At 37.9% G+C, this 144,179-nt stretch overlaps 5 protein-coding genes across 7 annotated transcripts; 1 reads left to right on the top strand and 4 right to left on the bottom strand.

Moving 5' to 3' along the window:
• Window positions 1-2,814: 2,814 nt before the first annotated feature.
• LOC115924156 (matrix metalloproteinase-18-like) lies at window positions 2,815-24,206 on the bottom strand. The gene is made up of 5 exons (XM_030986000.1): window positions 23,776-24,206; window positions 14,923-15,034; window positions 14,180-14,385; window positions 5,383-5,596; window positions 2,815-2,852 (listed from the first exon to the last, which is right to left on the bottom strand). Exons 1-5 carry the CDS (start codon window positions 23,776-23,778, stop codon window positions 2,815-2,817), a joined length of 573 nt encoding a protein of 190 aa, XP_030841860.1. The 5' UTR covers window positions 23,779-24,206.
• Window positions 24,207-29,535: 5,329 nt separating this feature from the next.
• LOC582379 (UV-stimulated scaffold protein A) lies at window positions 29,536-49,142 on the top strand. The gene is made up of 15 exons (XM_030985865.1): window positions 29,536-29,602; window positions 31,109-31,284; window positions 34,069-34,159; window positions 34,482-34,721; window positions 36,664-36,784; window positions 37,585-38,250; window positions 39,026-39,138; window positions 41,017-41,329; window positions 41,599-41,773; window positions 42,711-42,863; window positions 43,709-43,769; window positions 44,973-45,095; window positions 46,895-46,994; window positions 47,369-47,597; window positions 48,061-49,142. Exons 1-15 carry the CDS (start codon window positions 29,543-29,545, stop codon window positions 48,152-48,154), a joined length of 2,715 nt encoding a protein of 904 aa, XP_030841725.1. The 5' UTR covers window positions 29,536-29,542; the 3' UTR covers window positions 48,155-49,142.
• Window positions 49,143-53,060: 3,918 nt separating this feature from the next.
• Window positions 53,061-69,234, bottom strand: LOC755555 (transmembrane anterior posterior transformation protein 1 homolog). Of its 3 annotated transcripts, none has more exons than XM_011666043.2 (13): window positions 69,081-69,234; window positions 67,828-67,958; window positions 66,599-66,717; window positions 65,884-66,043; window positions 65,070-65,205; window positions 62,703-62,800; window positions 59,797-59,866; window positions 58,657-58,737; window positions 57,871-57,980; window positions 57,168-57,227; window positions 56,538-56,606; window positions 56,082-56,158; window positions 53,061-54,414 (listed from the first exon to the last, which is right to left on the bottom strand). In XM_011666043.2, exons 1-13 carry the CDS (start codon window positions 69,142-69,144, stop codon window positions 53,955-53,957), a joined length of 1,635 nt encoding a protein of 544 aa, XP_011664345.1. In that variant the 5' UTR covers window positions 69,145-69,234; the 3' UTR covers window positions 53,061-53,954. The 3 variants fall into 3 exon arrangements, with proteins under 3 accessions (XP_011664345.1, XP_001190526.2, XP_030841726.1); XM_001190526.4 differs by lacking the exon at window positions 62,703-62,800 and adding an exon at window positions 60,827-60,924 and having other exon boundaries at window positions 69,081-69,233; XM_030985866.1 differs by lacking the exons at window positions 62,703-62,800; window positions 67,828-67,958 and adding an exon at window positions 60,827-60,924 and having other exon boundaries at window positions 69,081-69,166.
• Window positions 69,235-70,283: 1,049 nt separating this feature from the next.
• LOC755565 lies at window positions 70,284-87,680 on the bottom strand. The gene is made up of 11 exons (XM_001190570.4): window positions 87,030-87,680; window positions 85,178-85,413; window positions 84,350-84,501; window positions 83,313-83,406; window positions 81,599-82,588; window positions 80,595-80,746; window positions 80,106-80,199; window positions 79,332-79,685; window positions 77,073-77,223; window positions 75,159-75,298; window positions 70,284-73,864 (listed from the first exon to the last, which is right to left on the bottom strand). Exons 1-11 carry the CDS (start codon window positions 87,097-87,099, stop codon window positions 73,550-73,552), a joined length of 2,748 nt encoding a protein of 915 aa, XP_001190570.3. The 5' UTR covers window positions 87,100-87,680; the 3' UTR covers window positions 70,284-73,549.
• Window positions 87,681-88,728: 1,048 nt separating this feature from the next.
• On the bottom strand, window positions 88,729-95,559 carry LOC582264 (RCC1 domain-containing protein 1). Its single transcript, XM_030985867.1, has 6 exons — window positions 95,187-95,559; window positions 94,064-94,504; window positions 93,271-93,436; window positions 91,751-91,872; window positions 90,214-90,423; window positions 88,729-89,631 (listed from the first exon to the last, which is right to left on the bottom strand). Exons 2-6 carry the CDS (start codon window positions 94,494-94,496, stop codon window positions 89,441-89,443), a joined length of 1,122 nt encoding a protein of 373 aa, XP_030841727.1. The 5' UTR covers window positions 94,497-94,504; window positions 95,187-95,559; the 3' UTR covers window positions 88,729-89,440.
• Window positions 95,560-144,179: the final 48,620 nt, after the last annotated feature.

A 144,179-nucleotide genomic window follows, 5' to 3' on the forward strand; every position in this document is an offset into this window, starting at 1 on the left:
GCTACCAGTAGGACAGTGTGGCTTTAAGACGCGTAATAATTACTAATTTTTCACACCTAAAAATCACGAATGCCAGCTTTGATTAATAATCAGTTTGAGCCACGCGATCATCACCAAGAAAGTTATTGTATCTTTGAAACCATTTTAAAAGGTATTCGAAGACACTTATTTTTATTTTATTTATTCATGATTTCTTTCAACAGGGTGGTTTCATTCAGTTCCAATGGAAGCCAGTGGATCTGCTTTTCAAGAAAGCCCTGCGTAATACAATTACAGTATAAAAACATAAGTACAATAATACAACATTTAAACATTGTACATACATGTGAAATATCAAATTAAACATATATCTTTTAAAAGTAAGACTATTTTAATCATACAATATTTATTATCAACATAATTATTACAATAACAAAAGCACATCTAAAACAAAACACCTAAACAAACAGAAAACAAAAAACTCCAAACCCACAATAAATTAAATAGAAATACTAAGATAATTACAGAAAAAATAGAGTGCAGAAAGCCTATAATACTTTTGAGAATTTACAAAGAAGGTAAAAGAATTACAGTAGATGCATAGAAAGACGGCATTGCTTTTTGAACAAACGTAATGATGTGCATGACTGAACAGAAAGTGGGAGTTTGTTATACAACAGCGGACCACAGTAGGCAAAGCTACGTTTCCTATATTCAGTGAGTGCCTGTGAGACAAAAGTTAACTGCATACCGTGTAATATAAAAGACTGGTCGTCGGATAACGAGACGGTTTAAATAATCAGGAGCTTGTTTATGCACATTTTTTAAAACAAGAACACAAAATTGATATTTTACCCTTACTTCTAGAGTTTGCCATTTAAGAATGTTGTAAAATTGAGAGACAGAAGTATATGAGTCTACATTAAAAATCATTCGAATGTATTTGATTTTTTTTTGTAATCTAATGAGATTAGTTTTTGAGTAAATTCCCCAAACAGTACTACGATAATCAATGTGTGGCAAAATAAGTGAAAAATAAAGACTGATAATTGTTTTACGAGTTAAAAAAGACTTAATTCTACGGATAACCCCAATTGCACGAGATATTTTACAAAATACACTTTTGACATGTTTACCCAAATTATAAACCTGGATCCAAAAATAACTCTCAAATGTTTAAATTCTTCAACAAAATCAATTTCTATGCCATTAAATTTAATTTCAAGTTTTTTTTTCTTCGTATTCTTTTCTTTGGACCAAACATCTTTACCCTTGTCTTGTCTACATTCAGTATGAGCTTATTGGTAGTTTGGTACTCAACCATTTACAAACTATGTCAAATTGATATTGCATTTTAATTCTAAGATCATTAACATTTCTACTTTTACAGAATAATACGGTATCATCAGCATACAATGACATTTTAACATTATCAAACATTTCAATACTGCACAAATCATAAATGTATATACAGAATAACAAAGGCCCTAAAATTGAACCTTGAGGTACTCCGCACTTAACTCTTAATAAATCACTGATACAATTATTTATTAATACACATTGTTGTCTATTAAGCAAATATTCTATAAACCATTTAAATTCTACTGAAGAAACCCCGTAATATTTTAGTTTTGTAACAATCAATTTATGAGGAATAAGATCAAAGGCCTTGCGTAGGTCTACAGATATACTTCCAGTACAAAATCCAGAGCTTCTATTTTCCAATAAATATTCATCTATGTCACATAAAAAAGTAGATGTTGAATGAAATTTTCTGAATCCACACTGGTATTGATCTAATAATGAAAACTGGGTAAAATATGAATATAATTGAGTATGAACAGCTTTTTCAAATATTTTAATAAAATAGGCAAAACTGATATAGGTCTGCAATTATTTAGGTCATTCCTTCCATTACTTTTATAGATTGGTGTAATCTTAGCAAGTTTAAAGTCACAAGGTATTTCAGATGTATGAAGTGATTTATTATACAGTTTAGTCAATGGTTCAGAAATGACATCTGCAGCTAATTTTAAAAGTTTAGGATGCATGTTCATGATACCAGTAGATTTATTACAATCGATATTCCTTAATTCTTTTTTTCACATAATCAATTTCTATATAAATTTAAACACATGAGGAACTACCTTTGTAGTCGTATTATTCATTGTATCGGTCGTATTCAGTTGTCATTATTTATCACATACTTCATTAAATGATTTATTAAAAGCGTTCGCTAAATCTTTGTCCTTTTTATATATAACACCATCAAATAAAACACCATAATTATCACACTTTCTACCATCTGGAAGTAGTTCATTCATTGTCTTCCATATTTTTTTTTCATATCATTATTCGATTTATTAAAAGTATCATTGTAAAGTTTTTTCTTCGACTTTTTATTCAAGTTATTTGCTCTGCTTCGATAATTTGTATACTTATCCCAATATTCTAATCTTCGGGCTTCCTCAAAAAATGTTAATTCTTTTACTTTTCGTGTAATATTAATCTTATCAAACTGTTTTTTTAATTAAAATCTCGTTCCCTAGCCAGAGTAAGATATTCATCTGTTATCCATAGAGCACCATTAACTTTTTTTCCTAACGTTTACAAAGGGAGCATGTTTGTCACAAATACTGAGAAATAAATTTTTTAATTTGGTCCACATTTGCTCAACGCCGTAATCATAAAGCTGATTCCATTAAATATTACACAAATCATCAATAAATTTATCATGTTCAAATGACTTAAAAGACCAATAAGTACTTATCCTTGGGGAAGCTTTAGCAACACTCATTTTTAAAATAACACATATCAAAGAATGATCATTAAGTCCTACAGAATGTACTCCGGAGGGTAACTCTCCGAATCCTCTAGAAACAAAGATCAAATCAATTAAAGTACTACTGTGAGGGGTTACACGTGTAGGATATGAATTACTAACTTTTTCACACCTAAAAAGCACGGATGCCCAGCTTAGATTAGTAATCAGTTTGAGCCAGTGGCGGATCCAGGGGGGGGGGGGGGTGGGGGCCGGGGGGTGTTGCATCAACACAATTTCTTTCACAATGCAATCGCATGACCAGAAATCAACTTTATTTTTTAGGTAAAGCATTTTCTGTATGACCTTTGTCATTTGCTTTATCTTTTTTCCAGTTGTTAATTTTATCATTTTATGACTAGGTGGAAAAACGTCATATTAAGATTAGGACCGTATCGTTTAACAATGTTAAATTTGAGATCATGGCCCTACGTTTTATCAGTGTCTGTGATATGGTGTAATATTGAAGCCCTAAAAAAATTGCACTTCAAAATGATCATGAAATGTCTCAAAAAGTAAAAATCTTTGAGAGACCGGTTTTTACCATACTCATTTTCCCCAATAGACTGTAGTGTTATAAAAACCGTTAGGAAAACGCAAAATTTGATTTGGATTTCCAATCATAAATATGATAATCAGACAGGCGAGTAACTTGTAAAAGTCAGGGGATTCCTGGCTGACCTAAAGGTTTATAATTGTGATTGCAGCATGAGCTAAATCCAGGATTTTGTTTGAAAATCTGAGGCAATGTTACCGAGTCACTTTAAGAATGATTCGAAATGTGATCCTCTAGGCAGGCTTATAAGTCAAGGCCCTTTTTAGTATAACAAAATGTTTGTGTGGTTTCATAAAGTTTGGAACCTATGTCTCTGATGATTCCAAAACTGTATAGGGCCCAATTATATGATCATTTATTCATGTATTCAAGACCGATGCTTGCCAATTTTATTAGGGCCTATAGGCGATTTCAGCCTTTCTAACTATCCTCACCAAAATCATTTATGTTATTTCATATACATTGTATTATTAAATCAAACGTTTATGCATGAGTGAACAGGAATTGCATTTTTTATTTTTAGCATTGTAACTTTCCCTGGTAGACTCAGTGGTGTGTTCATGTGAGTCAGGATGGGGTGATGGTACATGTTGTAATTTTCATGTTACAAACTGTTATTTTTGTTACATATGTGACTTTCACCCTTCACCCCACATTTCAATTAGTGTAAGATTAGTTGAACATCTCATTGATTTACTTAATACCTAGGTAGGGATTATGTAAATTGAATATTCAAATACGTTTTTTTGAAGAAAAAAAAAGGAATGTCCAAGATGTCGGCTACTTACTCTTCAGGTAAATGGTAACTGAAATGTGGGGTGAAGGTTTTTATTCAAGTCACAGATGTAAAAAATAACAGTTTGTAACGTGGAAATTACAACATGTACCATCACCCCATCCTGACTCCCATGAACACACCACTGAGTCTACTAGGGAAAGTTACAATGCTACAATAAAAAATGCAATTCCTGTTCACTCATGCATAAAAGTTTTCTTTAATAAACCATGTATCATATCACCCTTAATTTTGTAAACTCCAAAGGATTTACCTCTCTCAAATTGGAAGCCTAAATCCTGTGCAACCTAATTTTCATACCCTTTACAAAAGTGAGCAGTGCTCACCCAAGCATGAATTATTTTCGGACGTTTTGGTGTCATATGAAAGTTGAGTTTATGAGCTTCCCATACATATATAACTTTTTCCCCAGAATCATATATTTTTTATTCGGCAGCCATTTCAAAAGTGTATAATTTGTTTTGGGACGCACGGTAATGTACTGCATATACATGTACTGCAAGGTTCTGGAATCATCAAAATGATAAGAAATTTGGCCCAGTCTTGGTAAAAGTAACAAGCACTGTACACAGAAAGATGTTTATGGGACTACACAAACATGAGGAATAAAAAGGAGGCCCACATTTTTAAGCTGTTACATGTTATATTTAAAATATGAAGGCGATTGAAGAGCCATACTTTCCAGGGCACAATTTTTTCTCTGATGTTCTTCCACACTTGCATAATGACAAAGAAAACGCTCACAATCTTTGTTACCTCTCACCAGAACTCGATCCTCTCTTTAAAGGGGAGGTCTACCCTGTTGGTTTTCATTGAAGCAGTAAACGGAGACAAACAAGTCAGTGAAAGTTTGAGCAAAAAATGTTGGTTTTTTTTTTTTTTTTTTTTTTTTTACATTTAAAAAAAAAAAAAATTCTTTTAAAGTTATGAATTTTTGAAGGTGTCATCAATCAAACACACATTGGCAACTCTGTGACGTATCTTGCGAGCTCCCCTCACATTTACCCTGTACTTAATTAAAACTTCTAAAATATATTTTCAGTCAATTACGAATTCCTACATTCACCCTAGATATAATTATTGCAAATATGTCTTTATACAACCCCTGTATGTAAAAAAAAAAAAAAAAAGCTATTCTATTCACCAATAACTAAGAAAATGAAAATATATGACATTTTCTGTACAGATAAAATTGGATTGAAGTTTGCATGGATAAAAAAGGTCACGTACCTTGAGAACTGGCGTCCGTGAAAGATTCATCTTCGTCGAAGTGTGCGTCGCCGCCAATTGCATCTGAGAAGGGGTAATACGCATGCGCGAGTGTTCCACCGCTTCCGTCAAATGGACCGTCGTCCCCGTGGCTGCCTGCAGCAAAGCTGATCAGGATATCTGCGTCTCCTGACGTTACCAGCGTGAATGTAAGACGAGATACGTCAGCCCATTTCTGCAGAGTAAAATAAAGGAAGAAGAAAAAAGGAGTAAATCATCATGACTACTGTGTCGAACTGGTAGTGAGGTGATGCCTCTTGTCTGAAAATCAACAGCCGTCAACATGTATTCAGTCTCTAAACCCTTGCGACGAGTGAATTGATAAAACCATAAATATTAATAAATAGAACTGTACAATTAATAAACTAAAAAGCAGAAGGAGGCGAAAATCTGGAAAGCAACTTGAATACTTGTATTGGGAACGCCCATTACACATTAGGACAGGTTACTGTTTAAAAAAAAACTGAGAAGAGAGTTAGGCATTGACGGATAAGGTCGAAATCGCATGCTAATAAGTACTACGTTTTGAGCCTTATATACCAAAAGACGTTAACAATGACTAACAAGACTAAAAAAAACTAGAATATCAACAACAAACAGCAGCTTTACATCTCATTTGAAAAACCGACTGACAATAATAATCTGGTTATAAATTTTTTAATTTGCCACGAAATGTACAAGTTAAAGGTACTATGTCCCATTTGCAGGCCAAACAAATTAAAAGTGAAATTCCAACTGCATTTGAAAGATAATACTAATCTAAAACTTCCCTAAAAAAGGTGGGGCTTGAAAATGTCTTCAAGTGGGAAAATAACGACTATTAGTTGTCAAATCGACTTTAGGGCTATAGAGCCCAAAAGTAATAGTCTTGATTTTCAGACAATTGTACCGAATGGTCATACGTTTTATGCTGCGCAAAGATTCAATCAGTTTAATCTTGGCCATCACAAGAAGTGGGTTATTGATGTAGACAAATGCTCATGTACCCTTTACAACCCTTTTCATGTATGTTATTACCAAAGAAGAAAAAAGCCAGTCAGTCACTCAATAGTGTCTGACAGTGAAGTCTAGCAAGTAAACAGGTTTCCTTGCATAATTTGAATATGAGGACACTGCTAACGTTTAAATTTCACAGATAGGACATACATGACATATTCATAATTCCTGCAAAGTTCTACAGAATTTGAGGTTGGCTGCAAAAGGGACATAGTACCTTTAAGATATAACAACTAAAATAGACCAACGCACTCCCCGAATAGCCCAATATGGAGACGGTTGCCCAAATATCGGTCATTAACCCCCCCCCCCCCCTGCTTCTAACGCGAATGAAGAACATGAACTAATGAATTAAAAAAAAACAATTGATTATTGCAAACATGTCACTAATGGATAAGGATATTATTCAGATATTTTTTTCAACGTATAAAAAGGCGCCCTCATAGACCTGATTTACAAGGCAATGAGCGATTCCATGACATTTGCTCCGGCGACAATTGCTCCGCTGTAAATTTCATACACTAAACGAATGGCTAACTTCAACCCTGGATTCAACACTATACCCTACCCTAAACCTAACCCTAAACCTAACATAAAACCCTATTGAAACCCTAACCCTAACCCTACATCTTAGACGAAATAAAGCCCGGAGCAATTGTCGCAGGAGCAAATGTCGTGTCACCCAATGAGCGCATTCCAGTAGAACGACAGCCCGCGAAACCAAGAATTTCGGTCACTTTAACCTGCAGACAGGCTGATAGACCAAAAACGTTGGTCACAAGGACTGTCGGGCGTGTAAGCTGTCGGTTGAGCCGACCCTCCACAAATTTATTTATAGCCTGAGATTACTTGAAAAATAGAAAAATCCTGTTTTGCATTCATTTTCTTTATTGTTGTCCCTCGCTAATTTTTTTATAATCAAGAACAAGATGTTTTTGTCGTTTGTTCCCAGGTCGAAATTCCAATAGGATCCAAAAGCCTATTGAACCATCAGAAACCATTAGAGCTATTTGTGTCTATTGGTTTCAATAGGGAAAGGGAAATATTTGACCGACAGAAACCAACAGAAAATATCTATTGCAATTGAACCAACACGCCCACCCACAGAAAAATGCTGATGGACCATCAGAAAGCTTCTATTAGACCAACATCCACCCACATCTTCTATGGGTTTCTGTTGATTCATTAGATATTTCTTCTATGATGGTTTTCTGTTGGTCCATTAGATACTTGCTATGGGTTCTTGTTGGTCCATTAGAGATTTTCCAGTCTATGGGTTTCTAATGGTCCCACATTCCATATTCCCTATTATAGGCCATCGACATCGATTATGAATTATCAGTTTAACCAGTGATAAACTGATAATCCATAATCGATGTTGGCAACTGTCCACCAATAGGCATATTCTTATCTCCATTGCATTATAACTCCATGACAAAGATCATTTGAAGTGAATTCACGATTGACATTTTAAGTGATGCTGGCTCGCGTATACACATATATAACTAGAAATATCGTAGTCTGTATTGCCGCGCAATGCGAATGTATCCCCCGGCAGTGGCAGCGATTTTGTGTCATCCTTATGTTTGAAGGAGGGACAAAGATCCCCTCTTCCCCTCCCTGAAACAAAAGGATGACGTAGAGATCGCCACTAGGGGCTCGGACTATTGTCACGACGAGGAGCAGCATCACCAAAACAAAATGTGTGTAGATTAGAGTAATACATCTCTGTAGAAAATTTGAAAGAAATCTGTCAAGAAAGTAGCAGTTAGAGCGCACAAAAGACAGCTACCAAAATATGGCTTTGACCCCATAACAGACGGAAAACAAGTGGCAGCATCACCAAACACTAACAGGCGCGGATCCAGGATTTCTTAGGGGGGGGGGGGCCCAAATTTGAAATTATGCGAGCCAAATATTGGTACGTAATGGTGACCAACAGTGACGTGATGCGGGGGGGGGGGGTCGGTGCAGGGAGGGGCGAATTTCCCCCTCCCTCCTCCGCGAAACGCGGAAGCTTTGACGTTTCATTTAATTATTAGAAAAAGAAGACGGTTCGTTGTACCGTTCTCGAAAATAAATCTCGTTTGAATTTAGTTTTCCCCCCCCCCCCTACCGCGCGAAGCGCGGAAGCTTTTAAGTTTCCTTAAATCATTAGAGAAAAAAGACGATTCGTTGTACCGTTTTCGAAAATAATCCTCGTCTGAATTTAGATTCTCCCCCCCCCCCTCCCGTGCGAAGCGCGGAAGCTTTTACGTTTCATTAAATCATTAGAGAAACAAAACGAGTCGTTGTACAGTTCTCGAAAATGATTCTCGTCTGAATTTAGTTTTTCCCCTCTCGCGCGAAGCGCGGAAAATTTTAGGATTTATTAAATTATTAGAGAAAGAAGACGATTCGTTGTAGAGTTCTCGACTCTAAATTCTCGTCTGAATTCAGGTTCCCCCCCCCCCTACCGCGCGAAGCGCGGAAGCTTTTAAGTTTCCTTAAATCATTAGAGAAAGAAGACGATTCGTTGTACCGCTCTCGAAAATAATCCTTGTCGGAATTAAGTTTCCCCCCCCCCCCTCCATCCCGCGCGAAGTGCGGAAGCTGTTACGTTTTATTAAATCATAAAAGATTGGTATTACCGTTCTCGCCTTTGAATCTTTGTCTGAATTCAGGTTCCCCCTCCCGCGCAATGCGCGGAAGCTTCACGTTTCATAAGATTATGAGAGAAAGAAGACGATTCGCTGTACCGTTCTCGATTGTTAATCCTTGTCTGGGGCGGCGGCGAAGCCGGCCCCGTAAGCTCAGAGGTTTTAGGCGTTTAATTAAGGTCATATGAGCATATTTTTTATTGTATACCTTATTATTTCGTGACACTGGCAGGTAACTATTTGGCGTTGGGTCCAAGGGGCGGAGCCCCCCAAAATCAGGGGTTTTAGGCATTAAATTACCGTCAGATGAGCATCTAAGGGCCCGCCGTAGGGCCTTCGGTGGGATCCAGGGGGCAGAGCCCACGGAAGCTTAGGGGTTTTAGGCATTTAATCACGGTGAGATGAGCATATTTTGATGCCTCATTATTTGTTAACACTGGCAGTTAACTATTCTTTCTTTCTTGCTCTCATTCTATTTTATTTCTCTTTAATATACTTTTTCAAAAAAAGTGGGGGGGGGGGGGGGGGGGGGAGCTCGGGGCTCCCGATCCCCGCCGTACCTCGGGCCCTGACATGTAGGAATCTCAAGAATCATATTTCTTGCCTGGCTGCAAATTTAGGAATTTGTCATTTTCCAATAAACACATACAAACGTATAATTTACTAAAAAGTGAGGAAAAATCTCGGAAATGATGTCATTTCAGCATTATTTGTAATCCACCGTTATGGAATTAGAAATAAACCACATTTGAATTTGATTTCCACTTAGCCCCCCCCCCCCCATCAGTACGCCAGTATCTCCTCTTTTCCTTTCCCTTTCCTTCCTTCTCTCTTATTTGTTATATGGGGGGGGGGGGGGGGGGTCAACAGCCTGGGAGGCAAAGCCCTTTCGGCCCCCCGATCTCCTTCTTCCCCCTTTTCTTTTCTTCTTCCTCTTCTTTCTTTCCCTTTCTCTCCTCTTTCCCTTTCGCTTCTTTTCCTTTTTTCTCTTTTTTTTTTTTTTTTTTTTTGCGGGAGGGGGGGGGGGGGGCCAAGGCCCGCTCGGCCCCCCCTGGATCCGCGCCTGAACACTAAAGATGACTTTGTGTAGACAGGGGCGTCGCCAAAGGGGGGTGGGGGTGCGACATCCCCCCCCCCCCCACCTGTCAGGATATTGTCGGTAAAATTGCCCTGCCGTCGGGAAAAAAGAGAAAAGGGGGAGGGGGGAAGAGAGGGAAAGGGAAAGAAAAGAAAAAAGAAAAGAAAAAGAAAAGAAAGAAAGGAAAAGAAAGGAAAGAAAGGAAAAAAAGAAAGGAAAGAAAAGAGAAGAAAGAAAGAGAGAAAAGAAAAAGAGGGAGGAGAGGAAAGAAAGGACAAGAAAGAAAAGAAAGAAACGAAAAAAAGAAGAAAAAAGAGTAAAAAGGAAACAAAAGAAACGGGGGATGAAAGAGAGGAGAGAGAGGGGAGGTAAGATCCTGAGAGAGGAGGAGTGGGAGTAAAAGAGAGAGGGGGGTTGTTGGGTGGAGTCGTCTCGTCGAGGGAGCAAGAAAGACACGGGTAAATATGTTGCTGTGTCGGGTCAGCTGTGTCGGTATTCTTGCTCGATCCTCGTGTACTATATCAATGCAGAAGTTTGAAGTCGTAGATGTATATTGTCGGTCGGCCGACAAGTTTTTTTCCCTACGGACTGTGACTTTTTGTCGGCTGTGACGACTTCGAGAGTGACTACAACTACAATACTTGTATTTTCTCGAAGTTTCACTTTCCTATAATATCAGCTAAAGAAATCAGAGTTTTAAAATTTTAGGGGAAACTAAATTCAAACAAGGTTTAAGAGTCAACAACGGTACGACGAATCGTATTCCTTTCTCTATATTGTGATGAAACGCCCAAAATTCCGCGGAAGGGGAAGACTTCATTTAGACGAGTCGAGAACGGTACAACGAATCGTCTTCTTTCTCTAATTATTTAAGGAAACATCAAAGCTTCCGCGCTTCGCGCGAGAGGGGAAAACTGAATTCAGACAAATAGGGCTTATTAAGAGTCGAAAACGGTACAACAAATCGTCTTCTTTCTCTAATAATTTAAGGAAACGTCAAATCTTCCGCGCTTTGCGCGAAAGGGGAAAACTGAATTCAGACAAATAGGGCTTATTAAGAGTCGAAAACGGTACAACAAATCGTCTTCTTTCTCTAATGTTTTAAGGAAACGTCAGAAGTTCCGCGCTTTGCGCGAAAGGGGGAAACTGAATTCAGACAAAAAGGGCTTATTAAGAGTGGAAAACGGTACAACAAATCGTCTTCTTTCTCTAATAATTTAAGGAAACGCCAAAGCTTCCGCGCTTCGCGCGAGAGGGGGAAAACTGAATTCAGATGAATAGGCTTCCAGTCAATAAGAGTCGAAAACGGTACGACCAATCGGCTTCCTTTCTCTATATTGTGATGAAACGCCAAAGCTTCCGCGCTTCGCGCGAGAGGGGGAAACTGAATTCAGATGAATAGGGCTTAATAAGAGTCGAAAACTGTACGACCAATCGTCTTCCTTTCTCTATATTGTGATGAAACGCCAAAAAATCCGAGCTTCGCGCGGATTTGGAAGACTTCAATTAGACGAGTCGAGAACGATACAACGAATCGTCCTCTTTCTCTAATATTTTAAGGAAACGTCAAAGGTTCCGCGCTTTGCGCGAAAGGGGGAAACTTAATTCAGACAAAAAGGGCTTATTAAGAGTGGAAAACGGTACAACAAATCGTCTTCTTTCTCTAATAATTTAAGGAAACGTCAAAGCTTCCGCGCTTCGCGCGAAAGGGGGAAACTGAATTCAGACAAAAAGGGCTTATTAGGAGTGGAAAACGGTACAACGAATCGTCTTCTTTCTCTAATAATTTAAGGAAACGTCAAAGCTTCTGCGCTTCGTGCGAGAGGGGAAAACTTCATTTAGACGAGTCGAGAACGCTACAACGAATCGTCTTCTGACTCTAATAATTTAATGAAACGTAAAAACTTCCGCGCTTCGCGCGGGAGGGGGAAGCTTCATTCAGATAAGGATTAAGAGTCGAGAACAGTTCACCGAATCGTCTGCTTTTTCTCATAATTTAATGAAACGTCAAAGCTTCCGCGCTTCACGCGGGAGGGGGGGGGAGACTTCATTTAGACAAGGTTTAACAGTCGAATACGGTACAATAAATCGTCTTCTTTTCCTAATAATTTAAGGAAACGTCTAAGCTTCCGCGCTGGGCTTCGCGCGGGAGGCCTATCACCCACCCCCTAATGAGCGGGCTTCGCTCGCTTTTTAAGTGATTTGCTTGCTCACTACCGCCCCTCCCTAAAATAAGATCCTAGCTCCGCGCCTGCATTAAAATATATAGCTATGAATGCTGACTAAGTTGACGAAATAATTCGTATATTTGTGTCGTCGTGGAAAATTACCATTTGCACATACGCTAGTACTATTGATAGTCCATAGGAAATACAATTTAGCCTTCGGCCCCGGGTTTATAGGGTTAAATTTGTAGATATTGGACATTTATTTGTGTCGGTAATTGGTGGCTAGTTTTGTCGGTAATCGTTGGCCTCTAAACCCCCCCCCCCCCCCCCCCCCACCCCCCCCACGGAAAGGTCTAGCGACGCCCCTGTGTGTAGATTGTACTAAGACACATCTCCATACAACTTTTGAAAGAAATCTGTCAAGAAATGTAGCAGTTAGAGCGCATAAAAGACATATGACCTTTTACCATATAAAAGACGGAACAATGAGGGCAGCATCGCCTAAAAGTGTAGATGTGTAGATTGTACAAAGATACATCTCCATTCAAAATTTAAAGAAATCCGTCATGAAATATGTCCTGCAGAGCGCACACTAGACACCCACCAAAATATGACCTTTTGACCCTATAAAAGACGGAACACTGGGGGCAGCATCATATATATACAGGCTTGTAGATTATACCAAGATACACCTTCATTCAAAATTTGAACAAAATCCCTTGAGAAATGTGGCATATAGAGCACACACAAACCATCCAAAGAAAAGAAAACAAAGGAAAAAAGTGAAAGGCGTAAATATTCTAAAAAAGAATGAAACGCCGATAATACCAAACAACAACAACATCCATAAAAATGTGGCCTTTCACCCTATAAAAGACGGAACACTGGGGGCAGCATCACCAACAGTTATAGGTGTGTAGATATACCAAGATACACCTCCATACAAAGTTTGAAAGAAATCCGTCAAGGAATGATGCACTGAGTTAGACCGCACGTGCACACAAGCAATCTATCAAAATATGACCTTTGACTCTATAAAAGACGGAACACTGAAGGTAGCATCACCAAAATCACCAAGGGTTACACCTCCATACAAAATTTGAAAGAAATTCGTCAAGGAATGTGACAGTTACAGCGCACACAAGAATATGACGCGGCGGCGTAACGCTGCTGAATCCAAAGTACCCCACCGGCATGATACTGCCGGGGGATACAACAAACATGCATGTTGTTTCTTGGTTAGTAATCATATAATCAATATTATCTATTGCTAAAACGTGAATGTAATTGTAACATGATCAGGCAAATATTCTTTTGGTCAATAATTGCCGAAGAAAAAATACAAATCACAAAATTGATGTTGATTGTCATAATTTGCTTAACAAATAATGATAAATGTATTTTTCTGTGAAAATGTGTAAAGTATCATGAATATGCATGAGATACATAGATCTGTTGGTTTTTATTGGTTTCTATTGGACATATTGGTTTCTATTATATTGGTCCAATTGGTTTCTATTGAGTATTGGTCCTATTGGTTTATATTGGTCCCATTGGTCGTATTGGTTTGTATTGGTCCTATCGGTACTATTGGTTTCTATTGGTCTTATTGGTCCTATAGTATTGGTTTCTATTGGTTTCTATTGGTTTCTGATGGTTTGAATGGTCTCTATGGGATTCAATTCTATGGGTCCTACAGAAACCAATAGACTTCAACAGAAACCATTAGAGACCAATATATTTTTTCTAATGGTCTCTATTGCTCTCTATGGAATTTTCGACCTGGGTGTGGGGAGGGGGGGGGGGGTGTATTCTTGATCCCCAAAGCCCCCCCCCCCCCCCCCCTCGTCTAGAACCGCTTCTGGTGCAGATCCTACCTTGAAAGACTCGGCTATGATACGGTCAACCACGTTAGCAGGCAGGTCTGGGGTCCTGTTGATGATCTTGTAAGTGAGTTCTGTCTTGGACCACTTGCTGCCTAAGGCATATCGCTTCTTCCTCATCATGTCGGCAGGGGAATCCATGTCTGCCATTTCACAACGAGGTGTGTTCATCATCACCATAGTCTCATTGTCTCGGACTCCTGAGGAAAAAAAAAATCAACAGAGAACGATCGAGTAAGGTGATCTCTAGTTCTGCATGGCACTATGATAATACTGTGTGGTCGTTGACTACTGTGCCTATAAATAGTGATGGCACAAGGAAAAGTGAAAATGTGGAAAGATTGTGTTTAGAACTGTAATGTTAAGGGGGGTCAGTTCATGGTGAAAATACTGAATTTATGCTACAAAAATTTCGGAGTGGTGTGGGCTATCCTGTAAGCAGTGGCGGATCCAGAGGGGACGGGCCCCAACCCCTGGGGCTCAAAAGAGGGTGCGATTTTCAAATTCTCGAGGGTGCCCCCCCCCCCAAAAAAAAAGAAAAAAAAGAAAAAAAAATTGCTCACTACCCCCCCCCCCCTCCCCACCCCACTGACCGGATTATCGGCCGGCTGTTTCGCAGCTAAATATTTTTTTTCACGAATTGGGCCCCCTCCCCTGCCGCCGGCTGGACCCGCCCCTGCCTGAAAGCCCCTTCCATTTCGTTACCAGGAATTGCAAACGAGGGACTTTTCACATACCTGTCACTGTTATATTTGCAAATCTTTGGAAATACTCGAGGGCTCTCGTCATCTTTTCAGAATTCGGCATGCCACCTGTCATGTCCAGATATCCATACTTATTGAGATACGCCTGTAGATCAACAAAGGTCAAACAAGAAGATTAAACCAGAAGATAAACAAAGATACAATAATTCAAATTCGATTTCACATTTATTGAATATATTCCAAACATGTAGCATATAGGATCGTTTCTCCATTTTTGTTCGATAAAGAATAACAAATTCAAAATTGTAGTGTAAAGGCCCGGTCCCACTGCACTTACGGTTGCAAAGAGGATGTAAAACGTAAAAAAATCTTGCCATCCGTTGGAAAATGCTATGCATCCGTTGTGTACTCATTGCATACGTGTTTCATACGCTCTATCCATCGAGCATCCGTCCACTGTGATTTCATCCGCGCAAAAAGTTTTGAGCGGCACAAAACTTTTAGAACGGATGAACTTCCGCCGTGTACGATGTAAATCCGCGACCCGATCCGCGACAAATACGAGCAACAAACGTTCTATGTCCGTTATCATCCGTTAAACGTCCGCTGTATCCTCTCTGCATCCTCTGGGCATCTTCGCAACTCACATCCGCTGCAGCTGAAAACGGAAAGAGGGAGGAAAGATAAGGTACATGGAACGTCTATACATCGTTAGTAGCACGGAAATAGACAGGATATAAGCGTATGCATCTCGTATATAAAGTATTCAAAGCTGTCATCCACTTCCATCCGCGTTCATCCGCTAGGCTTCCGATGAACATCCGTTTAACATCCCCGCTACACACTACCCACGTCCGTTATTTTCCGTTCTGTTTTCGCAAATTTTCGCAAATTTTGTCCATTTCTGGAGCAGATGAAAACGGATGGAGCCACACCCGAAATTTTGCTCGTCCGCTGTGTCCTTTATGCATGCGTTTTGTGTCCGTCGGCCAGTGGGACCGGGCCATAAAAATGCGACGTGACCTTTTAAAATGGGGCTTATTCAACGCAGTATATGTGATTATGACTCTAGTACACTCCAATGGAGTAAACTAAAGTTGAATCATGTTTACGTAATACCCTCTTATTCTGTTGGGGTTATTCCAGTTGCCATGTAATCTGTTCTTTCTGTCTGCCCAATTTCAAACTTTGTATTTTACCCCTTATTCACAAGAATTAAAGCCTTTCTCTATTTCGCCCTTGTGTTTTTTCAAGCGAGCAATCAAACTCTATTCGAGGTTGATTCAGCCCTTATAAAACGTGAACGCCCTCCTTCCATTCGCAATAGGGACTTTTAGATTTGCACGTCGAAAACTTTGACTGCAACGTGTGACGTCATTTTAAGGCAAGGCGCATGCGTTACGTCGTCTCAGTCGGCGATCGAGAATGCGTCAACCTTGATTTTCCTAAATCTAGTACATACATACATATTGGTATTTATATAGCTCCTCGGGTGGACAAAGGAACATCCCTTCCCTGCTATTATGTAAAAATGTGTAGAACAGGTGTCACATGCATATTCACCTGTTCTACACATTTTTACATAATAGCAGTGAAGGGATGTTCTTTTGTTGAGGGTAGAATGAGGAACTGTATATTTTGTCCTCTTTCTTTGTCCGTGATGTTCATAGTGTTACTTCCTGCATGCATGTATATCTTCGAGTGCAATCTAAAAGATTTCTAATTGTAGTCAACATGGGCAGGTAAGTACGTTGACACGCATGATCAGTCGGCGTTCGTCGTGTTCTCGTCCACTCAATCTAAAAGTCCATAATGTATTATGCTACGTTCACATGTAGGCGAGTTCCGAGTTTGTGCGAATAATAGCGAGTTGGCTTTTTTTTTTTTTTTGGGGGGGGGGGGGGGTACTCGCGATATATTAACTAGGAATGACTCTCCGTGACCACTGCAACTCGGCACAACTCTTCACAACTCTTCGCAACTCGACGCAATTTGCGTGAGGTCGCAGTAGCTCTCAAATTGTTGAAACAGTTAAAAAAAAATTGTCCAGCTCTCGAGAACTCATGAACACCTCGGTCAAACTTGGAACAACTCGTAGTAAACTCGCGATACTAGTGAAAATCTCGTCAAGGACTCTTTTCAACTCGTAGTATCCGGAGTAAATTTCCATAAATTGCCATAAATTACCATAAATTTCCATAAATTACCTTAAATTTGCATACACGAGTTCCCGCGAGTCTAATATGAGCATTTGATAGTTTTGCGCGAGCGCATCGACTCTCTGGTGAGCTAATCACGAGGTTTGCACGAGTTTGCACGATGTTTGGCGAGTTATGTAACCATGGTTTCCATTTGGCGGTAAAATAAACACGTTTTACATCTACATTGAACAAGTGCCACATGATAAAGAGTAAGATGATAATAATAATATTTAATTTTTATATAGCGCTTTAATACAAATGTCTCTAAGCGCTTTACAAATATACTATTACCCCGGTCATTGGACATCAACAAAAAAGGGCACCTTATAAAAGCGAAATCTCAATCTTTTAGACATTGGTATATACCCCTACATTGTGATAACATTGTGAGGGATGATACGAGATATTGCTCAAGCATCACACTTTGCCGTTGGGTTTGATGGTCCGAATATTCATTTGTGAGCGAGCGAAGCGAGTGAGGAATAATTTAAAGATTTTTGAGGTCGCAGTGCGAAAAATTAAATCTTACAAAGAGGTAAAAACCAAATCCTGAGTGGTCACATAAGCACATTCTCACTGATCAGTGTATTACTTGAGGTGAAAGGGGTGAGCTTTTATGGGAGAAGGGAGAAGTGGCTCTTATTGGAAAGAAAAAGAGGCACATGTTATCATAAACGGGACAATATTATCAGAAATGTAAAGTGAAAAATGATTATGAGAAGGGGAAGGGGCACTTATAAGAAGCAAAAACAGCATTTATTAAAAAAAGAAAAACGGGGCACGTTTCAAAATAAAAGAGGCAATTATTAAAGTTGAAAGGGGGCACTCATCGGAGATGAAAAAAAAGCACTTTTCAGGAAGGAAAGGGGCACCTGTTACAGTAGAACAAGCATCTCTCAGATTAGAATAGGGCAATTACCGGAGGTGAAGGGGTTAATTTACCAAATATGAAAAGAGGCAATTATGAGAATGAAAAAGGGGCATTTCTGAGAAGGTGAAAGAGCTCTTTTTTCATGGGGGCACTTATCAAAAGGAAAAGGGGCACTTATTAGAAAAGCAAACAGGCACATGTGAAAATGAAAGATCTGCTTATCTGAATTAAACACGGGTAGATATTAAACGGGAATGGACACTTCTTACAAAGGAAAAGGGCGATTATCAGAGGTGAATGGGGCACTTATCTAAAGTGAAAATGGGCACTTCTCGTACCTGAAAAGGTGCGCTTAGTAGATATTAAAACGGGCACTTATGAGAATGGAAATTGACAGTTATTGCAAATGAAAATAGGAACTTTCGAAGGAAAAAGGGCACGTGTAAAAAGGGCACGTGTAAGAAGAATTAGCTCTTTTCAGAGGTGAAAAGGGGAAGGTTTTTTAAAACAAAATAATAGGGGCAGTTGTCAAAGTAAAAGGGGCGCTTTTACTATGTAAAATAGGGCACTTTTTCATATGTAAAAAGAGGTCCTTGAACAAGTAAGAGGGGGCACTGTGCCGCCGCCTGCCCCCTCCCCCACCCCCGGAGCGCTGCCGCTGATCTAAAGAGTTCAGAGGAAGTGGTCGAGTCGCTGGTAGAAGTATAGGGTCCGAAGCAAGGCCAGAAACCGGGCCTGAAACTGGGCTCTTCTTCAAGAAGTTCATTGAAGATTGCATTTGGTCACCCATCTTGGAAAAAAGAAAATGGCTCAAGAACTCCCGCTCGTTTTGAGTCGTAAGGTCGGAATTACTCGTATGAAGATCGTGACAACTCGTATTAATACACTCTGTAAATCAGGGCCATCTGCCATCTTTTCCACGAGTTGCCATGAGTTAGAGGACGCGAAAACTCGCAGCAACTAGTACTTCCAAAGTTCCAACTCGCATGCATATTCCCAAAGTCCGTTAAAGACCGTCAACACTACTGGGCCAGAAGGGATTAGACCACACAGCGAGGTCACTGACAGGTGGCTATCTCATTAACTCAGCTCTCAACTAACATAAGAAAAAGAGGATCATAGGGGACCAACAGGCACCGATTGGGGAAGTTTTCTATATAGAGGGAGCAAGTAGCTACAGGTAGGACAGTGGGGCTTTAAATAAAAAGGGAAACCAGCGTCACAAGTCAACTGACTACACTCTCAAAATGAAAAGGTACTTTGCAACTGATGTAAGTTGCGAAATTAAGCTCGTAATCCTTTTATGCGTATTCCCAAGGTATGTTTCAAAGGTAGGACACCAATCCTTTTGGGATGCGATATAATCCATCGTATTAAGTGATAAATCATTCGCGTTATAATAGTTTGCAATGGGTCCAATAACATGTTTTGTAGTCTGGAAAAAGTCGGATAAATGCATTAGCGATCATCTCACCACAGTATTTTACATTTTTCGACATCTTTATGTCGAAACTTTCGTGATCTAGACAAGGATTCCTTCATCGCCAGCATAACTGAGGCTTTTCACAACTTTCCTTTTGATGGGAATGTTGATGACCAGGTGACCTTTTACAATGAAACTGTTTTGGAAGTACTTGACCAGCATTGCCCTGCGACTAAGCGTGTCCATCGTTTTCGCTCTCGTCCTCCGTGGTATACAGATGAAATTCATCAGGCAAGACGTCTTCGGCGTAAAGTTGAAAGGCGCTGGAGAAAGTCGCATACAGTCGAGAGCCGCCAGCAATATCTCTCCAGGTTCATGCGGTCTGCAAGCTCATTGAAAGAGAGAAATCAAAGTACTATACAGAACAGTTAAGCAGTGCAGACGTAAAGAATGTGTTCCATGTTCTGAATACGCTTTTGAACAGGTCACCGATGGCTCTACCGGTTGATAGCTCTACTACATCACTACCAGAGAGGTTTGCTACTTTCTTTGAACAGAAGGTAGAGAAGATTAGAGCAAGTCTTATGACAGGTAATGCAGGAGTTACGGACACCTGTAATGATGATGGGATGATCACGGATGCCTCTGTTCCTATCACCGAACTGTCAGATTTCGACACTGTGACTCTTGAGACGGTCTGCAAATTAATACGTTCTTCACCAAATAAGACATGCTCGCTAGATGCACTACCAACGTGGCTTTTGAAAGAGAACATTAACACTTTTCTTCCATATATTGCATCAATTGTACACACATCATTGAGTAGCGGTGTCTTCCCCTCAGCACTGAAGGAAGCCGTGGTAGTTCCACTGATCAAGAAGAGCAATCTTGACAGGGAAGATCTGAAGAACTACAGGCCTGTCTCAAACGTCCCTTTTCTATCAAAAATCATTGAAAAGGCTGCATTGTCTCAACTCTCGGACCACATGGACGAACATGATTTGAACGTTGAGAACCAGTCAGCTTACCGCCGTTGGCACAGTACAGAGACTGCTCTTCTAAAAGTACAAAATGACATTCTGGGAGCATTGGACAACAGGTTGGTTACCTTTGTCGTATTCCTGGACCTGTCTGCTGCGTTTGACTGTGTTGACCACACAATACTTCTACAGCGTATGGACAAGCTTTTTGGCATCTCAGGAATGGTGAGATCGTGGTTTGACTCGTACCTGTCAGACAGAAGCTTCAGGATGAAGGTTGTGAATGAGCTATCAGAACAAAAACCTCTGAGATTCGGAGTTCCACAAGGCTCAGTGGTTGGTCCTCAACTTTTCAGTTTATACACTCATCCTGTAGCTGATATCATCAAGCATCATGCAGGGATACAACACCACATCTATGCAGATGACGTGCAACTGTACATCTCTGTCGATCCAAAGGACAGGCATGCAATGACAGCTGCTCTTGAGTCATTATCTGCGTGTATCATCAATCTGCAACAATGGATGAAGAGCAACATGTTGAAACTGAACTCTGAAAAAACGGATTTCCTTATTGTTGCTAGTCCACGCTATCGACATCTCATATCAGGGATTGTTCTGACCATTGGTGGTACAGTTATTGAGCCTTCAACCTCTATCCGAAGTTTGGGTGTTGAGATTGACGCTAATCTGAAGTTGAATCGCCACGTGTCATCTCTATCCAGTTCGCTTCACTTTCATTTGTCCAACATAGCACGCATCAGGCCCTTCCTGGACCAGTCTGCATGTGAGCATGCTGTGAGAGCGCTCGTCTCGTCTAGGATCGACTACGCAAACTCCCTTCTCTGGGCACTTCTGCATTAAATGTGAAGCGTCTGCAGCGAGCTCAGAACCGTGCTGCAAAGTTGGTTTTTCGGGCCAAGAAGTACGACCATGTACACAACCTTTCCTACAACAACTTCATTGGCTCCCCGTTGAAAAGCGCATAACATACAAAATTCTGACTATTACATACAAATGTCTTAATAATTCTGCTCCCAACTACCTCACGAAACTCTTACGTAAGCATCAAACAGCAAGACCAGGGCTCCGATCAAGCAATGACCCAGCACTACTCGCAGTTCCAAGGACCAATACATGTACAGGTGACAAATCCTTCTCTTCTGCTGCACCACGCCTATGGAACAACCTCCCCCAGAACGTGCGGACGTCGTCATCCCTTTCTCAGTTCCAGAAGTCCCTTAAGACATTTCTATTTAATACTTAATCTGTACCTGTAATATTACATGTAGTTTATAAGTTATTTTGTAAGACAATTTTTTTAATTTTTTTATGCGTAATCAGGAAATGTAATCAGTTCATAAGTTATTTTGTTATTGATATTCTTATATATGTATATGATATGTAAAGCGCTGTGATACATTTACTGTAATGAGCGCTATATAAATGCAAATATTATTATTATTAATATAAAAGAACATGTGATGAAAGGAAAACCTTGAAATGAGACTTTAAAAAAAAAAGTTAATTGCAGTTAATTCATAGAAAGTCAACGCAATGTAGGATCATCATGGAAAGCTGATGAAAGTTGCAACCTTTTGTGAATATAAACGACCAAAAATGTCGATCTCAGACAACGAACGAACGGACATTATGTAAATGTTAAATCAAAAGCTAAAAACAACAACAACAAAAGCATATTATCTTTAGATCACGAAAGATTTGACAGACCATTTTTCAGTGGCATTTGACATGAAAGGTTACAGAGAAGAATGGGGGTAAGAAATTTAAAGAGAGAGAGAGAGAGAGAGAGAGAGGCAGACAGAGTTGGAGACGGAGACATGCAGAGAGAGAGAGAGAGAGAGAGGAGGGGCAGAGAGACATCACTTAGCCCCGGAGAATCAGAGAATCCTGAATCCGTATGGCAAGCCGTTCTGCTATATTTAAAACGATTTTTTTGAAATCACTAACTTCATTTCGTGATATCACAAATTCGAATTTGTGATATCACTAATCCATATTGGCTTATCCCATAAAACCCAATTTTTGATATCATGTTTTCAAATTTGTGATATCAAGAATTCAAATTGTGATATCACAAATTGGGTTTATGTGATAAACCTATGAGAATTTGTGATATCACAAATTCGATTTCGTGATACCACCAATTAGAATTTGTGATATCACAAATTTGAATTTGGGGTATCACTAATTTCCATTGGTTTATCCCATGAAACCCATTTTTTTATATCAAGTTTTTGAATTTATGATATCAAGAATTCAATTTGTGATATCACAAATTCGATTTCGTGATACCTACCAATTAGAATTCGGGATATCACAAATTCGATTTTGTGTGTTGAGCAGGCACGTAGCCAGAGTTCGACGTTTTTTTTTTTTTGGGGGGGGGGGGGGCACATACATGTAATCGATCGAGGTAAAAAAAAAAAGGGGTTTAAAAAAATTCAACCGATCTTGGAAATTTGATAAATAGTGAGGACATGACGTCACAGACTCAAGAGTGAGTTGCAAATTTGTCTTGTGATTTTTATTGTTCCATAGTTTTACACACTTGTTCAAAAATTCATAACTTTTTTATTAGTTATCCGATTTTGCTCAAACTTTTTGTTATCGGTTTGTTTGATTTTTCTGCGTCTATTGAAAGTGAGTTAGTTTTAGAGTGGACTTGCCCTTTAAGAATACGGCCCGTGAATTTGAGCACACAACTAACACTCGAGTACCCAGCTGCATTATGAGCTGAATTTGTGCACAAAAATAATGCTCGAATGCCTGTAAATTTTATCGCAAAAGAGCGCTTGAATTCAGCGTTGAATTTCTGCACAAAACTAATGCTCGAATGCCTGTGCATTTCATCGTAAAAAGAGCGCATGAATTCAGAGTTGATTTTCTGCACAAAACTGAATTTCTCAGTGCGACAAAATATTGCTCGAAATCCTCGTCCAATTTCTGCACAAATTAAAGTAATGTTCGGGCTCGAATAGCCTACCCAGCTGAATTTCTTCGCAAAAAAGTGTTGAAAATCATCTTCGAATACCAAGCTGAATTTCTGCGCAAAACTAGTGCGTGAAATCAGCGTCGAATTTCTGCACAAAACTAATGTTCGAAATCCCAGTGATTTTTTGCACAAGATGAGTGCTAGAATTCCTTTTCCTTTTTGTGATATCACAAATTCCATTTTGTGATATCAATAATTGAGTTTAAGTGATAAACCAATGGGAATTCGTGATAATACTAATTCCGTTTTATAATATCACAAATTCGAATTCCTAATATCACGAAATGGAATTAGTGATATCAAAAAAATCATTTTAAATAGCAAAACGGTTCGCCATAAATCCGTCCCTGATTATTATAAGATTGAAAACCTTATAAGAATTACAAATTACGTACCATGGCTTGTTCTTCTGTTTCGACTGTGCTGTTCGATCAGTGCAAGGCAACAAGTCACCATCAAAGAACTCCAGAGAGCTAGCAGGAGGAACCTCGAAGACATTTTGCCTTCTCCAACGATGATCTTGGTGGTTAGAAAGTCCAGCAAACAGGTTCTTTTCCCAACGAAAGACTGCAAATGCTTCCTGATGAGTTGAAGTTGTAACCGGTAGCACGGACCCTATATGCTTTGGCTGAGGGTTTGTCTGCCTTTGTCTCGTTCTCATAGTTTTCTTTACCTTTTAAAGACTGCTGTGCATAAACCTTGTAACTTGAAGAAGTCTATATAAGGAAGAAATTGCACACGGCACTATAGTTTTTATGCCATGCCCCATTGCGCAAGTGCAGTTTGACAGATCAAAGTGAAGATTGAAGTCTTCCTGTAGCACCTGTATCGTAGCACCCCCTTTTTTTCTAGCGCGCGCTAGACCGCGCTCTCTCTCGTGGACCACCCCCAAGAGGTGCTCCAGTGGCACGCCGTTTTGGCTCGCCGTGGCTCGCTGTTAGGCGGACCGAAACGACGTTGTACCTTCCAGACCGCAGAGATCGCGCGGTCTAGCCAAAACGGCGTGCCACTGGAGCACCTCTTGGGGGTGGTCCACGAGAGAGAGAGCGCGGTCTAGCGCGCGCTAGAAAAAAGGGGGTGCTACGATAGACCGCGCTATCTTATTGCGTGTGTGAACAAGCCTCTAAGTCAGGCCTTCTCAACTGGCGGCGAGCGCGCCACTTGTGGCGCTTGGGGTCGGTCGGAGTGGCGCGCGACTGTTGCAACAAAAACAAAAAAAAACAGAAAGAAATATGTATTTTAGAATTAAATACTCAGCAAAATCAAGAAGTTGCTATCGAATTCGAACTCAAATGCCTGCTTAATAAACAGGACAGAAGTGAAATTTACCGTTTTTTACCATTTTATACGACTCTAAACCTAATCTCTTTAAGAAACAGTTAGTTTACGATGGGCTACCAATTTTAACATTGCCAATCTCTGGAAACGTCTTGTTTTTGTTTGTTTGATTTTGACTTTATTTTGACATTTCCCGTGTTTATTGCACCCAAAAAACTACATATAAATTTACCTCCAGTGTAATTGTACCCAGGAATTGTACAATATGAAATTAGGATTGATTATATTGTGGAATGAAATGGTGTTAAAAATGCCCCATTTGGGCCTTTAGATCGAAAGCCCTAAAATCCACCAGCTTCAGAGGGCTCCGCCCCCTGCTACCCCCCGTTGGGGCTTAGCCCCTCGACCCCATCCGTTTTCGGCTCGGTAGCTACGCTCCCTCCCAGCACAGTCAAACATACAGGGTGGCACTTCAACTACAAATTCTTTACGTTTTGGCACTTCTAATAAACTAGTTGAGAAGGCCTGCTCTAAGTCTATATAAGGAAGAAATGGCGTGATTGGGCGATCATCTGTCGGACTTACACAGTGGCGGATCCAGCCGGCGGCAAGAGGGGGGGGGGGCTAATTCGTGAGAAAATATTTAGCGGCGACTCAGCCGCCGGTGGATAAGCAACAAAAAAAAAAAAAAAAAAATTATTATTATTATTATTATTATTATTATTATTATTATTATTATTATTATTATTATTGCCAGTGGGTGGGGGGGGGGGGCGGGCGGGCGGGCCTGTCGAACACTCTTGTTCACGTCATGTGATTCCTGACTGAACTAAAGGTTTATAATTATGATTGCAGCATGAGCTAAGTCCAGCATTTTGTGTGCCAATATCTTAAAAAGAGAGTGCAATCGCCGAAATTGATTGTAATGGTATGTTAATTGATAACGTAGACATTAAGTTTCTCTTCGAATTCTGCGATTTTGTAAGAGCTATAAATATGGTACTTTTGTTTTTAGCGTTCCTAAATAAGCGATAATATGAGCAGTCGTAAGAGTAGCGTTTCAAAATTCAATCAAAATTGTCTAGGTTAGTGCAAATACCAAAATACTTCTTTGTTAATCAATGATTATTTTTAATGATTCTTAATGATTAATTTAATGTAATAGAGTTTTAAATGGGACCAAACTTGACTAGTTACATAACAATGTAAAAGAGATTGTTTTTAAGGATAATAAAGTTTAAGCTGTCCGGTTTTTAAAGATAATGCTTCAAAACAAATCGACCAAGCTGTTTATTTCTTTATTCATGGTCTGTTTCTTCTGTTCATTTATTTTCCTTGTATATACTATATACAAACTATTTATTGGGCTTATTTTGCTTTCTAATGGATCCGTACAATATGGCACAGATTAAGGGACCTGGAAGAGCCCCTGCCGGGGGTTCCGGGGCAGAGCCCCAGGATGCTCTCGAGTTTATTTGACTTTCAAGAGAAAGTGTCTCTAAGATATAAAGAGAGGTTATTTCTTAAATGAAGTGAAAGGACTCTTGAAATAAATTAGCCCTTTCATTTCATTTTAGAAATAAACTCTAATCCATCCCTTGATATTTAAATTGCACTGCTCCTACTTTGTGCTTTTATCACACTCTCCCTGATCTATAAAGGGTGCTTTCTTAATTTGATCATCAACAGAAGCAAAATGCTAGGCCACGAACTTTTCGGAGCGTGACCAGATTCAAAGTATGCTTAAATGTGGGCATTGATGTACCGGTATGTAGAAAAAACAGGATTAAGATCCCATGCAACACTTCGAAATGTAAAGAAGAATGAGAAAAATAAAGTTGAGATTCGACCTTTATGTCTAAATGTTGCTTAATGCATTTCGTATTGGTATTATCTCCTATCTGAGAGTGATTATAGACGTTATTTATATGTCCGGGTCTTTGAACATAATGCTTCAAAACAAATCGAACAAGCTGTTTATTTCTTTATCCATGGTCTGTTTCTACTGTTTATCTATTTTCCTTGGCAACCCTCGAAAACGAATTTATTATGCATTTCACAGAGAAAAGTTTGCATATTGATGAACCATATACGGGCGCAGGCCCACTCAAGTGTGAATTTGGCGCATCTTCCATCATCTTCTTCAACCAGGAAATGGACTTCATTGTAGCCTTTGGACAGGATGGTGACATAAAATTGATAAAAAACATCATAATCAGATTATCCGACCCCGGAAACCCCATGAATTTATCAACTTTTATCATACTGGTCTTTTTCCTTTTGGAACTACGCTTGACCTTTAACTCGGATGGCGGCCATTTTTTTATTAGGCCAATATGGCCAGCATGACAACCCCAAGGAGACCTGTAATTGATACAAGCAACATCATAATCAGATTCGCTGACCCCGAAAACCCCCTTACTATATAAACTTTTATCACACTAGCCCTTTTCCTTTTGGAACTACTATTGACCTGTAACTATCAGATGGCGGCCATTTTGGATTTGACCAATATGACCAGTATATATGGCAGCCCCAACTGAGACCTCAAATCGATGACAGAACATCATGATCAGTTTCACTGACCCCAAAAAACCCATAAATATATAAACTGTTATTATACTAGCCCGTTTCCTTCGTGACTTGACCTGCCAGATGGCGGCTATTCTGGATTTGACCAATATTACCAGTATGACTCGAGGAGATCTCAAATCGATGAAAGAACATCATAATCAGATTCTCTGACCCCGAAAACCCCATAAATATATAAACTTTTATCATACTAGCCCATTTCCTTTCGTAACTACACTTGACCTGTAACTATCAGATGGCGGCCATTTTGGATTTGACCAATTTGACCAGTATGGCAGCCCCAAGGAAACCTCAAATCGACGAAAGAACATCATAATCAGATTATCTGACCCCAAAAACCCCTACAATCGCTTTTTCTTTTGGAACTACGCTTGACCTTTAACTCAGATGGTGGCCATTTTGGATTTGCCCAATATGGCATACCCAGAGCCAGAGGGTGCCCTTCTTGGCGTCCGGCAGAAATCGTAAAAGTATGGTATAATCTACCTCTGGGCCAAATTTGGTGCTTTTAGAAGAATCTGCACCAAACAAACCCTATTTAGCCCTAACAGCCCCCACTACAGTGTGAAATATCAAAGTTAAGATTGAAGTTTTCCTGTTGTTCTTGTTGTGTGGTGTCTATTCACAGACATTGCTAACTTTAGCTTGACTTGTAAATATTAGCTAAGTTCAAACATCAGATATAAAGGAATGGTCAAGAAATGTATTTATACTTTCACTACCAACTTTCTTCCCAAAATGTAATCTTAGGAGCTACGACCCTGACGATCTTCAGAAGGTAGCTTCTGGGAACATCCAGAATGATTAGAAAAACATTTGGATATTAATGAAAATATGCAACATTTGGTGATGGTTAAACAGTCAAAAGCCTTTCGAGAAATACAGAATAAATCCCGTTTAATTTGCAGAATAATGATCAAGTTAATTGCTAATACTATCGAAATAGCAACAACAAACATGTAATGCATGTAGAACCTTAAATTTGCATTCCTAAACCATGGAAAACCCTTCTTATTCTCCTTCTCATGCGAAAAAAATCCAGGGTTTGGAACCGCCATCTTTGTGAAGAGATCATTGTGAGACTGAGATTATTGCATAAGGATTATGGAAATCTGCATTTAAACGAAAAGTTTCTCGAGTTACAGGAAGTATAGCGAATTACAATTTTTAAACTGTTTATATGTGAAAGGAAATCATACACATTGTTAGCTTGACTTGTACAAATTAACTAAGTGTAAACATCGGATACTGTACCTACTCTCACTAACAACATCTTCCCAAAATATTAGGATTTACGATCATGACGATCTTCAGGAGGTATATAGCTCAATCCTTGGTACAATCAGAATGATTAGGAAAAAACGCTTTGATATTCATGGTATACATTTGAAAAGTTGCAGGACCTGGTGATGATGATTAAACGAAAGTCTTTCGATAAATACAGACTACTTCCTCTTTAATTTTGCAAAAGAATGATAAAGATGCTTATCAATAAAGATGGTGATTGTGATGACTGTGACTGTGACGATAACACTGCTACTCGATACTGTATGCAGGTGCGTACGCAGGGCGGGGGGTACCCCCTACATTTGTTTCAATGTGTGTGTTTTGGAGGAAACTCCCCCCCCCCCCTCCTTTTTTTCTTCTTAATAAAACAAAAAATAATGCTAATGGGTGACCTAAAAAAAGGTAACCTTACCCACCCCCCCCCCATACAAAACGAAATATCGATCAGTCAAATCTTCAAATTTCGGGACAAAAAAAAAGTCCTCTTACTCACCCCCCCCCCCCCCCCCCCCTCTTATTCAGCGGTTGGCTGATCGTTGCGAAATTTTCGGTCCGATTTAAAAATGTTAACCCCCCCCCCCCCTTGAAAAAAAATCCTGCGTACGCCTCTAGCTCTGATTGTATGTCATTGCAAATCTATATTGCAATCCTACATCCTACGAATTAGTCACACATAGGTGCATTACTGTCCTGGCTGTGTATTAAAAGCTGTGCTATTGATTCTCAACATTTCAAACACTACTGTACAAAACTCAACAAATTTCACTAAAAATCGGTACTTAAGTGACAATTGATGACACCTACATAACAGTAAAATACAATTTTTTTCAACTTTTCGATGTTAAAAAAAAATTTAAAAATTCAAATTGTGAGTCCACCGCAGACTTGCCGATCAACCACATCGGAATAATTGTGTGCATTTATGTATTATCAGTGTATTGACTATTCATGTATTCAACTGCTGCCTATTAACACGTAGTGCAGTGCTAAAGGTCAATACGCATTATGTTAGTATTGACTGTCTATGCTTTGCTGGAGTGCGAATTTAATCCGGAGACTGGAAGAGTAAGTGTGTGTTATTTTTCAGATTCTCTGTGCCGTCAAGTAAAATCAACATATTTGAACATTCAGTAACGTTTTCCTATCCAGGGGGGCATATGATTTGTGATTTCCCCTTTGTGTGCTATTTTTGGTGTCATTTTAAAAGCGTCAATACCGAATCAAAAAGGCGAATGTAGTCCCATGTGTTAATATCTGCGTCAGTACCTTGCTCAGTTGCTGTTTACAAGTTTGTTAAATATCGCTTTCTTTCTCTTCTCTCTGTTTAAAAGAACTCGTAGCTAGCTTTAGGCATATATCATTATGTTTTCATTAGACTATATAATATATAGACCTATATATACTCTATATATATATATAAAGAATTGATGTGTTTTTTAACCTAGGCTAGCCTCTAAGTTAGAGTCTAGATCTAGACCTAGGGTCTAGACTAGATCTAATTAATGTTTGTTCAAAATCTGTCTCAAAAATGCTGAAAATGAGAAACTCCCTCTTCATCTTGTCTGTCTTTAAGATGTTACAACTAGTCTATTTATTTGTTTAGTATCATAACAAGCATAATGTCATTTGTACATTTTATGTTTGTGTTTGAGGGCTTTAATTTTAAAGTCTTATGTGTTATGAATAGACCTACTACTAGACTAGGTCTAGTACTAGATTCTAATGGGAAATGGAAAACTGACACTATTGCCTTTGGTCTCATTCATTGTGCAGATCGGAGTGATACCCCAAAAAAACTTTTGTCCTGCCGCTGGCCGAGGACGAGGCGAAGGTCATTAAAATTGGATTCAAATAGATCTATGCACATATTTTAATGCTAATGACGCTACTACTAATAATAATAATAATAATAGCCTAATAGACTCTAGGTCTAGTTCACTCCAAATTTTATTAAACCGAAACGGAAATTCTTTTTGCCCAATTGATCGTGAGCCCGGCAGCCACTGAGCAGCGCCAGATCGACGTTGCTCTATCTCACACACCCTCTACTGCCAGCCAAATGACTAATTACCATAATACCAATACCATGTTGAATACTATTTCCATGTCGTAGAGCCTTATTACATAAATGTGAACTGATGTACTATCATAGGTGCAGTTTGAGCATGAAAATGAAATAGAGAACAGTTTCATGAGCCCGTTGAAAATGCTGGATTTAATGTGTCACTAGAAATGGTCTGAATTGCAATGCCACTAGACCCTACTCAGCATTTTCTTTTTTGAATAGGTACATGTACAGTGTACCTCCATGTACTTAATACTTGATGGAGTAATCCCTTTGGCAGCTCACTCAGGAAGCTATACTAGGATGGTAGGTGAGGCAAGTAACTGCAAGGAGTGCCATGAATGATGAAGTGCAGAAATAGTGTGTGGACAAAGCACTTATCAATTTACAGTAAAGTCCAGTGCTAATTTTCAAACTTGCATAGGAATCCACCTCTTCAGCACGTTTATGTCAAGGTTTAGTGTTGGTATCGCTCTTTGGCACTTTGATACTTTCTTCTATACTAGACTCCTGTACCCAGTCCTTTGATCCAGCCAAGTGGCAAGGAGAAGATGGCTGGTGAAGGTGGTTCCCTAGACCATGAAGTTCTCATGCAAATGGCTAGCCTGGTGGAGAGCCTAACCACATCTGGTCAACCTGCCTTGGACCAGGACACAATGAAACAGCTGAAGAAAATATGCAAGTATGTTCAACAACAAAGCTGAGTTAATCAAAGAATCTCTATGTTGAATATTGAATATTGAATTTGTGTTCAAATTGCAAAGTTTTGATAAATTGTTGATATATTTGGATTCCCCTGTGGATGTATTATAAGCACTTAACAATTTAGCCCCTAAAACACTTCTGCTTTCGGGCATATTGAATAATGAAAATTTACCAGTGCCCCCGGTAAATTTCAAATATTTCAAATAGCGCCTAATGCCATTCCGTGGAAGCTGCGACCATGAAAATCTCAGGATATGCAGTTCTGATATATAATTTCCAAACAGGAATAGCAAATCGGTCGATTGAAGTCAAGAAGCATTGTTTTAAAGCTAAAGTAATATCAGTCCTGAGAGGGCGCTATACAACATAAAGAGTTTATTATTTACAATTCCATCACTTTAGACTCGATTTTAACAGTGACAACGATCATTGAATATTGTAAAATCGCATGTGCTTCCAATATGTTCATTTGAACCAAATTCATGACCCCATACCAAAACTTTGTAATACATGTACCTTTAATACAGCGCTCAAAATACACGGGGCCGGTGGGCGATTCGCCCCCGTGTAATAATACATAATCGCCCCCGTCAGGTTGCTCACAGGGGCGATTGCCAAATTAAAAATCGCCCCCGTGGAATTATAAAATAAAGATTATCTTTTCTGTTATAACTTTAACACAATATTGAGTTTCAATTTTCAAACCTTACACCAATGAAATGCAACTTAAATTAGCGTGCAAGATTTCTCGTTTTATGAGTAGGCCTATTATTACCGATTCAGCTCGCAGTGCAGTGTCGCCGTCAGCAGTGGTTATAGGCCTACTGCGCCGTTAGTAACGGTACGTGTGCACGCTGCCACGCCATGTCTGCTGGAACTGGAGGCGATCGCGCAAGGGCAGAAACATGGTCATGGAGACGTTTTTCGTTGTGAAAGCGTTAACCGCTGAAATCTGGTGATTTCAAATGACCAGCAAATAATGAACTTCGACCAGTAAATCAATATTAGGGACATTTAGATTTGCACGATGAGAACGTGGACTGCAACGTGTGACCTCCTTTTAAGGCAGTGCCAGTGCTTAAAAGGACGTCACATGTGACTGCCAGTGCCTTAAAAGGACGTAACACGTCCACGTCCACGCAAATCTAAAAGTCCTTATTGAGAAGAAGAGGAAGACCAAGATGTCGTGGAATGATATGGTAACATGGGCAGATCTATGGGGGGGGGGGGGTTTAACCCCCTCCTGCCAAGTGAAAATGTGATATTAAAGCGAGGGGGGATGCTGGAGAGGAGGACTACTAATCTATTTTATTTTTTTCAGGGGGGGGGGGGAAGTGAAGCGCCGTTTTAGCATGACTTTCTTTTTAACTCTTACTTTCACCTATCTCAGCTAACCCTAAGTTTTTGGTTGCTGCTTTTTAAGTAGTTGATAATGCATGATTAAAATAAAGAGAGAGAGAGAGAGAGAGAGAGAGAGAACCACCATCATTTTGCAATGGTTCAGGGTTCGTGTAATGTACATTTGAAACCATTTCTTAGCGTCTCAACCCTAAAAAATAACAAAACTATTTTTGTGGAAAAGCATTATACTGAATTAAATAAAGAATAATAGCTTTATATTGGATCATACTAATACTGATACGGGCTAAAGACAATGTGGTATTTGTGACATTCTGATAATTAACATTTGTTCTGGTGTCATATGTATATACGCATAATACAACTGATCTTTATGATTTCTTAACGTGACATAGCTTCTCCTCCCCCTGCAAACGAAAAAGAAAACAAGGTTATTTAATAAAAGAATCATGCGACAAATAATCATTGTGATTCAAATTGATGCAAGGATTTTTTTTTTAATAAGCAATGCTTTTCACCAGAATCTTCTTTGTAAAAACGACTTTTACAAATCTCAGCCATGCAGATCTGCTGCTGTGTTGTAAGATCACTTTCAGATTAGGAGAAGTGTATTCTTTAATGAGTATTTTACATTGAATGGAACGTCTCAACTCAGTAAGCATGGCTGAGATTTGTAAAAGTTGTTTTTACAAAGAAGATTTGGGTGAATAGCAGTGCTTATTCAAACAAATATTCGCATCAATTTGAATCACAATCATTATTTGTCGCTTAATCCCTTTTAATGACCTTGTTTTCTTTCTCGTTTGCAAGGGGAGAAGAAGATATGTCACATTAAAGACATCATAAAGATCAGTGTTATATGTGTATATATTATACACACAGGCCAGTAACAGCTACATGTATGTAGCTTGTAAATTTGTAAGAGGGAAAATGCTAATTGAAATGATAATGATGAAATAGCAAATAATTGAGGAGTATCATGAAACCAATTCAATGCATATTTGTATAAAAAAGAGCCCCTGTCAGTACTAAAAGAGCCCCAGTGAGCCTTCTCATGGGGGCTCTTTTTTTGGATGGAAGAGCCCCCGTGGACAAAAAATTAATTTGAGCCCTGCTTTAATACCTTTCTGTTGAATCTGACCCATATATAAGAAATACTACCCAAAATTGTAACTGTTATTATTGTATCATACAGTGTCTAGACTGTAGATAGTTGCTTTATTTATTTCCAAACCAGAGAACAAATACATGCTTTGTGAAGTTTTTGTTTCCATGGAAGACATACATGTAAGTAAATTACAATCATTACATTTTAAAAGCAACACCAAATGTGATTCACAGAAGTTGATTTTTAAAAAATAGATATGCACTTTTATTCTCTGTATTCCGATTGATGTTCCAGGGTATCTGATGCCTACGTCGAGCACTGCTTCCATCTCATCATGAACCAGCTTGAGGAAGAGCATTCAGAGATCAGACTGTCTGCGTTTCAGGTTTGCCAGTCTTTTTCTTTTTTTCTTCAGTCTATGTCATTTTCATTCCTTTTTGGTCCCACAACCCAATTTATTATCTGATTACAAACAGATCAGAGAAATGTACACTTTTGGTCAGTTCCTTAATAGTCAATATTAAGTTAAGGATATAGACATATTTTGACCACATATTTTCTGTCATTGGTATTTATTTTAGTTTTTCTATCAGTGATTTTGCATAGGAACTTGTCCACAAAAGTATTTTCTGAACCCCAGAGCAGATCATATAAAACATTCACAAAAGTAATACTTATATAATTTCTCTAATTTCAAACGCTCTTAGGTCATTAATGAGCTCTTTGGTCGATCCCATCGGTTTCGAGAGCTCCTGGTGGCTGACATGCAGGATTACATGGAGCTGACCATAGGGACCAGTGTGGATGTCCCTCTACCTCCTCCCAAACCTGCTGCTATACTTCTGAAGGAGCATGCTCTCAGGGCCATGCAGGAGTGGTTTAACAAGTTTGGAAAGGCATACAAGAAGCTGGGTCTGGGATACACGTACCTCAAGAACTGTAAGAAGGTATGTACTGATTTGATTTGACATGATTTAACTTGACTTGACAAGATTTGAGTTGGATATCCCTTACCTCCTCCCAAATCTGCTGCTATACTTCTGAAGGAGCATGCTCCCAGGGCCATTCAGGAGTGGTTTAACAAGTTTGGAAAGGCATACATACTGTAAGAAGGTATGTGCTGATTTGACTTGATGGGATCTCCCATATTCTCCCTCTGCCTCCTCCCAAACCTGCTGCTATACTCCTGAAGGAGCATGCTCCCAGGGCCATTCAGGAGTGGTTTAACAAGTTTGGAATACAAGAAGCTGGGTCTGGGACAGGCAGGGCTCAAATTAATTTTTTGTCCACGTGGGCTCTTCCCCCCCCCCCCAAAAAAAAAGAGCCCCTGTGAGCCTTCTCACGGGGGCTCTTTTAGTACTGACGGGGGCTCTTTTTTATACAAATATGCATTGAATTGGTACCTATGATACTCCTCAATTATTGTCATCATTATCATTTCAATCAGCATTTTCCCTCTTACAAATTTACAAGCTACATACATGTAGCTGTTACTGGCCTGTGTATATAATATATATGCATGCAACACTGATCTTTATGATGTCTTTAACGTGACATATCTTCTTCTCCCCTTGCAAACGAGAAAGAAAACAAGGTCATTAAAAGGGATTAAGCGACAAATAATGATTGTGATTCAAATTGATGCGAATATTTGTTTGAATAAGCACTGCTATTCACCCAAATCTTCTTTGTAAAAACAACTTTTACAAATCTCAGCCATGCTTACTGAGTTGAGACGTTCCATTCAATGTAAAATACTCATTAAAGAATACACTTCTCCTAATCTGAAAGTGATCTTACAACACAGCAGCAGATCTGCATGGCTGAGATTTGTAAAAGTCGTTTTTACAAAGAAGATTCTGGTGAAAAGCATTGCTTATTAAAAAAAAATCCTTGCATCAATTTGAATCACAATGATTATTTGTCGCATGATTCTTTTATTAAATAACCTTGTTTTCATTTTTGTTTGCAGGGGGAGAAGAAGCTATGTCACGTTAAGAAATCATAAAGATCAGTTGTATTATGCGTATATACATATGATACCAGAACAAATGTTGATTATCAGAATGTCATTTTGAAATACCTCTATACAAATACCACATTGTCTTTAGCCCGTATCAGTATTAGTATGATCCAATATAAAGCTATTATTCTTTATTTAATTCAGTATAATGCTTTTCCTCAAAAATAGTTTTGCAAATTTTTTTTTTTTTTGAGACGCTAAGAAAAAAAAATCATGCGTCCGGTAAAAAAATCATGTGTCCGGTAAAAAAAAATCTGTAAAAAAACAAAATGTTGTATTTTTGACAATTTTTGGGGCCCCATCTTATAAAAGGGATATGCACAGGTTTAATTCGTGGGTCAGTGGAATTGTGTGCATGCGGTACCTTTGAATTTGGTCTAAAACCAACTCGGCTGCGCCTCGTGGGTTCAAACCATTCAAAGGTAGGAGCATGCACTCAGGGTCACGCAGGAGTGTTAGATAACAAGTTTGGCAAGCCCAAGAACTGTAAGAACATATTAATTGTAATTTGACTTGAATGTACAATGTATTAATGGCTATATTTTATTCCCTATAGGTTCAAACATTCATTGAATGATACATAAAGTAGCCTGACCATTAAGAAAAATAAATACTTCTACTCTTTTGTAATAAGCAACCAGTGGAGGTTCAGCTTTAAGTATTACTGTATCAGAGGGACTGAGGGACTGTGGTAGATAGTTCAGGAGTAATGCCTTACCGAAGGGTGCAAGTGCATCGACTTGATTTCGAGGCTGGGACCTCTTGATTAAAAGAGCACTACGCTGTCACTGAACCATTCTGCATCCTCTAGCTTATTGTGCACTTGTGATCATTTTCAAGGTAATATTGATCTTTTATCTTGGCAGGTCGACTTTGTGAATATCCAAGCAAGATCCGATGCCGAGAGACGGAGAGCAGAAGAGAGGCAACGTCGCCTTGAGCAGGCTCAAGCACAAAAGCTAAATAAAGTCACAAAAGAAATGGATGGTTAGCAAGCTTTACTTTTCAAATATATATGCCATCAGACCTTCTCCTGTCTAAAGTAGATTTTCTCTTGCTTCATGCTTTATGAAGATGACTATAGATGTAGCTGTACGTTTTCTTATTCACCTCTTCCTTTTTCCTTTTACCTGTATGTTTAGTGCTTAATGTTTTTTTTATAACTAAGTTTGTTTGTATCTCATGTTTATGCTATGTTTATTTCTTTATGTATTAGGGGCCCATTAATCAAGCCTTGGCTTTTAGGGGCACCCTGACCATTTACACTGTATCAATAATGTTCACACACGCATGATTTGTATACTGTTTGTGATTTTAAATGGTTTAATAAAACAAATTGAATTGAATTGAAGAAGCACATTCATATGTTGGAAGTGAGTATAGAAATATCGATAAATACCTTTTGTAGAACACATACATGTGCTATATAAAACAATGGGACACAGAGAGATGAATTGGTCTATACCAGATCTATCTTTCTGTCTCACAGGCACTCAGGTAACAGTCTGATGAATCTTGATACACATATTCTCCTGCATCTGTTTGTCTTTACCTGAGGGGCGTTTCACAAAGCCTTTTTTCAATGAAAAATTACACAAATCAGTGACAAATCTACTGATAACCAATCAGGAACAAGGATTTCAGTAGCTTATAACAAAACTGTCATTTGTCACTGATGACAAGTTATGTGAAACGCCCCCCTGTTCTACTAATACAGTGGCTACAAACAAATTATGTTGCATGTATCTTATTTTTCATATTTTCATATTTTTGCTTTTGTATCAAAGAAATCATCCCAGAGATTCAGGAAAGTTTGACACAATGTGAAAACTGCTTCCAGCTCCTCCTACCAAAAATGACCTTCGATGACCTCGATGATGATGTCTCCATGGCAACAAGCTCCACTCAATTCCAAAGCAAGAAGACACCAAAGCCATTACCTCAACAAAAGCACGAAGAAAGGAAATTGGTGAATAAGAGACCACAATCAGAGGCAGAAAAAGATGCTGATAGGACTAAAGATGGATTGTCACATAATTCAAAGACCTCCCAAAATTTCAAGCATGATTCAGAAAGAAGCTCAGGGGAAAATTCTTCAGTGTTATCTTCAGGGAAAAGTATATTTGACATAGGGGATGAGGAGGATGACACTTTGGAAGGAGGTCAACCATCTTGTGTATCAGGAGAGATTAAGAGGGATCATAGAAGAACTAAGGAAGGGGAAGAAGATGTGGAATGCGGTAGCAATCTGAAAGTTGATGGAAAAAAATCTGAAGAGGAAAGAAGAAAGGGCGCTTCGAAGGCAGATGGAACTAGTGAGAGTGATGAGGGAGAGGATGACAGCGATAGCAACGAGATGGAGGATATCGTTGGGGAGGAAAGGAGAAGCCTTCTTCAGCAGCATGGGCTTCCATCATGGACAAGCATCAATATCAACATCGATTTGGGTACTGGTAAGCGGTATTCTACTTCACCTGAATATTGCCTCTCTTAATGAGATCTGTTGTAATCTAGACCGTTTAAACTTTTGATTTGATTTTTTAATTTTTTGGAAGTACATTTCACTATCAGATGTAGTGTACCGCAGTTTAACTCATTCACACGTAGCATATTATATCTGTCGTAAAAAGAATCTGTACAATTAATAAGTCCATCGAAAATCATATAATGAAACGTTCTTGACATAGGCCTCCTGCCGATGAGCACATTTCTGTCAAGGGTACCATGTGACACTAGTCCTGTTCTCACATAACAATTAGTGCGATTTGGATCGCGATGCAAAGATCAATTTTTTGTTTTGTATCGTGAGTAACCTTCCACGCATGTCAATTTAGTGCGAACTGGATTGCGATGCAAAGATTGATTTTTGGGGGGCAACCATTCACACACGGAGGATTCTCGCTCGATGGCAAGAACATCCTAACTGCGCATGCATGAATCTCGACGATGTATGCGCGCTTGGATTTTTGATTCTCAATACCATTCACACACACAGCGCCCGGCAAACAGTAGCGCTTATTCTGAAAAATCGCAAGACTTAGTGGGAATTGGATGACGATGCAAATTGCAAAGATTATTAAAATTATTCTGTCCGAACACAAAAAATAAAAAATAAATAAATCTCACTTTTCTGTAGGCGTGTGAGGAGTATTGATATTCATGCATAATATGCATGACAGTACGAGGCAAATGTGTAAATTTAAGATTTATATACATTTCTGATTACAGAAGGAGTGAACATTAAGGAAGACGAAGACAATACTGATGTCTTACAGATTCTTGAGGATCAGCAACGTCTCTTGACCACCAGGTACCTGACCAAGCTCAACAGCTGGACAGAGGTATGCGCAAAGATGTTCAATGACCGATGGAAAATCAACAATTTTAATGACTCACTTATATTTACAGCCGTTTACTACTGAAATCTCTTATTCCAATAGACATATTAACAGGCATTTAGTAGGGTAGCTTGCAATATTACAACAGATTGTAGAGGTTTTGCGACCAGTGGATAAGTCTCCGGAATGTGACTCAGAAGGTACAAGGTTTGAATTTGAAAACAATAGGTACCAATTAAGGGCTGCACAGTGCATTATAAAGGAGTTACGTAATATCTGATTTTAAATGGCTTAACCACTTGACTGCTCACCACGTACATGTAAGTGCTCTCGCTCTCACATGCCTGTGCATACCAGGTACATGTACGTGCGAAGGGCATTGCATTTCAAGACCGTAACACTGCATAATGCCTAGCCCTACTGTGTAATTGGCACTGCAATGACGTTATACAGGTCTTGAACCGTAGATGGCGCTCTTTCAAAAAAAAATCTGGCCTTTTTATGCCTCCGTTACGAAGTAGCCGGAGGCATTATGTTTTCGGGTTGTCCGTCCGTCCGTCCGTCCGTCCGTACGTCTGTACGTACGTCTGTACGTACGTCCCGTTCTCGTGATCACGTTATCTGAAGAACGGATCAATGGATTCCTACCAAACTTTGGTCATATATGTATCTAGCAAAGTCGATGAACTGATTAAATTTTGGGGTCACGAGGTCAAAGGTCAAAGGTCACAGGGCTCATTATGTATGCAAAAACAGCTCGTGATCGCGTTATCTGAAGAACCGATTGATGGATTCCTGCCAAACTTTGGTCATGTATGTATCTTGTAGAGTCGATGAACTGATTAGATTTTGGGGTCACGAGGTCAAAGGTCAAAGGTCACAGGGCTCATTATGTATGCAAAACGGCTCGTGATCGCGTTATCTGAAGAACCGATAGATGGATTCCTGCCAAACTTTGGTCATGTATGTATCTTGCAGAGCCAATGAACTGATTAGATTTTGGGGTCACGAGGTCAAAGGTCACAGGGCTCATTATGTATGCAAAAACAGCTTGTGATCGCGTTATCTCAAGAACCGATTGATGGATTCCTGCCAAACTTAGGTCATGTATGTTACTTGCAGAGCCGATGAACTTATTAGATTTTGGGTAACGAGGTCAAAGGTCAAAGGTCACAGCGCCCATTATGTATGCAAAAACAGCTTGTGATCGCGTTATCATTAGAACAGATTGATGGATTCCTGCCAAACTTAGATCATTTATGTATCTTGCAGAGCCAATGAACTGTGTAGATTCTTGGTTCATAAGGTCCAAGGTCATGGGCTCATTATGTATGCAAAAATAGCTTGTGAACGCATTCTCATTAGAACTGACAGATGGATTACTATTTAACTCTGGATATCTTGCAGAGCCAATGAGCTGAGTAGATATTAGGATCATGAGGTCAAAGTTCAAAGGGTCATATATGTATATGAGAAATTGTTTGTAATCACGATATTCTGAGAACCTGTTAATGGATTACAATTGAACTTGAATTTGAAAAATTTCTTCTGTTTTGGTTTGTAAAATTGCTCTATGACGGAGGCATCATTTTCGACTGCGCGCAGTCGAATTCCATCTAGTTGTGTATAGCGCACAGTGTATGTACCATTTTTTGTACAATACAAAAATGCTGTAGCACTGGGGGTATGAACGCGTTTTAAGCCAATAGCAGTCAAGTGGTGAATGGGAACCCTTTGTCGATATGTAGTAGCTGATATTTGGAAATTAGTAGAATGATCTTGGAAAAAATACACAATGTGGCGCTTGGGTGTATATGAGGGACACATACAATATTAAGCCATAAAGATAGTGACAAACTGATTTATTTACATATTATACAGATCCTGACAAAGTTGGGGAAATCCGACAAGGTCAAACACTTGATTGACCTCAAGAGAGAGATCCAGGCCAAGCAGGACAAGTACAAGGATCTCCAGGTCAACTGGACTCATCCCCACAAGAAGAAATCTTCGGGAAGCAGCAGAGGAAAAGACAGTCCCGGCTGCTCAGGTGTGAATGACTCCAGGGGTGGAGGTGGTGGCAAGGGGAAGGACATCCACAGCGATGAAGAGGATGATGATGATGGCTTCGATGCGGTTCCAGACAAGGAAGGGTACGAGTCGGACATCCCGGAGGAGCTCAGAGAAGAGTATGGTGAGTGACCTCTGCAAAGATGTCAAGGTCAAAGATCAGCTATGCGTGACATTTTCATGACTCTGTGCGAAAGCGTACATGTGCTGTTAACAAAGCCTGGTAGAATGCGAATGCTAATGTGCTCAGATTAGCAAGTGTGTGCTCGTAAAAATGACGCGGGTAAGCCTGAATCCGATGACCGGGGTAATAATATATATATATCTGTAAAGCGCTATATAAGAACTAGCTATTATTATTATTATTATTATTATTATACATTTGATTTCCAGGCTTAGATCGTCGTCCAAAGCCCTCGGCGCCAAGCCAAGAAACGCCGAGCGTTGATTGGCATCCTTTCAGGGATGCAGACAATGACATCCTAGACCCAGCATCTCAAGCTGGTAGCATTGTAGCCATGAAGGAGAAGCTTAAGAAGATACGGGAGGAAACTCGGCTACCACCAGGGTAAGTAAAAGGTATAGACCGGTTTTGGAAACGCCCCCCTCTCAAAAAATGAAATGGAAGCTCTTATTACCAATTTTGCCAGGAAACCGCCTACTAATTTATATATTTGGTAAATTATCATGTCGATCCTGCCTGGATAGATATCGCGAAGGCACTTCAACATTGAACATTTGGGCATATGTTTCTGCTTTTTTGCGAATTTAGGTTGAAGTATTGCCATCTAAACCTCTGAAGGCAATATTTAAACAATATATCAAATAAATCTTTTGCATCCAAAACCCTTGAACCACAATTTTACCACTACCGGTCTTTATCAATAAAACAGTCCCTTCTGTCCTACCAAGTTTGTGAAAAATTGTCACAAATGAACTCACTTGTTAATTTGTTAATTTACAATTGTTTTTTATTGATAAAGAGGGTATGAGTATATTAAGTATATGAAGAAGGAGGAAGAGTAGGAGGAGGGAGAAGAAGAGGAAGAGAAGGAGGATGTAGAAGAGGAGAAGGGGAGGAAAGGGAGGAGGAAGGGGAGGAGGAGGAGATAGAGGAGGAAGAGGAGAAAGAAGAAGAGGAAGAGAAGGAGGATGTAGACGAGAAGAAGGGGGAGGAAGGAGGAGATAGAGGAGAAGGAAAAGGAAGCAAAGAGGTTCAGTTGTTTTTATAGTGACTTGTGTTTCATTTATTTACCCAATCTCAATTTACACAGGTGATGTAAATGGGTAACTGGCAGGAATTAATTCCTTGAAATGCTAGAGCGCCGCAGTGGCTGCCTTGCTAAAGCCAGGGTAATAATCGGGGCAGCGCCAGGAGCGTCACAATGTGACGGACTTGTGCGCTATATAAGAAGCCATCATTATTATTATTATTATTATTATTTGTTGTTCATTTCATGTCAGCTGTAAGGCTAATATTTCTAAAACAATCTATGCACTGCCAGATACCATGTGATACCAGCCAAGAAAACCAAGATCCTCACAGAGGAGGAGCGCAAGAGACAGGAGATGCTGAAGAGGGCTCCGGTGGTGTCCTTTGGAACCGATCTGGCTTTCTGGAAGAACCCTGAAGACATAAAAGCTCCTGTCATCCTGAGGTAAAGTAACAAGTTTTCGCAACCGGCGACGCGGCCTTCTACAGCGCTAATCTTATCGGGGGTCGCACTCAGAGCAAAAATTTCTGCGTAGCGTCCAAACCTACGAAAGGTATTCAGTCGTATTAGCTTCGGGAGTCGAGCTAGTACAGGATGGCGAGCCCATTTAAATACCCCGTAGTCAGCACTTGCATCGCCGTGCGAGAACTCGCTATTGTATAATTAGGGAGGGGAATTAATTGAATGAGAAGTTGTCGTATAGCCGAGTGGTTTGAATACATGACTTGAGATGTGTAGGTCATTGGTTCTTTCTCCAGTACAACCCCTACGTCCTCATGCAGCCAGGCATTTTTATCAACATTGCCTTTCTCCACCCAGGGGTTTACTGGGTATCCAGTTTGATGCTACAGTGTGTAATATCATTTTGGTTTGATTAGCAGTGTGTGCATCACCAAAATAGTGCCTGCAATGTAGTAGCTGGAATGCTCACGAGGGAGTGGAGATTGTGCACACAATGTGTGCATACTAGCCTGATTCGACAACCAGAGTAATAGTAAATTTGTAAAGTGCTTTCATGTAGACTTGCCACTTTACAGGGTAGTATATGTAGGTCCAAAATATTATTATTAATCTTGTTCATTAAATTGCTAGCGCAAATTGATGTTAAAAGTGTAAGTGTGTATAAAAAGGGGTGGGGGAATCCATAGCTCTCTCTTCCTTTATTACCTTTTTTAACTCGCCCTTTCTCTGATCCTTGTCTATAATATTCTACTTTTAATCAATGTAATTTGTTATCATGATGGAATGTTTCCTCTGACTTAAGATTACATTCTTTGTTTTGTTTTAAGGCCTGACACAGATGCTAGGACCTGGATTGGAGCTGTACAAGATGAAGAAATAGTCCTTGAGGTTTGTTAACATCAGCTTCTATTGATTGATGTCAACCTCAATTTGATGTCAAACTCTACCTGGGGGGTGCTTTACAAAGGTTCTAAGTCGAATTTAACTTTAAGTTGGACTTAAATATTATGGAGAGCCATTTGTAGCCTTATAATGAAATATGTTCAAGAGCAAATATTCAAGTATTTCTTCTCTGCAAGTCACTCTTTTTTATTTTTATTTTTATGTTGTATCTAAGTTGAGAGCTGCGGGCACGTCAAGCTACTTTGCTTATTTCTGTAGCCCTCCTGCATCTAATGTATGTTAATTATGCATTCAATATATTTGTTTAATTTTGTTTATTATCCATATAAAATTATATGCACTTAAAATATTGTATCAAACCATATCAATGTATGATGAAAAAAATTAAAAAATGCAGAAACCAATAAATCAAATCAAATCAAACATGAAATCTCCCATGATAATAGAAAATATGAATGATTTGAATCAACATTTTATTCCTTTTAAAATAACTTTTACAAAATATTTTCAAGGATGCTAACAACTTTCCATAATTGTTTTGTCCAACTTAGAGATAAGTTCAACTTAGGATCTTTGTGTGAGAAACACCCACCTGAACTGACAAACATTTTGTTTTCCTGCTGGGGCTGGATATCCTATATGTGTACCCCATTGTGGTATAAGATGCTGATACGGCCTTGATTTTAATGTAGTAAAAGCAAGTGACATCTTATTTTTCAGCTTTTGTTGAAACTCTCACCATTATCGCTATATGTCTTCACCTATTGAATTTGACATGATTTTAGTTTAACATGCCTTTCCCATAGACTATATAGATGGAGCAAGTAGCTACAAGTAGTACAGTGGGGCTTTAAATATAAGGTAACTTGCAATGCTGGGGTCATATCAAGTATGTAGGTGTCGCGGTATAGCGGTTCATTCACTTGCTTCTCAATCCGAGGTTCGAGGGTTTGAATCCCAGCTTGGCACTCTCTTCTTTTTGCAAGATATTAATCCACATTCAAGGATGTTAAATCATAATGTGATACGTGCAATACAAGAACAGTTTATTATTATTATTATTATGAAGGCCATAAGGAAAAGCACTACCAATACTGATAAGGAATTTAAGATACTACCCTGGATAACAAAGGGGCAAGTTATTCTATCAAAACAAATGTCATATTTTTCTATTCTATCAATGTCCAGTCGGTCAAGGATAGCCTGAAGACCCGAGTGATGAGCTTCACAGGGTCATTCCAGGCGGTCAAATGGAAATGCAGAGCACCCCTTCGTAATGGAAAACTGTGTGAGAGAATGGATAGACAAAAGGTGAGTGATGATGATGATGATGATGATGATGATGATGATGATGATGATGATGATGATGATGATGATGATGATGGTGAAAGTATTGAGGAGGAGGGGAGGTTGATGCCACTTCTGCTGCTCTTGCTGATGGTGTTTGTGATAGTGGTAGAGACGGTAATGATGATGATGGTGGTGGTGGTAACGATGATGATGCTGATGATGATGCTGCTGCTGCTGCTGCTGATGATGATGATGATGATGATGATGATGATGATGATGATGATGATGATGATGATGATGATGGTGAAAGTATTGAGGAGGAGGGGAGGTTGATGCCACTTCTGCTGCTCTTGCTGATGGTGTTTGTGATAGTGGTAGAGACGGTAATGATGATGATGGTGGTGGTGGTAACGATGATGATGCTGATGATGATGCTGCTGCTGCTGCTGCTGATGATGATGATGATGATGATGATGATGATGATGATGATGATGATGATGGTGAAAGTATTGAGGAGGAGGGGAGGTTGATGCCACTTCTGCTGCTCTTGCTGATGGTGCTGGTGGTAACGATGATGATGCTGATGATGCTGATGATGATGCTGCTGCTGCTGCTGATGATGATGATGATGATGATGATGATGAAGGTGGTGACGATGATGATGATGATGAAGGTGGTGACGATGATGATGATGATGCTGATGATGATGATGATGAAGGTGGAGACGGTAATGATGATGATGGTGGTGGTGGTAACGATGATGATGCTGATGATGCTGATGATGCTGATGATGATGCTGCTGCTGCTGCTGCTGATGATGATGATGATGATGATGATGATGATGATGATGGTGAAAGTATTGAGGAGGAGGGGAGGTTGATGCCACTTCTGCTGCTCTTGCTGATGGTGCTGGTGGTAACGATGATGATGCTGATGATGCTGATGATGATGCTGCTGCTTCTGCTGCTGATGATGATGATGATGATGATGATGATGAAGGTGGTGACGATGATGATGATGATGAAGGTGGTGACGATGATGATGATGATGCTGATGATGATGATGATGAAGGTGGAGACGGTAATGATGATGATGGTGGTGGTGGTAACGATGATGATGCTGATGATGCTGATGATGCTGATGATGATGCTGCTGCTGCTGCTGCTGATGATGATGATGATGATGATGATGATGATGAAGGTGGTGACGATGATGATGATGATGAAGGTGGTGACGATGATGATGATGATGCTGATGATGATGATGATGAAGGTGGTGATGATGATGATGATGCTGATGATAATGATGATGGAGATGATGATGATGATGAGGATGCTGATGATGAAGGTGGTGATGATGATGATGATGCTGATGATAATGATGATGGAGATGATGATGATGATGAGGATGTCGACGATGATGATATTGTCAATGATCTTGTAAAAAGTGAATAATTTACAGATGGCAGTTATTGAGCCTATGTCATTCTACTTTCTGTTTAGTGCCCCTTCCATGGTAAAATCATGATGATGGTGAAAATACTGAGGAGGAGGGAGGAGGATGCCACTTCTGTTGCTGATGGTGTTTGTGACAATTGTAGTGATGGTACTGATGGTAATGGTGAAGATGATGATGGTGGTGGTGGAGATGATGATGGTGGTGGTGGTGATGATGATGATGGTGATGATGATAATGATGATGATGATAGTGATAATGATGATGGTGGTGATAGCGTTAATGATCGTAGTATCATGGTCTTTTAAAAAGTTAATAATTTACAGTTGGCAGTTATTCATCCTATTTCACTCCTTTCTGTTTAGTGCCCTTTCCATGGTAAAATCATTGCACGTGACGAGCTTGGTAATCCACAAGAAGGCAGCTTGAGTGTAAAGAAAGAAACCGAGGAACAAGCCAAAACAGGTAATAAGTGTAAAGTAATTGCACATGGTGTGGAGATTTGATAATTGTCAGAGAAATTGGTAAATGTCCTAATGAAGATTACACTTACAGAAAGTAACTTGAACAAAATTCAATTACGAAGCTTACCAATTTTATGAGGAAACAAAAGAAAATGGATAATTGTTAAGCAGTTTCCATAAATTCATCCCTAGGAAATTTCAAGAGCCATGCCCATCAATTATCATAATGGCCAACATTACATTGACAAATTATATAATCCAAACATTATTTCTATGGGCAATAAATAGAGTATTGAAAATACTCTTGAGTTGATTTCTGAATTTTTTTTTCTTTTTTGTAAATGAATCTGTATGACTTTTTTTTTCTTGTCAAAGACACTGCGGCTTGGCAAGACCCTGAGCTTCTCAGAGACATTGAGGGCGCTACAGGCCTTGACCTTGGCTCAACATCATCTGGAAGAACAGGCCAGAAAGGCAAAGGAGGGAAGGGGAAGGGCAGTGGGAAGAAAGGAAAAGGAAAAGCCAAGAAGTATCCTGGACTGACTGACATAAGGAAGATCAACAAGACATCTAGGAATAGGCTGGAGAAGATCGTCATGAACAGGTAAGCTTCCTTGTCAAATTTCTTTTTATTTTTCAATTATTTTATAACTATTTTTCTTTATATGTTTAATAGGGCCTCAGCGAAGACCACCATTATATGATAATGAGTCACCCTGTCTAAATATCAGAAATAGATAAATAAATAAATGTCTAACTGCACATATATGTGTTGCAAGCCAAAATATAGAATCTTATGAATAAAATGGTATTACAGAAGAAATTGTTTTTTTACATCTAAAGCCAAGTTTGAAAATAATTTAATACTTGTGAGGCTATGTCAAAATCTGTCGTGTGATTTTGTAACAAAACCTCATGAAAAATCATGAAATAATTGTGTGCCCATCCTTATCTCATTACCTTCTGAAAAATTTCAGTATAAATCTTAAAAGTATGTATTTTTAGTCATACATGTATATGTATGTGAACCATCAGTAAATATTTGATTATTTTCTCTCTCATTTTAGGGGAGCTGTGAAGAGAGTTGCTGCTGCCATGGGCAAGGTTGACCAGAAGAAATACATGGATAGGTTTGGCAACAACTTCAACTATGCACTTTAATTCCATCAAATTTATATATACTATGAAACTGAAATGAAGGAATAGATTTTCAACAATAGGCTGTTGGCCATCTAATCTACATGTTTTTGTTATGTGTAAATGCCTTGAACATTATGATTATTAAAATAGGAATGTTAAAAGTGAGGATATGTTTGCATTTCACTGTTATTTTGGATGAATAATCACTTAAAGCCTATCTACTAGTTTGGTTAGGATGGATTAGACCTCCCGGCATGGTTACTGATAGGTTATCTCATCAAATCAGCTCTCAATTAACATAAGAAAAAGGGGACCATGAGGGACCAACGGTCACTGATTACCCTGGTAGGCATTGTTTGCTATATAGAGGGCGCAAGTAGCTATAAGTAGTTACTTGGGGCTTAAACATGTTCAAAAGGATACTCAAGATATCTTAATGAGTTGCGTTTTATTAAAGGTGTTAAAAAAAGGGGGAGGGGGGATCGGACGGATGAATCATGTGATCTTACACTAAACATTCCTTTCCAACACACTCTTTTATTTCCTTCCAAATTAATGTTTCTCATTGTTCTGATAATGCATCTCGTATATTATTTTGAGGATATTAACAATTTACCTATCACATTAAAAATTGGAGAGTTCAGTATGGATACGTTGTATTATAAAAATTTCTCAGGAATACTGCCTCAATAAAACTGCCGGTAATTAGAATAATGCAGCATTGATGTTTGCCCCAGTTATGTATATGCAGAAATCATGGGATATAGAATATTAAGTAGTTGTCTGCTATATGACATATCAGAAACAAAGTATTTTGTTTTTGTTTTATCTTTAATTTGCATCTCATTCATTTTATAAAAATGTTAACTGGAAGATTTTTTTGAGTCTATCACCTAAAACAAAAAGATTGTCATGTCACCAACAGAGAACGTTTCCATTCATTAAAAAAAAAAAAAAATCATTGTTTTCAGAAGGTATATGGCTTCCCTTTGGTGAAGAGACTTTTTAATTATTTTTTCCAAAATGAAAAACAAAGCAAAAGAACATAATGAATTGCAAATGAATTTCAAAATGAGATTAATCTGTGAGAGCCAGAATTGAATTGAGACTTCTTTCTTTTTTAAATGTTGTTTCTTTACAAAGGATAGTGCAATTAATGGCAATAGCCACAGAATTTGAGTATATACTGTATATGTATTTTTGTATATTGATTGTTTGTGAAGTAGCTAGAAATGGTCAGTTATCTACAGTGAATGCTGAGTATTTTGTGATCTATGAATGTAATCTTTTTATTTATTAATTCATGTTATTTGTTGATCAAAGTATTTACTGTTTGATGATCTCACCATGCATTTGATATTTTCTGAATAAAATAATATGATATTCTGCCATGATATATCACATCTGTCTACAAGAAATCAACATTTCTCTCTTTCTCCCCTCGTTCAAATTGTTAATTGTTAAATCAGCTTTCCTTCCGTAACATTAAGTATGATGATAGTGCTCTAGAACTATGAAAGAAGGAAAGGGTAACAGTTTCATTTTGAAACAAAGAATGAATTTATTGCAAACTTATGTACAACAAGAATGACAGGTTGTTCATTATACAGTGCGTCCCAGAAAAAATGAAACCGAGGATGATTATCTATGTTTTATTACAACTTAGTCACAATTATAAATGACACATATTTGTAAAGCTTAGATCCTCCTCTTTTGTTGAATGTAACTCATATGATGCATATTGTATGCATGAGTGATCAAAAGCAATTAGAAGAAAGGAAACCAAAAAGTAATTTCTTGCCCTAGCTTTCATATGACACCTCTATCAGGAAAAACGAGCCAGGAATAACAAAGTTCTGTTTGTTTTAAAGTAATGCTAGCAATTACATAATTGGATTAAATTAATTCGTTTTCACTGGATGCTTGCTGTAGCAACAAACAGAGTTGATAAAAGACTTAACTCTGTTTCATTGACGATCAGCCATGCATTAAGTCTTTTGTCTTTTTTGTGCATGGCTGGTCATTTATAAATAACAAAACATCAATAATTCTCGGCTTCGGTTTGTCTGGGATGCACTGTAGTACATGCCTTTCTTATTCTGCCATTTTTCTCAGGCTTCTTCGAAAGAAGCCGTCATGAATCATCATTTTAATAAATTTCTTTCTTTTTTCATCTGAAACATTGAAATCACCCATCTAATGTTTCAATCAGTGATAAAACCTATTACATTTGATGCAACAAGCATTCCTGAGAAGTAGGTATCTAGATGGGTTACACTATATAAGCATGCATGGAACATTTGAAGAAGAAGAAGAAATGGATCAAGTCAAGTTAATTTTGAGAGTTAGATAAACTTCTTGATAGAGAAAAAGAGATGTGGTACAGAAAAGGAGTGAGAAATGGAGAGTCTGAAGAACAGAGATATAGAGAGATGAGGGAGGGTGAGACCGAGGGTGAGAGAGAGAGACCTCACTGCTAAAACTTATGTGTACAGTTGTAAGTAAGCAACAAAGGTACCAACGCCTTTTTAGTCCTCTCCGAGGGACTTTTTCATGACTTACCAAAGGGGCAAGCGCATCGACCTGGTTTCATAACCGGGATCTCCCGAGACCACTGCTCTACCACTGAGCCATCGCACTTTGTGTTTTCAAATATATATTGATCTAAATGAAAAAGACTTTTGACGAGTCTTTTTTTTTAAAGGACCTGGGTAATTATTAGCAGTGGTGTAGAGTGGGTTCAGATATTTAGGAAATTTGGCTTCATGCAGGGGGGGGGGGGGGGGGGGGGGGATTAAACTTATGGGATTAAACTTAATAGATGACATTTACTTTGGTAACTACATTATTATCAAGTCTTTTTGTTAAAGATAGGGTATGATCATTTTTGTCAAGTTCCATTTCGATCTTCACCCCCCCCCCCCCCTTAATTAATAAGATATTAACACCACTGATTCTTGTGACGGTCTGTAATAAAGTATCCCTGAAGACCTATACCCGCTGTAAACCTCTCACGTTTCTTTTTCTTCCTCACTTTTCGTCACTTCTATAAACTCTTCAAATTATTGTATTTGTTATTGAGCGTGAAAATGAATTATTTTTTTTTTAAATTCACAATATTTTCTTGCTATATGTTTTTGCAAAAGACAAGATTCTTGAATAAATAACTGAATGATAATACCAGCATTTAGTTAAAATTTGAAGTGATGATTTTATTTGGCCATCATAAGAGAACATATAATTTCTTCTAATATTTACAAGAATTAATTTTTGATTAGACATTATAGACTTTACATAGTACAGGCATCATTATATTTTACACCTTTCGGTCGCTCCACATACATAAACTAAACAAAACAAAACAAAAAACAGTTAAATAATTGTTCAATAGATAGGCTTAAAAGTGTCTACTGCTGTATTAAAGATAACTTTCCTTTCTTCACGCAAATGATTGGAGCATGAAATGTACAGGGTGGTTAAAATTGATAAGGACAAGAACCCATCTATACTCAAAAAATGGAATACAGCATTATGTGGAACACTTTTCCAGGTTTTGTATAAAGGGGACAGTATATCAAGCACACGCATACTAATAATATGGATATACTCATACATAATACATACATAAACTATCAAATTAAACATGTAGTACTTTAGAAGAAACAATTTTTTGCGATTTTGGTCAAAATCAACAACATGTGATACTTGATATTCCTAAACAGAGTATTATTATAATCAACAGAACTCTCTTTCAAACCCCTAAAATAAAATAATGAATCTCAGAGCAGCAACATTAAAAGCAGGAAATTTCTAGGTGTATGGACAAATTACTGCAGCAGTAGTTTCATGTGTAGCACCAGATTCCAAAAAGGGGAGTTACAATAATGGTGGCAAAAAAGACACACAAAGAAAGAAAAAAGAACAACAAAGGGAACAAAAGTAACAAAAAAGAACAAAAGTAGACAAAAAAACAAAAGAGCAAAAAACCGAAGACTATACATTAATTACTCTTCAAAATGTATTTTGTGGGGTAAATGCAGCACTTAATTAAGAGGGGGAAGTTTAAAAAAAGGCATACATAATTAAGACTTCTTGTTCACATTACTGGACATTAGCACAGGATTGAGTATTAGTGAACAAGGATGCATGTGTAAATATCTGAAAAAACAAACCCTGTTCCTACATACCATGCTCACTATGGAATCTTGTTGATACACATGGCCCCGTCTTACAAAGTTTGCAGTCCCTATCTCTAATGTACACAGTTGCGATTTAAGGGATAGTTGAGTTATGTTTTCAGACCGCAAATACCTTCAAAGGGCATGGTTATTGCTCTTATTCTTATCTACGACATTTCTAGTGCCCTTTTAGAACCTAAAATTGCTATGAAGGTAATTTAAGACCCCAAAATTGTGTGAAATTTAGCCTATACAATCATACCAATTCAGCTCCACTTTCAACAAAATATGGTGACCGTTAATTAATTAATTGATTAAAAATAACAATACATGGGCCGGCTGGTTGTGTGTAATATAACCCCAAAACACGAAAATGCCAACAAAAAAGCCAACATCGGCATTGGCTGAAATACGACATAAAAGGCGCTATTTCGTTTTTTCGACAGCTTTTCAAATTATCTAATATTTGTGGTGGTACACAAGTATTAGAAATCGTTATATTTGTGGATATTTCAGCCGTCTCTGAACCGATTTTGATCAAACAAAGATGATTTTGTCGTTTAAATTGTATGTTCTTTCAAATTTGACACTCAGTTTTTCATTATCTCACAAAAAATTATTTTGAGTAGCGCCCTCTGCAACAGAACTCAACTATTCCTTTAATATCAATCTCAAATAAGTTGTGATTAATTGCAACTGCTTATAAGACGGGGCCCGGAGAAATAAGGAAAACATATACACTGTAGATCTATAGTACTATTGCACAAGAAAAGTGAATAAGGAAGTTAAATCTACAATACTGTATGCATGATTATAATATCATTATCACTCATTAACTATATCACTCATTAATTGAAAATTAAATTAATAGTTTAGGTGGGAAAAGCGGGGAGAGAATAAACCTAGAGAGGCATGACATGAAACAGCCTTAGAATTTGTATTTACCGTAATATGTAATTGTGCTGAAGTTTTGGGGTTGATAAAACTTGACTGGAGTAGCAAAAAAACGGGCTGTAATGACATTTTCTTTAAAGATTACCTCAATGAAACTCTCACAGCCTATTATTTCCATGTGCTTTATTCCTTTAGCTTCCGTTTACATCATCTGATTTTGATTTTGTATTCATTCTTGCTATTCAATCTGAGTGCAAGACACTGAAAAAAGCTTTACCGGTAGTATATCTGTATTTGCTCCTATTCTAAAATTTGCTTTGACAACAACAACATTTGGTTGTAGATTAGTTAACATGTTGAGTATGTACACTGTACAACACAGATACAACTAAGTTGTGAGGCTATTTTACAAAAGAGATGGATCATTTTCATATTTTCAATTAGTATGATGAAAACAAGAAAGGAGTCTTCATAAAAATTCCTTTTTCCGGTATAAGGATAAAACAATGCAATAACATCATAGAGAATAAATTTAAATTAGCACCGTCACATCTCTTTGCAATCTCTCTCTCTCTCTCTCTGTCTGTCTCTCTCTCTCTCTATCATACAACGTGTTCACATAAGTTTTGATTTGTAAGGCCTTCAAAAAAAAGGTGGAATATCATGACATCAAAAGTGATGAGAGATGTAATACACAATAAATAGCAATTAAATATAAAATAAAGAAGCATTTGATTCTTAGACTCTACTCATACAATTCTATTGCCACATAACGTGTATCTGTCAATCTCTGAGATATCTGTCGGTTGGGATTTCGGTGAGACGGCTCCTTTGGGTCTCCTCACTGCTTCTCCGGCTTCCACGTGCCTGGACAGGACACTGATGCTGCTATCGGACGCGAGCAGGTTGGACGAACTCAACGACTGCAGTGTTGTCGGTGACAACGGGAGCGCCAGGCCAGGATCACAAGAGGGCATCCTCAGAGCTGCTATCGTCGGTGGTGTGGCCGTTTGCGTTTGCTTGTGAGGTTCCGATGCGGCTTTTGTCGGCGCTGCTGCTGATGTTGATGAAGATGAGGTGCCGGTCTCGGTGAACTTCGGTGGGTCAGATTTCTTCTTGAGTAATCGGTCCAGGAGACCGGCTTCTCTCACATACTGACAAGCCTTGCCCATGAGGACGATGCTCAGCAGGATTTTGAAGGCTACAAGGCTGGGGACAAGATGAGAATATAAGAGAAAAATGATAGTTCTTATAATAATAACAAATTATATTTCTATAGCGCATTATACAAAATATGTCGCTATTCGCTTTACGTTGATGTAAAAGCTGAATTAAATATCTACTTTTGAACTACCCTCAAACAAAAATCCTGACAAGATCCTAACGTAAGTATTACAACAGTAACTAAATAGAACAACATTTGCCCTCATTCAGACTAGTAGATTATGCACCTTATGATATTGAAATGTAAAAATAAGTATACACTGTGATATACAAAATAAAACTGGTTCTACACATGTATACATGGAACTAAGCATACCATCCCCTTTTTTACCCTTGACTGTCCATCTCAAATTATGTATGTTTTCCTTACCAATAAAATATGCTTCTGGTTGGAAGCATGGGACTGAGATTTAATAAACTCCCAAACCAGGCAGTCTTGAGCTCCTGATCAAAGGTCATAGTCTATGATGACTCTTTGTTCTCATGTAATATAAATGACATATGCCAAGAGTATTCCAGTGCCCGAGCTGATTTAATTTTCAATTCATCGATACCAAGATCAAGAGTCAATGCTCCTTAAAGAAGTATTTATTTTCTTAATCACCGACAACATACGATAACATACAGTGTAGGCCAGAAACGTGGCTACAGCTTTGTTCGTATACACGTATGCCGGGGTAAGCTGCAGCGGTGTACCGCCTGCACCTCCCATTGTTGCATCTTACATAACACCCAGGTAAGTGAGTTTGCATAGGACCACCGATTCATACAGCTACTTTTTCATTCCAACTTGCGATTCATTAAGTACACAAAAAACAAAACCCTTGACGCTTTACCACAGCAGGTGTGAATGAACTCTTACAAGTATCAATTTAACCAAAAAAATACTGGTAGTCTTCATGTATGCAATATAACTTCATAAATGACTATGTGATAATTCCAAGCAAGCATGAAATTATTGTCAGGTATCTTTTAAATAGAAAGCTTAAAGGGAGTGGGTCGTCATTTCCATGTGCAGAAGGCCATAATTCACTGACACCAGACTTGGTGAAAATACTATTATAAGTGTGTTCAAGTCTGCACACAGCAAACCTGTAGGCCTATCAAAAATACCCCCTCATCTCTCAGGGAGTCTTCGGGGGAGGGAAAAGTGAGATAATGACTTTATCTTTTGGGGGAGTGGATGAGGAAATACAAAGCATTAGATATTAAAGGGATCCGGTAACTTTGTCTTAGATCCTTTTAAAAAATCCTCGATTTAGCTCATGCTGCAATGATAATTATCAACCTTTAGGTCAGTCAGAAACCCCATGACTTTTACAAGCAGTTTTCATAACACTACAGTCTATTGGGGGAAAGGAGTATGGTAAAACCGGTCACTCAAAGGTTTTTACTTTTTTGAGGCACTTCTTGATTTTGAAGCGCAATTTTTTTAGGGCTTCAATATTACACCATATCACAGACACTGATAAAATGTAGGGTTGTGCATCTCAGATTTAACAATGTTGAACGATCCCTTTAATAAGGCCTGTTTGTCTTGAAACCCAAGGCTGATCCTGGTGATTGACAACATTGGGTAAACACACAAATGGTGTTGAATTCCCCATGAGAGACCACTCCTATGCTTCTTCAAAAGCTGTCTTTCAACTCACCATAAGTACAGGAATGAAATGAGCACTACTGCTGTGTTCCACTCGAGTTTCACTGTCTGTCGTATAATCCTGATGACCTGTGAACATGAATTGATACAAAGACAATATATCAATAGAATTGTGGGCAATATGAAAGAGCTGTGTAAGAAACGAAGGTGTAAAGTGGCATTTATTTGTGTGGTTGTCATGGAAACAGTGAGAGATAGTCATATATACATATATATTTTAACACCACCATTATTAGATATTACAATTTTCCATCTCTTAAGTATGCAGTATGAATTAGGAAACAGGATAACATTGTCATTTTTCATATTTGTTAAACAAATTTTGAACAATGCATCTTTGGCTAATGTACTTCTACATTTACAACCGATCATAGACTGTAAAATATCAATTAAGTAAAAATGGGGGTTTCCATTGAAAATTGCATAAAATGGATATGATAATACTAACCACACATGCCAGTGGTAAGGGGATGAAGCCCATTCTCCTGGCAACCAGATCGGAATGGTCCGAGAAAGCCTGAAAAAAAAAGGGGGGGGGGAAATAATTAATCACAAATGACTTTGATGATGATCATCTCAAGTGTAGTGCATGTACACATGTAGGTCAACAACACGGTTAGACGATGTACCTCCATGCAGTGTCAGCATACAAATGGGCAAGAAAAGATTTTTATCATCACAGACTAACATATTTTCTGCTAAGAGCCAGGGAGTGTGAACTCTATGTAAAAGGAGATGAGTTATTGCCTCTAGGCCCCCTTCACCAAATTCAAAAGTGATCTTCACAATATGAAAACTGCATCCAATACAAATAAAATTAAGACATACTGCAGGAGAATGGTGAATAATGGATCAACATTTGTTTAGGTACTTGAACATCATAAACAAAATACATGAAGAATAGTAAAGGGGATGACATCATCAACTCACTAATTTCCATACAGCCTATAAGACACATATCACTGTTTCATGAAATTAACTTTCATTTTTCACTGTTTTGTTCATTAAATATGGCATTATAACAAACATATAGCATTATAACATTTGTAAGTTTTTAGTATTTTTATGCTGTACTCACATTTTTCTTTCTGCTTATAACCATATCATAAGCAAGGCTAGCTCGAAACTCTGTGTACGTCTGAGAAAAACAAAATGATAACAGTGGGTGACCCACAAGGGGTAAAGGAAGGAATCTATACAGTAATTACGCTTTACACACTAAATGGAAAAAGATAAAATGTGTTCTGTTTAAAACATGCCATTGACAATGCAGATGAAATCACCTAATAAAATAAGGTTTTATAGTGACAATGATAATAATAATCATCATCGTCATCATTATCATCACAACAACAACGACGACGGCAATAACAATAATAATAACAGCAAAATAATAAAAAATAATACCAATAAAGAGAAAAAACAGAGAAAGAATGACGGAATACTGTCCTTATTGCTGAAATTTGAATGAGAGTTGGCATATGAAATGAATTCTGTTGGCAAAAACCCTGATAAAAGTCAGCAAGTAAAATTTTCTTTAAACGATAATAAACAAGACAGCTGTAAGTCTTTAAAAGACAAAGCCTTCCAAACAATTGGTGCTTTCTTTCACATACATGTAAAATGTACAAAATTGACAATTCTTTCTGATTAACCATACATGTTCATCATATTGTACATGATTTTCATGTTTCCACTTTCCACAAACAGATGACATATTTCAGGTGAGTCACTTGTTTTCTCTTGTCAAAATGGACCATATTTTATATACATATACTCACAGATGCTGGAAGGGCATTGAATTTACTGATAAAAGCATGCTTGACCCAGTCAATGAGGACCTCTGCACTCAGAACCATTAAAACGTCAGGGAGCATCTTGCAAAAGTGATCTGAAGTGAAAAGTAAGCAAGAAAAGTGCATTTTTTAAAGAAATCATCAACTTCGGTCAAAGTAAAGAAAGCATGGACAAGTTTTACTTGCCGGATGAAATCGAAAAAAATTGCCACAACCGGAATGGAAAATGTAGCATAAAATAAAATGTGTTGTAGAACACAAACAGTTATATAGCAGGGAATACAATTACACATACAGCCCATACAAACAAACAAAAATGAAATCAGTAAAAAATCATGTAGGGCTGATTTTTAAAACCTGTTGTACGTGCAATGAATTTTACCACTACAAATTGCAAAAAGTCACAAGTTCAAGAAGGATTGGATTTTTACTCATTTTTTTCCTCAAAATTAAAACTTTATCCCCAAAAGTGCACAAATTCAAGAAATTTGTTCCAGGTTCTACTTTAATTTACATTACCGGTAGGCCTAAAAAAAGATGATGTACTGCCCTTTAGGTGCCAAACATGGGTCGGTCGATCAGAAATCTTTAAAACATTTTTTTCTCTCTAAAAAACAGTAAAAAAATCATTGAAAAAGCCAACCATAGATTTCAAGATTTTTCGGTCTTTTTGAAGCTTGCGAATGGATTAAAAGACAACTAGAATCACCCACACAAATGTGTGACTTCCCTTCTTTCCACCCTATTAAACACATCAGACACCAGACTCACCAAAACTCCATGAAAACTCGGCCATGTTGCGCAGCACCACAAAAAACAAAAGAACCATGTAGTGGTATCTTTCTCTCACATCTACAGTGATTGATTGAAAAGAGAAGGAGAGAAATATGAGTACTAAAATGATATTTCATTTTTTATAGCAAATCCATACTGACATATTATTCTATATACCTTTCAACATTGCTTTGGAAATTACCACACATGTATAAATATGGGTTACAACATTGAATTGAATGAATTGACATTTATTTCCATCATCATCACAATACATACTAAAGATAAAGGATGGAATATCATTACAGATATTGAAGTCAAAATTACATATAAACTGATATAACATTCAAAATATAAAGAACATATGAAAGTGTAAACCATAGTACACATGGATGATAGTAAAAAGCCAATAAGGCTGGACAATTGAATATACCAGGCGCCCAAGTAATAACATGGGCTGTAAACAAAAAAATGGGATTGCATTTAGGTAGGAGAGACGAGGTCTTTCAATAATAAATGGGTATGTCATATCATTTAAAGCTTATCAACACTAGTGTGGCTAGGAGGGATTAGACCACACAGCATCGTCACTGAAAGGGGGCTATCTCATCAACTCAGCTCTCAAATAACATAAGAAATAGAGTATCATGGGGGACCATGAACAGGCACTGATTGGGGAAGTTTTCTGTATAGAGGGAGCAAGTAGCTACAAGTAGGACAGTGGGGCTTTAAAGAATTTGTCCAATCAGAGCCAGCAGCGAAAGGGGAAATTAATAAAATATTTGTTTCACTGCCCTTCTCCACAAATATATTTGACAAATCATAGGTATTTCAATGTTGACCTAAATACATAATGTCTGAACATGTTCTTCTAATCAACAAGTCAATGGAAGTGCTCGTAATGATTCACAACAGAGAGCCCTCTCTATACTACGGTTCTGGAGTAGTAACCAGCAAGAATACATGTATCATCATAGCTGGAGCATATCACATTAATATTACGAGAAAGATAGCAGCTGGCCTGCCAGACATCACTCAAATGGGATCAAGTTTCAATTTTGTGACATATGATACTTTTGTACTTTTGTATTCCACTAATGATAACATACTACATACCACTTTACTATACATACTCACCAGAACAAGATATTTGATACAGGTTGAATTTGTCAAACTTTTTGAAGACACTTCCTTTCAGCTCCACAAACTAGAAATTAGAGGAAATTAAAGTGTCAAATTTTCAATAATTATCAACAAAATGCTGAAGATATCCATAAAAAGGAACATTAGGATGTTTATTTCCAGTAAACCAAAGTACAACAGAGCTACTGCAACTAAACTTTTCATTGCATTGTGACATAAATATAACACAGCACAGCACCAAACATCCCCTTGACTTGCACACCATTTCAAAGGACATATAATACAATATGAAGCAATACCAACATCTCCATTCCAGTTATTCCATCAATGCACCAAATCTAAAATGTTTTACGACAAATCTGAACGTAAACATGCACAAGGTTCACATCATGCCAAGTCATTAAAATAAAAGTAAACAATTCTTCCTAATATCAATTCACAGCGAACAGCAATATTTTATGTCTTTAGAAGCAATGAAAACAATAAGAGAGATTAATCTCTAAAAAATGCTTTAAAAAAAAACAGTTTGTGTGATGATGTTTTGTGATTGCAACTGGTATATATGTATTGTATACAAGTGGTCAAAAGCAGATGTATGTATATATTTTTTTTTATAGTGGATGATACGTATGATATGATGTCAGCTGCCAACACAGACCTCCCAATGAATGGCTTCACAAAGCTTCTATACTGGGAGATTCCAGATGCTTTTAATACAAGAGTCTGTTTGCACCAAACTCCTTTGGGAAGAGGACTGGGGGTGGGGGGAGAGGGGGGGGGGGTGCGTGTAAAGACCCTGACAGCTAGTGTCAAGCCCTTCCCAATGTATTGAAATACTGATGAAGGATTGTAGCTAAGTTCTTTCCCAGGAGGATCTAGGCACACCAAAACGCTTAACCTTGTGCACCAATGGAAGGAGTAGGGTTGAGCGTCCCAGACACCCGTTACATGTAGTGTCAATGTCTTCAAATACTGATGAGGACAATGACGATGACGAAAGCGATAATTCTTTTTATTTACTCACATTATTGGACATCATGATGGTGAGGAGAGCCGTACTGAAGGAGTTGAAAGCAACGTTGAGGGTGGTAGCTTGGAATATGGCTAGAATAGCATGAAGCGCTGATTGATGTAGCAGTAGAGGGTAGTGGGTAGTCACGTAACAGTCAAGGGCAAGTCAGTGAAAAACTTAATGCTAACATGAATGGATACTGCAAATTGTTAGTATTTCTTAGAGAGTAGTTCAGAGCCAATTTATATATACTTTAATTTTAAAGTCATCTCTCAAGAACCTCGATCTCCTTTTAGGTTTGCAATTTAAATGTAATCTCAAAGACTCAACCACTATACTCTTTCTTTTTTCTAATATTGGACAATGTACTTAAATAGACATTTTTGCATTAATATTAAAGAAGCGCAGAACTTAAAGTCTTAGTTGTGGTAAGGAAACAGGATTATATCTTGTTGAGTAACTTGTCCTTGACTCATTGTATTGTTTAACTTGTACCAAAAGAAAATACATGAGCCAGATATTTTGAATGTTCTGTCCCAAGTTTCCCAATTAATTTCAAAGTCAACATCTAAATAATTAATTATATGATTGGTCGTCACATGGGGAAGTTTATATGCCTGGCCAGGTACTTATATTAGTTTTCAACTTTAACCCATTTAATATTCCACATGAGGAAAAAAATTTACAACAGTTCAGAATCGTTAATCTCACCATAGAATATATTGACTAAAAAAAAAAATCTGGCAAAAGTTTTGGGGACTACTAAACTTATTTCGGGTATTACCGTAAATAGTGGATTATGTTAAGCAAGTAAGAGGCATTTTGCAAAAGGACTTTGGTAGTATACGCACATGTAATTCATAATAAAATTTGGTTTCAAAATGTAATTGTTGCCAAATGTTGCTGATGTTGCCAAAATATATGCTCTACAAAGTCCTACAATCTTACATCAAAATAGTAATTAGATTATTAAATGGATGTCATGATTTGGCCAATACAGAAAATAGTTCACTTCTTGTGCAAACAATACTAAGACTCTTCTCTAACACGATGGAAAAGCTCATCTGATATTTATACCTTGTAAGGCTTGTATTAACCTCAAGTATTACAATATCTCATATCATAAGCATACTGTAAATGTATAGCATTCCAGAAGGTCTTATGTATAATTCAAGTGTCCTGCCTAGTTTTAAAATAATTTGAACACTGTTTGTAATGTTTTCATATGTAGGCCTATCAATTGAAATGAATGACTCAAAGCTGAAAAAATATGAAGAGCAAAACCACAAAGAATTTAAGCTTTTTGATAAAACAAAAAAAGCAGAGGTATGTACATGTTGATGGAAACCACACCTAATTCTAGCCTTTTGATAAAACACAAAACAGCAGAGGAACATACATGTAGATGGCATATATAAAGCTCAGGGTGTCAACCAAACTCAAGGAAAATCAGAAAATAAACTGTCACAGCAGCAAGAAAACCCAAAACACTGGATTTCACACAACTTCAATATTCATGTTACTTCATACCTACTAATAGGAACATTGCACAGCAAATATACAAGCACTCCGATTGTTTAACACTATCACGATTAATAACCATAAATTGTCATGCCAAAAAAGATCATTTCTAGAAATACAAATATCAAGATAATATGATCATCAAAATATAAGACATGCTTTAACATAATATCTGTTGCTATTTAGCAGGCCACTGGCATGTTTTTATAGTACAAAAATCTATATCAACCTATCATGTTTCACATTGCAGACTACGTGACAATCATTATCAAACAATTCGGCATGCATTAATTACTGCAAAACCGAGCATGATGCCATGCCAAGGTCTAGCCTCACACACAGTTGTTTTTATGTGCAAAGAACTTACATTGTTAGAAAGCAGTATGGTCAGCAATGCTCTGTTGTGCGAGTTGAAGGCTACAATGAGACAGGTGACTTGAAACAAAACTAGAATGGTGTGGAGGACTGCATGTTATCAGTATACATTTAAGGAGAGTACAGATAACTTTTTTTCATATAAAATTCAACTTTTGAATTGATTTTTTCATTGATTTCAAGCTTAAAATTTGTATGCACTTATGTACGGTTAATTGTAGCCCATTCTGTTTGTTTTGAGGCTTGGATGCATTGGAAGCATTACAAAACATACAATTGTGGGTTTTCATGGGAATTTGAAATAATTTTTGAAATCATAAATTCATGACTGAATGCTTTCAGGACCCCAATTCATAAAACCTAACTAAGCTAGTTGTCAACAAATTACATGGGCTAGAGTACATAGTTGGTATGACAACTAGGTTTAGTAAGTTTTTATGAATATGGGCCCTGATCTCTCAACGGTAAAGCAAGTTCCCAGTATTTGTTTTGAATTTCAGAGTGGCAAAGAGTTTCGCTACTTGCTACAACAAGATTTGTAGACACATTCAATACGTCCAGCGTATCAGTGAGCCATGATGGAATGCACATGGAAAATGCTGATTGTATGTTTTTTCACAAGCTGAAAGGCAGAGTAGGCACAAATGCAGCGCATGGACATGTATCAGCTCCTTTGTGATGTCATTACTGAAACACAAACCTCATAAATCTTCACAGACTTACATTATTGTTAACAAGAAGAAGTGTAAGGACATTCTTCTCAGAGTTGAAGGCGACGATGAGGGTGGTGGTTTGAAATAAGACTAGGACAGTGTGAATAACTAAGATTGCAGAAGCAGATCAGTGTTAAGGTTGCTTCATAACAATCTTCAATAATTCATTCACAGTAACCTTATATCTATTTTCAATTCTTGTGTTTCTCTAGCAAAAATTCAACTGGGTTGAAAACAGATTACCGGTATCACTTTTGTTGTCATAAAGCCTACAAGGAAGCTTACGCTTTAAAATTAGAAACGAAGGTCTAAAGACATTTTCTTTCAACAAAACTTCTTAAAACGGTACTTATGAAAGAAAGAACAACACCAATCGATTCCTGTATTTTACATCTTGTCTTGTCTTGTTTTATCTTGTCCTTTGGGCTGCCATGGCTTTCCAAAAACAATTGGCATGATTCTAGCCAAGTGGCCAACAAGTAGAGACCATTGGCTCAAACACATACATGTAAAGTATCTCTTGCTCTACAGTGGAGAGTGGCAAATGCATCAATGTTCTAAAAAGCACAAGATAAACATTTAAGAGAAATTGCACATTACTGACGAAAATCTAATAGCACATTACCTCTCAGGTGGATGTAAATTTTCTTGCTTTACGACAAATAAAGAACCAAGTAAAGCCTGACCACTTTACAGTTTTTTAAATCAAAATGAAATGAAGCTTGAAGCAAATGTATGGTATCTGCAAATACACAAAGGCTATATGCAGATTTCTTTGATTTTAGTTGATAGATACATGTAGCATTAAGTGTAAGTTTTTGTTTTGTTTTTCTTTTAGACTGAAGAAAAAGCAAACAACTAAATAAAGTAATTAGATGGGGGGGGGGGGGGGGGTCAAGTTAGGTATTTTAATGGATTGAAAAACTTGCCCCATATTAACAATCTTCGCTCCTCCTAAGTTGTATTTGCAAAATCCCTGTCAGATTTTAGCACATATTAGCAATGATAAAAGTAGGTAAGGTGCATTATTTCATAATACTTAATAGATGCCTTTCACAAATCACCATCATGCTGTATTAAACTAAAATATGAAAATTTCAAACTTGTCACTATTAGACTATTTTCTCATTTTATGACTAAATTAACTTTGTTTATTGATATTGTTATATAATTACAGCAGTTTAGATAGAACTTGGGGATTCACTTTACCTTCTATGAATTAGAGAGCTGAGTTAAACCTGGATTAACATACATGTAGGTTGCTTTTTGAGAATATGGGACTTTATTAGTGATAAGCTGGAGGGTGTTTCACAAAGCCTTTTTCAATGACAAAGGACAAAAAGAACAGTGTACAATCTGCTGATTAACCAATCAGAAGCAAGGATTTCAGTAGATTATAACAGAGACTGTCATTTGTCACTGATGACAAGTTTTGTGAAACGGGGCCCTGGTTTCCATCATTGAAAAGGATACTGACATAGATGATGGCGAGGAGGAGGTGACAAATGACCAAAACAAACAGTGACAAATCTGCTGATAACCAATCAGAAGCAAGGATTTCAGTAGCTTATAACAAAGACTGTCAGTTGTCACTGATGACAAGTTTTGTGATATGGGGCCCTGGTTTCCATCATTGAAAAGGATACTGACATAGATGATGGCGAGGAGAAGGTGAGGGACGATACCAAGGTGGTCGCGTTTCTTGTCTCGTTTCTCCGTGGCCGTCCAGAAAAGCGCATCCAGTATGTCTTGCCCGACGGATGAGAAGAGCTTGTCAGCAACCTTTAAGACGAGGGAATTGAAATTTTCAAAACAGTCAGAAATTGGAAAGTTAAGTGATTTTAAGAGATTTTAATTGCCAAAATACCCCCTCCCCTTTGATTAAAGCTACATGTATATGGTACAATCAAATGTTGAAGGATCAAAGAACACACAGATTATAACAATTGGATTTATATATCGCCGTTTTTATACAAATAATATATGCTTGCGAGTGCATTAGTGTATACGGTATTTGTTTTATAAGATGGGTCTACAATATGAGTATAAACTCGAGAAATTGAGAGTTGTTATCACCAAAATGTACTCCTTCTGCATAGGTAAAAATTAATGCACGCACACGTGATCCATTTAGACGCTTCTCATTGGCTACATTCTTGAACCCATTTGTAATAGAGAATACAAGGTGCTATGCCTTAGTCTATGAACTAATTAAGAAGAATTTCCTACTTAAAGGGGATTTTATATCAAGGCCTGCAGAAGTCACTTTCCAAACAATATACTGATATTTCTTGCCTTACAGACCAAAGTAATTTGGCAGGTTCAAAGTAAGCACTGACAGATTTATTACCTTCGTCATGGAAAATTTACCCCCTGGTATATTTCTTTCGTCTGAAATTCACCAGGCTTGGTTTTAAATCAAATGTGTTATGCCCTGGTAAGAGTTGTGGACACACTAACCTCCAACATGTTATAGATGATGTAGAGTTTGATGACCGCTTGACCCCTGACGATGTGGTACAGCATGGAGATGTCCAGTTTGTCCAGTAGATAGGTGCAGACCACCAGGATGACCACTTTCAAGAGGTCACAAATTTCAGCTGCCTTTAACCGAGATCTCCTAAGAACAAATGAAGCCATTTCTTGATAAGAAACTAGTCAAAACAGTGAAAGTAATGGAATATTACACTTTGGTCTACTGTGTGTGTGGAGCAAGATGAAATCATATCAGAAGCCTATGAATATTCAATGCAGGTTACTTTAAAAATGTGTTCATGAAGGTTCCACACTTCCACTATTTACTTATTTTATCTAATCATAAAAGTAACAAACCTTTATCACTAGACAATGTTTTGTGACCCCATCAGGGTTGATGACAACAAAAACCAAACAGAAAGATCATACCAAAATATTTGTCTTAAAAAGACATAAAGAGCTTTGCAAACTCTACCTCTAGAACTTTGCTAAATATATACATACATGTATGTCTTACCGCAGAGATGTGTGATAGAACGGCCAGAGCATTAAAAATCTGGTTTATATTGTTCTTATCAAATTCAAGAAGAGTTTGAATGCATCAACAAGTAAACTACTACCCTACTAGTAAGACATGCCAAAATCTGTTGGCACCCAATGCAAGTCAAAAATAATGGATGCGCTCTGAGAGATGGCTTACCCTCTTGGTGAACAGGGGAAGGTGAGGAGCCGTAGACATGCGATGATCACCCTCAGTGGTAGGAAAGTGAAGATGAACAAGAAAGCATCCATGCACAGGAAGAATCCATACGTCATCATCTATAAAGAGAGAGAGAGAGAGAGAGAGAGAGACAGAGAGAGAGAGAAAAAAGGCTATAACAAATAATAATAGCTACAATACATCTAGCTGCCCTATACAACAGAGAGCATTCAGTAACAAACTTTCTACCAGGTATCCGGTTACTAAACCTGGGTGGAGACTGGAGAGTGGCAAATATGGATTATTGTTTTGTCAAAGGGTATCAGTACGCAGTATTGAATGCTTTTGGAACATGTGGTAGGTTCCTCTGTCAGAAGAACCCACATTTGGGGTGTTTAATAAAGAAATGAATAATCTTAAATCTGCATCTGTGACTCAAACTACAAACCATTACATTTTGAGCAAAAGTTTGATCAGTGATCTACTAGGCCATGACTCTTGTACAGGTATTGTTCAAGGTTGTGTTTAAAATGCAGTCAGATGGTTGAAATTGGGAAGTTGGACCAGCCTTGGTTACTTAATATGTAACAGCATTTCTATTGTAAGATAAGAATTTCCAGTGTTCCTGATGTTTATAGTTTATACCAAGCATGGTGGTTTTGAGGAAAATATATCAAGGGAAATTTCTCCATGACATGGGCACCAACAAGGGTAATAAATATGTCTATTTGAATGCATAATGAGAAGAGTTGATAATTAACAGGTTGAAACTTGAATAGTGTTTGAAGCAATATTCATGTCAACAATAAGAATCTGTGTGATTTCATTCTATCAATTATCATTTACTGTATCAATACAACAACAAAATACATTTCCCATGATAAAATCAACAAATTTTACATACAAATCAATTTAATTTGCCTTCAAATTCAATTTTCATACAAAAATGGTTCACTTTAGAGTCGGCACATTTTCCTTGCCAGGCCAAACATACAAGCCCATCACCCCCTTGATTGACCCTTGTTAAACATAATTTATATCATACCAGTATATAGATTTGACCAGTATAAAGATTTGACCTGTATGTACTATGCTGAACAACATATTCACCTACATTGTCAAGGACCTTCTCAGAGTATTGATAGGTTCTTGTAAGCTACTCTCCCACTCCAATTCTCACCGTCACTGCATAGTATAACTGATAGTCTAAAATATAAAGAACTTCTCACCTTTTCCAGTTCTTTAGGGATGCGTATGAAGGTGTAAACCCTCTCCCTCTTCTGCATGTAACGTGCCTCATCATTCTCAAGCACATAACCTCTGGTTAGCTCAGTAGTTAGATAGCTCCAGAAAGACAAATCTGGCAAATGAAAAAAATTAGATCTTTATTTTGCATTTTTATCAACACCAACAACAACAACAATAATAATAATAATGATTTTTCAGGTCCAAGCCCATGATATTGATAGACCTGCGAGGAGTGGAAGGTAAACAAACCCTAAAATGCATCCGAAATCACCCCTTCCCGCACCAACAAATATTGCAGAGGCTTTAACATTAGCTGGTGGACTCTTCTTTCTTCTCATCGAAAGCATTTTAAAATCAGTCAAAGAATAAGTAGGTCTACAAAATGTAAGATTTTGCTACCAGAGTGGTAGCGATTTGCCTACATGTACCTTCCATTTGTTCCTGATGATAAGGAGTAAAGTTGCGATTTACGCCCCCCCCCCCCCACTCCGGGAACGGAGGGACTACATGCGTGTTCCCAAAATCTCTGGCTCGTAACAGAGAAAGAGATCTGCCCGTATTGACTTTACGCACCAGACTTATGCTGAAAAGGGGGGTGCCTGCGTGAAGTTTGCAACCATAAATGATCATTGAAAGATAATTACTTGAATTTAATGAGAAAACTTCCAACCTACTCTACCGTCGTCCGTCGGTATGCATTTGCATTGTGCAGCGGTTTGCCACGAAACCTGTGAGAATTAAAAGGGTTCACTTTTGCCTTGGGAAAAATACTCCAAAAAAGATAACAAAATTTATCAGTTTTCACATGAAACATTAGTGGTAAGAAAGATAACAAATTTTAAATCATGACTGTTATTTGAACAACTGTGGTAGATCTATGTTTATATGATTTTTGGTGTGTTATAGTAGAGTCTAGTAAGGTATCTCCACGCTGGAGTTACGGGTCCAAAGTATGGTCACAGCAGGGATATGTGAGTTAAATTTGGTCACAGTTGTGAACAAGCGTCCATGCACATTTGCAAATGTTGTTGGCTGTATCGCGCCGCGCAAGAAGAGGACAGCTAATTCACCTCGACCAGCTCGCCGAAGCTCAGGCGCAGTACCGCGTTATTACAGCCCTATAAACGTTACAGTACTCGCACTCTTGCCTCTAGAGTCTAGGGAAGGGCACAGACAAGTGCACCTCATTGACGATCCACTAATTATCAAATACATGTCAATCATTTTCACTTACTTTCTTGAGCCTTGAGGATATCTTCGAACGTTTCATTTTGCTTTTTATCTTCTGAGGCATTCATGACATCTGATAATATGTGTAGATTTTTGGAAGAGCTGTCCGTTTTTCCGTCTGCAATCCGTATTGCATAGAAATAGTTTTTGCTCAAGGAGTTTACTTCTTTTGGTTGCAGTAAAACTCTCTTTAAACAATGTTTTGGCTTAATTGATCTTTGAGAATCATCTTATAATGACCTTTTAAACAAGATACAAACAGTATGAAATTTCACTTTTAGTTTTCATCAATCTATTTATTTCATATAATTCAAAAGAATTTAACAAAGGCGAGATATTTTACGACACGTCTAGTTTATATAGATCTACCCGTCGATGATTGAAAGGTCTCGCAATATCATTCATATCCATGATATTGTATGTATGACCAGGGCTTGTAAGTCTCACCTCCCTGGTATGACCTAGATCTATCTCGCAAACTAAACAAAATAATCGCAAAATGTATGGGCTATTTTTGGCATTCTTCCTCAAGTTAGTGAGTTTACAAAACGAAAATCATTCTGCTTCTATATAGCTCTCTCTCTCTCTCTCTCTCTCTCTCTCTCTCTCTCTCTCTCACAAGCTTTATCCACTCTGTTTATACTCGAGAGAGATCCACATTCACTTTGAGTGGATTTCCACAAAATTGGATGTATACTCAATTATAGTTATTGACTTGTTTTCCTTTCAAAACTGATATGACTGTGCAAGCAAGATTAAAAGTAGTACAGATCAAAAGCCCAAGAACATTTCAAGAAAGAAAAATGTGAGTAAATAATATCTCTTATTATGATAAATCTTGAAACTAATACAGTGGTCATAGTTCTTTCTATCCTTTAAAGGATGATATAGTTGTGCATAATGTTAGCTTATCAGTTAAATCATTCCACATACGAGGACCATTATGTCTAAAACAGTACAACAGTGTTATTTGTCCGGGGAATAGTCCCCAACATTCATGTAGGTACATGTATATCTCCATCGATTAGATTCTATTGTGGATCAAGAGACATGTACTCCACACAAATATGCCCCACCCCATTCCCCTTCTTAAAGAGACAGGAACCAACAACAACAAAAATCATGTAACCGCAAACACTTCCATCGACACACACACATTGAGGAACAAAATGTGAAACATGATTAAAATAAAATGCAGACGCAGGAATAGTCTCAAATATCATTAACTGATCAATGCAGCAGGTTCATTTATTTCATATAGGCTATAGCTAATACTACTAAAATTTGCCACTATATATTTGCAGTTGCTCTTCTATCTCCCATCTCCTTTTCTTACAAAATTTGTACATCACAGATCCCAGAATAGTGTAAAACAATTGGAACTAACAAAACACATAACATGATCAATATAAATACAATCTAATAAACAATTTACAAGTTCATATATACTATTTGCTATGGTTTATACTGTACAACATTAATCTACATTAGCCACTCTCCACCCGGGTGAACTAAATTGGCACCTGGTAGGAAGTAATTCCTTGACTGCTTAAGCACCCTATCATGGGGGCTGAGCTATAGCCGGGGGAAAATATGATACTTTGTATTAGGGCAGTAGAGTATATTTAAATTATAGTACAGGCACTATATCAATGGGCATGATCTTATTATTTTTATTACACCCTGGACAAAAATTGTCAAATATACATTAAGTAACATCAATGGCAAGAATAAACAAAAATAACCACAGAATTCCAACATTTATCAACTTATTAACCCTTAATTATAAGTGCAAAAATGTTGGTAATGAATTTAAAACAATTGGAAATTTGGAATATTACCAAAAGCTTGCCTTTCTCTTGAAACTTAACAAATGTGATTCCATTTTAAAAAATGGACCATGGAAATTGTGAAAAAATGAAAACACTGGTGTCATGTAATCTTTTCATTGATGGCACCTTACATATTAAAATGCAATGAATTGATTCAACATTGTACTTTAAAATTTGAGATTTGTAAATAATTAGTGATCTCTTACTTCAAACCCTCATATATCATGGTCCGATTTATTTCAAACTTTCGTCATTCCATTTTTATTATATTTCTGCTTTGATACAGATGAACTTATTACAAAGGTTGGATTGCCATTTTAGTGTTGCAATCTGAATTCCACAATGGACCAGAAGCATTAACAAGATTTCTTATCATATATTTATTTTTAATTTACATTACCATCAGCGAAACCAATATTGATCCGGATAAATTTTCATCTAATTTGTGCATGCTTCCAACTTTTAAACAATCTAAAACCATGACTAGAAAATTTCTACCTACAACTAGGTATAACAATCAGGGCTGGTTTGTGAATCTCTGAGAAGTTCCATATCATTCCACCCAGTAGGAAAGGGTTCCATTGATCTGTATATAGACTCATTTTAATGCTACACTCTTACTCAAATATTTACACAAAGGTGAGGTCACGTCTTGTTTTCATTTCTTGTTTACACATTACAGAATTAGAAAAGTTACTCTACACAATCTCCTATTGTGTAGAAAATTATATATAGATTAGCATAGACATAAATACATGCTATGAATTCTGATTACTAGTCATCTATACATAATTTCCTTATGATTATTTACACATCCACACCATACAAATTCCAGAAGATTCTAAATGACTATGTTCATCCTGGAGCAATAACACCATATATATATATATATATATCTAGAAAAATTCTATGATTATGTGACATAGGAGCAAAGCCATTCTCCGTCATTCAACTCTATTCCCTCACATCCATTTGATTAATTCTCGCGATGGAATGGAATAGAGCTTATCTATTCACAAAGACTGACGACAATAGATGTTGCTTCCAATTGGTAAGTTACATGTATCTCATGGAGCTTCGGCTAGTTCCCTATGCAGATTTTCTGTGTGGTGTCTGTTGTGATTTGGTACATTTAATAAACTTTAGGTAAGTTGTATGTTTTTCTAGGTTTTTTTATTCTTACAAGGTTTGAATTCTTGGAATTGATTTCATTTGTGTCATTTCTGAAGAAACTATCTTCAATTTGGTCAAAAAACCATACAGCAAAATGAAAGACATGAGGCTAGGTTATACACTTAAAAATAATATCACTATAAAATAATTTAAAAGACAAATGCACATATATACATACATTATAAAAGTATAAAACAAACAAAATAACACATACAGATACAAAGACATGTGAAAAAATATGGTGACAGTAGAAATAAAATAAGGGAGGGAGAGGGTTGGCAATCTTTTTCAGTGGATAAGAATTTGCACAAAAGACTACCGGTATTGTTTTTCATAAAATAATAATTTATTGACCAGGCGTTTCTTGATATGGATTTTGAAACTGTTGAATGACATACCTGGTGGAACTACTTTTTCACTACTATTCCAGAATTTAGCACCTCTTTATGATTGTTGGCATTTGCAATAATTTGTTTTAGGTTTCGTTAATATGATCACCAGATCTAATATTAGTTTCACAATGAGTTTCAGTAATTCATAAATATTGTTTAGGAGAACATACAATTTATTTTTAAAACTATTTGTACAGATCAGTTCTGGAGAATAGTATTTCTTTGTATTGCCCCCAACAACACTTCCGTAATTGATTGAATATAATAGATTTATATACGCACAACACAAATGTCTACCTTAAATAGCTGTGGAACAAACACATTTTATTGAGAAGACATGTAAAAATAAGTTACGTATTATGTATCATTAAGAAATAGTCTCTTCTCTCTTTAAGTTGAAAAAGAAAATAATCTCAACAATAAATACTATAAGTGGCAAAGTCATCATGAAAATCTCTCTACTGGAGTCTCTCCAATATTTGTATAGATCTTAAATTCTAGGAATTGTAACTTTCTTGATGTTTTTCTTGTTTTTCTCAAAATAGTGATATTACATTTTTCTTCTCCTCCTACTCATATTCATATGACTAGGATAATGACTGCTGGCACCATTTGAGACAGTAGATACAGACAAAGTAATAAACAGAAGTTTTCACCTTATTATGGGTCCTGGAAACATTTGGTGGTTTCAAAAAATGTGTGTGAGTCAGGGAAAATCTACAAAAAATACTTGGTACTTTGTAGGATTCCTCAAAAAGCACTGTAAAGGGGTTTAAACTGGAGGTTTGTCGTCATGTGCGGCCACCAACTTAAGGTGCTGGCTTTAAGTTGGAAATAAACAAATATTTAAAAGTATTTAAGGAAGGTTGGGCTACAATTAAGGGAGAGAGACTGTTCCAGTCCTTAACTGTCCTTGGGAAGAATAAGTATGCATGTGCATCCGTCCTGACTTTGTTGATATAGAATTGTTGGTCATGGCCCCGTCTTGTTCGTTCTACCTTCGGTGAGATGTAATCCTTGTAGTTGATGTCCATCAAGTCATGGATCATTTTTCTCCTCAGGTCCCTCAGGGATTATTAATTTTCTTGGTTGGACAGGAGCAAATAAAAGGCTCTGACTTGAGGAGATATATTGTTTGTCACCTTGTACACCACAGAGGAAAAGAAATTGTAGAAGATCAAGACACGACTGTCAAAATGCGCCTTGAAGACACAGTAGGCCTTGAAGAGCCTGCCAAAAGCCTCAAGGGTAGAGCTTCCCGCCGGTATAGCCATATCATCTGCGATGATATAGTACTCCTCCGGTGCTGTTTTGGGCCCTAGGCACAGCAGGAATGGCTGTTTCAGTCTCGCTGGCTTCCCGGCAACATACCGAGCAACATCAAACCCAAGCTGTGATAAATAAACGAGAGTTGTTTAGATGATGTGATGCAGCGATTAAAGTTAAACAAGTCAACGCAAAGCATAGCATCCCCTCGCAGGGTACAAATGGCCTATATACGTCAGAACAAGTTACCTCTATTGGACTATACTATTATATTACTAGGCAAGGAAGTTAACTACATTTTTACATATATAATTAGGTGTTTTTGCATCTTTAATGAACCATGACCTTTCATCTTTGACCGACATACTCAGATATCAAACTTAGGCTGTACATGTATTTTGATACCATGTACCTTCATATCAAATTTCATTAAAATTTGTCAAACATTACTCAAGTTATCGAATGGAAACCAGATTTGCATATTTAAAGAGCTATAACCTTTGACATACATACTCCGAAATCGAACTTAGGTTGTGTTTTGATACCATGAACCTTCATATCAAATTTCATTAAAATCCGTCAAACAATATTAAAGTTATGGATCGGAAACCAGATTTGCATTTTTAATGAGCTATGACCTTTGACCTACATACTCAGAAATTGAACTTAGGCTGTTTTTTTATACCATGTACCTTCATATCAAATTTCATTAAAATCCGTCGAACATTACTAAAGTTATCGATCGGAAACCAGATGTGTATTTTTTTGCATATTTAACGAGCTATGACCTTTGACCTACATACTCCAAAATCAAACTTGGCCTGTATTTCGATATCATGTACCTTCATATCAAATTTCATTAGAATCCGTCAAACATTACTGAAGTTATCGATTGGAAACCAAATTTGTTACGTAAAGTAAAGTCATACCGTAAATGCTCTAAAATTGAATAAACATGTCTGACAGAAATTAAATAAAGATCATTCAGATCACCAATCGATGTAGTTTGGGTTTAGTTCTCTTTTAAACTGAAGACAAGCTTTGAGACTGCTTTCACATAGTTATGCCATATTCATTTCATGGATATTTCTCAAGAACATTAAAATGGTCATTCTACCAAAGTCCATTACATGACCAAAATAGCCTACAAAATGTATACACAATACTTCAAGATGACGGGCCCATTATGTTTCCTTGAAATAAGTTTGAACATACCAATAATTGCAATAGAAATTGTTTTCAAATAGATTGCATCTGAATTCATGACATATAAGAGACACAATTTGTATGATACTATCAGATTCATGCCCATATATGAGTTTGCTTCACACAGAAATGAAGCATCATAACCAAGAAGATTAAACTGTCAATCAGTAATCAAAACAATTGTGATTTTATTCCTCTTTCATGTACACTTACTGGATGATGTTGAAAAACACGGTTGGTTGTGTCTTGTTTACGGGTTCCAGTTTTTCCGGCAATTTTCTGTTGCTTTTTTGAGACCTTCCCTGTGGGACTTGGCAGGAGTTCCAGTAGGACATACAGGGCGCAGAGGTAGACTGTATTGTGAAAAAGAGACAACAAGATTTTTAAAAGTTACATCTTCTATTCCTTTCAAATGCTGGATAACATAGGCTGGAGAAGACAGTAGAGGCTAAGAATAATATATGTATATTCATTTATGTTACTCCGTTTCCAGGAACATTCCTGAACATTTTGGGAAGAACAAAACTATTACCTAACCCTGTAAAAGTCTCTCCTCTAGAATCTATGGAACAACAAAAAAGGAGGGGTGTCACGTGCAACCTTATCAGCTTGTTAAATTTTGTGGAAAGGCTGTATTGCCCCTAATCTGGCCGATTGACGGACCCCACCCCCTACCCGTATGTACAGCACAATATGATTGTGCCGAACACAAAGAATTATCCTATGCAAAAACAACTGCTCTCTAAACGCTTGACTGTCATCAAGGTCAATAAATGGAAATTAGCCCTTCAAAAACATAATTAAACAAAGAGGAAGCAGTAATATCAAAGTTTGAGATAATTTATGACCCTTCCCCCATTCCCTTCCCATATATAAAAGAAGTTATGAATCAGATTGTCTCTTATGGTGATACACACTATCATCAAGTTTGTAGTTCAATATCTCTAGTGGTTCTTAAAGGTACTACAGTATGTCCCATTTGCAGGCCCAAAAAATAAAAAGGTTACATTCCAACGGCATTTAAAAGATAATACTAATTTAGAACTTCCCTAAAAAAAGGGGGGGGGGGCTTGAAAATGTCTTTAAGTGGCAAAATAATGACTATTAGTTGTTGCATCGACTTAAGAGCTATAGAGCCAGTAAGTAATAGTCTGATTTTCCGACCATTGTACCGAATGGTCGTACGTTTTATGCTGCGCAAATATTCAATCAGTTTAATTTTGGCCATTAGAAGAACTAGGCTACTGATGTAGACAAATGCTCATGTACCCTTTACTGCTCATTTTATGTATGTTATTACCAAAGAAGAAAAAAAGCCAGTCACTTACTCAATAGTGTCTGACAGTGAAGTCTAGCAAGTAAACAGGTTCCTTTGCATAATTTGAATATAAGGACACTGCTTACGCTTAAATTTCACAGATAGGACATACATGACATATTCATAATTCCTGCAAAGTTCTACAGAATTTGTTGTTGGCTGCAACAGGGACACAGTATCTTTAAGATATCGCATTAACGAGAGAGCGAGACAGATTGACAGACGAAGGGAAAACCCGAAATCACAATGCTTCCATCACCACCTTTGATGTGCGGAGGCATACAAATTATTTGTGTACAGCTAGAAATATAAATTCAAACAAAATTTGCAGTGGTTCTAACACTATGAACATAGCAGACAAAGAAAGCGGACAAAATATACAGTTCCTCAGGTAGACAAAGGAGCATCCCTTCACTCCTATTATGTAAAATGTGTAGAACAGGTGAATATGCATGTGACACCTGTTCCACACATTTTTACATAATAGCAGTGAAGGGATGTTCCTTTGTCTACCTGAGGAACTGTATATTTTGTCCGCTTTCTTTGTCTGCCATGTTCATAGTGTAATGTCCTTTAGGAAGGCATTAACCTGCATCTACCACTCTCCACCCAGGTGATTTAAATGGGTATGCAGCAGAAAGAAATTCCTTGAATGCCAGAGCGCCATATCAAGGCTGCTTGGCTAATGCCAGGGTAATAATATTACAGCACTTACAAACATTAGTACGAAGCGCTATATAAATGTTACTATGGATATTATTATTATCATTATTATTATCATCATTATTATTAGAGTATACAATACATACTATCTCCATTGTCACCGAAGGATTCAAGGATACTAGATGCACGTTCCTTGGTCTTTGCCAAGGCCAGAACAGATTCTGTAAATGCCGGCAGCCATGATATCAGGGAGTTTGCAGCCTCTGCCCCATACTTCAATGAGAAGTCGTAGTCAATCTGTATACAAAGAATTTTATGAATCGTGTGGTAAAGCATAATCATCTGTTCAGAACCAGACGTGTGTTTATTCTGTGATAAATATGTGATGAATAATATAACTCAATGCCCTTCTGGCTCCAAACGGATGTTTCTTTATATACATCATGCAACCAAAGTGAGTACACTTTTAAATCGTAATGTAAATCTTACAAACTTTTATGTAGAATACATAATTACCATAACCTTTCCCCAGCTTCATGTGCCAATTGTCACATCTGCAGGTGTGCCAAATGTGTCGGCCAGGACAAACAATAGGCATAAATTATAAGAAAGATTTGCACTGGTTGCTATAAAAAAATCCAAACACGTTTCAAATCCTAATTGGTTGCAAGACTACCCTCTTTATCACCTGCTTAGTTTTACACTTGATATTTGTACATAAACTAGGACCTGTTATGTTATTGTTTTATCGATATCACTCTTATTGTCGATATATAAATTAATATGCGTTCAATATGTAATCCATTGTGACGTCATATATTTTGTTGACTTGCTGATTATCCACAAGATGGACGCTACCGGAATAAATCATATCTGAATCATTTAATATACCAGGGGGCCGTTTCTCGAAACCAACTCCATGACAGTCATATCTTTGTCGGCGACCTACGGAGATGTCATGAAGCGGATAAACCGTTCCACAAAGCCATGACAGACATGATATCGATATATCGCGATACTAGCAGCTCAAGAACATAGTCTTTGTCACGATCCATTTGATTTATCACGAATAACCCAAAACAAGTTTTGGGGCTAAAATTGTTCAAAAAGAAATATATACATATAAATTCTCCTAAAATAAATAATAAATAGTGTCATTATCAAATGTAGATCATCAAACGATTTGCATATTTCTGTAAAGATTCTTAAATTGAAGAAAAACCGGTGAGTGTTTTTTTTCGACAGACGAATCAAAAGTTAGTTGAAGGATACCGTAATGTGATAGTTTATCAATACGTACTTTTTTGTTTATTGTGACGAGGAATTTTAGGCAAAATGTCTTTTCTCAGCCATTTTTTATTCTAGAGTCTCATAAATACTCGTTATATAATTGATTTGATATTGAAAATATAATTTGGAAGAAGTAAATAGAGAGGGAAAATAATGCACATAGGCCCCAAAGGTATGACGGTATCCTAAGAAAAGACTATGGATCGACTATGGAAAACGGTGTGTAACATTCTTACCGCTCTTATTTATATGTTATAGTTTAATGATTTGTGATTTAATGTTTATATTAAGCTTTTTAAAGTATCTGTATAATTTGTATTCTCACTTTTGTACATTTGCATTTCGCATCCCAGAGAATTACGTACCAAACTCGTCTATATTTTTCTCAAAATGATAGTGAAACTAATCGTCCATTTCGCGGCCCATGGAATGGCAACAAACTGACTTGTGATGGCGCTTTACAGCAATTAAAAAGATATGACAGGTTCGGAGCAGTGACAACTCGCTTGTCGCGGAAGTTGTCGCTCATCTTGGCAAAGACGGCTTCATGAAACACTTAGCTGACAAGTTGCGTGACAGTGGCGAGATGTCGTTGATCTTGTAGTTATGACGGTTTCGAGAAACGGCCCCTAGTGTGAACTAAACTTATTAGTTGGTGTGTACCAAGCCGAGTAATCCATACAAGATGTATAACAGGACCCAGCCATACTACCTCTTCAATAAAAAGCGTGGCACAGGAATATCATTTGAGTGGTAAATAGTTAAAGCAATGGTAGAGACAACATTCTGTGATTTGTATACATTTCTAGGTACAAAACGTTTTTATGCCATGACAGTGTTTCATTTGCCATATAATTTGATGCAAATGTGCTACCACAGTGTCCTCTTTAACCCATTGACGAACAAATACTCTTATTCCAATACAGCATTATACAGAATTTTCCCAGTTCTCATAGGCAGTGGGTGAACATAGTAAACAGGGGCCAGTTTCTTGAAAACCGTCATCAACCTAAGTTCGTGGACATCTCATAGAAATGCATGTTATAACATATAAGAAGTTAGACGTATGAAGGTTTCGAGGAACAGCCCCCAGAAGTTTAGAAATCAAATCTCACCAGGATTGGCACATCCTTGTAGCAGGGATACACTGCTATGATGTCCGAGATACTCATGTCCCCATCTTGGATCCACTTGGTTCGATGTGAGTGTGTATCCTTGAAGAAGGCTTTGATGGCCATCGTATTTTCCGATTCACCTGGTTCCCAGTCATAACTCGCATCATCTTGCTCTTCTTGCTCTTCTACTACTTTAGTTATGCTGATGTTTTCACCTGGAGATCCAAGGGGCTGTATCTTCACCATTTCGTGCGGTTGAACAGATTTCTTTTTTAACCTATGACGCGAAGCTGTAGTTCGTAGGGTCTTGAGGCGGAACTCTAAAAAGCCACCACCTTTATGGTAAAGGTACTCCTGCAGGCAAAGAGCACAAGCAGAATCAGATATTACAATAGCTGAGCTGTTATTCATGTTCAAATGCCCTCAAGGATGCCATTGCCATGCTCTCAAGATAATGCTAGGCAAATATGAATCATATATATATATATTCTAGTTACTTTTGTGAATGTCATGACCAGGGTAACAATAATATTTTTATAAAGCGTGTAGACATGGTGTTTTGTATCAAGCACTTAATAAATCCAGATTCATCATTATCATTTATTACTGGCCCATGCCTCTTCTCTGTGTGCCCAATTCGCATGTCTCCACAACCCATGATTAATTTATTGATATTCATGTGTCCGTGAAGTATAGGAACATAAAATGCAGAGACCCCTTCATACTCGAGATGGATGCAACTTGCTATTGAGCCTTTTTTTTCTTTAAACTTACATGACCCTCTGCACCTGGAAGCTTGTCCTTTGTACACGGAAACTGGGAAACAATTGCTACTGCCAAGGCTTCTTTCTGCTCCACAGAGGGATACCTGTACATGAAGACAAGACAAGAATGATGGTCATCTGTGGAGCCTTTTCAATAATAAATAGTCATAAGCAAGCTACAAGTACAGACAGCCCTGGGCCCTGTATTACAAAGAGTTGATATAAATCGCAACTATGTACATAAGAGATGGGAGATTGCAAACTTGCCATTGATTGGAGAACTTGCAATTGATTTGGATTAATTGCAAATCTTTGTAAGACGGGGCCTTGGTCACAACTTCCCAACTGCAGCTGGTCCTTTGCAGATTTCAAATAAAATCCATGTATTGGACGCAATTGTCTGCATGATTTTTTCATGGAAATATACATGCATAATATTTTAGATTTCTTTTTTAGATTTCTTTTTCAGGTTTCTTGAGATTAAAAAAAAAATACTTACAACTTCTCACCCCCATTCTCAACCAGATACGCAACCATCACCTGTACCAGGAGTCTCCTGTTCTTGGCTGATGGCATATTGCCCAAATCCAGGTCCGTAAGAACTAGCCTTCCCTTAGGATGGCTTTTAAGAATTCCCCTTATGTTGTAGTGCTAAATATGATAAGAAAATACAAGCAGATGAGATTATGGCCTATCTTTAAATCCAAAATTATAAATGTAATCCAAAGGGTCAACCCGTAGGTTCCATAAAATTTATTGTAATAGTGTAAAATAAGAAAGAAGAAAAGTTTTTGGTCATGAATTGAAATTGAGAAATAGCCACACAAAGATTGAAGTTTTTTCTGTTTTTTCTCCTAGTGAATGAAGTATGATGATTTGTTTAGGCAGAACAATGGAGAGGTTGACATTTTGGTCTCCAATAATCAGTAGACAAAATATTAGGCAAGATATTACCCTGTAAGTTGGGGCTTTGATCGGATCGGAAGATCGGAGCGGCACCCTCGCACCTGTGATCGGTATCGGTACATTATAATCCAAGATGGCGGCCTGCATGTTTTGCCTCTTTTCTTGGACCAATATAATTAATTTCAAAGTCATGAAAAGGCACTAAATATCAACAAACATGGTCTACAACAACTCTTAATGACAAAATAATCCCAGCTACCGGTATGCATTTTTTAAAGGCATTTGATAGCCAAAAACTTGAAAAATTTTAGCATTAAAAAAAATAATAAAAAAAATTGCCAATTTTTTTTTTCTGATCATTTTTATTGATCAGCGATTGGAAATTGTTATCCGATCTCACCTGATCGGCTCAAGATTGGCCCATGATCCGATGATCGTTTACAGGCCTAGCAAGATATAAATATAGTTTACATATAAATTAGGGTGGCTTTTGAGATTACCGGGCTACATTGCCTCTGCTTAATGTTAGTAACCCAAAGTACAACGCGCCTTTGCCCTTCTTCCAGCCACAAAACAATACATGTATACATAACCTACCTCTGGCCTTGAATATGGGGCTACATTGTAACAACTTGCTTCCTCATCAATGCTTGCACTGGGAGCTTGCCTCAGATGAGAAGTCTGGTCAGGCAGCACGTGGATGTCATCACTTCCATGTTGATGTCGAAATTTCGAGAAATGCCGCTCCAACATTTCTGAGTCAACGTTGTTTGCGGTTGAAACCAGATGGGAAGGATGGCCCATCTCGACATGGCTGTTCACATTTGGACTTCGATTCTGAGATGTCCTGGCGTGTTTATCCATCATAAGCGGAGGTTCAATGTGTTTTCCGGTTGAACTTGGATGATAACCACTGCCCATCTTTCTATGAATACTGTCCCTTGCACTTTGATATGGGGACTCCAGGGAGGGTGTCTCCAACGTGTCTTGTGATTCAACATAATTTCGGTTTAGACTTTGAAGTGAAATTTGGCCCAACTGAACATGGATGTTTGCATTCGCACTTTTATTTTGAGATTTCCCAGGGTGTATATCCAGCATTTTTGGACATTCAACATGGTTTACACATTGACCTGTTGATTGGGAAACATTGTACAGCTTAACACGAATGTTCTCACGCACACTTTGATTTTCCAATTTCATCGAGTGTGACTTCAACATATCCTCTGGTTCAACTAGCATACAATCATCATCGTTTCCAGTTGGATGAGGATCTGGAGTTTGGTCCATCTGTGCAAAGGCGCTATCCTCTGCCCATTGATCTGAGGATTTCAGGGCGATTGTTTCTACCCTTTCATGCGGTTCACCATTGTCTTTAGGAGAACTTGAAGTGGTAGCATCATCAATCTGTCCATGAATATCATCACCAAGACTTTGATTATCAGAATCCATCAAGTCCATTCCCATCATTCCTTCTGGATGAACAGGATCCCATAGTTCAGCACTGGCCTTCCGACGTGCAGCTGTTGTTCGTAGGGTCTTCAGACGGTACTCTAAAAAGCCATGACCTTTATAGTAAAGGTACTCCTGCAGACAGAGAGCACAAACAGGTATTACAGTTTAATCTGGCAATGCGTGGAGAAATACCTGCAAAAGTGCCATGATGCAATAACCATAAACAAAATGATGTGGATAACAAGCTCTTTTAATACTTTAGTCTGCTCCCCCACCCCCATACATAAATGAATGGAAAAAGTGTAAACAAGTCATTATGTCACAGCATATGCTCAATTTTTTTTTTTTTAAAGAAACAGACTAAGGAGGTTCTTATCTTGCTTGGTACATTGCACTGACTTTCATTCACTTTATTTTTACTGTATGAATAATGAATATTATCATTATTATTGTCCTTATTATCATTATTATCAGCAATTGTATTTGTATTATTATTATCATTGTTATTAGTAGTAGTACTCTCCACCCAGGTATTAAATGGGTACCCGTGTGTTGGCTCAGTCAGTCAGCCTCACAACCGGGGGATCGTGGGTTCGAACCCCGGCCGCGTCATACCAAAATACGTTAAAAGACGGGAGTTGCTGCTACCTTGTTTGGCGTTCAACAATAAGGGATAGAGCAACGTCGATCTGGCGCTGCTCAGTGGCTGCCGGGCTCACGATCAATTGGGCAAAAAGAATATCAATTTTTCGGTTTAACTTAATAAAATTTGGAGTGGACTTTAAAAGATTATTATTATTATTATTGTAGTAGTATTCCCCTACACAAACAAGAACGTGGTACGGCTCAAACTTACATAGCCCTGTTCCCCCCGTAGGTTGTTCCTCATACGTGGAAACTGGTAAACAATTGCCAATGCCAAGGCGTGCTTTTGCTCATTGGTTGGGTACCTGTATATGAAGACAATTCAAAATAATAGATAATAATAACTGCATGTATATTTCAAAGCTACTATACAAATATACCCTTAGGCTACTGGTTATATCATTATCCCCAGCTTTTAGCTTTTAGAGTGATACTTTCAAAGCTTTTTACAAGGCATTGGTCTACATTTGTCCCTAGACCTGGGCAGAGAGAAGCATATGTAGATGAATGTCTCCCTTAAGGATGCTAGTGCTGAGACAAGGATTCAAACCCTTTACCTCGCGATCCACAGTCAGGTGACTTTGCCACTAGTCCACGCCTCTACTGATCGATAATCTTCTGTGTGGTCTTTTCGACTATTCTAAAATACAAGTAAGGAAGGAACCAGAGGAACAGTGCTGTAAAGTACCATTATGGCCACCTACAATTGCAGATAAATGAAAGTTATTTGGCCATTTGCAGTCCTACCTGTTACCAATCGATCTGATCCCCAATCTCCATGTACATAAAGTACAGCTGACAAATTGATAGAACCACTTGGTATAATCAAAACTCTGATGACACGAGTAAGATATTTGGCAAAATACTTTGAACTTGCCAGAACTGAATAGCAACAAGTTAACATGTTCAGTGAAAGCATACACGCAAACACACTTTCAGCCAAACAACTTTACATCTTCAGAAGCAAGCATTATGTACATGTACATTGTAGGTACTGTATTTGGGCACGTCCATGCTATTTTGTCCAGTATGTTACTGCATGCATCAAAGATTTTAGTATATCTGACAGTTGTATAAATTTGCAAGTCCTAATTAATGCTGTAAACTAATACTCTCTTTTTAAAATCAATCGGCGTTCATTGCACCACAATTCTTTTAAACATACGGGACACAAAAGGACCAAATACCCTGGATTTGTATACTTCTATATGTCCATTTTTTTTCTTCTCAAGAAATTCAGACACTTACAACAAATGGCCTCCGTTCGAAATGAGATATTCAACCGTCACTTGCACCAGGGCCCTCCTGTTCATAACAGATGGCATCCTTCCGGTATCCAGCTCTCTAAGAACTGCCCTTCCCTTGTAATGGCTATGAAGAATGCTCCTTATGTTGTAGTCCTAGAAATCAAAGCAAAGAAAAGCAGTACAGATAATGATTTTGTCTGAAGAAATAAATAGCCCTAATGATATAAATCTTCCTCATTAAAGACCCTTTTTTTTTTTTTTTAACTACCATTGGTGGTGGTGGTTATTTTACCTGACTGCTAAGAAAGCATAAATGCTTGTAAGTAAGCAACCAGACGGCCGACGGGTCTAGGTCCTCTCTGAGGGACCTGGTAATGAGGATTAATGCCTTACCAAAGGGCACTAGCGCATCGACTTGGTTTCGAACCCGGGTCAATGGATTACGAGACCACTGCTCTATACCGACTCAGCTATCGCGCCTCCTTCTTTTTGCAACGGTAAATTTTTACTTTTATGCAACAAGAATAAATCATGCTTATTTTTCACTTAGTTTTGATAATGTATAGGAGCTGTCAGTTATCGTCACAGAAAAATCTGTCAAACTGATTTTGGCAGCAGGTGTTGAAATCATTATGCTTCTCCTGTTTACATGTATATAACATGACAAGATATTCAGACAGAAAAGAAAAAGAAAAAAAAGTATCACCAACAAGCATACTTTCGTGAATATGGGAGTATGTGTTCACAAAAGTTTGTGTACTGTAACCCAACACGATCATGTTAAGACCCAATGGAACAACACAAGTACAAGTGAGCCGATATATTTTACCTCTGGCATTGTAAGGGGTGCCCTGTAGCTCGCAGGTATATTTGGACGGGAAGGCAAGGGAGCTTGGCCCATCTGCACACGGCTACAAGTACTACTGCTGGCACTCAGAGGTGTAGATTTTGGGGTCTGTATCGCCAATATCAACCGACGCCTTTCTCCGAACGTCTTCCCGATGCCCAATTCCCGAAGATCAGATTCTGTGATGGTGGGCAGGATCGACATATCAATGTCATTATCTGCATGAAAAATGAAATGAAATACACTTTCTCATATACATACTTCATACTTACATGTACGTACATGTACAATCTCAAATCTAGATTTATGTACACATGTACTGTATGGCAAATACTTGAAATAAAAAATGAATTTAGAAATGAGACACAATCAGGACAGTATTCAATCGGTTTCAATTACTAGTGCCGTGTGGTTATACAATGCTTCTGACCATTCATTTTTTTTATTTATGTATTTATTTATTTTTATTTTTTTAATTTTATTTTTTTTAATTTTAATTTTATTTTTTATTTTATTTTTTTATTTATTTATTTATTTTATTTTATTTTTTTTTTTTTGGGGGGGAACAATGGAAAAACACAGATTAACAGTGTCTTTAAAATTGTAAAACACCCCTCTTTTGCCAATGGGGGGGGGGGGGGGAATGTGTGAACACCTAAAACACCAACCCCCTCCCCCACCCCACCACCCCCCCCCCCCCCCCCCCCCACCCTACGTAAATATGCCCATGAAAGGATGTAACAAAGCTCCCATATATATATATATAAATGAGTTTCCAATTATCAAATCAACTTCTTTCAATCAATTTTCTTTGGAGTGTTTAACGTTATAAAAATCCTCCCTCTAGATGTGCCCGAGATAGGGGAAGTGTAGCAAAGCATACAACTAGTGTTGTATATTGAATATCCAACATGTAAAGGATGTAACAAGCTCCCTTTTATAAAAATGAGTTTCCATGAAATCAACTTCTTTTCATCAATTTCTTTGGATTATACTTTATACTTATATTTACACGGTCAAAACATATCACCTCCCTGTAGATGTGCCCACCTCCTCCTACATCTACATGTACATGTGCCTGAGATAAGGAAAGTGTAGCAAAGCATACAACGTACAAGCATATTGTGAATCCTCAATCAGCCATATCAATTATAAAGGATACCTACTGTACATGTATTGTACTGTAGGTGATACATAAGACATACAGTACTGTAGGTAAACAGTGTATCTCATGTGAGTCATGTAATTAAGCCTAGCTGGCTTAATTACTAGACCATGATTTTAACAAAATAGTCAAAGACCAATTTATGAGAGAAAAAAATACAAGTATAAATCTACATGTGAGGTATAGACCTAGTGAAAGTGAGAAATCTTGAAACCTCAAGAATATTTTTCTAAAAAGTTGTCATCAGTAAAATACAAATTAGATCTAACTGTTAGACATAGGCTATAGCAACACCGACATATCTTGTGAGCTGCTCTCAAATATACAGAAAATTTCAGAATCTTTCACTAATTGCTGTAGTTATCGATGACGGAATAGATTTGTTCCATATTGATACAGCCAGGGCCATAACAAATTATTACTTTAAGACAATTTCCAATCAAACATTCACACTAGATTCTATATAAACATATTATTATTTATTCAAATATGTTTTTATACAACCTGACCCTGTTAATTCTCTCAATCTGATTTTCTGCTTAAGGCGCTAATCATTTTCATTTCATTTCATTTATTTTTCATAATTTCATGTTACATAAACATTTCCATATATAGATAGATAGATAGATCTACATATTTACATGAATTAATAGAACAAATGTCACTCACCCATGAAACCTTTAATAATATCGACGTCGTTAAACCCCTTTTGTCGAAGAAATTCTGCAACATCTGCCATGGTTTAGACTCCTCTGCATCTCAAACAAACTGAGTAGATGCAGCAACACCCTGCATACGGCACAAAGTCACCACTCAAAGAACGAAAATGCTCTATTTAAGAGGCCGATGCTCAAATGGAAGATAAGAAGAAGAAGAAGGGCTCAACAAAACAAGTAATCACATTCACAAATGCGCCGCCGAGTACACAACAAGTCGCGTCGAAAGGCGGTACGCACGGTACTACTAGACCTGTCGGGCTACACACCGGTAGGGGATCAAGTGTAGTGACCTCACATCGATCCTAGGCCCTCAGCTCAGCTTCGTCATCGGCGCCGCACTCAGCTCCGGCTAGGCTCCTCAGCGACCGGATATCGGATTTTGTTGTGACTCGTACTCGTGAGGGTAAATTAGAAATTCTTTTTACGATAAAGCAAATGTGACCGGTGACCCTTACACACTTTGGCATAATCGAGAGCAATTATATTTAAACGTCTTTGAGAGCAACATATAATTTCACTCGAGTCAGCTCAGATCAGGCTGTGTTATATTACCACCGCGCGCGGGCGATCGACGGTATTATTGTCTAGCTCTAGACAAGTTACATGTTTGCACATAAATCACACTAAAAAGTGCACTGGAGCGAATCCTATCACTACCGTGGGCCCTGGGAAGCTAATTAAGCGAAACTGCTTGCTTCTCCGAATTCCATGAAATATCTCGCATTGTATTCTGTCTGTTTGTCTCTGTCTTTGTGCCTCTCTCTCTCTCTCTCTCTCTCTCTCTCTCTGCATGTCTCGGTCTGTCTCTCTCCCTCTCTCTCTCTCTCTTCTTTACACACTAATTTAGTAATTACCGGTATTATAAATATATACACACTGTATTTACCTAATCAAGTCTAATCTATTCATTCACTCTCGTTATTAATTTGGTTTACCGATAGTGTTATTTGCTTTCAATTTTCAATCACCAAGCTTACTCTTTATCAGGCACATTCCAGACAATTTCTTTTATTCCGTTGATTGCCATAAACCATATCCTGCAAGAATTTTCAACATTTCACTCAGTTTCTAGCTGTGTAGGCCTTTATTTCAAAGTGTACATATTTAAACTTTACAACAGGACATAACAATAAATACTGAGTATTTATTAGCGATGTTCCAATGCATACAGCTAAGTTAACAATTAAACAAACAATGGGTTCATTATTTGCCCAGAAAAGGAAATCCTCACTTATATGTATCCAGTGGTTGTATTCTTATATTAAAGGTAATACCGTTCAACAGTTAAAGGTAAAGACCAGTATTGGAAACGCCCCAATTTCAAAAAAATGAAATGGAAGCTCTTATTACCAATCAACTTGAAAGAATATGTTTTGAATATTACATGATGATAACAATTTTGATGGGGAAACCGCCTACTAATTGATATATTTGGTAAATTAGTATATCTCTTGCCTGTTGAGAGAAATGAAATGCACGTATCGTGCACGTGTGTGTAGTCCCATATGCATCTTTCTGTGTACAGTGCTTCTAACTTTATGAAGACTTGGCCAAATTTCTTATCATTTTGATGATTCCAGAACCTTGCAGTACATCTATGCTAGATGATCTACCTTTTCTGATCGATTTCACTACGTTTCTTTCACAATGCAATCGCATGACCATAACTGGTCTTTAGCTTTAATTAATTTAAATTGAGAAAAGAAAGAAGAAAAAAATGTTTGGACAGCCCTTACAAAGTTTACTGTCAATCAATTGCATTAAAGGGTAATCCAACCCTTGTAATAAGTTCATTTGTATGAGAGCAGAAACGTAAGATAGTAATAAGTCCTAGGAATGTTATGACTGTTTGAAATATAAGATGCCAGACATGCTTAAATCTTCACAGGAAAGCTTTATATGTCATTTCAGAGATGAGCACTGTATTTCATATTGTGATGGTTAATATACAAATAAAACAAAATAATATCTGGGAAAGAGTGTTTTAACTTTTAAGAATGTATACAATCATTCTTCTTTTTTCTGTATCAAAAATGATTGCCAAGCAGACATAATTGAATTTGAACCTGCTAAAAAATGTATCCTTAGATATGTAATGTAACACAAATGCACAACTGTGACCATTCAAATGTTCCTCCTAAAGATTAGTACAGACATTGGACTTTTCCTCACAGCATACAGATATAGTGATCCAAACTCATTCATAAAGAGTAAGGGCATTTAACTGTTCCTCTTGAATTCATAGTGGCCCTAACCAATGGAAGTAATTTCAAGGGAGAGAGCGGCCATGTCCCTAGGTATATGTTCAGGGTAGTACCATGTGACTCCTAAAGATTGGGAAATTCCTCAGCAATACATTTGTCATCTTGGCATGGGCTCGGGGGACGGACATGTATAGACAGCACTACTCCAATCGCCACAAGTCACATCTAAAACATCAAGTCTATTCTGAAGAAAGAAATCCACCAGCTTGGGGGAATCCCTTGATTGCACATCACCATGACCAAGTTGCCCATACTTGCCCCACCCCCAAGTATACAGCCGCTTGTCATCTGCAATATAAAAGCAAAGAAAAACACATAAATTCTACTAATTCTGAGTTGGAAAGTAACTCATAGCAAAGTCACTCTGAACAAAATAAAAAATGAAAAATAATATACACAAGTATCTTTGAAGTTTGCGGACGATCCTACATGTTTGATAAATGATTGTATTACATTTGTTACACTTATAATAACGTTATTTTGAGGTTCAATATAAGAAAGATCATTTCAACATTAATTATGAAACTCCTGCTGTATTGTCTGCATAATAATCATCATGAAATATTGGGAATGAAGGCCAATATATGAGCTTGACTACTCTTTACTGGATTGGATACACATTTGTGTGACTGTATTTAAATAAACTTAAGGTACAAGCAACACTTATGCAGTTTATATATTATAAAGTGAAACAAAATACAGTGATTGAAAATATCAAGGAAAACAACATTTGATTGAGAAATTTTCAGACAGGCATCTTTAGAATACAAAACAGGATTTTTTCATAGATATTCATAGATATTAGTGTAGCAAATTAATGGCAGAGAAATTGGCACAAGACCATGCACTTCAAGTGCTTACCGTACTTACAAGAGACTGCTGCAGTATGTCTTGACCCGCAGCTGACCTTTGACACATTGACCCCTCCAGGAAGGTCAAGCACGGCAGGGACCATCTGAAAAGAAATCCGATCTGCCATCACATGACTGCTGCCCTCTTCTGTCCTGCTGCTCTCCAGGTCAGGAGGCAAGCCGAGCTGTCCAGACTCGTTCCATCCCCAGATGTACATATCTCCAATGGCTGTATTTCAAAACAAAGATGAAGCCATTGAATGTACTTTGTGTCTGACGCCTTGTCCCCAATGCTATGATGTAGTCAATTTCCAACCTGGAATATGTTTTCCCAATTCCTGTATAACGATATGTGTATACGGTACTACACGTTTGCTGGGAAACCAGCAGTCTATCACAGATAACTTAATGGCAAATCATTTGTGAGGTCCCACTTGTTTTTTTTATTAATGATGTCATCATTTTTTTCATGACCCTGAGATGTGAAAACTTTCACAAAAGAACATGACATTTTGATCCTCAAAAAAGTACCTTCATATGACACATATACCAGTAGGATACATAGACTTGTTTTTTCCTTCTCTTTTTTGTTTTTACAAGCAAGTCCAAGATTCAAAATGAATACGGATCAAGTCTCTGAGACAAGACTAATGAATGAAGGATCCATTATTATCTACTTTAACAGATACATACATGCCAACATTTGAAAATCAGAAATCTGTACAAATTATGCTATTTTCAAAAAAAAAGAGGAACAATCCTAACTCTCCTATTCAATACTACAGACAAATTTGTACAGGAAGAGGAACACCTGCATTAAAATGATAATTATCTTCTCCCAAAAAGAGAAATGTTCCTCTTTAATCTGAACAGTTGGCATGTATGCAGATATAATTTTAAGATAAAATCAGTTTTATTAACATCCATCAATCAAATGCAAGTCATGCATGCAGCAGTGTAAAGACACATATGCTCCTCCAACATTTGCTCTGTGGTCAATCTCCTACAGGATTCAAACTCCTAACTTCAACCCTGGACCAAACACTAATCTAATCTTACCCAAACAAACATTGGCAAACCTTATTCTTATCCTTCATCTTTAAAGGTGTAGACTATTTCTTGTCATGGGATTGCATCGTGAAAGAAACGTTGTGGAATCGATCAGAAAAGGTTGATCATCTAGCATATAAGTATTGGTGTGTACTGCAAGGTTCTGAAATCATCAAAATGATAAGAAATTTGGCCCAGTCTTGGTACAGTTACAAGCACTGTACACAGAAAGATGTATATGGGACTACGCGATATCTATCTAGTCCGAATAGATATGATAATTTACCAAATTTATTGATTAGTAGGCGGTTTCCCGGCAAAATTTGTATTATCACGTACCTATTAGTCAAAACATATTCTTTCACATGATTGGTTATGAGAGCTTCCATTTCATTTATTGAGAGGGGGCGTTTCCAAAACTGTTCTTTACCTTTAATATAATAAACATTGGGGCAAATGTCACAGGAGCAAATCTCATATCACCAAGTCAGCACATGATAGCTTACCACTTATGCAAGCAGAATGCCATCCTCCTGCACTAACAGTCTCCATGGGAACACATGCAATGGCTTCAAGTAATTTAGGTACATCTTCCCTTTCTATGTCCCCATGACCAAGCTGTCCTCGGCTTGGTAAAAAGAGAAATAAAAAACATGAATATAATCACATTATTAAAGAATGAATTATAATAATAACTATTGCCCCTTTCATCCCAGATAAGTGTCCATCTCTTAAGGTATTATTTCCCTTATCAATGCTTTCTCTAAAATAGTTTATAGTAAATGTTTATCAATTTGTCATGGAATATAAGAAAATTTCAAGATAAGTGATCATAGGTGACCTTGGAGAGACCTTATTTGTACCACCTTATGAATAACTCCTTAATAATATATTCAAAAATTAGACTCGGTGATAGGGGGCCTTACATTAATAGAATTTTAGCGAGTTTTAGCTACGGTACTAAGATCTTGACATTACAAGGCTAATAATTTTTAAAGAAACATTTTTAACCCTTACTGTCCTGGGGGGGGGGGGGGGCTTGGAGGCCCCCCCCCCCCCCCCCCTCGACGTTTTCAGAGATTGTGCCACAACCGCTTGGAATTTTGAATTGTCGTTTCATAACTTTTTTTCCCTCAAGTCTTACGCACATTTTGATACCATTTTTTGTCGAAAATCGGATGTACCTGTCAGGTACAAGCAGAAATGTGAATAGAAGTTTAGATGTATTTCTTCTTAAGTGGGAGATATGAATTGATATCAAATTTGCATGAATTAACATTGTTAATTACATAAAAATAACTATTTTGTGAAAAGAACTTTCATATAAATAATGAGTTTCAATTAACATTCAAAAAGTGGAGTCTGACAATTTTTGTAATGATTCTAGTTCCATGTATATTTCCAGATTTGATATTCATGAATGAGTATTCATAATTTATGCAAATTAACCTATGCGTTTTCAAATATCATAAAAATAATGTAACCTTATGAATTTGAGATGAAGGAAACATTTATTCAATACATTTTAAACATTCTTCACAAGTCTACAGACAAATATGTAGAGATTTCTGGAAAATGCATAAAATTAGCATTTTGCATAATTAATTAGGCTATAATGACAAAAATTTGCATATTAGGAAAAAAACTAATTATACCATCTTGTTCCTTATGTAAATATCTACAAACATGCACATTGTTGTGTTCATTGGACTTTTCCTCCAAATTTTAATTCATTTTTTTTTAATAAATGGGGGGGGGGGGCCTTGGAGGCCCCCCCCCCCCCCCCTTTGATTAAAAAAAATGAATCTAACAACATCCCCCCCTCCCCCCTTTCGAGTAAGAATTTTTTTTTGGGGGGGGGAATAGGGGGAAATCAGGAAACATAAGGGAAAATCAGGCAGAAAAAAAATAATAAAATAAAAAATAAGGAAAAAAAAAATTGGGAAGAAAATAAAATTGGAAAAAAAAAAAATATTGGGAAACCGATTTAAATCAGGCAATTATCAGGCCTCATAAATGGACTTACCTTCCCATACCATAGGAATAAACCAGCCCCTGAGCAGTCAGCAGTAGAGCATGTTCCTTCCCACAAGCTATCTCCTGTACTCCAATGGGCTGACTGAATGGACTGAAGATGTACATGTATGCTCCATCTTCATGCCTTTTTATCTTTCCTGGTTGTTTTTCTCGACCTTTTTTCGAAGGAAGGAAGGAAGGAAAAACAGTGTATTTAACAGTAAGTACCGGTAAGCTGCAGGATAGATTACAATAATAATTCTTACAGATTTATGTACATGTAGACTGTATCAAACACGCTATCACAGTAAAGGTAATGTTTGTGTGCTTATAAGATGCCTTTTAGGTATTGATGACAAGTTTTATTGCTAAAGTTGCACATGGAAAATACTTGATGTGAAAGGGTAAGTAAATGAAATGATGAATACTGTACTGTATCTAGTGCCCTTCAGGTAAATGGTCTATAATTTGTGATTGTTGATATCCAAAAGATAAATAACATTTCACTACAGGTCTTGTGTTACACACTATTAACCCTGCCATAGCTACAGGAGAAGAGGCCTCCAGCTCAGTTAATTCCTTTTTTTTTAAAGAGGAACATAGAGTAAAAGAAAAGGATCAAGGGGAGATGGAGATGAAAGGACCCCTTCCCACATCCACCCTGATTAGTGGCCCTGTTAATTTGTATTTTGTTCACTAATGATTGAGCTGACTAGTACCCCCCCCCCCCCCCCTGATGTAAAGTACCCCCTTGTTGGCTAGACCTATATCATACCACTGCTGGCACTGATAGTGATACCTACCAAATGTTGCTAGGACATGTGAATCTCCAGCAGAAAGATTTATAAACCCCACAGTTGACAGTTCTTTGGCTTTGCAACTGAGGAGGGCATCATCCGCATCTCGCAGACATCCATCATTCGTACAATTTTTAAGCTCCTCTTTCTGAGAGTCGCATATCTTGTCATTGATCTTGTTCCCTTGCTCTAATATTGTCACTTGGCTTCCTCCAGTTTGGAGAACTGCAGTAGACCCACAAGTAGATTCCAACAGCACCTTATTGACCTCTGGGGTAGTACTGTTGGTAAATTCCCTCACAAAGCATTCCCCAGAGTCACTTATGAAGAAGAGTTTGTCTTCATGTAGACATAGTTTTCTGGGTGAAGATGAGACAATGTTGCCAAGGTCATCTGAAAGGTCGATGAGCTTTCCCATCTCTCCATTCATGCAGCCCATTAAGAAACCTGCAATTTGAAGTTTAAAGTAACGCTATACAGTGTGCATCTTTACAGAGGATACCTGTTTAAATTGAGGCTAACAGAAGAGTATCCCCTAAATTAAACTACATGTTACAATTTACATCTGACTGGTCTAAATGCTTGGCTTGGCTAAGAGGGAGGGGGAGGGGGAGAGGGTTATCACTGCGATTAAAAAGGAAGGGAATTATCAACATTATCAAAATTGGCCTGTAACTGTAAGTTATGTAATTCCAGGTCACTATGTTTGGCATCATCACTTGAGAATCTTAGTTCTTAGTACGCTTGTGAGGAGTCAGGGAAGGTCATATAGTGTTTGCCCTACCAGAATCGGTATATTTTTATAATTGCTCAAATTGATGTAGCTGACATGTTCATGTCATCTACTAGCAAATTTGCTATTATCTGGCCCCTTTTTTCAACAAATAGTTTCTATTTTTGTATAAGTAAAATCATTGTATGAAAATGCATTGATTGCTGTTGGTAAAAAAATCAAATCAAAAATCAAAAATGACAATGAGAGAGCCGACCTACCCAAATCAGAGGCTAACGAACGAAAGAGACAGAAAAATTCGGTCTAATCACTCGCGCTGTACTGCTGTACATTGAATCATTGTCATTAAATCATATTTTGTAGCATATACTGAATATAAGCTTTTGCTACACTTACCTAAAGAAGAAAAAATAGTAGCGTTCCACTTCAAAATTAAGCTGAATTGATCGATGTGCTGGTCTGAAAGATTTCTTGAGTAATTTTGAGTTACTCGTGATCGCGATCGTGCTCCACAATTGTCATCAGTTTTTACACGCAAGGCGGCCGGGGAGTTCCCCGAGCATGGCACTCACTGGACCGCTCTCCTTCATGCGAGCAAGCGTCGGTCCTCATTTCACGTTTTAAGAGCGAAATATCCAATTTCATAGGCATCATCAGGATCCGCATGTCAGTCCTCTGTATAATTTGCTTAAAACCGTTGAAACCAAAGACAAATGCATCACTTGGATCCATCGCGCCATATATTTTAATCCGAGAACGTACTGTTGATGTTGACGTGCGTTGATCCTGGCCGGAATCACGTAGATTATTGGTATCCGAAAAAGGCCAATTTAACGGTGCCAATTTAATGACGACTTTATGAAACTAGCGATTCATTATAGTGTAAAAGGCATGGAGATTGTCGCCGAATGCGAATCCCACTGGTGCGAAAGAGCATTATTCTAAAAACATATCCGAAGTATATTCATTTTTTTTTACAGGACAAGTTACGTAGTCTCTCATCCAGGGTCATTATTATATTTTTGTTTCTAAATTTTTCCTTTCTTGTTTGCTTCAGTGTTAGAGTATTTTTCGGATTTGTGTTGACCATCGGTCGAGTGCTGTAATAGTAAACAAATCCTGGCTTCATGCACGGTATCAGGGGCGGGGGGGGGGGGGGCGTTGGGCGGTGGGGGGGGGGGGGGTGGAGGCGGGGAACGTTTTTTTTTTGGGGGGGACACGTCTCCCCTCATTTTTTTTTAAGGGGGATCGTCCCTCCCCCCTCAAAATTTGAAAATGTGCCCCCGAAAAAGGTAGCAAATACTAAAGACTGCAACAAACTTAGGTTCTGGAGGGCCCAAAAGTGCAGCGTGTAGACAAATAAAAATGCAAAAATCTTTTCACTCGGAAGCTACGCTCCCTTGCATAATAACCTTCTAAATGTATAAGTAAATAGGCCTACTGAGCAAAACGAAGTGTGAAAAAAGTTTATTGCTTGTTTTTATACTATAGTTTTGCTAAGAAATGTAATTTTTTAATAAAACCAAAACTTCAAAAATCCGTAAGGGGTAGTCCCTCTCATTCACTATGCTCCCTCGCAATATTGATGGGGGGGGGGAGCTTTGGGGAAGTCCCCCCCTCAAAAAAAATCATTCAAACGTGGTTTATTTCTAATTCGATACCAGTGATTTACAAATGTTGCTGAAATGGCATTTTCCCTGACTTTCCGGGGGCTCTGCCCCCTGGACCTTACGGTCCACTTGCTTCGCTCGGCTTGATCTACCTGATCGTAAATACTTTAGCCAGGACCTGAGTAACATGTAAGAGTGATGGTGATGCGGGTTCTTTTCTGCCCCCCCCCCCAAACGTTTTTCCTCATTACGCCACTGCTCCCTCGTCCCTCGCATTTTGCCCCCCCCCCCCCCGGTCGTGAAAGGAAATCGCCGCCCCTGCACGGTATGCACCATTATCAAATTCGATCTAAACAAAATAATGTCACTGCATCATTCTAAATTCAGTCAGCCTCTTTTGGGCTGCCACGCAAAATAATGTGGAAAACTTTTTAGTCAGGATGTTAAAGCCCGTCTGTACTAGTTTGGCCGGGGGGGGGGGGTTAGACCACACAGAGTGGTCACTGACAGGTGGCTATCTCATCAACTCAGCTCTCGATTAACATAACAAAAAGTGGATCATGGGTGACCAACGGGCACCGTTTAGGCGTTGTTTTCTCTCCAGAGGGCCAATTAGCTACAAGTAGTACAGTGGGGATTCTAAAAACAGAAATAGCACGTATTAATATTTGTTCTTCTTCTAATTCCGATATTTACTTCAAGCTTGCTAATATCAACATTATTATTTGTATTCCCGATTTCTTTAGATTTCTTTGGATATATTGTTGTTGATTCTTAATTTTAGAAAACGGTCATTATTCATAAGGGTCATCATTCATATTTAATGACCCCGATTCATAATCGAAAATGAGGGTTGCCATCATAATTATGAGAAGAGGGTCGTACTCGCTATAATACAAAATCGGGTCGAAATTCATAGGCCTAAGGGTCCCTATTCATAATACGAAATAAGGGTCGCTATTCATAATACGAGAAGAGGGTTGCTAGTCATAAAAATCACATAGCAAACAAAATGATAAGAAAGGGAAATGTTGGCTGTGGCGTAGCTCTGGGGGGGGGGGCGACACATGGCCCCGAATATTTGTCGCAAACATTATGAAAATTTACTTTCGTGACAAGACGAGATAGTTTACAAGCAAACCACCTCATCAGGCCCATATAAATAAATATGAATGTCTGACATCTGACTGTCCGAGTCGTCATCATAAGCGTAGAAGGCGAGGGGAAATATTTCATAATGTAGATGTGTTTGTTTTATAATGATCTATCTTGTTTAATGACAATTCACGTCAGCCTTACTCCTCGTTTGTTTTGTTCCCTTTATTGTATTTTTTTATTTTGTTTTGGCTATTTAATGTCATTGACTCTTTATATTTTGTGTGTGAACCTGTATGGATGCATACGTGTATTTGAATAATTAATACGTGTATTTTATCTGTTGCTTAGGATTTATCAGGTCTCGAATTAATTAATATTAACTTTCCTGAACCTGCATGCACATTTGTATTTACATTCCGTTTTTTTTTTTGTGTTTGTTATGTATTCATCATTATATCCTGCCCCCTTGTTGCTACGAGGAGGGCTAGATATCCCACCCCAATTATAAACAAAAACAAATTCATCACGGCATTTATTTTTATTTATTTTTCGCACTAGACCTTATCAAAACCTTCTGACCCATCACCACAAGGCGTCGCTAGACCTTTTTTCAACGGGACGGAGAGGGGGGGGGGGGGGGTGTAGAGGCCACCGATTATCGACAAAACTAGCCACCAATATTATTACCGACAAATATACTAATGCCAATGTCCCAATATCAACACATTTCACCCTATAAACACGGGGCTAAGAGCTAAATTAACGTGTCAAAGATCTTGAAAGTTGTATTCATGATGTACGAAAATGGATGAATGATTGCTATCTCAAACTAAATGACGATAAAACAGAATTTCTCTTGTTAGGCTCCAGACAACAACTTTCCAAGATTGTTATAACTCATATACGTGTTGGTTCTGTGCACATTGCTCCTTCAGATAAGGCAAGAAATCTTGGTGTCATTTTCGATACAAGCATGTCTCTTGATGCACATATTTCAAAATGTGTGAAAGCTGCCAATTATCATCTTCGTAATCTTCGCGCTATAAGGAAATTTTTAACCCCCCAAACCACTCAACAATTGATTCATGCTTTTGTAACATCTCATCTCGATAACTGTAACTCTCTCCTTTATGGACTTCCTAAATACCAAATTCACAAACTACAAAAGGTTCAAAACGCAGCTGCCCGCCTTGTCACTAAATCTAAACGATCGACCCATACTACTCAAATACTCAAGAAACTTCACTGGCTTCCAATAGAACAGCGTATCAAATATAAAATTCTACTACTCACCTACCGTTCACTAAATGGATCAGTCCCTGAATATATTTTCTCTCTTTTTAATATCTCTTTAAGTTCTCGTGCAGGTATTCGTTCCTCTAATTCAACAAATTTAACACAATTAAGAACAAAGAGGAGTTGGGGAGACAGAGCTTTTACAGCTGCTGCACCCCGGTTATGGAACTCCCTACCCCATTCAATCAAAATGTCAGCCAATCAAAATGTGTTCCAAAAACAATTGAAAACCTATCTAATGTCTGAGTTCCTTAGTTAAGACGTAGTGTATTTCAAAATATGATGTAATTAACGTTGTTGAATTATATTTGATTATGTTAAATTATTTTCGTTCAATGTACTTACCTTGTTAGGCGCCTTGAGTCTCTCTTGGGGTGGATATGTGCGCATTACTTTTTTTTTTCAGTGCGAAAGCTTTGACATTTCATTAAATTGTTAAAGAAAGAAGACGATTCGTTATACCTTTCCCGACTCGTAATCCTATTCTGAATTTAGTTTTCCCCCTCCCACGCGGAGCGCTGAAGCTTTGACATTTCATTAAATTATTAGAGAAAGAAATTCTCAATCGCAGTTCCCGGCCTCTTCCGCTTTGCCTTTTTTTAATTATTAGAGAAAGAAGACGATTCGTTGTAGCGTTCTCGACTCTTAATCCTAGTCTGAATTCAATTCACCCCCCCCCCTCCTCTCCCGCGCGAAGCGCTGAAGCTTTGACAGTTCATTAAATTATTAGAAAGAGAAGACGATTCGTTGTACAGTTTTCCATTCCTAATCCTTGTCTGAATTCAGTTCCCGGCCTCTTCCGCCTTGCCGTTTTTTTTTATTTATTAGAGAAAGAAGACGATTCGTTGTACCGTTCTTGATTCTTAATCCTAGACTGAATTCAGTTCCCCCCTCCCGCACGAAGCGCTGAAGCTTTGACATTTCATTAAATTATTAGAGAAAGAAGACGATTCGTTGTACCGTTCTCGACTCTTAATCCTAGTCTGCATGAATTCAGTTGCCCCCCTCCTGAGCGAAGCTTTGACATTTCATTAAATTCAACTGGGTTCTTTAATGTACGACTTCGATTCTGGTGTCCTTCCACAGGCTCTAGTCAGCATTTTTAAGAAAAATAGTCAAGTTCATGACCATGCTACACGAAATGCCTCTGCGTTTCACTTACCCCAAGTAAGGACAAAGTTAACTTTTAATACTTTGGTTTTTACTGGACCTAAATTTTGGAACTCTCTAGGCTCTAGCGTTAAGCAATCTGTTAGTCTCTCTTCATTTAAGTGTAAACTTAAGGTTTATCTTCTCGATAAATACTGTGACTCATAGAGTAGTTCATTTTTGTAGTTATTATGGTGCCAAGATATATTATGTATTACTATAAATGTAAATTTTCTTCTTGATATTAATATGTGTCTAACTGAATATTTTCAGATTGTCAACCTCTTATTCCCTCCCCCTGTTGTCTTGTGCCCGTTGTGTGCTGTGCCTATTGTCGATGTCCTGTAGTCTTCTATTATTTCTCATATTTTCTATTTTCTCCCGTCTTGTCTAGTCTCGTCTCTCGTTTTGTTGTTGTTGTTGTGTGTGTGTACACTTCTTGTTTTGTTATACCCCCTTTTCCCTATTGTATTCTTAGGTAGTCACAAATATCTATTCATCATGTTTTATCCGGCTCAGAGGGGACCCTAATAATTACAAGCTCTGCTTTTACCAGGGTCTCCTCGCCTTTCTTTTAGTTAACTTTGTTTTTATCATTGCCATAATTTGTTATTTTGCATTGTAAATGTGTTATGTTCCAATGTTATGCTCTGTATGTCATTTGAAAGAAAGACGAATAAAATCTTATCTTATCTTATCTTATCTAAATTATTAGAGAAAGAAGAGGATTCGTTATAATGTTTTCGATTCTTAATCCTTGTCTGAATTCAGTTTCCCCCCTACGGCGCGAGGCGCGGAAGTTTTGCCGCTTCATTAAATCATTGAGAAAGAAGACGATTGGTTGTACCGTTCTCGACTTCTAATCCTAGTCTTAATTCGGTTGCCCCCTCCCGCGCAAAGCGCGGAAGCTTTAACGTTTCATTAAATTATTTTAGAAAGAAGACGATTCGTTGCACGACTCTTAATCATTGTCTGAATTTTCAAAAATGTTTCTTTGTCCGATGAAAAGTCACAGTTCGTAGGGGGAAAAAATGCCGGCCGACCGACATAATACATCCCACCGAATTAACTTCTGCATTGATATAGTACACGAGGATCGAGCAAGAATAGGGACTTTTAGATTCGCACGAAGACAATAGGTCTATGCTACGCTCGACGTCCTTATTTAGCACTGCCTTGAATGGACGTCACACGTATTAGTCCACGCAAATCTAAAAGTCCCTAATACCGAAACAGCGGACCCCACACAGTAACATATCTATGCGTATGCATCATTCTTGATCTCTGGACGTGGCGACTCCACCAAACATCCCCTCTCTCTCTTACTTCCACCCCTCCTCTCTCTCTCCTCTCTTTCATCCCCCGTTTGTTTTCTTCTCTTTTTTCCCTTTCTCCTTTTCTTTCTTTTCTTTCTTTTCCTTTGTTTTCTCTCCTTCCACTTGTTTTATTTTCTCTTTCATTCTTCTCTTCTCTTCCTTTCTTTCTTTTCCTTTTTTTTCTTTTCTTTTCTTTCCCTTTCCCTCTCATTTCCCCCTACCCTTTTCTCATTTTTCCCGACAGCAGCGCGATTTTACCGACAATATCTTGACAAGTGGGGGGAGGGGGAGGGGGGTGTCTCACACCCCTTTTAGCGACGCCCCTGACCACACGTCCACTACCCCCAACCACATCCCAACAAAAAGGATGTAAATGTTTGGTTCATATTCGGATCGCATTACCTCTTTGTACGCTATACATAACGCGAAAACCTATATTTTGAATAGCGGTCCTTACGAATAGCGAGGTTACCCCCTCTTCCACTTCGTTTGCTTTGATTTATTAAGCCATTTGTTTTTTAAACTCATACTAAAACCCTTTAAACAAAAAACTCTCACTATATACCTATAAGGGACTGTTTTTTATTCTCCTTGTTGATGGTTCGGCTCTTTTGAAACAAAGCCATGGTTGTTGGAGGTGGGGGCGTAGGTTTAGGGTCTTCCCAACTGTTTATGGTAATTGTAAAACTTGCGTACTGCCCTCAAACTTTACAACACACACAACACACACAAAAGGTAGAAAAAGGAGAGAGGAAAAGGAAAGAAAATTAGAAGAAACGAAAAGAAAACTGGAGAAAAGAAGAAGGAAGGAATGGCTCTTTTCTCGGTTTCAAAAACTTCATAAAGCATTCATTCAAGGGGACGGAGGGCGGCTCCCCCTGGATAATGCTTAACATTTCCCCCACCCCCACCCCCCCCCCCAAAAAAAAGAAGTTTATTACCCATGTCTATATTAGGGGAAGAGTCAATTCCGGAGCTCCAGTGGATGGAGCCCCCTGAAGCTCTTGATTTTTAGCAATTCAGAACCTTCATGATAGCTGTCTTGAGTGTCTTGGGTTTCGCGGGCCCACCTGCAGCCCCATGGAGAGTTGCAGCCCCTTCTGGGGTCCGAGAGCGAAGCCCCCTGTTATAACAATTCATAACCTTTCCCGATAGCCGTCACGAGTGGTATAGATTGCCAATAGAGCGTCTAGGTTTTGCAACAAAATGCAGGGTTTTCGGTTCAAGTGAAATTGGGGGCGGCTCTCCCAGGAAAATTTAGAAAATCTCCCTTCCCATTTCGAAATTAAAAAAAATAATTGCTTAACCCATCCCTAACGGGACAAAGATGTGTGATCTCAAGGTACTCTAAAACCTTTCCGGGAGGGGTCTTCGGGCGGTGCCGCTATTGCTCTTGAGTATTAGCAATTCAGAACCTTTAAGATAGTCGTCTTGAGCGATAGAAATCTATCCATCAACATTTGCACTGGCCCTACCGGATTATTTTTCTCTCTCGCTCTCTCTTACAACCATAATTATGCTCTCATGAAGATAATTGTATAGGATAAAGGGTTGTCTTGGGAACCACTTGTAATCTAACGGGTAGGGTCCAGGGGCCTAAATCCCGGCAAAGGCTATGCCCCTTATTCCCGTCATAGACCTTATATGACGGGAATAAGGGGCATAGCCTTTGCCAGGATTTACAGGTAATAGACACCAATAACCTCTTGACTTTTATGCAATCTAGAACCTTGCAGAAGAGTGGTTGAAATTGCGATTGTTTGGAGGACTTGCGATTGATTTAAATAATCACAACTCTCAATAAGACGGGGCCCCTGGTCTGTATTTTGGAAGAAACGAAATATACAAGGACATACACACTTGCGTACTGATGGGGGGGGGGAGGAGGCCTCAGGGGCAGTTGTCTCAAATAAAATTCAATCGAGGTTTATTTTCAATTTATACTATAGTGATTTACAATATTAATGTTGCCGAAACTTTCTATGCGTTTGTTTGAAAATGACAAATTCCCAAATGTACAGTCAGGCCCAAAGTATGCTTATTTCGAAGCCTACATGTCAGGGTCCGCAGAACAGCGGTGCCTGGGGACTCGAGCCCCCCCCCCCCCCCACTGTTTTGAAAAAGTATGTTAAAGAAAATAGAAAGAAAGAAAGGTGACCTGCCAATATCACAAATGAAGTATCAAAATATGCTCAACTGACCATAATTTTATGCCTAAAACCCCTGAGCTTCTAGAGGCTCTGCCCCCTGGACTCCACGCCAACTATTGACCTGACAGTGGTAGAAATTTGCCCATCTGACCGTAATTTAAAGTCTTATACCCTTGAGTTTGCGGGCATGGCCGGGCGCGCCGGAAGAACTTTGGGATTGGGGGGGGGGGGCAAATATTCCAGGGGGAGGGGCTCACCTTCCAGGCGTAATGAGCGAAAACGTTAGGGGGCAGAAGAAAAATATGCATCACCACCACTCTTACATGTTACATGCAGGCCACGCGGAACGTTTTTCAGAGTGGAGTATTAATGATCCGGTAGAGCGTAGCGAGCGAAATGACCCGAGCCTGCATAGGCTTGTGGCCTCGCTCTGGCGAGGGTCAGGGGACGGATCCACCGGAAGCTCAGGGTTTTTAGGCATAACATTACGGTCAGTAAAGCATATTCAGATACCATATTTTGTGACACTGGCAGGTCACTTAATGGCGGGTAGTCCAGGGGGCCGAGCCCCATGAAGCTCAGGGATTTTAGGCATTATTTTAATGACGATCAGATGAGCATCCGGGTCCCTCCTCCAGGGGCAGAGCTCCCGGAAGCTCAGAGGCTTTAGGTACTATTATTACGGTCAGATGAGCATCCAGGGGCCCGCCTCAGTCCCTTGGTAGGGTCCAGGGGGCCGAGCCCCCGTAAGCTCAGGGTTTTTTGTGACACTGGCAGGTCATTTATTCTTAGTTTCTCTCTTTGTTTCTTTTTCTTTTTAACATACTTTTGTTTAAGTGTGGGGGTTGGGGGGGGGGGCTCGAGCCCCGAGCCCCCCGTTCTGCAGTCCCTGACATGTAGGCTTCTCGATAGGCATATTTTTTTCCTGACTGTATGTTAGGCAATTTGAAATTTTCAAACAGAAGCATAAAAACGCATAATTTACCCCCAAAATGAGAAAAATCAGTACACCAGTGCATAGGGCCTCATGTCTTATCGACCCTTTAATGAAAAAATACGCACGCTTTCCCATCCTCTCACAATATTTCCACGATATATATAGTCCTTCATTTATAAATAAAGGGGAATGCGGAATGCTTTGAATTTTTTTTAATTCCTGTTTACTTTCCTTTTCTTTGAATGGAATATAACTTTTATATGATTAAATTCAGGTATTATTATTATTTTTTTTTTTTTGGTTAAAAAATACAAACAATTTTTACTCCTTTAGAGGGGGGGGGGTACTCATATTAGCCTCGAAACCCCTTCCCATTTAAGGGTCATTTGGGTGATTTTTTTCGAAGAAAAGCCCAAAGACAAATCCATAATTTTCCATATGTTGTACACTTAGAGTTAGGAAAATGACTGTCTGCAGGAAGACTAGTTCGCTATCGAAGAACCATCTAACTTTTGATAAAATAGCATTTTTTCGAAAGATGAGACCTTAATCTTGAACTTCCATTAATCTCTTTAATATTTATTTTCTCTGAGCGCTAGCGGACCGATCCAAAGTTATCCCCCCCCCCTCCAATTTTCCATACGTTGTACACGTAGACTTATGAAAATGACTGTCTGCAGAAAGACTAGTTCGCTATCGAAGAACCATCTAACTTTTGATAAAATAGCATTTTTTCGAAAGATAAGACCTTAATCTTGAACTTCCATTAATCTCTTTAATACGTATTTTCTCTGAGCGCTAGCGGACCGATCCAAAGTTATCCCCCCATCCCCTTCCAATTTTCCATATGTTGTACACTTAGAGTTAGGAAAATGACTGTCTGCAGGAAGACTAGTTCGCTATCGAAGAACCATCTAACTTTTGATAAAATAGCATTTTTTCGAAAGATAAGACCTTAATCTTGAACTTCCATTAATCTCTTTAATACGTATTTTCTCTGAGCGCTAGCGGACCGATCCAAAGTTATCCCCCCATCCCCTTCCAATTTTCCATATGTTGTACACTTAGAGTTAGGAAAATGACTGTCTGCAGGAAGACTAGTCCGCTATCGAAGAACCATCTAACTTTTGATAAAATAGCATTTTTTCGAAAGATTAGACCTTGTTCTTGAACTTCCATTAATCTCTTTAATACGTATTTTCTCTGAGCGCTAGCGGACCGATCCAAAGTTACCCCCCCCCCTCCAATTTTCCATATGTTGTACACGTAGAGTTAGGAAAATGACTGTCTGCAGGAAGACTAGTTCGCTATCGAAGAACCATCTAACTTTTGATAAAATAGTATTTTTTCGAAAGATTAGACCTTTTTCTTGAACCTCCATTAATCTCTTTAATATGTATTTTCTCTGAGCGCTAGCGGACCGATCCAAAGTTATCCCCCCCCCCCTCCAATTTTCCATATGTTGTACACGTAGACTTATGAAAATGACTGTCTGCAGGAAGACTAGTTCGCTATCGAAGAACCATCTAACTTTTGATAAAATAGTATTTTTTCGAAAGATGAGACCTTAATCTTGAACCTCCATTAATCTCTTTAATACGTATTTTCTCTGAGCGCTAGCGGACCGATCCAAAGTTATCCCCCCCCCCCTCAATTTTCCATATGTTGTACACGTAGACTTATGAAAATGACTGTCTGCAGGAAGACTAGTTCGCTATCGAAGAACCATCTAACTTTTGATAAAATATTATTTTTTCGAAAGATCAGACCTTAATCTTGAACCTCCATTAATCTCTTTAATACGTATTTTCTCTGAGCGCTAGCGGACCGATCCAAAGTTACCCCCCCCCCCTTCCAATTTTCCGTATGTTGTACACGTAGAGTTAGGAAAATGACTGTCTGCAGGAAGGCTAGTTCGCTATCGAAGAACCATCTAACTTTTGATAAAATAACATTTTTTCGAAAGATGAGACCTTAATCTTGAACTTCCATTAATCTCTTTAATACGTATTTTCTCTGAGCGCTAGCGGACCGATCCAAAGTTATCCCCCCATCCCCTTCCAATTTTCCATATGTTGTACACTTAGAGTTAGGAAAATGACTGTCTGCAGGAAGACTAGTCCGCTATCGAAGAACCATCTAACTTTTGATAAAATAGCATTTTTTTGAAAGATCAGACCTTAATCTTGAACTTCCATTAATCTCTTTAATACGTATTTTCTCTGAGCACTAGCGGACCGATCCAAAGTTACCCCCACCCCCTTCCAATTTTCCGTAATGTTGTAGACGTAGACTTATGAAAATGACTGTCTGCAGGAAGACTAGTTCGCTATCGAAGAACCATCTAACTTTTGATAAAATAGCATTTTTTCGAAAGATGAGACCTTAATCTTGAACTTCCATTAATCTCTTTAATACGTATTTTCTCTGAGCGCTAGCGGACCGATCCAAAGTTATCCCCCCCCCCTCCAATTTTCCATACGTTGTACACGTAGACTTATGAAAATGACTGTCTGCAGAAAGACTAGTTCGCTATCGAAGAACCATCTAACTTTTGATAAAATAGCATTTTTTCGAAAGATAGACCTTAATCTTGAACTTCCATTAATCTCTTTAATACGTATTTTCTCTGAGCGCTAGCGGACCGATCCAAAGTTATCCCCCCCCCCTCCAATTTTCCATATGTTGTTACACGTAGACTTATGAAAATGACTGTCTGCAGAAAGACTAGTTCGCTATCGAAGAACCATCTAACTTTTGATAAAATAGCATTTTTTCGAAAGATAAGACCTTAATCTTGAACTTCCATTAATCTCTTTAATACGTATTTTCTCTGAGCGCTAGCGGACCGATCCAAAGTTATCCCCCCATCCCCTTCCAATTTTCCATATGTTGTACACTTAGAGTTAGGAAAATGACTGTCTGCAGGAAGACTAGTTCGCTATCGAAGAACCATCTAACTTTTGATAAAATAGCATTTTTTCGAAAGATAAGACCTTAATCTTGAACTTCCATTAATCTCTTTAATACGTATTTTCTCTGAGCGCTAGCGGACCGATCCAAAGTTATCCCCCCATCCCCTTCCAATTTTCCATATGTTGTACACTTAGAGTTAGGAAAATGACTGTCTGCAGGAAGACTAGTCCGCTATCGAAGAACCATCTAACTTTTGATAAAATAGCATTTTTTCGAAAGATTAGACCTTGTTCTTGAACTTCCATTAATCTCTTTAATACGTATTTTCTCTGAGCGCTAGCGGACCGATCCAAAGTTACCCCCCCCCCCCTCCAATTTTCCATATGTTGTACACGTAGAGTTAGGAAAATGACTGTCTGCAGGAAGACTAGTTCGCTATCGAAGAACCATCTAACTTTTGATAAAATAGTATTTTTTCGAAAGATTAGACCTTTTTCTTGAACTTCCATTAATCTCTTTAATACGTATTTTCTCTGAGCGCTAGCGGACCGATCCAAAGTTATCCCCCTCCCCCTCCAATTTTCCATATGTTGTACACGTAGACTTATGAAAATGACTGTCTGCAGGAAGACTAGTTCGCTATCGAAGAACCATCTAACTTTTGATAAAATAGTATTTTTTCGAAAGATCAGACCTTAATCTTGAACTCCATTAATCTCTTTAATACGTATTTTCTCTGAGCGCTAGCGGACCGATCCAAAGTTATCCCCCCCCCCCTCAATTTTCCATATGTTGTACACGTAGACTTATGAAAATGACTGTCTGCAGGAAGACTAGTTCGCTATCGAAGAACCATCTAACTTTTGATAAAATATTTTTTCGAAAGATCAGACCTTAATCTTGAACTTCCATTAATCTCTTTAATACGTATTTTCTCTGAGCGCTAGCGGACCGATCCAAAGTTACCCCCCCCCTTCCAATTTTCCATATGTTGTACACGTAGAGTTAGGAAAATGACTGTCTGCAGGAAGACTAGTTCGCTATCGAAGAACCATCTAACTTTTGATAAAATAGCATTTTTTCGAAAGATGAGACCTTAATCTTGAACTTCCATTAATCTCTTTAATACGTATTTTCTCTGAGCGCTAGCGGACCGATCCAAAGTTATCCCCCCATCCCCTTCCAATTTTCCATATGTTGTACACTTAGAGTTAGGAAAATGACTGTCTGCAGGAAGACTAGTCCGCTATCGAAGAACCATCTAACTTTTGATAAAATAGCATTTTTTTGAAAGATCAGACCTTAATCTTGAACTTCCATTAATCTCTTTAATACGTATTTTCTCTGAGCACTAGCGGACCGATCCAAAGTTACCCCCCACCCCCTTCCAATTTTCCATATGTTGTACACGTAGAGTTATGAAAATGACTGTCTGCAGGAAGACTAGTTCGCTATCGAAGAACCATCTAACTTTTGATAAAATAGCATTTTTTCGAAAGATGAGACCTTAATCTTGAACTTCCATTAATCTCTTTAATACGTATTTTCTCTGAGCGCTAGCGGACCGATCCAAAGTTATCCCCCCCCCCTCCAATTTTCCATATGTTGTACACGTAGACTTATGAAAATGACTGTCTGCAGAAAGACTAGTTCGCTATCGAAGAACCATCTAACTTTTGATAAAATAGCATTTTTTCGAAAGATAAGACCTTAATCTTGAACTTCCATTAATCTCTTTAATACGTATTTTCTCTGAGCGCTAGCGGACCGATCCAAAGTTATCCCCCCCCCTCCAATTTTCCATATGTTGTACAACGTAGACTTATGAAAATGACTGTCTGCAGAAGACTAGTTCGCTATCGAAGAACCATCTAACTTTTGATAAAATAGCATTTTTTCGAAAGATAAGACCTTAATCTTGAACTTCCATTAATCTCTTTAATACGTATTTTCTCTGAGCGCTAGCGGACCGATCCAAAGTTATCCCCCCATCCCCTTCCAATTTTCCATATGTTGTACACTTAGAGTTAGGAAAATGACTGTCTGCAGGAAGACTAGTTCGCTATCGAAGAACCATCTAACTTTTGATAAAATAGCATTTTTTCGAAAGATAAGACCTTAATCTTGAACTTCCATTAATCTCTTTAATACGTATTTTCTCTGAGCGCTAGCGGACCGATCCAAAGTTATCCCCCCATCCCCTTCCAATTTTCCATATGTTGTACACTTAGAGTTAGGAAAATGACTGTCTGCAGGAAGACTAGTCCGCTATCGAAGAACCATCTAACTTTTGATAAAATAGCATTTTTTCGAAAGATTAGACCTTGTTCTTGAACTTCCATTAATCTCTTTAATACGTATTTTCTCTGAGCGCTAGCGGACCGATCCAAAGTTACCCCCCCCCCCTCCAATTTTCCATATGTTGTACACGTAGAGTTAGGAAAATGACTGTCTGCAGGAAGACTAGTTCGCTATCGAAGAACCATCTAACTTTTGATAAAATAGTATTTTTTCGAAAGATTAGACCTTTTTCTTGAACCTCCATTAATCTCTTTAATATGTATTTTCTCTGAGCGCTAGCGGACCGATCCAAAGTTATCCCCCCCCCCCTCCAATTTTCCATATGTTGTACACGTAGACTTATGAAAATGACTGTCTGCAGGAAGACTAGTTCGCTATCGAAGAACCATCTAACTTTTGATAAAATAGTATTTTTTCGAAAGATCAGACCTTAATCTTGAACCTCCATTAATCTCTTTAATACGTATTTTCTCTGAGCGCTAGCGGACCGATCCAAAGTTATCCCCCCCCCCTCAAATTTTCCATATGTTGTACACGTAGACTTATGAAAATGACTGTCTGCAGGAAGACTAGTTCGCTATCGAAGAACCATCTAACTTTTGATAAAATATTATTTTTTCGAAAGATCAGACCTTAATCTTGAACCTCCATTAATCTCTTTAATACGTATTTTTTCTGAGCGCTAGCGGACCGATCCAAAGTTACCCCCCCCCCCTTCCAATTTTCCGTATGTTGTACACGTAGAGTTAGGAAAATGACTGTCTGCAGGAAGGCTAGTTCGCTATCGAAGAACCATCTAACTTTTGATAAAATAACATTTTTTCGAAAGATGAGACCTTAATCTTGAACTTCCATTAATCTCTTTAATACGTATTTTCTCTGAGCGCTAGCGGACCGATCCAAAGTTATCCCCCCATCCCCTTCCAATTTTCCATATGTTGTACACTTAGAGTTAGGAAAATGACTGTCTGCAGGAAGACTAGTCCGCTATCGAAGAACCATCTAACTTTTGATAAAATAGCATTTTTTTGAAAGATCAGACCTTAATCTTGAACTTCCATTAATCTCTTTAATACGTATTTTCTCTGAGCGCTAGCGGACCGATCCAAAGTTACCCCCCACCCCCTTCCAATTTTCCATAATGTTGTACACGTAGACTTATGAAAATGACTGTCTGCAGGAAGACTAGTTCGCTATCGAAGAACCATCTAACTTTTGATAAAATAGCATTTTTTCGAAAGATGAGACCTTAATCTTGAACTTCCATTAATCTCTTTAATACGTATTTTCTCTGAGCGCTAGCGGACCGATCCAAAGTTATCCCCCCCCCCCCTCCAATTTTCCATATGTTGTACACGTAGACTTATGAAAATGACTGTCTGCAGAAGACTAGTTCGCTATCGAAGAACCATCTAACTTTTGATAAAATAGCATTTTTTCGAAAGATAAGACCTTAATCTTGAACTTCCATTAATCTCTTTAATATGTATTTTCTCTGAGCGCTAGCGGACCGATCCAAAGTTATCCCCCCATCCCCTTCCAATTTTCCATATGTTGTACACTTAGAGTTAGGAAAATGACTGTCTGCAGGAAGACTAGTTCGCTATCGAAGAACCATCTAACTTTTGATAAAATAGCATTTTTTCGAAAGATAAGACCTTAATCTTGAACTTCCATTAATCTCTTTAATACGTATTTTCTCTGAGCGCTAGCGGACCGATCCAAAGTTATCCCCCCATCCCCTTCCAATTTTCCATATGTTGTACACTTAGAGTTAGGAAAATGACTGTCTGCAGGAAGACTAGTCCGCTATCGAAGAACCATCTAACTTTTGATAAAATAGCATTTTTTCGAAAGATTAGACCTTGTTCTTGAACTTCCATTAATCTCTTTAATACGTATTTTCTCTGAGCGCTAGCGGACCGATCCAAAGTTACCCCCCCCCCCTCCAATTTTCCATATGTTGTACACGTAGAGTTAGGAAAATGACTGTCTGCAGGAAGACTAGTTCGCTATCGAAGAACCATCTAACTTTTGATAAAATAGTATTTTTTCGAAAGATTAGACCTTTTTCTTGAACCTCCATTAATCTCTTTAATATGTATTTTCTCTGAGCGCTAGCGGACCGATCCAAAGTTATCCCCCCCCCCCTCCAATTTTCCATATGTTGTACACGTAGACTTATGAAAATGACTGTCTGCAGGAAGACTAGTTCGCTATCGAAGAACCATCTAACTTTTGATAAAATAGTATTTTTTCGAAAGATCAGACCTTAATCTTGAACCTCCATTAATCTCTTTAATACGTATTTTCTCTGAGCGCTAGCGGACCGATCCAAAGTTATCCCCCCCCCCCTCAATTTTCCATATGTTGTACACGTAGACTTATGAAAATGACTGTCTGCAGGAAGACTAGTTCGCTATCGAAGAACCATCTAACTTTTGATAAAATATTATTTTTTCGAAAGATCAGACCTTAATCTTGAACCTCCATTAATCTCTTTAATACGTATTTTTTCTGAGCGCTAGCGGACCGATCCAAAGTTACCCCCCCCTTCCAATTTTCCATATGTTGTACACGTAGAGTTAGGAAAATGACTGTCTGCAGGAAGACTAGTTCGCTATCGAAGAACCATCTAACTTTTGATAAAATAACATTTTTTCGAAAGATGAGACCTTAATCTTGAACTTCCATTAATCTCTTTAATACGTATTTTCTCTGAGCGCTAGCGGACCGATCCAAAGTTATCCCCCCATCCCCTTCCAATTTTCCATATGTTGTACACTTAGAGTTAGGAAAATGACTGTCTGCAGGAAGACTAGTCCGCTATCGAAGAACCATCTAACTTTATATAAAATAGCATTTTTTTGAAAGATTAGACCTTGTTCTTGAACTTCCATTAATCTCTTTAGTACGTATTTTCTCTGAGCGCTAGCGGACCGATCCAAAGTTACCCCCCCCCCCCCCCTCCAATTTTCCATATGTTGTACACTTAGAGTTAGGAAAATGACTGTCTGCAGGAAGACTAGTTCGCTATCGAAGAACCATTTAACTTTTGATAAAATAGCATTTTTTCGAAAGATCAGACCTTAATCTTGAACTTCCATTAATCTCTTTAATACGTATTTTCTCTGAGCACTAGCGGACCGATCCAAAGTTACCCCCCACCCCCTTCCAATTTTCCATATGTTGTACACGTAGACTTATGAAAATGACTGTCTGCAGGAAGACTAGTTCGCTATCGAAGAACCATCTAACTTTTGATAAAATAGTATTTTTTCGAAAGATCAGACCTTGTTCTTGAACCTCCATTAATCTCTTTAATATGTATTTTCTCTGAGCGCTAGCAGACCGATCCAAAGTTATCCCCCCATCCCCTTCCAATTTTCCATATGTTGTACACTTAGAGTTAGGAAAATGACTGTCTGCAGGAAGACTAGTCCGCTATCGAAGAACCATCTAACTTTTGATGAAATAGCATTTTTTCGAAAGATGAGACCTTAATCTTGAACTTCCATTAATCTCTTTAATATGTATTTTCTCTGAGCGCTAGCGGACCGATCCAAAGTTATCCCCCCATCCCCTTCCAATTTTCCATATGTTGTACACTTAGATAGGAAAATGACTGTCTGCAGGAAGACTAGTCCGCTATCGAAGAACCATCTAACTTTTGATAAAATAGCATTTTTTCAAAGATTAGACCTTGTTCTTGAACTTCCATTAATCTCTTTAATACGTATTTTCTCTGAGCGCTAGCGGACCGATCCAAAGTTACCCCCCCCCCCCTCCAATTTTCCATATGTTGTACACGTAGAGTTAGGAAAATGACTGTCTGCAGGAAGACTAGTTCGCTATCGAAGAACCATCTAACTTTTGATAAAATAGTATTTTTTCGAAAGATTAGACCTTTTTCTTGAACCTCCATTAATCTCTTTAATATGTATTTTCTCTGAGCGCTAGCGGACCGATCCAAAGTTATCCCCCCCCCCCTCCAATTTTCCATATGTTGTACACGTAGACTTATGAAAATGACTGTCTGCAGGAAGACTAGTTCGCTATCGAAGAACCATCTAACTTTTGATAAAATAGTATTTTTTCGAAAGATCAGACCTTAATCTTGAACCTCCATTAATCTCTTTAATACGTATTTTCTCTGAGCGCTAGCGGACCGATCCAAAGTTATCCCCCCCCCCCCTCAAATTTTCCATATGTTGTACACGTAGACTTATGAAAATGACTGTCTGCAGGAAGACTAGTTCGCTATCGAAGAACCATCTAACTTTTGATAAAATATTATTTTTTCGAAAGATCAGACCTTAATCTTGAACCTCCATTAATCTCTTTAATACGTATTTTTTCTGAGCGCTAGCGGACCGATCCAAAGTTACCCCCCCCCCCTTCCAATTTTCCGTATGTTGTACACGTAGAGTTAGGAAAATGACTGTCTGCAGGAAGACTTGTTCGCTATCGAAGAACCATCTAACTTTTGATAAAATAGCATTTTTTCGAAAGATAAGACCTTAATCTTGAACTTCCATTAATCTCTTTAATACGTATTTTCTCTGAGCGCTAGCGGACCGATCCAAAGTTATCCCCCCATCCCCTTCCAATTTTCCATATGTTGTACACTTAGAGTTAGGAAAATGACTGTCTGCAGGAAGACTAGTCCGCTATCGAAGAACCATCTAACTTTTGATAAAATAGCATTTTTTCGAAAGATTAGACCTTGTTCTTGAACTTCCATTAATCTCTTTAATACGTATTTTCTCTGAGCGCTAGCGGACCGATCCAAAGTTACCCCCCCCCCCCTCCAATTTTCCATATGTTGTACACGTAGAGTTAGGAAAATGACTGTCTGCAGGAAGACTAGTTCGCTATCGAAGAACCATCTAACTTTTGATAAAATAGTATTTTTTCGAAAGATTAGACCTTAATCTTGAACCTCCATTAATCTCTTTAATACGTATTTTTCTGAGCGCTAGCGGACCGATCCAAAGTTACCCCCCCCCCCTTCCAATTTTCCGTATGTTGTACACGTAGAGTTAGGAAAATGACTGTCTGCAGGAAGACTTGTTCGCTATCGAAGAACCATCTAACTTTTGATAAAATAGCATTTTTTCGAAAGATAAGACCTTAATCTTGAACTTCCATTAATCTCTTTAATACGTATTTTCTCTGAGCGCTAGCGGACCGATCCAAAGTTATCCCCCCATCCCCTTCCAATTTTCCATATGTTGTACACTTAGAGTTAGGAAAATGACTGTCTGCAGGAAGACTAGTCCGCTATCGAAGAACCATCTAACTTTTGATAAAATAGCATTTTTTCGAAAGATTAGACCTTGTTCTTGAACTTCCATTAATCTCTTTAATACGTATTTTCTCTGAGCGCTAGCGGACCGATCCAAAGTTACCCCCCCCCCCCTCCAATTTTCCATATGTTGTACACGTAGAGTTAGGAAAATGACTGTCTGCAGGAAGACTAGTTCGCTATCGAAGAACCATCTAACTTTTGATAAAATAGTATTTTTTCGAAAGATTAGACCTTTTCTTGAACCTCCATTAATCTCTTTAATATGTATTTTCTCTGAGCGCTAGCGGACCGATCCAAAGTTATCCCCCTCCCCCTCCAATTTTCCATATGTTGTACACGTAGACTTATGAAAATGACTGTCTGCAGGAAGACTAGTTCGCTATCGAAGAACCATCTAACTTTTGATAAAATAGTATTTTTTCGAAAGATCAGACCTTAATCTTGAACCTCCATTAATCTCTTTAATACGTATTTTCTCTGAGCGCTAGCGGACCGATCCAAAGTTATCCCCCCCCCCTCAATTTTTCCATATGTTGTACACGTAGACTTATGAAAATGACTGTCTGCAGGAAGACTAGTTCGCTATCGAAGAACCATCTAACTTTTGATAAAATATTATTTTTTCGAAAGATCAGACCTTAATCTTGAACCTCCATTAATCTCTTTAATACGTATTTTCTCTGAGCGCTAGCGGACCGATCCAAAGTTACCCCCCCCCCCTTCCAATTTTCCGTATGTTGTACACGTAGAGTTAGGAAAATGACTGTCTGCAGGAAGGCTAGTTCGCTATCGAAGAACCATCTAACTTTTGATAAAATAACATTTTTTCGAAAGATGAGACCTTAATCTTGAACTTCCATTAATCTCTTTAATACGTATTTTCTCTGAGCGCTAGCGGACCGATCCAAAGTTATCCCCCCATCCCCTTCCAATTTTCCATATGTTGTACACTTAGAGTTAGGAAAATGACTGTCTGCAGGAAGACTAGTCCGCTATCGAAGAACCATCTAACTTTTGATAAAATAGCATTTTTTTGAAAGATCAGACCTTAATCTTGAACTTCCATTAATCTCTTTAATACGTATTTTCTCTGAGCACTAGCGGACCGATCCAAAGTTACCCCCCACCCCCTTCCAATTTTCCATAATGTTGTAGACGTAGACTTATGAAAATGACTGTCTGCAGGAAGACTAGTTCGCTATCGAAGAACCATCTAACTTTTGATAAAATAGCATTTTTTCGAAAGATGAGACCTTAATCTTGAACTTCCATTAATCTCTTTAATACGTATTTTCTCTGAGCGCTAGCGGACCGATCCAAAGTTATCCCCCCCCCCCCCTCCAATTTTCCATATGTTGTACACGTAGACTTATGAAAATGACTGTCTGCAGAAAGACTAGTTCGCTATCGAAGAACCATCTAACTTTTGATAAAATAGCATTTTTTCGAAAGATAAGACCTTAATCTTGAACTTCCATTAATCTCTTTAATATGTATTTTCTCTGAGCGCTAGCGGACCGATCCAAAGTTATCCCCCCATCCCCTTCCAATTTTCCATATGTTGTACACTTAGAGTTAGGAAAATGACTGTCTGCAGGAAGACTTGTTCGCTATCGAAGAACCATCTAACTTTTGATAAAATAGCATTTTTTCGAAAGATAAGACCTTAATCTTGAACCTCCATTAATCTCTTTAATACGTATTTTCTCTGAGCGCTAGCGGACCGATCCAAAGTTATCCCCCCCCCCCTCAAATTTTCCATATGTTGTACACGTAGACTTATGAAAATGACTGTCTGCAGGAAGACTAGTTCGCTATCGAAGAACCATCTAACTTTTGATAAAATATTATTTTTTCGAAAGATCAGACCTTAATCTTGAACCTCCATTAATCTCTTTAATACGTATTTTTTCTGAGCGCTAGCGGACCGATCCAAAGTTACCCCCCCCCCTTCCAATTTTCCGTATGTTGTACACGTAGAGTTAGGAAAATGACTGTCTGCAGGAAGGCTAGTTCGCTATCGAAGAACCATCTAACTTTTGATAAAATAACATTTTTTCGAAAGATGAGACCTTAATCTTGAACTTCCATTAATCTCTTTAATACGTATTTTCTCTGAGCGCTAGCGGACCGATCCAAAGTTATCCCCCCATCCCCTTCCAATTTTCCATATGTTGTACACTTAGAGTTAGGAAAATGACTGTCTGCAGGAAGACTAGTCCGCTATCGAAGAACCATCTAACTTTATATAAAATAGCATTTTTTTGAAAGATCAGACCTTAATCTTGAACTTCCATTAATCTCTTTAATACGTATTTTCTCTGAGCACTAGCGGACCGATCCAAAGTTACCCCCCCCCCCCTTCCAATTTTCCATATGTTGTAGACGTAGACTTAGGAAAATGACTGTCTGCAGGAAGACTAGTTCGCTATCGAAGAACCATCTAACTTTTGATAAAATAGCATTTTTTCGAAAGATGAGACCTTAATCTTGAACTTCCATTAATCTCTTTAATACGTATTTTCTCTGAGCGCTAGCGGACCGATCCAAAGTTATCCCCCCCCCCCCCTCCAATTTTCCATACGTTGTACACGTAGACTTATGAAAATGACTGTCTGCAGAAGACTAGTTCGCTATCGAAGAACCATCTAACTTTTGATAAAATAGCATTTTTTCGAAAGATAAGACCTTAATCTTGAACTTCCATTAATCTCTTTAATATGTATTTTCTCTGAGCGCTAGCGGACCGATCCAAAGTTATCCCCCCATCCCCTTCCAATTTTCCATATGTTGTACACTTAGAGTTAGGAAAATGACTGTCTGCAGGAAGACTTGTTCGCTATCGAAGAACCATCTAACTTTTGATAAAATAGCATTTTTTCGAAAGATAAGACCTTAATCTTGAACTTCCATTAATCTCTTTAATACGTATTTTCTCTGAGCGCTAGCGGACCGATCCAAAGTTATCCCCCCATCCCCTTCCAATTTTCCATATGTTGTACACTTAGAGTTAGGAAAATGACTGTCTGCAGGAAGACTAGTCCGCTATCGAAGAACCATCTAACTTTTGATAAAATAGCATTTTTTCGAAAGATTAGACCTTGTTCTTGAACTTCCATTAATCTCTTTAATACGTATTTTCTCTGAGCGCTAGCGGACCGATCCAAAGTTACCCCCCCCCCTCCAATTTTCCATATGTTGTACACGTAGAGTTAGGAAAATGACTGTCTGCAGGAAGACTAGTTCGCTATCGAAGAACCATCTAACTTTTGATAAAATAGTATTTTTTCGAAAGATTAGACCTTTTTCTTGAACCTCCATTAATCTCTTTAATATGTATTTTCTCTGAGCGCTAGCGGACCGATCCAAAGTTATCCCCCTCCCCCTCCAATTTTCCATATGTTGTACACGTAGACTTATGAAAATGACTGTCTGCAGGAAGACTAGTTCGCTATCGAAGAACCATCTAACTTTTGATAAAATAGTATTTTTTCGAAAGATCAGACCTTAATCTTGAACCTCCATTAATCTCTTTAATACGTATTTTCTCTGAGCGCTAGCGGACCGATCCAAAGTTATCCCCCCCCCCCCCAAATTTTCCATATGTTGTACACGTAGACTTATGAAAATGACTGTCTGCAGGAAGACTAGTTCGCTATCGAAGAACCATCTAACTTTTGATAAAATATTATTTTTTCGAAAGATCAGACCTTAATCTTGAACCTCCATTAATCTCTTTAATACGTATTTTTTCTGAGCGCTAGCGGACCGATCCAAAGTTACCCCCCCCCTTCCAATTTTCCGTATGTTGTACACGTAGAGTTAGGAAAATGACTGTCTGCAGGAAGGCTAGTTCGCTATCGAAGAACCATCTAACTTTTGATAAAATAACATTTTTTCGAAAGATGAGACCTTAATCTTGAACTTCCATTAATCTCTTTAATACGTATTTTCTCTGAGCGCTAGCGGACCGATCCAAAGTTATCCCCCCATCCCCTTCCAATTTTCCATATGTTGTACACTTAGAGTTAGGAAAATGACTGTCTGCAGGAAGACTAGTCCGCTATCGAAGAACCATCTAACTTTATAAAATAGCATTTTTTTGAAAGATTAGACCTTGTTCTTGAACTTCCATTAATCTCTTTAGTACGTATTTTCTCTGAGCGCTAGCGGACCGATCCAAAGTTACCCCCCCCCCCCCCCCAATTTTCCATATGTTGTACACTTAGAGTTAGGAAAATGACTGTCTGCAGGAAGACTAGTTCGCTATCGAAGAACCATTTAACTTTTGATAAAATAGCAATTTTTCGAAAGATCAGACCTTAATCTTGAACTTCCATTAATCTCTTTAATACGTATTTTCTCTGAGCACTAGCGGACCGATCCAAAGTTACCCCCACCCCCTTCCAATTTTCCATATGTTGTAGACGTAGACTTATGAAAATGACTGTCTGCAGGAAGACTAGTTCGCTATCGAAGAACCATCTAACTTTTGATAAAATAGTATTTTTTCGAAAGATCAGACCTTGTTCTTGAACCTCCATTAATCTCTTTAATATGTATTTTCTCTGAGCGCTAGCAGACCGATCCAAAGTTATCCCCCCATCCCCTTCCAATTTTCCATATGTTGTACACTTAGAGTTAGGAAAATGACTGTCTGCAGGAAGACTAGTCCGCTATCGAAGAACCATCTAACTTTTGATGAAATAGCATTTTTTCGAAAGATGAGACCTTAATCTTGAACTTCCATTAATCTCTTTAATATGTATTTTCTCTGAGCGCTAGCGGACCGATCCAAAGTTATCCCCCCATCCCCTTCCAATTTTCCATATGTTGTACACTTAGAGATAGGAAAATGACTGTCTGCAGGAAGACTAGTCCGCTATCGAAGAACCATCTAACTTTTGATAAAATAGCATTTTTTCGAAAGATTAGACCTTGTTCTTGAACTTCCATTAATCTCTTTAATACGTATTTTCTCTGAGCGCTAGCGGACCGATCCAAAGTTACCCCCCCCCCCCTCCAATTTTCCATATGTTGTACACGTAGAGTTAGGAAAATGACTGTCTGCAGGAAGACTAGTTCGCTATCGAAGAACCATCTAACTTTTGATAAAATAGTATTTTTTCGAAAGATTAGACCTTTTTCTTGAACCTCCATTATCTCTTTAATATGTATTTTCTCTGAGCGCTAGCGGACCGATCCAAAGTTATCCCCCCCCCCTCAAATTTTCCATATGTTGTACACGTAGACTTATGAAAATGACTGTCTGCAGGAAGACTAGTTCGCTATCGAAGAACCATCTAACTTTTGATAAAATATTATTTTTTCGAAAGATCAGACCTTAATCTTGAACCTCCATTAATCTCTTTAATACGTATTTTTTCTGAGCGCTAGCGGACCGATCCAAAGTTACCCCCCCCCCCTTCCAATTTTCCGTATGTTGTACACGTAGAGTTAGGAAAATGACTGTCTGCAGGAAGGCTAGTTCGCTATCGAAGAACCATCTAACTTTTGATAAAATAACATTTTTTCGAAAGATGAGACCTTAATCTTGAACTTCCATTAATCTCTTTAATACGTATTTTCTCTGAGCGCTAGCGGACCGATCCAAAGTTATCCCCCCATCCCCTTCCAATTTTCCATATGTTGTACACTTAGAGTTAGGAAAATGACTGTCTGCAGGAAGACTAGTCCGCTATCGAAGAACCATCTAACTTTTGATAAAATAGCATTTTTTTGAAAGATTAGACCTTGTTCTTGAACTTCCATTAATCCTTTAGTACGTATTTTCTCTGAGCGCTAGCGGACCGATCCAAAGTTACCCCCCCCCCCTCCAATTTTCCATATGTTGTACACTTAGAGTTAGGAAAATGACTGTCTGCAGGAAGACTAGTTCGCTATCGAAGAACCATTTAACTTTTGATAAAATAGCAATTTTTCGAAAGATCAGACCTTAATCTTGAACTTCCATTAATCTCTTTAATACGTATTTTCTCTGAGCACTAGCGGACCGATCCAAAGTTACCCCCACCCCCTTCCAATTTTCCATATGTTGTAGACGTAGACTTATGAAAATGACTGTCTGCAGGAAGACTAGTTCGCTATCGAAGAACCATCTAACTTTTGATAAAATAGCATTTTTTCGAAAGATGAGACCTTAATCTTGAACTTCCATTAATCTCTTTAATACGTATTTTCTCTGAGCGCTAGCGGACCGATCCAAAGTTACCCCCCCCCCCCTCCAATTTTCCATATGTTGTACACGTAGAGTTAGGAAAATGACTGTTTGCAGGAAGACTTGTCCGCTATCGAAGAACCATCTAACTTTTAATAAAATAGCATTTTTTCGAAAGATGAGACCTTAATCTTGAACTTCCATTAATCTCTTTAATACGTATTTTCTCTGAGCGCTAGCGGACCGATCCAAAGTTATCCCCCCATCCCCTTCCAATTTTCCATATGTTGTACACGTAGACTTATGAAAATGACTGTCTGCAGGAAGACTAGTTCGCTATCGAAGAACCATCTAACTTTTGATAAAATAGTATTTTTTCGAAAGATCAGACCTTGTTCTTGAACCTCCATTAATCTCTTTAATATGTATTTTCTCTGAGCGCTAGCAGACCGATCCAAAGTTATCCCCCATCCCCTTCCAATTTTCCATATGTTGTACACTTAGAGTTAGGAAAATGACTGTCTGCAGGAAGACTAGTCCGCTATCGAAGAACCATCTAACTTTTGATGAAATAGCATTTTTTCGAAAGATGAGACCTTAATCTTGAACTTCCATTAATCTCTTTAATATGTATTTTCTCTGAGCGCTAGCGGACCGGTCCAAAGTTATCCCCCCATCCCCTTCCAATTTTCCATATGTTGTACACTTAGAGATAGGAAAATGACTGTCTGCAGGAAGACTAGTCCGCTATCGAAGAACCATCTAACTTTTGATAAAATAGCATTTTTTCGAAAGATTAGACCTTAATCTTGAACTTCCATTAATCTCTTTAATACGTATTTTCTCTGAGCGCTAGCGGACCGATCCAAAGTTACCCCCCCCCCTCCAATTTTCCATATGTTGTACACGTAGAGTTAGGAAAATGACTGTCTGCAGGAAGACTAGTTCGCTATCGAAGAACCATCTAACTTTTGATAAAATAGTATTTTTTCGAAAGATCAGACCTTAATCTTGAACCTCCATTAATCTCTTTAATACGTATTTTCTCTGAGCACTAGCGGACCGATCCAAAGTTACCCCCCCCCCTCCAATTTTCCATATGTTATACACGAAGAATTATGAAAATGACTGTCTGCAGGAAGACTAGTTCGCTATCGAAGAACCATCTAACTTTTGATAAAATAGTATTTTTTCGAAAGATGAGACCTTAATCTTGAACCTCCATTAATCTCTTTAATACGTATTTTCTCTGAGCGCTAGCGGACCCATCCAAAGTTATCCCCCCATCCCCTTCCAATTTTCCATATGTTGTACACTTAGAGTTAGGAAAATGACTGTCTGCAGGAAGACTAGTCCGCTATCGAAGAACCATCTAACTTTTGATAAAATAGCATTTTTTTGAAAGATTAGACCTTGTTCTTGAACTTCCATTAATCCCTTTAGTACGTATTTTCTCTGAGCGCTAGCGGACCGATCCAAAGTTACCCCCCCCCCCCCCCCTCCAATTTTCCATATGTTGTACACTTAGAGTTAGGAAAATGACTGTCTGCAGGAAGACTAGTTCGCTATCGAAGAACCATTTAACTTTTGATAAAATAGCAATTTTTCGAAAGATCAGACCTTAATCTTGAACTTCCATTAATCTCTTTAATACGTATTTTCTCTGAGCACTAGCGGACCGATCCAAAGTTACCCCCCACCCCCTTCCAATTTTCCATAATGTTGTAGACGTAGACTTATGAAAATGACTGTCTGCAGGAAGACTACTTCGCTATCGAAGAACCATCTAACTTTTGATAAAATAGCATTTTTTCGAAAGATGAGACCTTAATCTTGAACTTCCATTAATCTCTTTAATATGTATTTTCTCTGAGCGCTAGCGGCCCGATCCAAAGTTATCCCCCCATCCCCTTCCAATTTTCCATATGTTGTACACTTAGAGATAGGAAAATGACTGTCTGCAGGAAGACTAGTCCGCTATCGAAGAACCATCTAACTTTTGATAAAATAGCATTTTTTCGAAAGATTAGACCTTTTCTTGAACCTCCATTAATCTCTTTAATATGTATTTTCTCTGAGCGCTATCTGACCGATCCAAAGTTACCCCCCCCCCCCTCAAATTTTCCATATGTTGTACACTTAGAGTTACGAAAATGACTGTCTGCAGGAAGGCTAGTTCGCTATCGAAGAACCATCTAACTTTTAATAAAATAGCATTTTTTCGAAAGATGAGACCTTAATCTTGAACTTCCATTAATCTCTTTAATACGTATTTTCTCTGAGCGCTAGCGGACCGATCCAAAGTTATCCCCCCATCCCCTTCCAATTTTCCATATGTTGTACACTTAGAGTTAGGAAAATGACTGTCTGCAGGAAGACTAGTCCGCTATCGAAGAACCATCTAACTTTTGATAAAATAGCATTTTTTCGAAAGATTAGACCTTGTTCTTAAACTTCCATTAATCTCTTTAATACGTATTTTCTCTGAGCGCTAGCGGACCGATCCAAAGTTACCCCCCCCCCCCCCTCCAAATTTTCCATAATGACCCATAGAGAGTTATAGGAAAATGACCGTCTATTTTAACCTTAATTTTTCTAGTTTGATATAAAAAATAATATAATTTATTTTTTTTGCAAACTATTCGTTTTTGTTTAAAATCAGGTTAATAAATAATTTATTTAGTTGCATTAATGAAATTTTAATTTAAGACCCTTATACTTTTTACATTCTTCAAATTGGTTTTCCGGCTGGAATCCGGCCAACTTCCATTCAATTGATGTTGACAAGATGTCAAGTTAGAATGTGTTCCAGACATTTTATTATTATTATTTGTTTGTTTTTGTTCGTTGTAATTTTTTAATGACATCCTGAAAATCGATGACCAAATCGTCGCGACAAATAAGGGGGTTTTAAGTACTTTCAAGAATTATTTACAGAATTGTTGAGCAAAGTGAAAGAAAGGCAAGGAGAAATTTGGTTAATAGGAATCTGAAAACACAAATAACGGCCGGATCAGGCCTAGATGGATGCACGTGTTTGAAGAATGTAAATAAAATCCGTGGAAACACAGACAACTAGATTTTACCCTTCCGCCAATAATAAGCCTTGTCAATTAGTGAGCAGTGAGCACTAATTTATTTATTTTTTATTTTGGGGGCCGGGGGGGGGGGGGCAAGGGGATTTTTTGTATTCTATGATGCATTACACAAACCTGCCTTGGACCTGAATAAGTCCATGGACTTGGTTATGAGTATTCTTATAGTGCACTGTGCGAATTAATGCATTGCTGAACTTTCATTTGAAAGAAGGAAATGATTTCATCAACCATTGTATACATACTACAATAAATTCTGATATATGCTGCTTTATAGTCTACTTTATATTCTATTCTATATTTCATATTCTACTTTATGTTTTCATTTCATATTCTACTTTACTTCTTTTTTGTTACTCTATTCTTCTTTATATCCATATGAAAAACTTTCGTTCATCTGCTCCGCACGCATCGCACCGTGAGCTACAACACGTGAAATTCCTTACCATTTCATGCATTACCTACGCTAAATCACAGCAACAGCCTAACTGAACCCACTTTAAATACCATCTCGGCCGGTGTTTTAAAATTCAATGTTTTCTCTTTATTATGATATAAATTTGAAATAATTTCATTCATGGGGAAAGGTTGCACTTTTTGCTTAAAAATGTTCCAAAAAAACCTTTCACGACACTTTCTCTATGGAGGTCAACCGATTTTCGCCAAAAATTCGTCAACTCTCCATACTCATGTTGACTGTAGAACTGATACGATGGCCGAATTGCACCATCTCGCATATCAAATTGAAGCTGAGGGTTTAACGATTCCAGTTATGTATCATTCATTTTGATTGGATAAGAGGAAAAGGTTGCACTTTTGCATCCAATGATTTGCTGTCTCTTATGCATGCTCCTTTTTGCGCAAGAGCATGAAATATGCCACACTACACGAGTTCCATAGACGTACACATTAGCGTGCGAACTTTTGCGTTGCATGTGATTTGAAACGGCACGTCTCCTCTCGGAATGTTCTCCGAACCGGTCCATTTTGTGTAGTTATTTCTATCAATATGTGAGTTTCAACCTTAAATATGGAAAGAAGAAGACATGTAAACTGTATTAATGATAATTAAATGGTGATACATCATGGATTTGTTGTGTAATTTGCCAGTGACCAAGAAGAAACACAAAGGATTTTGTAAAATTGTTCGTCGTAAACCTCAGACCGTGAGAGAGGAATATTCCATTTGATTGTGGGGTTAGATATTATAATTAGTGAACTCCTTGATATTGAATTATCGATATAAATTCATTCTTCAACAGTTTTAAAGTCTTGTTATTGTTTTTGTGTCGTCTTAGAGTTTCATTAAAAGACATAAACATGCAAATGAAATCGTCCTTGTTTTATGTTTATGTTATGAACAAGACCCATTCTCCCTATTTTGTCATAATGGACGCACCCAGTGACCAGTCGACCCTCTGTGTTACGCGCCAGTGCACACTGCGGCACTTGGTGCGAAGCTCTGTGCAGAGTTGACCGGCTCGGTGACCAATCCATTTTATGAACGAATTCGCCCAAAACTTTTCCATATGTATTAATTTTGAAATCTTTGTTCTATTGGTCTTCTTTTTCCTTGATAATATTTGAGCTAAGAATCGAGAGTTTCGGAAAACACCTTGGATGTATAGTATAACCAACAATCCTTGGCACAAGTATTGCAAAAAGTATCATGTTAATAATAAAGATAAGAATATGATACCACTATATTACGTGTACTACTATTATTATTGACCGTGATGAATAATGATGATGAATGACAGTAATAATAATGATGATAATGATAATGATAATTATAAGACTACTACTACTAAAAATGATAAATAATAGACTAACATAATAATAGTTGCGACGTCAAGAAAAAGAAGAAGAAGAAGAATGATTTTAGCGACATTAGTGATTATTTTCTCTATGATCGAGGTATTCACATGCACATTACAAGGTAAGAAGGAACTATGAGAAGGAAAAGAAAAGCAATGACTCAGAGAGAGAGAGAGAGAGAGAGAGAATGGCAAGGGGTTCAAATTCATTTGTTGTTTTGAAATGACTAGATTCGGTATTGTGAAGAAGTTATCTACCACGAGATTGCTATGTCACGCTACATAAAACCAAAGAGGTCCATGTCACTCATACCAGTGATACCACAATGTCGTAATTTTATTGTCATCAAAATAATCGAATAGCCTTGTAGAGACGATGAACAAATAACACATCTTTGTTAATCGAGAGAAAAATTCCGATCTCTCTGCTTAGTCCTCCGAACAATGGAATCAAGCGACTTAAACACGAATTGTATATGCGTTCTGGAAGAGGGAATTGTCACTACTAATAAGAGCAGCAATGGCAATCCTTGCTTTTAATTTCCCCTAAAATTAACCATGAGACATAAAGCTAGATAAACTAGAATTGACACAAATATTTTTGTCTTGAAAACATTCAGAAAATAAAGGAAATAGAATGAATGAGACATAAATGTGATCATATAAACAAGTTTTTCAGTCTTCTTTCCTTTACCCCCTGGCCCCTGGTACCAAATAACCAAGCAAATAAGTCTTGAAGACAATAGTTAATGCAGATTGTTTATTGTCAAGAAATTAATGGAATATCCAAACGCTAACCCGGGGGGGGGGGGTAATAGGATTGCAGCCCTTTCGCACACTGTCTGCTGAGACTACTGCGTGTAAACAAAACTTTATTTCATCATCTTTATTTACTTGAATGGTACAAACATCTCAATTTCATCATCACTCTGGTATATCATGAACTTCAAGATGACAGCCAATTCCAAACCTGCATGGGATACAATTGCTTTAAAAAGGTATTAGCTGTTTTTTAAAGATGTAAGTCTTATTGACCCCCCCCCCCTACCCCACACTCATGTTTTGGTCATCATCATGAGTCATATTGGTCACCCTTTTTAAAACCTAAATGACCATTCGAACCACTTCAAAGGATTCCAATATCAGAGTCATTTGATGAGAGTTTTGATGTTCAAAGTCTATGTATTGATGTTCGAAGTCTATGTCAACTTTTACTGCGTCCAGAACGATCATTCTCATTGATTTATAAAATAAACTGTTATGTTTGTTATGCCTGCTCTGACCCAAGTTGTTAATCCGTATGAATTCTACAACAATTTAAAATGCTTGAGCAGCAAAAGTTTCGATTCACTTAAGTTCAATTAAAATCTATGATGGGGAAGATTTTAAAAAACTTATCCCACTTAGATATCACACTGGGTCAAAAAATACATGTCTAATTGGTAACCAGTAGCGTGTAGGGGGTGGGGGGGGGGGGGGTCAGAGGGAAAGATGCCCCGGGTGACACAGAAGGGGGTCCACAAAGGTAAAATAGGGAAAAGGAGGGGAAGAAAATGTAAACAAATTAGGAATTTAATGCGCCCCAATTAATATGCATTGTAAATCAAATTAGAAATGTGTGTTTTTAGGGTTGGAAATGCGATTTTTTTTTTTCTTTTCTAAAGCTCAGTCGCTTCGCTCCCTCGCACAAACACGTTGCTTCGTGATCTTGTTATTTTTTGCCTCGATATAGGATTTGGCGTTTTTAAGGGTCTCACAATTAAAATAGGTTTAAAATTTCGTTCTCGTTGCTCCCTGTAAGTTTGATCAGCCTATAGGTGAATTTATCAACCTTTGGGGAATAAGTATTGCGAAATTTCCCTTGCTAAAGGCATAACATTTGTATTTTTTAGGAATAAGAATGCAAATTATCTATAGCTCGGTCGCCTTGCTCCCTCGCATGTAAAGAAACATAGGTATAAACGGCTTGGGCAGGATGTTGGAGAGGGGTGGGGGGGGGGGTATGCGCATTGTCTTTATTTGCCCCAGGCGCCACAATCCCTCAATATGCCTCTGTTGATCACTGATCATGATGGTTAACTTTGAGATGAGCACCCATTCATACATACAATTTGAATGTCAAAGCCCGTCCATCAATTGTTTCTCAATGAAATATCGAACTGATCTTAATAATAATAATTCGTTCTTGTATAGCGCATGACAGGAATATAATAAGTAACATTTCATACACAAATTACGCAGCTTTTTCATTAATCTTCAACAATGTTACGGAGTCACTTTAAACAAATATATTACTTCAACATTATTAGAAAATTGTTGTCAGATGAAAGTCTTTATTTAATTTGTACTTTTGTTTAAATTTTGAACAAAAAATGACATCCACCCTATTTTAATTCGCCGGTATTTTTGCAAGAGTTTTGGCACGGATACCATGCATTAACCCCAAATGGCATGAAATCTTATTCTAGAACCCTTTTTATGTCTGGCTGGTTTACGGAAAGGAAGACGAGCTTTTGATCTATTTATAATTCAGGGTTTTTTAATCATCAAACCCGTTTTACTGATGAATTTATCTGCCAAGTGACTTTTCATGAGACGCTCCATAAACATACATCGTTATTATTCAAAAGAACATACACTTCTCTCTCTCTCTCTCTCTCTCTCTCTCTCTCTCTCTCGTTCTCTCTCTCTCTCTCTCTCGCTCTCTCTCTCTCTCTGCTAAAACCTCTAAACAATGAAATCAACCAAGTGGATACAACTGCAAAACTAGATATGTATGAGTCCTGAATTGCCAAATGTATTATAAAGCAGCAATGGCGAATGATATTGTTGCTAAAATTCATCAACATGCAATCGCTGATTATATTGCTTCCCCTAAAAATAACCACGAGACACGAATCTAGAGCAAACTTGAAAGACCTAATTTCAGCCATTTGAGGTTACATACAAATAATACTATACAGTGTCGTTTATTATCATCAAAATATATTGAAATAGCATTGTATAGATGATGAACAGATAAGAATAATATTACATCGCCATGAATCGTGAGAAAAATCACTTCTATCTCTCATTCTCTCTACTCGAAATCATCCCAACAATGGAATCAGCCGTGTTGAATCAACTGTAAAATGAATTATTAGGAGTCGTGAAGTTGTGAATTGAAACTGCATGGCATATGTTTGTATTAAAGAGCAGCAATAGCGAACGATTGTTGCTAAAATTCAATCGATGCTAAGATTGCTTTCCCTTAAGTTACCATAAGCCATGAAGCTAGTAAAAACTGTGACCGTCAAAAGTGATATTGTCTTGAAAACATTAAGAAAACATTACAAACATAATGAATGAGATATAAATGTGATCATGTTAACAAGTTAATCTTTTTCATGTAAATTCTCAAGTACCAAATAACCAAGCAAAACTTTGGAAAGATGCAACTAAAGTTATACTTAAAGGGAATTGGTAACATTGTTGAGATGAGAGAAATGGTGCTAAGGTAGCGACTTTAAGTTTAATGCTTGATGTACAATTAAAAGAAAATCATAAATATCTTTGTGGTTTGAGAATATTTCACGATTTTTTGCACGCTTGAGGGTTAGTACAGTAGAAGGAATATAATAAGTAACATTTCATCCACCAATTGAACAGTTTTTTCATAAACCTTCAGCAATGTTACCGGTTCACTTTAAAGACAAAAATTTATGACATATTGTCTATTCATGTCAAAAAAGAAACAAATTATTAAAAACGCTATGTACATGTATGCAAATATCATGTACACGATTGAATGACACACAAATCCAATAAGAATATCTCATTTGATCATCGCTAAGGTACGTCATGCACTTCAAGAGATTAGCCAATTCCAAACCTGGGAAATAATAGCAATAACAATTCTAGGTGAGTGGCGTAGCCGCTTCGCTGGGAGGGGAGGGGCATGTGCATTTCCTCAGTCGTGTTGCGAGAGAGAGAGAGAGAGAGAGAGAGAGAGTGTGTGTGTGGTCCGGGTCCAAATTCACTTTTCTTTAAATCATTAAAGGTAAAGACCAGTTTTAGAAACGCCCCCTCTCAACAAAATAAATGGAAGCTCTTATTACCGATCATGTGAAAGAATATGTTTTGACAAATACGTGATGATACAAATTTTGCCAGGAAAAATGCCTACTAATTGATATATTTGGTAAATTATTATATCTATCCGAATTGGAGAGATAAATGGTAGTCCCATAAACATCTTTCTGTGTACAGTGCTTGTAACTTTACCAGACTGGGCCAAATTTCTTATCATTTTGATGATTCCACAACCTTGCAGTACACACCAATACTTATATGCTCTCAATCTTTTCTGAAGAATTCCACAACATTTTTTTCGCAATGCAATCGCATGACCAGAACTGGTCTATACCTTTAAACTTGGTACTGTTAAATTTATCTGCCGTGTGATTATAGAATACGTGTAAACGCAGAATGAGAGCCATATCAATTGTAACTATGAAAATGAGAAAATAACAGATTATTAATTATTTGAATAGTAAGTTCGTAGTAGTAGAATAGAAAATTCGGCTGCAGATGATGTCAAAACTAAATTCAATGTACAGTGCGTCCCAGAAAAAACGAAACCGAGAATTATCGATGATTTATCATAACTTAATCACATTTATCATTAACAAATTACACATATTTGGTTGCAGTAGCAACAAGCAGAATTGCATGCGGTCTTTCGTCTACGGCTGATTGTCAACGAAACGGAGTTAAGTCTTTTGTCAACTTTGTTTGTTGCTGGGGCAGACAGCCAGTGAAAACGAACTCGTTTAATCAAATTATGGAAATGTACGCACTACTTTAAACAAACAGAACTTTGTTATTCCTGTATTTTTTCCTGATTAAGGTGTCATATGAAAGTGCAGAAACTCAACTTTCTTGAAATGTGATTTTCTCCTTGAAATTAAGATACCGTCCGCCGAATGACTTTTTGGGTCCCTCTCTTCAAATGCTTTTTGATCACTCAAGCTTGAAATGTGCATTATATGAGTTGCATCAAATGAAAGAGAAGGATCTAAGCTTTCCAAATATGTGTCATTTATCAATTATAACTGTGATTAAGTTATGATAAAACATCGATAATTCTCGGTTTCGTGTTTTCTGGGAAGAGGTCAAACAGAGGTAAAAAGACACATATATCTTATATCTTTGCTCCATTCTGTCGTGTGTGTGTGTGTGGGGGGTGGTGTGCGTGCGTGTGTGTGTGTGTATGTGCGTTTGCGTGTATGCGTGCGTGTGCATTTATATATATATATATATATATATTTATCCTATAATGTACTAGTATATAGGGTCCCGATTACAAGCAGTCTTGCTTCTCAGGGACCCTGGCCATTATTACTTTTGTATGTTGTTGTTATTTGATATCATTCTTCTATTGTATTGATGTCATGTATATTTTGTTGTTTTTAATGGTCAATAAATGAAGGGACTTCCTTCCTATTCATTCCTAATGAAGATAATGATAATTATGATACTGCTGACTGCTGCTACTACCAATACTACTACTACTACTACTACTACTACTAGGAAGAGGAAGAAGAACAAGAAGAAGGAACGAGTAAAGTTACTTGAACTGCAGATACTGTGCAAGTGTTGTTTCTTTAGTCCTGTCAGACATTCAGTGACAAGAAGAAGAAGAGGAAGAAGAAGAAGGAGAAGAAGAAGAAGAAGAAGAAGAAGAAGAAGAAGAAGAAGAAGAAGAAGAAGAAGAAGAAGAAGAGAGAGCAAAAGAAGAGGAAGAAGAGGAGAAAGAAGAAGAAGACGAAGGGGAAGAACATAATTATTTTCTCTATGATCGAGGCATACATAATTATGCACAACGGTGGTAGTAAAGGAGTAAGAGATGGACAATTAAGACAATGACGTAGAGAGAAAGAGAGAGAGAAATTGTGTATCTGCCATGTGATTGCCACGTGACGCTAAAAGTAGTTACACCATGTGTTTTATTGTTATCAGAATATCAAAATAGTATTGTATTCCAACCAGTGGCGTACTGAGCACAAACTCTTTTTTTGGGGGGGGGGGGCAGAAAAAAATCCTCATCACCACCAGGTGGCATGTTGGGCAATTATAATTTGTGATGGTCTGAATACATTTATTTGCTAACGAGCGAGTACAAATAAAAAAGATTTGAGCTTGCAGTGCGAGAAACATTTTATAAAGAGGAAAAAAAAGGAAAAAACACAAAGTTTAAGCATAATCTAATCATGAAAGACTGAAAAGGTCCTTAATAAAAAACATATTTATATCAACTTTAAATGCGAGCGAGCGTTGCGAGCAAGCTTTGGGCGAAATGAATGAAAACAAGTGCTCGTAGTTGCTTTAATTTATGAGCACAAGATGGGGCACTTTTCGCACCTTATAATAAAGGGGCACTCAAAAGAGATGAAAAAGGGGCACTTATGAGAACGGAAAAGGGTCACCTATTACAGAGAATTAGGGGCCAAAAGGACCCCCTGTTTCCTCCCCCCCCCCCCCCCCCCCATCCGTCTGCCATGTGATTGCCATGATTGCCACGCTACATAATAATAGTACCATCGGGTCGTTTATTGTCATCAGAATATAACAATAGCATTGTAGAGACGACGAACAAATACGAATTGGTAAACATCTTTGATGTAAGATGAGGAAAAATTCCAAGTGACGCTAAATACAAATAGTACCACCGTGTAGTTTATTGTCAACAAGTTGTTCAAATAGCATTGGAGAGACGATACACAAGTAAGAATAATAATACATCGTCAGTAACCGTGAAAATGTTAATTTCTATCTCTCTCTGCTAAATCATCCGAACAACGGAATCATCCGAGCGGAATTAACTGTTAAACGAATTTATCAGAGACCTGAAAAATTGATTTGCTACTGCATGAGAGAGTTTCGGCAGACATCTTTGAAGTGGTATAGCAAAAGCCAAGGTCATATGACGTATTGCAAACGATGATATAACAATAATAAGGATAAGAATGATACCAATATTAAACAAAACGCTATCTTGTTTATACAATCACCCCCCCCCCCCCATGTCCGAATCAGGCGCCAAGCGTCTATGACGGGCGGAACGTGCCATAAACTTGACGTTTTTAACCAATCAGAACGCAGGAAACCGTACATCTATACAACCATCCATTCATACATCTATGCAACCATACAGCTATAGAACGCATGTAAAGTCGTTACGTTTGCGGCCCGAAATGCCATAATTGCGAACAACCATACATCGTTTCCTTACATTCTCGCAGCCATGGCTGTATAGTTTCTGCATTGTGATTGGTTAAAACTACACATCCATTAAACTATACAGACATTCTCGCCGCCATGGCTGTAGAGTTTCCAGCATTGTGATTGGTTAAAACTATACATCATTGATCTATTCATAGCTCAATAGATGTATGGTTGTTCGCAATTATGGAATTTCACATGGAATGTAGAAACTGCATAACAACATCCTTTTCCGGTCCTCAAAAGTATCAATAACTGTAGAAAGTCTCTTAGATTCTGAATCAACCTGTACTGGTTCATCCTAAAGTTTTATACCCTGTTTCCAAATTATAGCAGTTCCACCATGAGGTCTTCCGGTGAACAACATTTCTTCATTCATTGCACTAACCCCATGTTTGCCTACTCCATTTTCTTCATCTATTTTATCAAACCATGCAAACTGTGACTCATAGAGACCATGCTCCTGTATAAGAATGAAAATCGCATTGATTAAAAAGCTCTCTTAAAAAGGAGAGTTTGGAGTCATTTGCACATTGACAATTGTTAAGCAGGGCCCCGTCCTACAAAGAGTTACGATCGATCCAAATCAATCGTAAGTCCTCCAATCAATCGCAAGTTTGCAGTCTCCTCTCATATGTACATAGTTACGATTGATATCAATCGCAAATAAGTTACGATTGATATCAACTCTTTGTAAGACGGGGCCCAGGTCTCTCTTTCTGGGTCTCCTAGACCGAGTGTCGTAAAATTCAGCAATCGTTGCGTAAATTGTTTTCCCCTAAAAACTAACAAGAAAATATCAAGCTAGATATAACTATGATCGACAAAGATGATGTTATCTTGAAAACAATCAGAAAACATTAGAACTATAATGAATAATACATAATTTTATTATGTAAACGAGTTCATTTTCCATGTTAATCCTCCAGGACCTATTAATCAAGCAAAACTCGAACCAGATGCAAATAAGGGTAAGCTTAAAGGCCTACTGCACTACTTGTAGCCCGGCCCCCCCCCCACACTCAGTGTTATTTAGGGTACGCATATGCTCGTACCCTATTTTTGAAAGCACCCCCTATCTGAGGAGTGCCAACATTTCCGAACCCCCTTTCGCGGGCTTTTCGCGGGCTTTTCCTGCCTTGGAGACCCCCCTAAATCAGGAAAAATGCTCATTTTACCCCCCTAAATTCGGAATAATTTCTCAGGTGTCCAAAGAGATGAGAGAAAAAAAGAAAAAACACCCCCTTTTAAAAGAAATCTCCGGGTGAAAAGTCAAATACACCCCTTTTTTTACAATTCTCGGGCCGGGCTTTGTCGCACGAAAAGTGCCCCTTTACCGGACATTTTGGCAACACGCATGCGGTCATTCCGACCTTTGAGTGGGGGGGGGGCCGGGACTTGTAGCTACTTGCGCCCTCTATATAACAAACAATGCCTAATCGGTGACCATTGGTCCCCCATGATCCTCTTTTGCTCATGTTAACTGAGAGCTGAGTTGATGAGATAACCACCTGCCCAGTGACCTTGCAGGGCAGTCTAATCCCTCCTGTAAACTACGGCAGATAAGCTTTAAAGACAATAATTTATTACATAATGTCTATTGTCATAATTGTATTCCATACTTATTTCTTCTTTATATTTTCCTCTTTTTTTTTTTTATATGTATTCTAATGTTTCTTCTTTTTTCTTAATAATATTACAGCAGCAAATTGATAGTTACAGCAATCGACCCTGTGCACAAGTCGTATTGCAAAGAATAATCAAGATAATAAGGATCAGAATGATGCCACTTCTACTAGTACTACATGCACTACATCACTTCTGTAATTCATGATTATGCTGGTGATGCTGATGACGATAATGATATGATAATAATGTTGTTAATGATAACAACAATACTAATAATAACAATAATCGTCTTCTTCGTCATCTTCATCATATTCTTATTCATAATGATGATATCAATAATAATAATAATAATAATTAAAACAATAAAATAGTTACAATAATAATTGTAAAACTAATTATTAATACTAGGAAGAAGAAGAAAAGAAGAGGAAGAAGAGGAAGAAGTAGAGTAAGAAGAAGAAGAAGAAGAAAAATGAGAAGAAGAAGAAGAAGAAGAAGAAGAAAAAGAAGAAGAAGAAGAAGAAGAAGGAGAAGAAGAAGAATCACTTCAGCGATATAAGTGATTATTTCCTCTATCATCAAAGCAAACACATGCCCAGGCAAGTAAGGGGGGGGGGAGAAAGCAATGTCGAAGAGAAAGAGAGAGGGTGAGTGAGAGAGAGAGAGAGAGAGAGAGAGAGAGAGTATGGTCTGGGGTTCAAAGTAAATTTTCTTTAAAATTATAAATCTTGTACTAATTAATTTATCTGCCTGTGATTGGCATGTGACGCTACAGTACCACAATGTTGTTCATTGTTGTATATAATTTTTGGCATGCACCCGGTAGATTAAGATCGCGTGCTCTATCTTGTAGTTGAAAACAATTCAGAAAAAAGTCTTGGAACCAGCGGGATGTACTTTAATAGTGCAAGCCAAAAATTTCTTTACAAAAAACGAAACTTCTCACAGTAAGCCTAACATTAACAACAAAGTTGGTTATTCAAATATCATTGTAGAGACGATGAACAAATACGAATAATAAGACATGGTTGTCCATCGTGAGAATGTTCACTTCTATCTCTCTCTCTCTCTCTCTCTCTCTCTCTTTCTCTATGCTTATTCCTGCAAACAGTGGAATAATCCGAGTAGAATCAACAGCAAACTGAATTATGATGATTCCCTAAAGAGTGAATTGATGTACCATGTCATGGTTTTATAAAAAGAGCAGCAATAACTGTAGTCCAGAATCTGCACGGTCCTTTATTTTTGCCCTACACACTTGATTCAAGCCGTCGAAGATGGCGTTATCAACAAACTCATAATTATGCTCACCAGAAACCAGCCCAGCCTGGGCGTCCTAATTTAGTGATCACGCCATCATCGGCTGGTAGCAAGTAGGGAGGGGTAGCGTTAGCGTGATGGAGATCAAAATTAAATAGGCCAGATTCTGGACTACAATAACTGTTGCTTAAATTCAGCAACAATCACTGCTAAGATTGCTTTTGGGACATAGGGCTAGTAACTCCATGTTCCATTTCAGTCAACAATAGATGTCAACATGAGGTGGTTTCAAATCAAGATTTTAAATCGAATATTATATATTAAGGATAGTTTGTTAAGATTTGGTGTAGTGGCTGACAAGAAATGTATTTTTTTAGTAGCAATGATGAAACTATCATACACGTTTTTTTTTGCTTTTGTAACTATTCTTATGAAGTATTGTCGAAGTTTGAGTTCTGAATATTTCGTAATACGGGGAAAAGGATCAAACTTACAAATCAAAATAAATTGTTTGGATTTTGCGGTTGCAACAATAATGCACTCAACTGTGTTCTGATGGTTGTAAGAAAAGAAATATTTTCAGCCAAATTACAAAATCAACAACCTTCATTTGATATAATTTTATGAGCTGTAAAACGTTAATATGAAATGGAGAAAAAAACTATTAATTTCGTCAGAATCCTTTTTTTTTCTCCCTTTCTTTCTCTGTGGTTTTGTTCGCTTTATATCTCATGAATGACATGGTAAATGAAAATGACAATTTTAAAGGTACTATGTCCTATTTGTACGTCAACAAATAAAAAGGTTAAATTCCAACGGCATTTGAAAGACAATACTTGTATAGAAGTTCCTTAAAAACGAAACGGTTTTAAAATGTTTTTGTTGTTGTTGAGAAAATAACGACCATTCGCTGTCGAATCGAAGTAATAGTCTGATTTTAGACCCTTTTACCGAATGGTCGTAGGTTTTGTGCTTCACAAAGATTCAATCCATTTAATTTTGGCCATTACAAGTGAAGTGGGTATATTGATGTAGAAAAATGCTCATGTACCTGTTACAGCTCGTTTTATTTATTTGATTACCAAAGAAAAAAAGATGTAACTCAGTCACTCAATGATAGTAGGGACTTTTAGATGTGCACAACGACAACGAATACCTTGAATGGAGGTCACACGTATCAGTCCATGCAAATCTAAAAGTCCCTAGTGTCTGACAGGGAAGCCTAGAAAGTAAGCGGGTTTTCTTGCGTAATTTCAATTCAATTCAATTCATTTTATTCATTTCCATTTTCAATAAAAACAATACAAAGGTATATACAATGATTGGCATTTGCAATATATAAGAAAATGAAAATAGGGAACTAAAACATAAGGCCAAATGGCCTTGTGGAGGCATAGTTCCCCGAACAGTAGTTAATATTTACATATACAAACAAAACTAAAAAAGAAACATACATGACAAAACATGACAGGGACATCGTTCATGGCAGGTAATACCAGGTAATTTGAATACTAGGACACTACCAACGTTTACTTTTCACAGATAGGCCATACATTACATATTCATAATTCCTACAAAGTGCTACATAATTTGATGTTGGCTGCAAAAGACACATATGCATGATAATTGATCGTAACGAAGATAACAAAAATTATTACTGATGCGTGACGTCATCTAGGCTTCATTTTGTTAATATCTTATATTGGATATATTTCCGTCACACATTGTCATTCCTGCATGATATTTAATATGCATGAACTTGACGTCATTAGTCAAGGCTTGGTTACAGCCATGTCCGTGCGCGGTAAAAATGCTTATTTGACCAATTTACCACACGTTTCAGACTTTTTTGAACATTTACAAATTTGAAGTTTATGAATTAGAGATACGATTTTATGTATCACGTTTGATATGGGAATGCTTTGACGTCAACATAGTGCCACTTCAAGGAAAAACGTGATCTTTTATTCGATTAAGTAATATTTGCCGATATTGTTTTGAATAGGGTAGGTGAAGGGAATTGGAGACCCTTAAGTACATTTGCATTATTTACATAAACATGAAAAATGTTACACATACAGAAGGTTTTGTATTATCTTCAGTAACTTCTTCTCTTTATTTGGTAACAAAATTGTGGTCATGATGTAACTGATTAATAGGATAACAATGATTAATGACTTCATCACCAAAGGTCTGTCATTACCTATATGTGAAGGTAATAAGGGACAGTTACAAATCAAGACATTTCAAATACAATTTTAATGCAAATGTGATTGTTATGGTTAGTTCAAACACTTTTTTAAAGAAATACATGCAGCCAATGAACTTACTGTAATTTTGAAACGATTTTTAAACAATGTGACCCAAAATATTTCTGTACATGGACAATTAACCAACCAGCACGGGTCATTGACTGTCCTCGGCATACTCGACATTCACAACAAACGACCCCCATCTCTCTCTCTCCCTCTTTCTCTCTCTTCAAACTTCTCTCCTTCTTTTTTTCTTTTAACCTTCACTTTTCTCTCTTCTAGCATGTACTTGTATGATGATTATTGTTGTCTCACCGAAATCTGACTCTCTTAATGTTCATTAATGTATTACATGTAATTAGGAATAATATGTTTATTTAATTATGATCATTCCATTCCCTGCTCTCTCTCTCTCTCTCTTTCTCTATCTCTCTCTCTCTCTTTCTCTCTTCCTTTCTCTCTTCGTACCTCCCCTTTTCTCCCAACCTCTCTCTCTCTCTCTACTCCATTCGCTTTATCACTCTCACTTTCATTAGCCATATTCCCCTGCTCTTGTATATCTTCTGCTAGTACATCCTTTCACTTAATGTACATAAACGAACGCAATATAACTATGCTGTATTGTCATTATGTTACAGATTTATTTTCTACGTTTCGTAATACTATTGTACATTTGTATAAGTCACATCACTGTACCTTAAATTTGTAAATTGACCCTTACAGCTTTGTGCTGCTGGTCGATCATTATATACCAATAAATAAATAATAATAATAATAATAATAAATCTTGGACCTGGTGTCCCCCATGGCCTACACACATTTCTGATCAGACACCATCCATAATGTGCTGTGCAACACCCATTCACAACATACAATGGCCATAAGTTTTCTTTGATGGTTGGCACACTTCATAAAATTCATTTTAAAACAACTTTTTAAGAGCCACCCCTAAATATCTGCATACACCACAACATTCAGTTAAAATTGTGTTTTTATATCAGAGCAAAATTTTACGATCAAAAATTGGTCACCTTGGTCAATTTTGCCAATTTTCTCGGAGAAAGAGCGCATTGCAGTCTTCGAAATGAATTGGATGTAAACGGCCACAAATGTTGCTATGGAAATATTGGAGCCAACACGGACAGACAGTGATGGGTTCGAGTTTGGTGGTCTCCAATTCCCTACACCTACCCTTTATCTTATTTATCCCTACTTTGATGTCTCCCTTATTTCGATATGTTTTATCTGAGACTTTACTCTACAAGTTTAAGATGTTGACTTCAAAATCTGCCATTATGGTTTCTACTCGTACGTGCGATCTCCCATGAGTTTGTGTTAATTTATGTCATGGATAGTCTACACGTTTCAGGCCTTCTACTTGTACGTGTTATACGAACAGGGAAGGCATTTTTTCTTCTTCCAAATCCAAATTTCTTATTGACTCTGTATTATTAGGTGACAGTGTAGTGTATCAAATCTTCTAATGAGTGTAGTGTTTCAACATTCTCTATCTCTCTCGATCTGTCGATATCACTATTAGTTAACTTTCTTCCTCTTCACTTTGCTGTCACCAATATATAAACATCTGATCACAATTCCTCGGGTCAGGATTAACGCTCCTTCTAGTAATAGGGACTTTTAGATTTGCACGTCGACATCTTTGACTGCAACGTGTGACGTCATTTTAAGGCACTGCGCATGCGTTACGTCGTCTCAGTCGGCGATCGAGAATGCGTCAACCTTGATTTTCCTAAATATAGTACATACATATATACATATTGATAATTATATAGCGCCTTTACATGCTCAAGGTACTAGTATGCCGCGTGCGCATAAAATATACAGTTCCTCAGGTAGACAAAAGAACATCCCTTCCCTGCTATTATGTAAAAATGTGTAGAACAGGTGTCACATGCATATTCACCTGTTAAACACATTTTTACATAATAGCAGTGAAGGGATGTTCTTTTGTTGAGGGTAGAATGAGAAACTATATATTTTGTCCTCTTTCTTTGTCCGTGATGTTCATAGTATTACTTCCTGCATGCATGTATATCGTCGAGTGCAATCTAAACCATTTCTAATTGTAGTCAACATGGGCTGTTAAGTACGTTGACACGCATGATCAGTCGGCGTTCATCGTGTTCTCGTCAACTCAATCTAAAAGTCCCTAATAATTAGCCTTACCCCGACCCATCCAAGCTGCCGTCAAACCCATGATACATGTAGGATACTTGGCTGGATCGTAAACTTAAACATGCAGTCTAGCTCTTTGGTCCCATGGTCGGTGAATGCCTCTTGGTTCTTACCTATCTCCATCGATACTAATTTGTCCATCTTACAATTCTTATCTGCACATTTTCTCCTCACGATTCTCGACTGTCAACATCGCTTTTCTTGCTGCCCTGTACGATCCAACATATTTGTACAATAAATAATCAGAACTTAAATTTATGAACGACGTGTTATTGTGTCGTTTGTTCGCATACTCCTGTCATAAACTTATTAGTAACAGGGTTTTAACAAACAGAAGTCAGCAAAATCATTTCTACTGTTTCTACATCCTTCTTTACTAAATGAGCTTGTACATAGGCGTGTTATATGAGTGGAAAATTGATTTATTTAAAACAAACCACATTCCCCATTTATAGTTTATTAGTTACTACATGTGTTATGTCTCGATCAAAGCGGCAGATCACATTATTCGTCTCCGTGACGAATTCAGTGTCTAGTTTTTTCTTCTTGTCATTTGTGTTTGTTTGGAAAAAAAGCTCTGTATTTTCGTTGGATTTCTCTTTTCATTTAAATAAGACTTAATTTATGATATAATTATTTATTTTGTATCCTTTAGTGATTTTATTACTTGTACAAAGATTGTGTAATTATGAACAAGTTTCATTTCATATGTTGTATTGCAAATGTCATTTGAAGTTCATTTTATGTATGAATTTTGTTATGATTTGATCGAGTTATGGACAAAATGATTATTGAATTGAATTGAACCAACCATGGCAAATAAATCTGTTTTGCTCCCCAAGGGTAATATATTGTAAACATGACAATGGCGTACTCGGAGGCTTATTTCTATAGGACATACAATAGCTAGGTATTGAAATTGCCCGTGTTTGTTTGTTTGTTTATTTCATTTTATCACGGTGGCATACTTCAGCAAATAGCTGTTCTTCAGCATGGCAGTGCCTTTAAAGACCATATACATACTGAAAAATGAAATGGAAGAATTATATATCAACGAAAAGCTTTTAAATCATGCATTACAATAATATCAATTATATGTTGTTGATATTGCAAGTTCATCGTCAATTTTCGCAATACAGGCCTACTGCTTTTAACTTTGAAATCGATTGTAGACCGAATGTCGGTTTCTTTTTTAGGTTCCTCCCAAGTTGTTGATATTTAAACCACTATTTCTAGTGTTCATTTAGATGAACATTTATATATGTCATGAAAACCTGTTTGAAGAGAAGCTGATGGGAATTTTGAGGAACTACATGTACTTTGCCACGAGACGGTGTGCTTTAAAAATACATTAGAAAAACCGTCTGAATAACCTTATTTGACTTTTCCCCTGCTCACGACCTTTTCAAAAGAGGAACGCGTCACTATTCTTTGTACACACTGAATAAAGTTAAATCAACGTGGACCTAGTTTTGAAATAATCATCGGCTCGAAAAGCAACTTTGGCGGACGTTTGTACGCAGGAGAATGATCTCTCGTTTGCTGCAAAGTTGTGGAACGACCTTTATACCTGTTTGTAAGTCAGCTTCAACTGTCCAGTTCAAGGAATTTCTGAAGCCCTATCTAGTTCGCTATACAACACTTGATTGTTTTTGCCAAATTGGCCCTGTTTTTAAGTGAAATCTTGTTTTGGTGACCCTATCATGTGAATCGATATGTGCAGCGCTTTGTTAATGTGAAGTAAAAGGGGCACCAGGCCTAAATCAAATCCTTTTTGGAATCGATTGGATTGGATTAATCATTCGTCTGCATTGAGGGTACACATAGTAGTAACAAGCTTCAGTATGTGGTATTGGGGCTACGGGATTGTTGTTGGCAAATTCGTCGTACTTTTTATTGAAACTGGCATCGCGAAGTCTTTCGGTGTTTTTATTCCTACAATGGTCGAGCGTCTGGAGTCAGATTATGCTACTGTCGGATTGATATGTAGCTTGCCTGCCACAGTTATGTACCTCTTAAGTAAGTAAAATGTGTTATATACAAACTGTTGGTATTAGAGGTACTAGTGGTAGTTAGCAGTAGATGTAGAAGTAATGATGATAACGATGATTATCAAGGGTGTCGATTTGTATCCGTGGTTGGGGGGGGGGGATGATAGGTGCCCAAATATTTTCGGAAATGGATCAAAGCAATCAAGAGGTAGAAGCGTGTGGCAAGTTGCACCCCTCCCAAGCGCGTAACCTGGATATCATTTTAGGGGGCGGTAGTGAGCGCGCGAAGCGCGGTCCCTCGGGGGTTGCGTGCAGGGAGGGGGAGTCCCCCCCCCCCCCCCGCGAAGCGCTGAAGCTTTGACGTTTCACTAATTAGAGAAAGAAGACGATTCGTTGGATCGTTCTCGACTCTTAATCCTTGTTTGAATCAAGTTCCCCTTTCTCCAGGCATAGCGCGGAAGCTCTGACGTTTCATTACATTATTAAAGACAGAAGACGATTCGATGTTCCATTCTCAACTCTAAATCCTTGCTTGAATCAAGTTCCCCTTTCTCCAGGCATAGCGCGGAAGCTCTGACGTTTCATCAGATTATTAAAGAAAGAAGACGATTCGATGTACCATTCTCGACTCTTAATCCTTAATGTTTGAATCAAATTCCCCCTTCCCCGCGCGTAGCGCGGAAGCTCTGATGTTTCATTAGATGATTAAAGAAAGAAGACGATCCTATGTACCATTCTCGACTCTTAATCCTTGTCTGAATTCATTTTTGCCCATTCTTGCGCGAAGCGCGGAAGCTTTCACATTAGTGAAAGAAGACGATTTGTTGTATCGTGTCCTTCATGAACTCAGTTCCTCCCCTACCGCGCGAAGCGCGGAAGCTTTAACGTTTCAATAAATTATTACTCTTAATCCTTGTCTGTATTCATTTTCGCCCATTCCGCGCTTAGCGCGGAAGCTTTCACGTTTCATTAAATTATTTGTAAAAGAAGACGCTTCGTTGTATCGTGTACTTTGACGTTTCATTTGATTATTACGCTGAATTCAGTTGCCCCCTAACAGCTTTGCCCTTTTCACTGAATTATTAGAGAAAGAAGACGATTCGTTGTACTGTTCTCTATATTAATCCTTGTCTGAATTCAGTTTCCCCACTGAAAATAATTTGTGTTACAAATAAGTTGTGACATAATAATCTTTCTCCAAAAATGAAAAATCTTTTAGGAAATATCAGGAAATAAAATGAGTGAAAAAAACAAAAATATAAAGATACAATGACGTGAATTTTAAAAAGGGTGAACGGAAACAACATAACAACTAGAGAACTACATGTATTTTATAAGTCATACTAGTGTCCGAAAATCTTTCTCCTTGTCTCTGATCTCATCACGAAATCGTCACAGAGTTCATCTATGTGTACACTGTCCAGGATTGTCTGATGTGCATTGCAGATTGCTATTTTTGCGCTTCGCTGAACATTTAGCTCGTTGCTTTTTGACGCAGCGTACGTCTTTGCATTTGGCGCACTGCATTTCTATGATGCTGTTGATTGAACAAATTGAATAAATTCATCAATTCCTGATGAAGCCGTATGAGCGAGAATTCAATTCATTCTTGTCTCATATACGT

The sequence above is a fragment of the Strongylocentrotus purpuratus genome, unplaced genomic scaffold (assembly GCF_000002235.5).
Source record: "Strongylocentrotus purpuratus isolate Spur 01 unplaced genomic scaffold, Spur_5.0 spur5_scaffold_15, whole genome shotgun sequence".
Classification (NCBI taxonomy): domain Eukaryota; kingdom Metazoa; phylum Echinodermata; class Echinoidea; order Camarodonta; family Strongylocentrotidae; genus Strongylocentrotus; species Strongylocentrotus purpuratus.

What these genes read in the sequence shown, in the direction of transcription:
- LOC582264 (XM_030985867.1), bottom strand. Translation starts at nt 94,496, where the DNA reads ATGGGCTGCATGAATGGAGAGATGGGAAAGCTCATCGACCTTTCAGAT. An exon ending in TATTCCTATGGTATGGGAAG is followed by an intron (nt 91,873 to 93,270) that starts GTAAGTCCATTT and finishes CTTTTTACCAAG; the next exon opens with CCGAGGACAGCTTGGTCATG. An exon ending in GCATTCTGCTTGCATAAGTG is followed by an intron (nt 90,424 to 91,750) that starts GTAAGCTATCAT and finishes TTTGAAATACAG; the next exon opens with CCATTGGAGATATGTACATC.
- LOC582379 (XM_030985865.1), top strand. Translation starts at nt 29,543, where the DNA reads ATGTTAGTATTGACTGTCTATGCTTTGCTGGAGTGCGAATTTAATCCG. An exon ending in AGCTCAACAGCTGGACAGAG is followed by an intron (nt 39,139 to 41,016) that starts GTATGCGCAAAG and finishes CATATTATACAG; the next exon opens with ATCCTGACAAAGTTGGGGAA. An exon ending in ATGAAGAAATAGTCCTTGAG is followed by an intron (nt 43,770 to 44,972) that starts GTTTGTTAACAT and finishes ATCAATGTCCAG; the next exon opens with TCGGTCAAGGATAGCCTGAA.
- LOC755555 (XM_011666043.2), bottom strand. Translation starts at nt 69,144, where the DNA reads ATGAATGCCTCAGAAGATAAAAAGCAAAATGAAACGTTCGAAGATATC. An exon ending in TTCCCCTGTTCACCAAGAGG is followed by an intron (nt 66,044 to 66,598) that starts GTAAGCCATCTC and finishes ATTTGTTCTTAG; the next exon opens with GAGATCTCGGTTAAAGGCAG. An exon ending in ATTTCATTCCTGTACTTATG is followed by an intron (nt 54,415 to 56,081) that starts GTGAGTTGAAAG and finishes TCTTGTCCCCAG; the next exon opens with CCTTGTAGCCTTCAAAATCC.
- LOC755565 (XM_001190570.4), bottom strand. Translation starts at nt 87,099, where the DNA reads ATGGCAGATGTTGCAGAATTTCTTCGACAAAAGGGGTTTAACGACGTC. An exon ending in CACCCCTTACAATGCCAGAG is followed by an intron (nt 84,502 to 85,177) that starts GTAAAATATATC and finishes TTTGATTTCTAG; the next exon opens with GACTACAACATAAGGAGCAT. An exon ending in GTGTTTTTCAACATCATCCA is followed by an intron (nt 73,865 to 75,158) that starts GTAAGTGTACAT and finishes TATTTATCACAG; the next exon opens with CTTGGGTTTGATGTTGCTCG.
- LOC115924156 (XM_030986000.1), bottom strand. An exon ending in TGCAAATATAACAGTGACAG is followed by an intron (nt 14,386 to 14,922) that starts GTATGTGAAAAG and finishes TTTTTTCCTCAG; the next exon opens with GAGTCCGAGACAATGAGACT. An exon ending in TCATAGCCGAGTCTTTCAAG is followed by an intron (nt 5,597 to 14,179) that starts GTAGGATCTGCA and finishes TTTACTCTGCAG; the next exon opens with AAATGGGCTGACGTATCTCG.